Source organism: Saccopteryx leptura, chromosome 1, assembly GCF_036850995.1.
Source record: "Saccopteryx leptura isolate mSacLep1 chromosome 1, mSacLep1_pri_phased_curated, whole genome shotgun sequence".
Classification (NCBI taxonomy): Eukaryota; Metazoa; Chordata; class Mammalia; order Chiroptera; family Emballonuridae; genus Saccopteryx; species Saccopteryx leptura.
In genome coordinates this window covers 87,157,682-87,297,829 of record NC_089503.1, presented here as the reverse complement: position 1 = coordinate 87,297,829, position 140,148 = coordinate 87,157,682, and the positions used below count along the sequence as shown (strand labels likewise).

At 37.1% G+C, this 140,148-nt stretch overlaps 2 protein-coding genes, 1 non-coding gene and 1 pseudogene across 3 annotated transcripts; 2 read left to right on the top strand and 2 right to left on the bottom strand.

Moving 5' to 3' along the window:
- Positions 1-18,567: 18,567 nt before the first annotated feature.
- LOC136395821 (small nuclear ribonucleoprotein E-like) lies at positions 18,568-19,262 on the bottom strand (annotated as a pseudogene).
- A 964-nt stretch (positions 19,263-20,226) lies between these two features.
- On the bottom strand, positions 20,227-85,613 carry CEP126 (centrosomal protein 126). The gene is made up of 11 exons (XM_066360107.1): positions 85,221-85,613; positions 81,018-81,137; positions 70,489-70,634; positions 63,249-63,360; positions 47,443-47,641; positions 41,392-43,543; positions 34,765-34,871; positions 31,895-31,970; positions 28,596-28,805; positions 23,678-23,742; positions 20,227-20,247 (listed from the first exon to the last, which is right to left on the bottom strand). Exons 1-11 carry the CDS (start codon positions 85,346-85,348, stop codon positions 20,227-20,229), a joined length of 3,336 nt encoding a protein of 1,111 aa, XP_066216204.1. The 5' UTR covers positions 85,349-85,613.
- LOC136390295 (U6 spliceosomal RNA) lies at positions 76,156-76,262 on the top strand. Its single transcript, XR_010748713.1, has one exon. It is a non-coding gene; the product is annotated as a U6 spliceosomal RNA (small nuclear RNA).
- A 4,777-nt stretch (positions 85,614-90,390) lies between the features above and the next one.
- Positions 90,391-123,807, top strand: ANGPTL5 (angiopoietin like 5). Its single transcript, XM_066360106.1, is given in 11 exon segments — positions 90,391-90,486; positions 92,807-92,837; positions 92,840-92,947; positions 96,824-96,933; positions 106,566-106,659; positions 108,816-108,916; positions 118,547-118,590; positions 118,592-118,662; positions 120,133-120,180; positions 120,183-120,321; positions 123,489-123,807. Coding segments are annotated over 11 exon segments (1,161 nt in total).
- The last annotated feature ends 16,341 nt before the right edge of the window (positions 123,808-140,148 follow it).

Here is a 140,148-nt window from a genome sequence, read left to right as displayed (position 1 = left end):
GTTTGACAAATGCTGTTTCTGATGCCTGAAATGATGCTTTATTCCTTCTCCATCTCTGCTTGTCTACCAGTGTTTTTCAATTGCCAATCCAGGACCGCTGCAGGAACGCCACGACGTCAGGATGATTAACTTCCCCAGACTGGCAGGGCATTTCTGGCGGACTGATACTGGTCCACAGACTTGCTGTTGAAAGACACATCCTTCAGATCCCCATTGAGTAGTAACATTCTCCAAGAAGCGGCCTTCACAGTCCAAAACTGATTTAGATACTCCTACATCATTGCATTATAATCTTCATTACTAGCATTTACCACAATCTGCAGTAACTGCATGTTTACCAGCCTTTAAAAACTCATAGGCTATATACATTTAGGCTGTGTTTGATTTCTACTGGAGTCTGAAGTCCCAAGCACAAAGATGATTAAAGCTACTCAATAGTAAACACATGTAAAGCCAGTAGCCACAGCCACCATCACAGCCGCCTGGCCCATGCAGGTTCGCATTTGATTCAGACAGATGCTAATGAAACAATGGAGCCAAGAACTGGTGGGCCATTAGCTTTAATCCTAGCTTGCACCCGGTGGGCAAAAAATACACACAGTGGGAAAGCAGTTCCCTTTTGTAAAGCCAGTGGCCAGGGCTACTATCACAGCAGCCCGGCCCATGTAGGTTCGCATTGGATTTGGACAGTTAGTAAAGAAACAACGGTGCCAAAAACTGATGGGCTGTCATCTTTAATTCTAGCTTGCATCCGGCGGGCAAGTAAAAACACACACTGGGCTCCAAAACCCACTCACATTCAGTGCTCACAAAGCTACTGACTTATCTGAGTTTCCTAGAATCAAAGGTTTCTAGCTCACCAGACTTATTCACCTCTGTTCCCCATCTCCTTCCTTCTCCCTGCACGAACTCTGCACTAACTGGCTTCTCACTCAACACTCCGCCATCTTGACTGCCTCTCCTGGCCTCCTCCATGTGGCCTTTCTCTGCTCTCTGCTCTCTGCTCTCTAATGCTAATCTCAGGAACCAAGAGAGCAAGCTCCTGTTCTGCCCCCATTTTATAGTGTAGATTCATAACCTTTAATCCAATATACAAAATAAAGAAGTTTCTAATACAAAGTCACTTATCTGGGGCATGATGGAATTATACCACCCCACATCAAAACAAGTGGGAAAGGCTTAATCCTAAAACCAAGCTCCAGGATACAAGGATCCTGCCTGCCCACAGCCCACAGAGACACACATTAATATCACCTGGGCAATGGCCTCCACGTGGGCAGCGTCATCTTAAACAAAGTGAGCATAATACATTTTATCTGCCCAACACCTTTCCATTCAGGGCTCCCAAAGCCACTGACTCATCCTCATTTCCTAGAATCAAAGTTTCTACCTCACCAGCCTTATTCGCCTCTGTTCCCCATCTCCTTCTCTCTACACAAACTCTGCACAATCTGGCTTCTCCTTTAGCACTCTGCCATCTTGGCTGCTTCTCCTCTTTCACATGGCCTTTCTCTGCTTTCCCAGCATGGGCTCCTCTGCCCCATTTTATAGTGTAGAAATAAAAACCTTTAATCCAATATACAAACAAGGAAGCCTCTGATACAAAGTCACTTATCTGAGGCATAAGTGGGATTACTCATAAGAGTGCACCACCCCCATCATGCAACAGTCAAGGGTGTGGGGAAAAGGTTAGTCTTAAAACTAAGCCTTAGGCCACAATGACCCCGCCTGCTCACAGCCTGTCCCTCACACCCAATGCAAACCATAAGCGAGCAAACATATTGTTAAGCCAGTATCCATGGCCACCATCACAGCTGCCTGGCCCATGCAGGTTCGCATTGGATTTGGACAGTCAGAAAAGAAACAACAGAGCCAAAAACTGGTGGGCCATCATCTTTAATCCTAGCTTGCACCCAGTGGGCAAGTAAAAACACTCACTGGGCTCCAAAACCCACTCATTCAGTGCTCACAAAGCTACTGACTTATCTGAGTTTCCTCAAAGGGTTTCTAGCTCACCAGACTTCTTCACTTCTGTTCCCCATCTCCTTCCTTCTCCCTGTATAAACTCTGCACACACTGGCTTCTCACTCAGCACTCCACCATCTTGGCTGCTTCTCCTGGTCTCCTCCATGTGGCCTTTCTCTGCTCTCTGCTCCCTAATGTTAATCTCAGGAACCAAGAGGGCAGGTCTGCCTCACTTTATAGTGCAGAAATCAAAACCTTTGATCCAATATACAAAATAGGGAAGTCTCTAATACAAAGTCACTTATCTGAGGCATGATGGAATTGTACCGCCCCACATCAAAAAGGGTGGGAAAGGCTTAGTCCTAAAACCAAGCTCCAGGCTACAAGGATCCTGCCTGCCCACAGCCTGCTCCCAACACACATTAATATCACCCAAGCGATGGGCTTCCATGTGGGCAGTGCCATCTTTAACAAAGTGAGCATAATATATTTTATCTACCCAACACATATATATCATATTTACAAACTTACTTGACCAACAACACATAAATAAGTCAGAATTTTGATTTCCAAAATATGCAGTAACTTACGAAGCTCTCTGTAGGGCTAGTGGCCACTGCCATGGCCATTGTCCTCATGGCCATGCAGGTTCACATTTGTTCAGGCAGATGGTAAAGGAACTGTGGAGCCAGAAAATGGTGGGCCATTCTGTTTACTAAGGTCTCTTAACGGCAGAGGAGCAAACAGGCAGGAAAGACTGCTTCCCTCTCACCCAGGGCTCCCAAGCCACTCAGAATCGGGACTCACTGGACTCATTCTGCACACTCCCTGTACTCACAGGTCCCCACCAGCCTCAGCACTCTCCAAGTTGGGCTGAACAATAGCAAACAATTGCCCCTCCCCATGGAGGCAGGGGATCCACAATTTGCAATCTGCTGCCCTGAGGGCAAGCACCAAACCTTCCAAAGACCACACATACAGGCAGGGCACAGTCCCAGACCAATGCAAAATACAAGCCAGCAAACCTAAACACACTTGTTTCGCACTTGAAACACATTGATTTGCCCAACACTCTCATTTTTCTGTAAAGGTTTTTTTCTTTCTTTGCTGGGGTGGAGAAACCAAATAGGCAAAATACTAGTTTTATTTCCATGAACATTAGAGTCAGAGATATTAAAGCTTTAACCAATGCCACTTAAAAAATACTGCGTGAAGGGTTTGGAGTAGATGACATGTAAAGATCTTTCTTACTTTAAAATCTTTGAAAGTTTACTAGTTGTAAGGCCAGTAGCCATGGCCACAATCACAGCCGCCAGGCCTGGGCAGGTTCGCATTTGATTTGGACAGACAGTAATGAAACAACGGATCCAAGAACTGGTGGGCCATTACATTTAATCCTAGCTTGCACCCGGCAGGCAAGAAATACACACAGTGGAAAACACTTCACATTCCATTCAGGGCTCCCAAAGCCATTGACTTATCTGAGTTTCCTAGAATCAAAGGTTTGTACCTCACCAGCCTAATTCCCCTCTGTTCCCCATCTCCTTCTCTGCACAAACTCTGCACAAATTGGCTTCTCCTTTAGCACTGCACCATCTTGGCTGCCTCTCCTCTGCAATGCTGATGGCAGGATCTGAGCCAGAGAGCCCCTGGCCTGCCTTATTTTATAGTGTAAAAATTAAAGCCTTTAAGCCAGGGGTCCCCAAACTACGGCCCGCGGGCTGCATGTGGCCCCCTGAGGCCATTTATCTGGCCCCTGCTGCACTTCTGGAAGGGGCACCTCTTTCATTGGTGGTCAGTGAGAGGAGCATAGTTCCCATTGAAATACTGAACAGTTTGTTGATTTAAATTTACTTGTTTTTTATTTTAAATATTGTATTTGTTCCTGTTTTGTTTTTTTACTTTAAAATAAGATATGTGCAGTGTGCATAGGGATTTGTTCATAGTTTTTTTTATAGTCCGGCCCTCCAACAGTCTGAGGGACAGTGAACTGGCCCCCTGTGTAAAAAGTTTGGGGACCCCTGCTTTAAGCCAATATACAAATAAAGGAAGTTTTTGATACAAAGCTACTTATCTGAGGCATAGATGGGATTTCTCATAAGAGTGCACCACCCCCCATCATGCAACAGTCAAGGGTGTGGAGAAAAGTTTAGTTTTGAGAAGATCTTAGTATTAAAAGGGTAGGAAAAGCTTAGTCTTAAAACTAAGCCTTAGGCTATAATGACTTTGCCAGTTTACAGCCTGTCTCCCACACCCCATGCAAACTATATATAAGTGAGCAAACATATAAAACATATATATCATATTTACAAACTTATTTGACTAACACTAGTTAACATCTAATATCCAGGCATTATAAAAGTCTCTAGGAGAAAGGCCTTATGACAACAACTATATAAGTAATCAAATATAAGGATAAAATAAAAATGAAAAAGATTTTGAAAAAATGTTTTAGACAAAATATCTAGGTATTTCATAAATATTCTTGGGTCATAATCCAAATTTTAGGAAATATAAGTGTTAACCATCATTAAGGCAAACATTTAATACAGTTGTCCCTGCCATATCACAGTTTACTTTTCGCAGTCTCACTGTATCACCGATTTTTAAGTTGTATATATCTAATTTTGTATTGTAAATTTTTCACTATATCGTGGGATTTTGTGGTATATAGGTATTTTTATATATTTATTATTTTAATTATTTTGTGGGAAAGGTTTATAAGAGTGTGGGGAGGGTTTATAAAACCTTAAAATATATATAAATAATAAAATAAATATAAGGTTGCTACTTCACGGATTTTCACCTGTTGTGGGGCGGAGTTCTGGAACCTAACCTCCGTGATGGACGAGGGGCCACTGTATTTTATTTTTGCTTACCTAGTTTACCATTTTATAGTGCAATACTTTTAATAATGTTTTATTATACTTTGTTTTCAACAGCCACTGAAACAAAAGTCAGGCTGACTTCCATTCCAAAGGAAGTACTTGGGGAATTTTTCACTGATATTCATCTACAGGAGGAATTAAAACAAGTCTATGCTTAGCTATTCATCTTCTGATTCTGAAGGTACAAGAGCCCCTTTCAGAAATATTTGTTTAAAGAATGTGTTGGAAAATGCTTCCGTGGCAAGCAAACTCAAAGCAACATTTTGGAAAACCTGTTGTACGGGCTATAAATCAGTTTCATGGGAAATCTGGAAAGGCTGGTTCTGAGGAGCATTCTTTCTCCTCTCATGTGAACACTTTTATCAGTGGAGACAATCTCATATGCTTGTACTTTTTGGGGCTTATCTGATAAAAAATAATAAGTGCATGAAGTAGTGTGAAAAATATTGAAAACTTTATTAAAAAATAATTAAAATCCCATGAAATCCTACCAAAGAACCATTACTGGTAATATTCTGTAGCCTTAATCTTCTGGCTTTTCTTTGTCTGTTTGCTTGCTTCCTGTCATAGTTAAGACACTGACTGAACACTCAGCTCTGTAGGCTTACTCTTCCACTTAGCAATGAGTCATTCCTAGTTCTCTATGTCGTTAAGTACTCTTTAAAAACATGATTTTTAATGATTGTGTAATGGTCATCATGTGAATGTACCTAATGTAACACATTTCTTGTTGTTTTGTAAAGTGCTTTAAGTTTTCCTAGTATAACAATAAGCTTTATTACATATATTTGTCTATCCTTGAGGATATTCAGTCTTTAACTCTGAAAAAATAATTTTGTAGTAGAGACTTGAGATAATACATGTGAAATGTATATAAATTAGAAAATAATATATTTATTGTTTAATTATTTGTATTATGGTATGGAAAATTTTATTTATGTTATTAGTGTTATTAAACTTAACCAACTTACTATTTGAGAAAAAGTTAGATCATATCTACTTTCAGAATTAATTATATCATGAACCATAGTCTGTGTGACATATATACATAGATTCATATAGAAATATAAAACAATATGTTAAAATAAAACAAGTTCTGTCAGAGGCCACTGATTTTCAAACGGTGGCAAGCTATTAGTGAGTGAATATATCTTATTGATTGTAACCAGAATTAAAAAAATTAAGATATAATTGACATATATCATTGTATTAATTTTAGATAATAATTTGATATATGTATATCCTGCAAAATGATACAACAAGACTTTTAGTTAACATCCAAGCAACTTTCAAATTCCCTTTAAAAAATAAAATAGAACTACCATATAATCCAGCAATTACATTTCTGACTATTTATCTGAAGGAAACAAAATCATTATCTTGAAAAGCTATCTGCACCCCTATGTTCTTTGCAGCATTATTTACAATAGCCAAGATAGGGAAACAACTAGTATTGTTTAATTAAAGGAGTGAAAGCTACTTATATGGACTATGATAGAAAAGGCCATTGACTATAACCAGTAGAGGGCAGTATGTTACATTAGTTTTAAAAAAAAAAAATCTCAGACATAGTTTACTACATATTGACCTAGTTTTACAACTGATTACATAAAATTTACACAACTCATAGACATAAAAATATACTTAGGAACATGCTGAGCTGTTAATTTAATGTTATTTGAGGCCCTGTTATGTGTCATACACTGAGTAATTGATATATTGATGAATTGAAACATGTTTTATAATTAAGGAAGAACAAAACCATGGTAACAGAAGGTAGTTTATCCACATGTTTTTGGCTTATGTCTGCCTTTCCAACCTCATATACTGCCACTACTCAATTTGCACCGTGAACTGCAGTCATGCTGAACTACTTGTAGTTGTCTTGCACATACTGTTCCCTCTGTAATACTGTTCGTGCTTTCTGTTCTCTGCCTGGTGAACTTCAACTTACACCTTAAGCCCCGATCTCCTGACTTTCCCGGGCAGAGATAAATGCAGGTATGTGCTTCTTCATTCACTCCTTTGCGGCCAAGTTTATTCCTATTACAGTTGATTACTTACCATATTTCCCCAGTATAAGATGCTCCCATGTATAAGACACACCTTAATTTGGGGCCCAAAATTTGAAAAAAATGTATTACATAAAGTTATTAAACTCCAGTTTTATTCATCATAAAACTCATACAGCTCCTCATCTGCACTAAAAAGTGGAAAATGAAAATAAAAAAAATCTATAAAACTGGGTGCACTGTATAAGATGCACCCAGTTTTTAGACCCCCCAATTTTTTGAAAAAGGGAAAATATGGTGTGTGTCCTTTCTCCAGGAAACTGGGCTACTGAAAGGCAGAAGATGTGTTATTTTTGTTTCTCTAGTTGTGGTAGTCCCTGTCACATACTGCTTAAAATACATATTTAATAAATGAGCAAATAAAAGTGCTATGAACAGATGATGTAATGAGATCATTTTCTACCTAATCTCTCCATTGATCCTTCCGTCTTCTCCTTCTAGACATACTGTGGTGGGATTCATCCAGTCAACACCAGTTTGGCAGAACCGATACCTAATTTTTTGTTAAGTTCAGTGAACTGGTTGTTAAAATGGCACTTGTAATCAGGGTTCTCTCTAAGATGGGTAGCTGGGCAGCGCCCAATGTGGAAATCACAAATTTACATTTTTTACTATTTTTTAACATTCATCTGTGCAACAGTGTATTCTAAGTGCCCACAGTAATGTTCATTCTGTCCATAGGTGAAAAAAATTGCAAGTGAGGACGCCAATCAAGAAGCAATATGGAGCCTGACCAGGTGGTGGTGCAGTGGATAGGGTGTCAGACTGGGATGTAGAGGACCCAGGTTCGAGACTCCAAGGTCATCAACTTGAGCGCGGGCTCATCTGGTTTGAGCAAAAGCTCACCAGCTTGGACCCAAGGTCGCTGGCTTGAGCAAGGGGTTATTTGCTCTGCTGTAGCCCCATGGTCAAGGCATATATGAGAAAGCAATCAATGAATAACTAAGGTGTCGCAACAAAAAACTGATGGTTGATGCTTCTCATCTCTCTCCGTTCCTGTCTGTTCCTATTTATCCCTCTCTCTGACTCTCTGTCTCTGTAAAAAAAAAAAAAAAAAAAAAAAAAAATATATATATATATATATATATGGAAATAACTAACAGTTTTATTGCTTTTGTCAGATATTATTTAATATTTTTATTAATATTTTAAAACTCTTATAATCTAGTTTTGTGTACCTCTTTTATTGTTTTTAAGTATTAAATGCATGAAATAATAAAGTATCTTTTGGTATATCATTTTTTTATACTTAAAATGGTCATTGGGGCAGAAAACCAGTTGTTAAATTATTTGAATCCCACCACTGCAGACATTCCACAAAAAAAAAACGGCTATCAACCCCAAGCAAACCAAAGACAGGCTGTTGTAATTTGCTGATGGAGAGGGAGAATCAGGCTTTGCCAAATAAGAAAGGGAAAGGGAATTTTGGAGGATAATTGAGGTTTTCATACTATATTTCCTCCATGACACCTTGTGGGATGATAAGCACTTTACAAACATATCAATGAGAATAAATAATGCTTGTTTCTTCATCCCCCCCTTTTTTTTTTTTTTTTTGCATTTTTCTGAAGCTGGAAACAGGGAGAGACAGTCAGACAGACTCCCGCATGCGCCGGACCGGGATTCACCCGGCACGCCCACCAGGGGGCGACGCTCTGCCCACCAGGGGGCGATGCTCTGCCCATCCTGGGCGTCGCCATGTTGCAACCAGAGACACTCTAGCGCCTGAGGCAGAGGCCACAGAGCCATCCCCAGCGCCGGGCCATCTTTGCTGCAATGGAGCCTTGGCTGCGGGAGGGGAAGAGAGAGACAGAGAGGAAGGCGAGGCGGAGGGGTGGAGAAGCAAATGGGCGCTTCTCCTGTGTGCCCTGGCTGGGAATCAAACCCGGGTCTTCTGCACGCTAGGCTGACGCTCTACCGCTGAGACAACCAGCCAGGGCCATCCCTTTTTTTAAAGCAAGTGTGTGTGTGTGTGCGCGCGCGCGTGCGTGTGCATGAGAGAGAGAGACAGACAGACACACAGACAGGGACAGACAGGGATGGATAGAGAAAAAGGGAGAGAGCTGAAAAGCATCAATTCATAGTTGTGTTGCCTTAGTTGTTCATTAATTGCTTTCTCATATATGCCTTGACACTGTGGGGGGGGGGTGAGGAGGGGGGGGCATTCCAGCTGAGCCAGTGACCCCTTACGCAAGCCACCGACCACAGGGTCACGTCTATGATTGCATGCTCAAGCTGGTGACCCCGTGCTCAAGCTGGATAAGTCCATACTCAAGCCAGTGACCTTGGGGTTTCAAACCTGGGTCCTCTGCATCCCAGGCCAATGCTCTATCCATTGCGCTTCCATTGCGCTACCTCCTGGCCTTCATCCTTTTCTTACACTAGTATTATTTACTTGGCTAAGTGGGTAAAGTGGCTATGTTTGCCATTTGGCTAGCAGGTTTTATTTTAGAATTCTTCCTTTCTCAAAAAGGTAAAATCATAAGATCAAAAAACGGATCAATTGTTGGTCAGTGCTGCACAAGAGAATTTTTGGCTCAATGAAGCCATTTTTCATGGTTTAGTGGTAATGGAGACATGACTATACATTTGGAATTCCTATAGAATTGTTTGCTATGAAAAGTGTATTTTACTGTATGCAAATTAAAAAATAAGTCAAGCTGTTAGATTCAACATGGAATGCAGATTGTGATGAATATATCTAACTATATTAAAATTAATGGGGAAGAAAAGAGCTGACCTAAGTAACTTTGGAAAACAGTGTATTAAGTGAATCATGAATCGAAAGACAAAAGGAATGGTATAAACACTATACATTAGTGGATAAATTTATTTTTCATAAGCGACTGAGTTAGCAATTCTGAAAATACTTTTCATTGTATACTAGGGTTAAACAAATTAGTGCATGTATTGTGAATAATGAAAGCCAGGATTCTCAATGTCAAGTAAAAAAAAAAGGAAAATAAACATTTTTGGAATTTTTTATGTAACAGATTTATACAGATGTGAAAACTAAATTATACTTAGTTATATGTTTAAAGAATTATTTTTATTGAAAAAGATAAAGTCACATGACATTGAGAATAGATAGTACATGTAATAATTTATCAAACTATAACTGTGGCCTGACTGGGCTGTGGCACAGTGGATAGAGCATTGGCCTGGGGGTGCTGAGGACCCAGGTTCTAAACCCCGAGGTCACAGGCTTGACCACATGCCCATCCTGCTTGAGCATGTGGTCACTTGCTTAAATATGGGATCATAGACATGACCCCATGGTCGCTGGCTTGAAGCCCAAGGTCACTGGCTTGAGACAAATGTTGCTGGCTTGAGCAAAGAGTCACTCGCTCTGCTGTAGCCCTCCGATCAAGGAATGTATGAGAAAGCAATCAATAAACAACTAAGGCAGAGCAAGTAGGAGTTGATGCTTCTCATCCCTCCCTTCCTCTCTGTCTGTCTCTTTCTCTCTCTCTTACCCTTGCAATCTATAACAACTATGTAAATATACTTTTATTTACATATTTATACAATGTAGTTTTCTCTAAAAGTGTAAACAATCACAGGAACACAGGTGTTGCCTTTCTGGTTCAAACTAATGTTTTAAAAAGTTGTTTCTCATTAAAAAAATTTTTTTTATTGGGTGGTGTTGGTGCATTTTATTGCCAACATAAATTTAAAATAATGGCATGGTAATCTTTTTTGGTGCCTATTTTATTTTATCATTATTTCCTAATATTTCATTTACATAAAGAACCAAAGTGGACAATCAAATCTCTGGTGATGGAAGTCAAAATAGCAATTATCTTTGGGGAGTAACATGTGATATTCCTGAGGAGCTAGTAACGTTACCTATCTTAATTTGGATGGTGGTTACACAGCTCTGTCAATTTCATAAAATTTTATCAAGTTATGTATGCATATTATTTGTTCACTTTTTCTATATATTATACTTTAATTAAAACATTTACTTAAAAATTTCCAGGACACATCCTTAGATAAATCAAACATCCAAATGTTTGATTGCTCTTCTTGTAAGTAAGTACAGAGTAACTAGGAACACAAGGGCATGGATGATCTTAGCCGTGGTCTCTAATGACACATCTTTGTTGCATTTCCAAGTCTCAGCCTTCTTTGATTTCTTGGCTGCAGTCGATATTTGAATTGATAACTTAACCAAGATAAGCACAATTTTTAACAACTTTTCTATGTCTTCATTGTTATGTTAAAGTTCTGTATTTCTTTCATAGTCATGATTTTTGTCTTCTTGATGTTCAAATGCAGTCTACTTTCACTTTGATCAGAAGTCTTTCAAATCATTGTTTCTCTGCTCCAGAAAAATGGTGTCATCTGCATATCTTAAGTTATTAATATTTCTTCCATCAGTTTTCACTCCTCCTTCCTCTAAGTCTAGCCCAGTTTTTTGTACCAAATGTTCTGTGTATAGATTAAACACACAGGGAGATAAAATGCACCATCTGATACTTTTGCCTACAGGAAACCATTCTGCTGAGGAGATTTCTAAGCGTTAAAGGTGCAGCCTAATTTATTTTTGCTGCTTATAGTAAAATACCAGATGAAGGAGACAGATTTAGGGAAGAACTGTTAAAGAAATGACTTGATAACTTAAGAAATTCTCAGCCTAAACAGATTTCAAAAGATAAGATTCACTGTCAGGATAGAAAAAGCTAAGGATGTGGCCCTACAATCTTTCTCTAATGTCATGGAAGGACAAAGAGGTTCCAGTATTCAGTCACAAAAATGTCTTTGTAAAGAGATTCATGTATGGCTTATACTGTAGTTCCCTTGGACTATCTCAGGAGAGGCCAAAAATACAAGTGTGACCATCTAGGAGGAGCCTCTTGTCTAATAAAATGAATTCCTATAACATACCCAGGATACCCAAAGGGTTATTGAGAATTTCATATTAGCAGAATCAGTGTCAACTTGGACCAAAAAGGACAGAGAGAATATGAAATAAAAGAAGGCTATCTGGTACCCAAAACTCTACAGGCAGGAAACAGGCTGATAGGACTACTCAGCAGCAAACATGTGCTACCTTTCCTGAGAAAGACAGACTGGCTCAGAGTAGAGCAGAGCCAGAAGGTGGGGCCTTGAATAGGCTTTGAAATCTAGTGGAGTTTGTCCAGATGGGTTTCAAAATTTCTTGGGTCTAGTGACTCTTTTTTCCTTCATCTCCCCTTGAATGAAAATGTCCATCACTGATGTAGTACGCCTGTCCTACTATTGCATTTTGAGAGCAGTAACTTGGGTTTGAGTTTCACAGGTAAACAAATAGAGAAGAATTGTGTCCCACCCATATCTAATTTAGATGATGAGATTTGCAACTTTTGATCTGATAAGATTTTAGAGGAAACTTTTGACTTTGAGTTAATGTTGTAATCTAGCAAGACATTTGGGGACCGTGTCATGGGGTGAATATATTTTGCATGTGGGATGGATGTGTATCTTTGGGGGCCAGAAGTTGGTTTATGGTACACAGAATTATGATCCCCCAAATATGTTCACATTCTTTTTTTTAGGTGAGAAGAGGGAAGATAGTGAGGCAGACTCCCACATGCACCTTGACCAGGATCCACCCAGCAACCCTATGTAGGGCCAATGCTCTGGTACCAGGCATTGTTAGTGCCTTTGGCTGACACACTTAGACCAACCAACTGAGCCATCCTCAGTGCCTGGGGCCATGCTCAAACCAATCGAGCCACTAGCTGTGGGAGGGGAAGAAGAGGAGGAGAGGGAGGGGCAGAAAAGCAGATGGTCACTTCTCCTGTGTGCCCTGACTGGGAATCAAACTTGGGACATCCATACACCAGGCCGATGCTCTATCCACTGAGCAACCAGCTAGGGCAGATGTTCACATTCTAATCCCCAGAATCCATGAATATGTAAAACAGTGTATTAGTTTCCTATTGTTGCTACAACAAATTAAACTTAGAGGCTTAAAAGAATACAAATTTATTACTTTACAGTTAAGGTCAGAAATTTAAAATGGGTTTTAGTGGACTAAATTTAAGGTGTTTATAGAGCTTAGTTGCTTCTGTATGCTCTAGGGCAGTGGTTTTCAACCTTTTTATACTTGGGGACTGGTGACCTAGCCAACTGGAAATGAAAACATGCAACCAATAAAGTTTTATCTTACTGTGTATAACAGTGCAACAAGGTATAAGCTGGTACTTAATTTATAAACTCCACATGTATATATGAAACATTAAATATTACATAAGTTTGAGTGCTTTTTTTTATTGTGCATGATTTTTAAATGCTCTGCATGGTACAAAAGTTTGTTCAAATAAGCCTACAAGTTCCAAAGATATCTAAGAAAACCTTAATAGTATTTTCATTGGTGATGCAAGCTGATAAGTGGCAATCACCCTGAGCATAAGTGAATTTGACTAAGATAATTGGGCCTATAATCTTCATACAACATCAGGGTCGTTAACTCTTTCCCAGACCTGCACAAAATTTCTATTGGACAGGCACTGGTCTGCAAACCAGCAGTTAAAAAACACTGCTCTAGGGGAAAATGTGTTTCCTTGCCTTTTCCCACTTCCAAAGGCCACCAGCATTTCTTGGCTTGTGGCCGCCTCCTCCATCTTCAAAAACAGCAATTTAGCATATTCAAATCTTGCTCTGACTCTGACATTGACTTTCCTGCTTTCTTCTTTGACTTATAAGGATTCTTATGATTATATTGGGCAAACCATGATAATCTGGGTTAATATCCCACCTTATGATTGTTAACTTATACCTGCAAAGTTCCTTTTGCCATGCAAAGTAATATATTCACAAGTTCCAAAGAGAAACATATAGACATGTCTGGGGTCATTATTCTGCTTACCACTTCTATTTTGTCTAACTTTTCAGTTTATTATCATAAAGTTGCTTGTAATATTCTATTATTCTTTTTTGTGACAGAGACAGAGAGAGGGACAGACAGACAGGAAGGGAGAGAGATGAGAAGCATCAATTCTACATTGTGGCACTTTAGTTGTTCATTGATTCCTTTCTCATATGTGCCTTGACCGGGGGGGGGGGGCTTGGCAGAGTGAGTGACCCCTTGCTTAATCAAGCCAGTGACCCTGCGCTCAAGCCAGATGAACCAGCACTCAAGCTGGAGAACTCGTTTTGAACCTGGGTCCTCTGCGTCCCAGATCCAATGCTCTATCCACTGCGCCACTGCCTGGTCAGACTATTCTATTACTTTTTCTTCTACTCTCTTGAGACCATTCCAATTAGCTTTTTGTCCCAATTGGCCACTGGAATCATTTCTGTCAAAGTCATCAGTGATCTGCAGATAGCCAAATCCAATGGGAGTCTCTGTCTGATTAATCTAGCTCAAATTTATTGTCAGCTTTAGATCCTATTAATTCCCCCCTTCTTCGTTGCTTGGCTACTCAGATCTCTTCGTCAACTTGCTTTCTCTAGGTGATTTCACTCAATTTCATGGCTTGTGTACATAACATCCACAAACTGATAATTTCCAAGTTATATGTTCAGCCAGGACCTCACCCCTGCACTCCAGACTTGTGTATTAAAGTCTATTTATCACCATGTGCATAACCAATAGGAATATGAAACCTGGAAATTGGTTTTCAACCCACACCTGCTTTTCCCCTTGTATTTCCCATCTCAGTAAATGGTTCCATCATTCAAACAGCTACTCAGGCTGGAAAACCAATAGAATTATCATTGAATCCTCATTTTTTTCTATATTTCACATTCATTCCATCATAAATATTTCAAAATATACCCTGTATCTGACTATTCCCTATTATCACCACCATTATTAACTGATCCAAGCCATAAAATTCTCTCATTTAGGTTATTGCAAAAGCTCTTTAACTGGTCCCGCTCCTTAAATACTTGCCATTTTCTTTCCTCCCCAAGTGTATTCTCCAGACACCAGAGTGAAAGATCCTCTTAAGTGAATCATAGCCTTTTTTTACTCTAAACCCTGCAATGGATTCATTCTCATATTACTCCCAAGTCCCTCCTATGGTTTACAAGCCCTACATGATCCTGCTGTGGTTACCTCTTAGCCTCATTCCCATTAATTTCACCTTGCTGGCTGCTCAGTAGCCATGCTTGCCCTTCTATTTGCTAAGCATATTAAGCATGTGCCTGTATACGGTTCTTCATAGTAGTTCCCTTTATGTAGAAGGCTATTCTTAATTGCCACCAAGGTTAGCTCACTTACCTCATTCAGAAATTTGCTCAAATGTCACCTTCTCAGAGACCTTCCCTGACACTCTACCTCTCTATCTAAAATAATACTGCTATCACTCTCTGTCCCTTTACCATGCTTTGGTTTTTATCCAGTATACTTTATAACTATCTGATGGCATATTTTTTTTTATAATGGTATATTCTTATGTGTTAAAATCTGTATTCCTCATTAAAGTTTAAGCTCCATGATGGCAAATACTTAGTTCTATCGTTTATTGTATCCCTAGCACAGAGAGCATTGCGTAGCTCAGAATATGAAGAACCTCCTCTGCCAAGGTAAGGAGTGCACATTTCCTGCAGCAGTGAAGGGGAAGCTCTGAAAACCGTTAAGATGACACTGAGAAGATAGAATTGCACACTGGCCACTTTGCTCATACTTTAGCAATACTATTCTTTCTAGCAGGCTTATTGGTGCCAAAGTTAAGAAATTCAGTTTGAAAAAGTCCAGATGAGAGCCTGAAGTAGAACTAGTTGAGTAAAAATAAAAAGAGATATGAGACTGTCATAATTCTATAAATTTTTTTTGTGATTATACAACTTTTGGCTTTATTTCTATACTTATAAAAACAACCTTCTAATATAAGCCTGGTTTCCACATTAGACATCCCTAGTGGGAAAGGAACACATTGGTCAAGTAATTCAAGTCACCCAGTGGGAACTGCAGTTTATTTTTTATATTTACTATTTACCTTGTGAACTTCACTAATGTAGTCAGTCAGTTAGAGACCAATCGCCCCTGTATATAGTGATGACTTTAATTTTTGAACATGAAGAATTGAGAACAAGACCCCTTGGTAACATTTCCAAAGTATAGAGATAACTTCAAAGTCCTAAACAAATAGCTTTACTATTTATGAGGGATATTATTAATCATAAATGTTTTATACTGCTATACAAAAGTTTAATAAAATTTATTAGAAATTTCAGAAAAACAAAGCTTCTCAACTGTAGCTAATACATAACTTGAATAACAAATTAGCCTTTGTTTTCTTTTTAAATATAATCAATTTATTTCCAGCAGCATGCTCATTATAAATAATAAAGTATTTCCATTCATTAAAAGTGTACTTATTAAAAAAATACATAATAAACTATAATTTGTAGCATGAATATAAACTAGTTAATTTATCTCCATTACCCATGTTCTAATTTATTTATATTTTATGGTTATGTGTGTTAATTAACAAATTGCAGAAATAAATGATATATTTACAGGAGAGTCTCAAAAATAATGATGCTATTTAATAGTACTGTTATACTTCATTAGTATTTTCTCTGCAATCTGGATCCCACATCAGGAGACAGACTGGTCCTTGGCTTGATATTCTGTAACATAATTTCAAAATATTCTTTTACTGCTGTATTATAGACTAACATGGATCTCCTTATAGAGTGTAATTTTAATAATATTAAACAAATAATTCTTATTTCCAAATGCTATATATGCATCAATCTCAATCTAATAAGTACCATTTTATGTAAGGCATCTGACTAAAATAATGTATACTCTTTGCTATTAGTAAAATGTGTGTAAGAGGTTTTTGAAAATCATCTGATGTGTAAGTAGTCAAAATTTAGTAATTTCATTTTCTACAGGATGTACTTAAAGTTCACTTGCCACCCTAGGAGTAGTTTAGCAACACTTATTGGGCTAAAGAAGTTGCTTGGAAAAGTAAGAGTTAAAAATTCATTGAACTCCCTGGCCGGTTGGCTCAGTGGTAGAGCGTCGGCCTGGCGTGCAGGAGTCCTGGGTTCTATTCCCAGCCAGGGCACACAGGAGAAGTGCCCATCTGCATCTCCACCCCTTCCCCTCTCCTTCCTCTCTGTCTCTCTCTTCCCCTCCCGCAGCCAAGGCTCCATTGGAGCAAAGTTGGCCCGGGTGCTGAGGATGGCTACATGGCCTCTGCCTCAGGTGCTAGAATGGCCCTGGTTGCAATAGAGCAACACCCCAGATGGGCAGAGCATCACCCCCTGGTGGGCATGCTGGGTGGATCCCGGTCAGGCGCATGCAGGAGTCTGTCTGACTGCCTCCCCATTTCCAATTTCAGAAAAATACAAAAAAAAATTCATTGAATTTATTTTTAAAAAGTAAATAAAATATTTCAAATGAAAATTCTGCTTCTAAGAGTCATTGTTTTTACATTGAAAAATCATGGCAGTTGTACTGAGCATGCTGTGCAGTAACGCTATTACACTATATTGTCTGCATATCATCTCTCTTAGAATATATACTATTTGAGGACAGAAATGTTTTCCTCTTGCTAGTCCCAGCCCTAGCGAGTACCTGATACATGGTAAGATTTAGGCAGTATCTGTTCATGAAGAGACCAATATGATAACTTCTAACAAAAAACAAAACAAAATAAAAAGGCAGGTGCTATGATTGCCAAAATGAAGACATACTAAATTTTGAACAGGAAAAAGCTTGGGCTGAATAAGCTTTCCTAGGGAAGTAGGGGAGATGACACTAAAGTTGATTCTCAAAGAATAAAAGAAAGTCAGCCTGACAAGGTGGTAGCGCAGTGGATAGAGCGTCAGATTGGGATGTAGAAGACCCAGGTTCAAAACCCTGAGGTTGCCAGCTTGAGAGCAGGCTCATTCGACTTGAGCGTGGGATCATAGATATGATCCCGTGGTCACTAGCTTGATCCCAAAGGTTGTTGGCTTAAAGCCTAAGGTCGCTGGCTTGAGCAAGGGGTCACTCACTGTACTGTAGCCCCCCTGGGTCAAGGTATATATGAGAAAGCAATCAATGAACAACTAAGGAGACAAAGGAACTGCAACAAAAAATTGATGCTTCTCATCTTTCTCCCTTCCCATGTCTGTCCCTATCTGTCTGTCTGTCTCTCTCTCTCTCTCTGCCCCCCACCCCAAACAACGAATAAGAGAAAGGCTTTTAAGAGAGCAAATCCCATTTGGCAGTGGGGCAGCATGGGCCCTGGAAGCATGTAAAAAGCTCTACTGAGATCAGCCTGTACTCAATAGTATGTATGCTATAAACTGAGGAGTGTATGGAAATGAGGATGGAAAGGCCTTGAATTCAGTTCTCTGAGTATAAATTTTATCTTTTTGGTAATGGGTAACCACTGAGATTAGGTTTTAAGCAGAAGAGTGATATGTTCACATTTGTGTCTTAAAAAGAATAACTGGTAGTAATTATGTGAAAGATGCTCTGGAGAAGCAAACCTAGAGGCTGTTGAAGTGGTCCAGATGAGACATAATAAATTCTTTTTTTTAAAAATAAAAACAATCCCACAGCATTTATTGTCATCTGGTAATCACAAAGAGATAATCAAAGCAACAGGAATAAATGTTTAAGAACTACACTCCCAACAAAGGACACCTATGAGGCAAATTGCCATTAACTATTCCACAATTTCTCATTTCATTAGTCATTTCTAGTTGGAGACACTTTGGAGCAGAGTAATATCTCATTTTATTTATTTATTTATTTATTTATTTATTTATTTTTTCTGAAGCTGGAAACGGGGAGAGACAGTCAGACAGACTCCCGCATGCGCCCGACCGGGATCCACCTGGTACGCCCACCAGGGGCGAAGCTCTGCCCACCAGGGGGCGATGCTCTGCCCCTCCGGGGCGTCACTCCGCCGAGACCAGAGCCATTCTAGCGCCTGTGGCAGAGGCCAAGGAGCCATCCCCAGCGCCCGGGCTTTGCTCCAATGGAGCCTCACTGCAGGAGGGGAAGAGAGAGACAGAGAGGAAGGAGGGGGGGGGGTGGAGAAGCAAATGGGCGCTTCTCCTATGTGCCCTGGCCGGGAATCGAACCTGGGTCCCCCGCACGCCAGGCCGACGCTCTACTGCTGAGCCAACCGGCCAGGGCCTAATATCTCATTTTAGCATGATCTGATCTAGTTGTTTTCTTGACTTTGTTTTACAGGGAATCTTTTCTGCATCATCTGATACGAGGTTCAAATACTCATCAGAACCAATGATACAGCCCTCTATCTGCATATTCACTTGATCATAAAGCCACACCTGAATTCGAGATCTGCTTTGGAAGTATCTGAAGATGAGGTTGATGGATGCACCATCATCTTCTGCACTTTCTGGTGCCCTGGCTATGGTACACCATGGTTGAAGCTGATAAAGACCACACTAAACACCATGCTGCCTCAAAAAGCTACTTCTCTTACACTAAGACACTATTAGTAGGAATGGAGAGGTGTGAATGGATTTCAGATGGTTTAATTCAGTATTATTAGGAGGATTATTGTCTACGATTATGGAAAAATGAGAAACCTGGATGAGACAAATTTTTGTCTGGGAATTTGATGGATGATAGTGTCATTAAATGAAATAAAAATTATTAAAGGGGTTAGTAACCAAAATTTATAAAGAACTTATAAAATATAACACCAGGAAGACAAAGAATCCAATTAAAAAATGAGCAAAGGACCTGAATAGAAACTTCCCCAAGGAGGACATACAGATGGCCAATAGGCATACGAAAAAATGCTCAACATCACTCTAATCATCAGAGAAATGCAAATTAAAACCACAATGAATTATCACCTCACAACTGCCAGAATGACACTCATTAACAAATCAACAAACAAGTGCTGGTGAGGGTGTGGAGAAAAGGGAACCCTCCTGCACTGCTGGTGGGAATGCAGACTTGTGCAGCTACTGTGGAAAATAGTATGATGTTTCCTCAAAAAATTATAAATGGAACTGCCTTTTGACCCAGCTATCTCACTTCTAGGAATTTATCCTAAGAATCTCAAAAACCATAATTCAAAATAAAATATGTACCCCCGTGTTCAACTCAACATTGTTTACAATAACCAGAATCTGGAAACAGCCCTACTGTCTGTCAGTGGGTGAGTGGATAAAAGAGCTGTGGTACATATACACAATGGAATACTATATGGCATTAAAAGGAAATCTTACCTTTTGGGACAGCATGGATGGACCTGGAGATTATTATGTTAAGTAAAATATGCCAGGCAGAGAAAGACAAATACCATATGCTCTCACTTATATGTGGAACCTAATGAACACAATAAACTGAGAACAACATAGAAACAGAGGCAGGGTCACAGGGAACAGAGGGACAGCTGTCAGAGGGAAAGGGCAAGAGGGGATAGGATCAAAGAAAGTGAAGGGTTTAGTAAAACCATATATATGTAATACATACATATGTGCAATAGGGTAGCCAGAGGGAAAAGGAGGTAAAAGTAGAAGGAGGGGGCATGATGCGGTGTGTAGAGAGTTTTATATTGAGTGGGACACTTGAAACCACATCAACACAATAAATTAAAAATTAAAATTAAAGATAAAGAAATATAAAATGTAGAACATAGTATGGGGCGGGGAGAAGAGGGGAAAGTTTCAATCCTGGCTCTGCCACTGAGCAGTTCTAAGATTTGAGAAAATTACTTGATGCCCCGCGTTTAGAATTAAACAGAATATGTATGAAATCACTTGGCATAGTTCTTTGCAATGGTAGGAATCCAATAGGTATAATGTTGCTAGGGTCAGAAATTCAGTTCCTGAATTAACTATACAATATATGTAAATTGTAAAGCTAGACATATATTACACGACATATTATAATTTAAAAAGAAAATTTTTGTAAGTTCATATGGGTATGAAAACATTGGAGCTTAAAGTAAAAGAAAATAAAAACATTAATAAAAAACTTGGCTGAAACATTTCCAAAGCAACAAATACTCTGAAATAGACATTTCTGTCATTGTATGGAAAGATGAAAATCTTTTTTTATGAAAAATAACCTATTGAAGAACTAGCTTGTATCACAACTATCCTGGTAAATACAATACAGTTTTGGTGGTCTCTCAACTGTGTCATTCATACAGAAAGTTTAGAATTAGGGGTATATATTGCCTTTCAAAAACTTACATGTTAAATAATTTTACTTATTTGAAATGCAATAGTTTCCAGGAATAAATTTTAATAGCTTTTAAAAAAGACCAAATATATCTGAAGTTCATGTACTTTATTCTCAGAGGAGGCATAAGTACCAATGTGTTTTTGCTTTAAGCAAAACTCGAAAAGTTTGGACATGTGTTTTCTGGATTTGAAATAAATTATAAGCAGCTAAACAGAAAACTCGAAGGCAAGATACAGGTAGAAGTAATCCCAGGTGATAAAAAGAAAACAAAAAGTCTATAAAAATATAAACTTTAAAACTACATATCCACTATAAATGCTAACTTGAACTTAATAATGAGAAAAGCAATAAATCCAGATAATAGGATATTCAACAAGACAACTGGTCTGGACTCTACAAAAGTGTCATTGTGTATAAAAGATGAAGAATAGTGAAGAGACTTTTCTTGGCTAAGAGACATGACAATTAAATGCAATATATATAATTCTTGGTTGGATCCTGGATCAGACAAATAAAATAGTCACAGAAGACAATATTTTTCAGACAACTAAGGAATTTTGTCTTTGAATATTGGGTGTATATCAGATAATACTGTATCAATATTATACTTCCTGGATTGTGATTCTGTATATAGAGGGGAAGTATCATTATACCTGTAATTTACTTTTAAACAGTTCATTAAAATATGTTATCTCCTCTTCTGTTCTATTTATTTTATTCTCCCATCCATCCATCCATCCATCCATCCATCCGATAAAGCAAGTGTGGCAAAATGTCAACAACTGGTGAATCCAAGTGAAAAGTACAATAAAGTAAAATAAAAATAGCAGAAAAAAGGGCAAAAACAAATAAAATATTCAAATACCCATGCAGAATATGGCAAATAAGTTTTGATGGGAGAGGGTAATTTTGATGTTTGCTATTTAAACAGACAGTTAATAGTTCTGTGATTGTATACCATTTTCTCTGAAAATAAATAGTTTCTGATTTATATTAGTGAGTTAAAAATCAATGAACAACAAAGGTGCCATAGTGAAGAACTGATGCTTCTCATCTCTCTGCCTTCCTGTCTGTCTGTCCCTGTATGTCTCTTTCTCTGTCTCTGTGACACACACACAAAAGATCACATCATCAAGAATGCCACATCAAAAAGGCTATCGTCAAGAAACATGTGCCCACCAGTAAATAATAAGCTTCATTAGGGTATGGACAGTTTTTTAAAAAAACTATTAATCACTATTGTAGTCAGCATAGCAAAAATCTGAAACATGGATAAGAAATGTATAACTATATGTAAAAGTAAATAAGAAATGGAGTATACTCATATAATCTTAATTCTTCCTGTCAAGATTTCAGAATTGAGAGCATAAAATGGAAAAAACAATTGTGCAAACCTGCAATCTATTTTCTAACAAAACATTTCTTCGATGAACACCTAAACTGAAAACTGTGAAAGTACAGGTAATTAATGCCTTAGTTTGAGGATGCCATAGCCATAAACCTGAATGTCTCCTGATCTCTTAGGGGCAGACTTGATTTTTCCTTTTGTGATTTCCTAAGACTGTGCATTACACAGTCTTAGCTTACCCTGTATTAGTTATTTGCATATACTCTTCATGTGTCTTTCTTCCTTTTAGACTGAAAATTCCTGAATCACTGTTATTCATTTATATGTATTTCTTTACCAGGATCTATACTGCTCACAAAAATTAGGAGATATTTCAAAACAAATATGAAACAATTAAAAAACACATTTGATTTTTTTTATTAATCAAGCACATCAAAAAAGCAAATGACAAGTCAAAGAAAGGTGTTTGATTATGCAAATGAGATGCAAAACCAACTTTTATTTTATTGGTGAAAATGCACTATACAAAAGGCTGAAAGTCCTGGAGCATCTGCAAATCTCTTGATCCTCTAATTATTGTGAGCAGTGTAGTACCATGGCAAAAGACAAAATTAAAAATAGTAATGTCTAGTTTTGTTTTTTTTTAAAGTGAGTGGAGGGGAGATAGTGAGACAGACTCCCATACTTGTCCCAACTGGGATCCGCCTAGGAACTCCTGTCTGGGGCCAATGCTCGAATCGAGCTATCCTCGTGTCTGGGACCGACACTTGAACCAATTGAGCCACTGGCTGTGGGAGGTGAAGAAAGAGAAGGGGGAGAGAAGTAGATGGTTGCTTCTTTTGTGTACCCTAACTGGGAATTAAACCCGGGACATCCATACACCAGACCAACACTCCAGTGAGCCAACCAGCCAGGGCCAGTAATGTCTAGTTTTTAACTCTGAAGACACGGAAGAGATATGGGCAAGGATGGAATCAGCGCCAATATGAATTTCTTAACAATTTTCCAATTAAGCCACATATCTAAAATTATTTGAAGAGTAGTGCACTGATACCTGTCTCTGTTCCCATGACTGATGAAATACTCTGGATGTAAAAGTATTTACAATATTTTTTTAAATGAAAGGATATCTGCTTGATTCTAACAGAACATCTTATAATTGAGAGTTGATTGGGGAGAAAAACTCCCTAAAAAAACCTCAAAAATTAATATCAATGGAGGATTCTTATACATGAAACCATGAAATTTCCTAAAAAGGAAAAAAAAAGCTTCTTAAAATACTTACCAGAAATGGTATTATTTGTAAGATATTTTTGATGGATGGATTTTTACAAAAGGCTTCTTGTACATCTGAAATAGTTATATCATAATACAAAAATAATTTAGTCATGTATATTGAAAGAGAATAACTAAATCAAATACTAAATTCTGATATGTCAAAATTTTAAAATTGAATAAGAAACTTTTTTCTATTGTTCCCAGACATAGTCTTTAGACTTAGATTAGGTTAAGGAATAGAAATAATTTTATTAAAAACAATACATAAAATTTGTTGATAAATAGAAATTTCTAGCACTTAGATTATTTATAACAATCTTTATTCAAATGCTAGATTTTCATTACTTTTTTCCCTTTTCTTCTTTAAAAATAAATATATTTCATTTTTGGATTATCTCAGGAATTTAAAAATGTTTATTTAGCTAATGAGACCCCCAAAAGTTGAGTAATTTGATTAACTCTTGCCTTTGCAATGTTTGGGTTTTTGTACATACTATAGTAAGGGTCTGGGCAAAAGAAAGAAAAATTTAAGCAGAATCTTTTACAGGAGGCATTTAGATATGTGGAAATGCATAAAAGGAAAAAAAAAACCCTCCAAAAAACTGCCTTGAGGTTTTTTTCTCTTTATCTGCATAATTATGCATCTTAAAGTTATAGCTCTAGTTCTATATTGCTTTTGTGATTATAGCACCATTTTATTAATATATTATTTTAAGTATTTCAGAATTAAGACAGAGTACATAAACTATATATGTATATTTTAATAGTAATGAAACTACTATAGTATCTATGTAACTACCCAGATTAGTAAATTTGAACATTATCCCTTCTGTGGAAGCATCTTGGAGCTCCCACTTCCACACCGCCCTGTGGGTGTACTCCTTTCCCTTGCTCACAGTGGTAACCCACTGTATGGATTTTGTTTCTTTCTTTTTTTTCAGGTGATTTTAATTTAATTTAATTTTTTAAAATTTTTATTAATTTTAATTTATTGTGTTTACATGGATTCAAGTGTCCCACTGAATATAATTCCCTCACCCCCACTCGTGTCCCTTTTTATACTCCCTTTGCCCCCCTCCCTTTAATTCCCTCCCCCCTTCCCTCTAGGATTTGCTGTCCTGTTCTCTATATCTGTTATGTATATATAATCTCACTAATCCCTTTACCTTCTCTGATCCCATCACCTCATCCCCCTTCCCTCTGACTGTTGTCCCTCTAGTCCGTGACCTCGTCTCTGCCTCTATTCAGTTCCTCATTCATTTTGTTCATTAAATTCCACGTATAAGTGAGATCATATGATATTTTTCTTTCTCTGCCTGGCTTATTTCACTTAGCATAATAATCTCCAGGTCCATTCATGCTCTCAGAAACGGTAAGATTTCCTTCTTTTTCATGGCCATGTAGTACTCCATTGTGTACATGTTCCACTACTTTTTTATCCACTTGTCCACTGACGGACACTTGGGCTGTTTCCAGATCTTGGCTATTATAAACAATGCTGCCATAAACATGGGGGTGCATATCTTCTTTTGAAATCAGTGATTTGATTTTCTTAGGATATATTCCTAAAAGTGGGATAGCTGGGTCAAAAGGCAGTTCCATTTTTAATTTTTTGAGGAAACCCATACAGTTCTCCACAGTGGCTGCACCAGTCTGCATTCTCACCAGCAGTGCAGGAGGATTCCCTTTTTTCCACATCTTTGCCAGCACTTATTGTGTGTTGTTTTGTTAAATGAGTGCCATTCTGATAGGTGTGAGGTGGTATCTCATTGTGGTTTTAATTTGCATTTCTCTGATGATTAGTGACATTGAACATTTTTTCATATGCCTGTTGGCCATTTGTATGTCCTTTCTGGATGGACTTTTGTTTCTTTATAATTTTAACACATATGGATATACCCTCCAAAGAACATTGCTTAGTTTTGACTGTTTCAGAAATTCACATAAATTAGATTGTATCATCTTATTTTCCTGTGACTTTTCCTTATTTTGCTCAAAATTATGGTATGTATTATTTAGATTTGCTCATGATGATGTGTGTAGATGTTTGTTAATTTTCCTTGCTGAATGGTATTCCAGCACATCTAAAGTTTTCCAAGTTTGGCTTTTAAACAATAATGACCTCTATATACTTATACAAGTTTCCTGATGTACACTTGCAGGGTTTTTTTTTTTTTTTTTTTTTTTTAGGAAATACTGTATAGTGTATTCCATCTTTTTTTTTTTTTTTTTCAGAGACAGAGAGAGTCAGAGAGAGAGATAGACAGGGACAGACAGACAGGAATGGAGAGATGAGAAGCATCAATCATTAGTTTTTCATTGCACATTGCAACACCTTAGTTGTTCATTGATTGCTTTCTCATATGTGCCTTGAAGCAGACTGAGTAACCCCTTGCTCGAGCCAGCGACCTAGGGTCCAAGCTGGTGAGCTTTTTGCTCAAACCAGATGAGCCCGCGCTCAAGCTGGTGATCTCAGGGTCTCGAACTTGGGTCCTCGCATCCCAGTCCGACGCTCTATCCACTGCGCCACCACCTGGTCAGGCACTTGCAGGGTTTTATCTAGGATATGCATCTAGAAGTGAAATTGCAGGCTGTAGGGTACGTTCATGTTCAGTTTATTAGGTGGTGGGAAACATTTCCTTAACAGGTTGCCCCAGTTTACGCTCCGACCAGCATTATATGTGAGCTCTAACTGTTGTACCTGACTAACACAGCACTGCCAGGCTTTTAAGTTGAGGTCTTTCTGATGAGAATATAACTATATTTCATTGTTTTAATTTCCATTTTCCTAGTATAAATGAAGGTAAATATCTGTTAATGTTTATTGTAATTTGCATTTCCTTTGTTGTGAAATTCCTGTTCAAGTCTTTTCCCCCTATATTTTGAGTTGTCTTTCTTTCTTATCAGTTTATAGGAGTTCTTTACATATTTTGAGTAAGTCTTTTATTTTATGTATTAGTTTCTTTCAGTTGGGACCTGTCTTTTCACTGTTTTTATATGAGCAGAAGTTTATGATTTTAATATAGTCAAATTTATTATTTTCTCTTCTATGGACATTCCTTGTGTTCTACTTATAAAGTACTTCCTTACCCCAAGGCTAGAAAATACTTACTTAAATTCATCCCAGATCCCCTGAAGAAGGGGAGGGGCATAGGGAGCTCTACCTTGTCATGCACCATCAATAAACTTCACTGTACTGAACCAAAAAAGCGGAAAATACTTATACTATCCCCTAAAAGCTTTATATATTTTCTTTCACATTTAATTTTTAATTACCTTGGGATCTATTTTTATGGATGGTATTTGTTAGGAGTTCAATTTAATTTCTTTTTACTTGGTATCCATTTATTCCAATATGGAGTGACAAACAGCTTGTCTCAAAATAACCCCATCAGTTCTTCATAGCTGTGATCCAAGAACAGGTTTTTACTCCATGTGAGAGGGGTTGGACCTATATCCAGCTTCCTAAGAAATCAGTAGTTCCTTCTCTCAGAAGAAAAAAAAAAGGCTGCAATTTCTCATATGGGGATTCCAATTACATGTTTGTTAGAGGATTATGTTGTTTCTCAGATCTTAGATCATCTGTTCTCGTTTACCCCCTACTTTTTTGTTTTCTCTTTAGGTGTTTCTATTACTTTTCTCAAATTCACTGATTCTTCAGCTGGGTTGAGTCTACTGATTAGCCCATAGAAAACATTTTTTACTTGTTACAGATTTATTTCTCACTTTTCAATTTGATTCTTTCTTCTAGTTTTCATCTCTCTGCTGAAATTTTCCATCTGTTCATGCATGTTGTCTATGTGTCCCATATAGTCCACTTTACCCACTATAACCTGTTATTAGTCATAGTTGGTTTTTGTTACAGATTCAGAGAGAGAGTCAGAGAAAGGGACAGAGAGACAGAAATGGAGAGAGATGAGAAGCATCAATCATCAGTTTTTTGTTGCGACACCTTAGTTATTCATTAATTGCTTTCTCATATGTGCCTTGACCGTGGGCCTTCAGCAGACTGAGTAACCCCTTGCTCAAGCTCAAGCCAGCAATCTTGGGTCCAAGCTGGTGGACTTTGCTCAAACCAGATGAGCCCACGCTCAAGCTGGCGACCTTGGGGTCTCGAACCTGGGTCCTCCGTATCCCAGTCTGATGCTCTATCCACTGCACCATCGCCTGGTCAGGCAGTCATAGTTATTTAAAATCACCTGGGTCATTTCTGTTTCTCAATCTGTTGATTGGTATTTTTCCAGAACTATGATTTATTTAGAATTGCATTTCTTAATGGTTATCATTTTGTTATTCATTTTTAGTTAAATTGCATTGTTGTCAGAGGATGTACATAATTTCAGTCCTCTGAAATGTGTCAAGGCTTATATTATGGTATAATATATGATCTATTTTTATAAATGTTCTATGTGTGCTTTCAAAGAACATGTCCCTTTGATCAAGTTTGTTAATCATGTTTGATTTTTATATATCTATTTGATTTTTTGGTCTAATCTATCAATTACAACAATGTAAAAAAATCTCTCACCATGGTTAAAAAATATTTTATATATTTCTCCAGAACTAAAAGTTTGACCAATGCAAGGTTATTTGCTTTGTGTACAGTAATGCATTCTGCTTTAGTCAATTTTGTTTAAAGCAGTTTCCTTTGATTGGAATTGGCTTGTTACATATTTTCTATCTTTTTTTTATACTTTAAGCTTTATCCTTGTATTTTAAATATATTATTTATAAAGACTATGAATATGTTATAATAGTATGGCATATTCAAATATGTTTTTAATTGTTATATACTTGGTCTAAGAGGTGATAATCTAGATACCTTTTTATATTTTTATTTTCAATTTTTAGGTTAAATTTTATGTTAAAATAAGTCTAAGTACAAAATATAACACTTCTTATAAAAGGTGTTCTTCCATACTTACAGTACAACCTTTCATTGAGATGATTAAGGGACTGGAGGATCTTCTGTTCTTCAGCTGATAGTGCACAAATGTTGAGTTGCTGGGTCTTATTTAAAGCCTGATTTGGTTTCTGTAGCTGCTTGTTACTCATGAAAGCTAGAATTTCATCCTCAGGCACTGAAGATTTCACTAGATTTTCAGCCATCAAAAATTCAGAAGTACTGTCTGAAACTAAAGAAACTTTTTTAAGGGCTCCTTAGGTAGCTATCCTGTATAGCCTCTATAGACTCATCACTGACTGATGGCCTACCAGAACGGGGTTTCTCCACCAAACTGCCGGTTTCCTTCAACTGCTTATCCCACCGAGTAATGTTATTCCTATGTGGTGGCGCTTTGTTATAAACGCACTGATATTCACGTTGCACTTTGGTCACAGATTCGAATTTAGTGAGCCACAGAACACACTGAACTTTCCTCTGTACCGTCCACATCTCGACCGGCATGGCCGTGGGCTGCTCCGCAGTATACATGGTGTTACATCATCCTACAGAAACTGGGAGGGTTTTCCTTTTATTTGGTACAGATTTCACATTTCTATCATCTTTTGTTGTTTTCCTGTGACCGGTCAAAAGTGCACCATGACTTTATGGACACACTGTACATACTTAACTGACATGTCTATATGTGTTCATTTCACTAACAGAAACCCATTGAATCTTCTGTTACTTTGCATTTTGTTTCACAGAATCCTCTATAACTAGCAGCATTTTCTCAATCCTAATTAAAAAAAATAAATAAATAAAAAAAAGAAAAGATATTCAAATGATGGCATTGAGGTAAAAACAATTCCTAGAGTGTTACCTGAAGTAAAGAAAAGAATATATTCTGTTTAAATTATTTTTTGTGATTTTATTTTTTTGGTCATTCATTGGTAGTACAAAAAGATAGATTGTTTTTGTAATAGTAATTAAGATGAATTATAAATAAAAGAGTAAGAGAAAAGAAACTTAAGAAAAGATTAGAAAATTAGATGATCATCTAAACAGGACAGCCTAGAAACAGATCAAATTAGATATAAGAACTTAACATATGATCAAAAATGAAGGAAAGGAAAGATTCTGTAATAGACTAGTTTGTTTATAAAATAATCAAGTTGAAGTTTCACTTCACACTATCCATTTAAACGAATTCCAAAGAAATAAACTATTAAAGCAATCTAGAGGAAAAAGAAACATTTCTAAATTTCTATACTGAGTTTGAGCTTAAAAGTAATGGAGAAATTACTGAAAAATACTAAAGACATGTTTATTTAAGGCCAACAGACTAAAATTTTGAAGAGCAAGACTTTTCTATGTTTTATTCATTACTCTATGTACAATATTTAGTTGCAGGCAGAAAAATAACTTTCAATAATTATTTATTGAATAAAAAATAAGACTTCTATATGTAAAAGCAAAACATAAGTACAGCCTGACCAGATGGTGTTTCAGTAGATGAAGTATTGACCTGGGATGTTGAGGACCCAGGTTTGAAACCCTGAGGTTGCCGGCTTGAGTGCAGGCTCATCCAGCTTGTGTGGGGGGTTGCTAGCTTGAGCGTGGGATCATAGACATGATCCCATGATTGCTGGCTTCGGCCCAAAGGTCTCTGGCTTGAGCCCAGGGTTGCTGGCTTGAGCAAGGGTCACTGGCTTGGCTGGAGCCCCCTGGTCAAGGCAAGTATGAGAAAGCAATCAATGAACAACTAAAGTGCTGCAACTATGAGTTAATACTTCTCATCTCTCTCCCTTCCTACCTGTCTTCTGTCTCTTTTGCTAAAACAAATAAACAGACAACAAAACATAAGTACAATAAAATGCAAATAATAAAGCAGTAAAAATATTTGAAACAAATATAAGGATTAGAATTCTTATATTTAGCCTGACCAGACCATGGTGCAGTGGATAGAGCATTGGACTGGGACGCAGAGGACCCAGGTACAAAACTCTGAGGTTGCCAGCTTGAGCATGGGCTCATCTGGTTTGAGCAAGGCTCACCAACTTGAGCCCAAGGTTGCTGGCTTGAGCAAGGGGTCACTTGGTCTGCTGTATCCCCACCATCCCCCCGTCAAGGCCCATATGAGAAAGCAATCAATGAACAACTAAGGTGTCACAACGAAGAATTGATGCTTCTTTTTTTTTTTTTTTTTTTTTCTTTTTTTTTTTTTTTCCATTTTTCTGAAGCTGGAAACAGGGAGAGACAGTCAGACAGACTCCCGCATGCGCCCGACCGGGATCCACCCGGCACGCCCACCAGGGGCGGTGCTCTGCCCCCCAGGGGGCGATGCTCTGCCCATCCTGGGCGTCGCCATATTGCGACCAGAGCCACTCTAGCGCCTGGGGCAGAGGCCAAGGAGCCATCCCCCAGCGCCCGGGCCATCTTTGCTCCAATGGAGCCTTGGCTGCGGGAGGGGAAGAGAGAGACAGAGAGGAAAGCGCGGCGGAGGGGTGGAGAAGCAAATGGGCGCTTCTCCTATGTGCCCTGGCCGGGAATCGAACCCGGGTCCTCCGCACGCTAGGCCGACGCTCTACCGCTGAGCCAACCGGCCAGGGCTAAGAATTGATGCTTCTTATCTCTCTCCCTCCCTCTCTGTCTGTCCCTGTTTGTCCTTCTCTGTCTCTGTCACCAAAAAAAAAAAGAAAAAAAAGAATTCTTATATTTAAAGAATTTACAGAAATCAGTAAGAAAACACCAAAACTCCAATATCTATGGGGAAAAGAATATGAAGAAACAATTCACCAAAAACAAATATACACACAAAAACTATTAATCATATATATTAATAAAAGATGTACCAATCAACATTAACAAAACACCATTTCTTTGTTTGTAATATAAGCAAATAATAGAAGTGATTTACCTCAAGTTACCCCAAGCATACACCCCAGAAGAATTTTAATGCACTCAGGAAAATACTTTAGGAATATGTATGACAAGCCAAAACAATACTTATATGCTTTGATTCAGAATTATTTACTATATAAACTTTTCACTCAATAGATACTTATTAGGTACCAATTACATGAAAATTTTAATTCTGGGATCTACCTTAAAGGAAATAATTGAAAAGTCAGGAAGAGGCTTGATGTAGAAAGATGTTTGGTACATTATTATTTAGAATAAAGAAAAATTGGCAGCCACCTGAATGTGCAGGGTGAGGAGAATTAAGTCCCAAATGATGGTTTAATACTCACATAGTATGTAAGTCTTTGTGAAAATACATATAGAAAAAAAAATTACTGGGAACAAAGGTCAGAGGAAAACATTTAAACTAAAACATACCTTCTTTAATATTAGAAGTACCCCTTGAAGTTAGTTTTGGTTCACTTGAACTTAGCTGGACACTTTGTCCAAAATTCTATAAAAATAGAATATTAAATCAACATAATTCCATATTTAAAATTCATGATATATACATTGACTTTTTAGAAAGTATTGCTAGCTGTATGTATTTTCAGCTATCACTATTCATGTAATGTATATATTTTCTTTTTTTAAGTATAAATCAAGAATTACTGAAATAAGGACTTTCTATGGTAACTGAATATTTGACAAAATGTTTTATGTCACTTTTGATAACCTTCTGGTTGCAATATTGTCTTGGATATTTGGAAGAGAAAAGTGAGTTGGGTGGCACTCAAAAGTACTAATTAAAAGAAAGCTAAAAAATTATGTTAAGGTTTCTAATCTAGTTGATTTATCATAGTAAGGGTGGATCACAATTATTAGCCTAAAGCCTTGGATTATGGCTAATACTATAATGGTTTAAGTATCTTAGATGACAAAGTTTAAGTCAGAAATAACTGCCTCAGTGCTGCATAGAACTGGGAAATGGGAAATCTCAGAGCAATTAGTACACTCATTCAGCACTCTCTGAGGGATACTACCAACTATCCTTTCCTAGATATGTTCTCTTTTGCTTTTTTACTCCCATTCTGTTCCACTATTAGAAATGACTTTTTCACAGATAAAACTGCCTGGCTATGACTATACCTCACCTTTGTTCAGCCTGATTGGAAGAGTAACCAATGCAGGTTTCTGCAACAGCCTTCCTTGAATAGCTCTCATAGCCTATCATCTTCATTATAGACTTAGACACCTTGGACTGAGACCCTGGCACAAAGTGGTAATTGTGCATTTTCTATCTTTCACTGATCTCTTAGATTCTCTCTACTTAGAAGTAGTGAATTGGGAAAAGTATAGGATGATAAAATACATTTCCTAATACAAGGTGATAGGGGCCAGTACTATAGTAACTAAACCTTACAGATCAAGTAAACAAAAACACCTACAAAATTCAAAATCCAGTATCAAAGCAAAAACAATAAAATTGAAAAAAATAAAACTTCAAACTTGATTATGATTTAGGAACATTGCCCTATATTCTAAAGCTAACTTTGGAACATGTGTCAAGTGGGTGTGTGAGTGGAAGATGTGTATGTGAAAGTGGAAGTAAGGCTTCTGGAAAGAAGGATAAAAATGGAACTCTAAAGACTGTGATAGAGAATGTAAAGGAGGAAGACAGAGAAGAACAGAATAAAACCCAGAAAAATAGGGAGGAATTTAGAGAGGGTGCTAATAACAGCCATTAAAATTTAGTTTGTTCATTTATTTTGTTATAACAATTACATGTTACTTTTAAATTTAAAATGTTAATAAAAATAAAAAAATAAAGATTAAATTTTGTTCAGTTTATAGATTTTGAGATGTCTGATGTGAACAACATGGAAGTTAAACAAAGAACTTATTAGGCATTATAATGTTTGTAATCAGAAAGTCATGTTTATAACTTAGTACTATGTTTGGTATTGAGCAGTAAAAATATACTGGTAATAGAACAACTTTATTTACATAAATAAATGACTTGTTTGCTGATAAGATATATCATGGTTGATAGTTCTACATATTAATAAGTTAATATTATAAAATATTAGAATAAATTGCTCATATAAAAATTGATAGTTTCTACAACATAACAATAGGATCCTCAATCTATCACTTGGAATATAAATTCTTAATAAGGTACTATTCCAATTCTGTTAAAAAAGAAGTCAGAAGTAATATTTACTATAGAAACTCCAAGACAAAAGCTATTCACTCATCCATCCAGAATTTTTAATATTTTAAATTCAGTCCCTTAGATGAAATTAGGCGCCTCGAAAATGTCATATTTAGGTCACATTTACTTAGCTCTCACAGAATTACCTCCACTAATTTTAAAATTAATAGTATTATGCTTGACTTTTATTGAAGATTTCTATTTCAAACAGCCATATGAAACTCCCTATTCATTTGTTGTTCACTTTTACTACTAGGGAGGGATATGTCCATTATAAACTTCAAGGTCCACTATAGAAGATTCTCCATGGGAAATGTCTTTTAAATAGTATGTCTTAAACAAATCATTATCAAAATCTGCTGAGACCTATAAGACATCCTATTTTCCTTTTTACCATGTCTTCCAGGAAGCTCAGATCCAAACAATGGGAACTATATTAGTCTTTATAATTCGCATACTTGTTTCCTTTATCCATGGTTCTAATTTACTTTTCCTTTTTTTTTCTGAAGTGAGAGTGGGGAGACAGAGACAGACTTCAGCTTGTGCCTGACTGGGATCCACCCAGCATGCCCACCAGGGAGTGATGCTCTGCCCATCTGGGTCATTGCTCCGTTGCAACCGGAGCCATTCTAGTGCCTGAGGCAGAGGCCATGGAGCCATCCTCAACACCTGGGCCAACTTTGCTCTGATGGAGCCTTGGCTGTGGGAGGGGAAGAGAGAGAGAGAGAGAGAAAAGAGAGGAGGAAGGGTGGAGAAGCAGATGGGCACTTCTCCTGTGTGCCCTGGCCAGGAATCAAACCCAGGACTTCCACACACTGGGCTGATGCTCTACTGCTGAGCCAACCAGCCAGGGCTTCCTTTTTCTTTCTTAATGTATATTTAAATAACTTTGTTGTGAATAACAGTTATTTTTTTTACTATAAAGTATTGTGAACAATTATAGTACAGCAAGCTCCTAGCATAGAGATTCCAAGGCTGCTTTACAATGGCTTTGGATATACTTATATGTATGTTGCAGAGCACAGAGCACAGTCATTTAAGAACATTCTGTTTTCCACTACTCAATAGAGATTTTTATGAATAATGTACTTACATTCATTTTCTCACTGCACTTCTGTCCTACAGATCCAGGGTTTTTTATCTGCTCTAAAAGATTCCTCTGTTTATTTTCAACAATTCGTTTTCTTCTCAAAATAGAATCTTAAACAAATACCAGTACAATGTCAAAGGTATACAAGTTGAGTAGGTAGCATATATCCAACACAAACTTCCAAATTACCTTCAAACATTACAGAAACTGTTTCATTCAATTAGCAAAGTTTTATTGTTTTACATATTATTCTCTTAATAAGTACTGTGCATGGCATAGTTACAATGATGAATTAAACAAAATCTCTGCTTTCGAAGTCTAGAGCAGTGAGCTCCAAAGTGTGGTGTGACACCAAAATAAATCACTGCTGTGCAGATAGAACATACTAGAATACTGCTTCATATTCATGTTCTAAAAGTTAATCATTAAGCTTTATACTATGGTAACACAGCTGACCATTGAACAACTCAGAGTGGGGGGGCGTCCGTGGTGTTGACCACCACACAGTTGTGTGGCCCCGGCACCCAATGGATTCCAAACTGTGGACAGGAAATTTGTATATGGTTAATACTGGCACCCTTGTCAGTTTGCAAGGTAAACAGTCAAATATTGCACACAGAGAGAGCTGTCTTGGAGGAAGAGTAGAGATTCTAAGTGTGTGAGGTTGGCAGTGTTATTCATTAGTGTGCTTTTGCTTTCTTCTATGTACTAAATTTTATGTGTGCTCCAGTAAGTGAATTATGGATATCTTGTTGTATCTGAATGAGTCCTCACAAAATGAAAATGAGGCTAAGAAAGACACTTGCAGGGCTTCCATTACATGTGTAATGGTTTAATATTTAAGGTGAGTGGTGGGTACATGAATATTTTTATTATTTTTCTAGATTTTTTGTATAACTAATTAAAATATATTCTTGCAAAATCAGAGATCAAAGATAATCCAAATACTGCAAGCACAGGTTAATAAGAAAGGCACAGCAGATATATCTCTATTCTCATTAGAAACTCTTTGCTATACAATGACAATGACAGTATAATCATGTTAATAAAAACGTTAGGATCACAAATAAAAAATTATGCAAAAAAATCATAGTAAACTTCACCCTAAATGCATATTGTGCCTGGAGGTATTAGCTAATGATAGTATATGAAATGAAGTCCGAATTGATAAGGCATTTGAAATGATCAGTGAATTATTATTAATAATATATAATAGAAAAAGTTTTTATAAGTAATAAAACTATTTTATAATTATTTAAAAATATATTATGTATAAACTACAAAATTTCAAGATTATTTAAAAGTTTGTATTTTATATCTGTTTCATTGTTTAAAAACTCAATTTCTGGTTAAGGTGCTTAACAGAATACATGTGTATGGCATATATATGTGCTCAAAATTTTTATTAATAGTGTTACAATAAAAAATTTTGAAGTCTATTAGTTTAGAAGAATTTAAATGGTTTATTACAGTATACATATATTGTATGTAGAGTTATGAACAGAATTAAATGAAAGTACAGAAGATAGAGTGTCCTTGTAAGAATCAAGAGAAGTTTCACGGAGAAGGATATACTTGGTCTTAAAGGAAAAGTGAGTTCCCAAGTAAAAGAACCTTTTTAATCAAAAAGAACATTATGTACAAAGGCAACCAAAGCATAAACTAACATTGATGGATGTGTTAGGAAGTTTTTGAGGGCTGAAACATAGAAACTTCCATTGATCTGGGGCATAAAATATGAATATGTGTGTAAGCATACAAGCATTTTGGGGAATATATGGGAGTTTGTGTATGTGTGTTTGTGATAAAAAATTCAGGTAGGAAAAAAATGAAAATATTTTTAGCCCTAAAATTATGTACTGGAGAACATGAGTTTGAATGTTGAATCCAATTTATGTTATTATAGCTAATATATATATATTTTCTATATGTAGCTATTCATATGCATATAGTTCTGCATATCCCAATATAACTACATGCATATACTATAAATATATATATAAAACTATAACTAAATGTCAATCTAATCTATATAATAACAAAGACACAAAAGCTTTCAACTTCTAAGGAAGTTGGCTAGTAATTGAACATCTGATCTTTTACAGTAAGAAATAACATAATTCTAGCTAATTTTGTTGAGCATTTATAATTGCCGAGGGTCTTCTAAAGCTAAAGGCACTATTACCATTACCATTCTTACAGATAAATTAAGGCATAGGAAAGGATAACCAACTTGCTTAAGGTCAGAGAGCTAATCAAGGGGAAAAGCTGGGATTTATCCTCAAGCAGTTCAGTCTCCAAAATCTAAAACTCTAGCTCTTAACCTTCGTGCTAGTGGCTGTCATTCTGATTTGGCTGTGTTTCACGGAAAGAAATATATTTTGCACTGTGATCCAGGGTGCATATACCGTTTTGTGAAATAGATATACCCTTACAATACATGTAGCACTGTGGTAGTTTCTATTCTAGAAATTCTGATTCTAAAATTAAATTTCATTAAAAACCACTCACTAAGTTAATTTCACAGTCCACTAATAAGTCATGATCTATGGTTTAGAAAGCACTATATCACATGGGTATGCTAAATAAGCTAAATGCTAGATATACTAAATGTTATAGTTTCTAGTGTAATAATTTAGACAGTGATAAAGTTTCTAGACTGTTTGCTATGCTTAGAATTGTCTTCCCTAAATCTTGTGGAGTCCCTATCTTTGCATTTTTGAAGAGCTTTAAAAATACTCTAAATGATAATTAACTTGGCCATATAATTGCTGCATCAAGACTTTATCCCTTCTTTTAGCTTGTTCATAAATCTTCTAGAGGAAAGATCTACTAACACTTCTGTACTTTCTTGATTTGTAACATTTGTTTTTGTGCTTTATTGTTCTTAGTGCAGATGTTCAGTTTTATGGATTGTAGACTGCCGAACAGACACAGTGCATGCTTAAAATTGTTTATGTATTGTTTAATTCACATACATGCACTTAAATATTATCTACTTGTTAATATGATAGCTGAAAAACTTGGTATTTTGCAAACATAATATATAATAGTTTGTACTGGTATATATGGCCAAATTTCCAGTCTTTTATAAAAATTCTAGATATGATATTTTTACTACAACTCAAAATTAAATCTGTATCTTAGTTGTTTTAATTCAAATTTTCCTGAGGACTAAGGCTGAGGCCTTTTTTCAGGTTTACTGACCATTTGGCTATCCCCTTTTATGAAAAGCTTATTCATCTATTTTGGCTTCTTAAAAACATCGGTATGATGGTCTTTTTGATGTGTCACCTAGTCTATAGTCCCCAGTTATTCAACCAAACACCAAGGTCGGTGTTGCTGTGAAGGTGTTTTGTAGATGTAACTAAAATCCATAATCAGGCCCTGGCTAGTGGGCTCAACGAAAAGAGTGTTGGCCTATGTGTGGATGTCCTGGTTGGGATGCATGCAGGAATCTACCTCCCTTCCTCTCACTTAAAAAAATAATATAAAATAAATTCCATAATCAGTTTGCTTTAAGTAAGGGAGATTATCCTAGATAAGATGTTACACCTGATTCAACCAGTTCAAAGGCTTTAGAAGCTGGAATGAGGCTTCTTTGTGAGAATAAAAAATTCTCCCTGTGGAAAGAAACTAGTCTACTCCTCTGAGTTATTGCCTGCCCCTTCCCTCATGGCCTGCCCTAAAACTTTCAGACTTGCCTAGACAGTCCCCATTTTCACATAAGCCAGTCCCTGGCAATAAATCTTAATATATTTTATTGGTTCTGCTTCTCTGGTTGAACCCTGACTGATATAATTGGATTGTCTTTTTCTTATTAATTGTAGGAATTCTTTATTAATTTGGGATCTGAGCATTTTGCCAGTATTATACATTATAAATATTTTCTCTCACTCTGTGGTTTGTTTTTTCAATATCTTAATGGTATTTTTCGATGAAAAAATTTCTAATTTTAATGTTCAATTTATCAATCTTCTCTTTAATGGTTAGTGTTATTATGTCTGGGTAAGAAATCTCTGCCCATTCTAAAGTCTTTGTTATCTTCTAGAAGCATTTATTTTCATTTTCTGTATTTATACCTACAATTTACTTAGAATTGATTTTTATGTGTGGTATGAGTTAAGGGTCATTTTACTAGTACCACATGATCATCTAAATTTAGTGACTCAGTACAATTTAATGAAAAGCACATTTAATGACTCAGCACAATTTAATGAAAAGACAAGTCTTTTCTCCCTGGCATGCAGTGCAACTTTTGCCAAAAGTCAAGCATGTGAGTCTCAAATATATATATATATATGGGTCTGTTTTTAGGCTCTATTCTTTTCCATTGGTCTAAATATCTTTGTGCAAATACCATGTTGTAGTCAGTGAGGAGTATCTAAATTTAATTACTGATTTTAGATGTAGACGAGTTACGGGTGTTGACAAGGTCCAGGGAATGACAAAAGGAATGGGTATGTGAGGCAGAATAATACAGAAAATCATTAGAGATGAGAAAGAATTGAGAGATTTCAGAGAGCTGGATTGTTCATCCACATGAATGTGGAACTAGCAGTGTTTTGGCAAAGACTGCATAGAAAGAAAGATTGTGAATCAGATGCCAAGTCATCTGTGAAGGAGAAAATAACTTGAGAGGTCAGGAAGTTGTATAGTTGAATGGCTTGGGCCTCTAGGAAATAGAATTTTTATTGGAGAGTTTGGCTGGTAAATTCTGGAAAAACTAATAAAGAGGAAGATGCCCTCCATAATTTTGAATTCTGGGTACACTGTGAGAATAAAAATGACCTGGTAAATACAGTAGAATAAAAAAATGAATAGATGCCTTCTGAACTCTAGTGTTAGCAAAGGTTTCATAATCAAAGTTTAATATTTAGTTTTAAAAAATAAGTTCAAATGACTGAGCATACAAAGTACTTAGTATTGTTAGTATTAGATTTTCTAAGTATAATCACTGTATTAAGAAGTATAGTAAAACACAACAGTTTGAATATTTCTCTTTAGAAACATGGCTGAAAATGTTAAAATTCATTACATTTTCCAGTATCCCTTATACAAACACTCCTAAGAACTACCTCATTTGATTAAATATTAGTTTCTCCAAGTAAACACGTATGTTCTTTTATCAGAGAATGAAAACATAATTTTAATATGCTACCCTTTATTAGGAAACTATTTTTCTTAATATTTTCCTGATTAGCTTAGACTCTGAAATATGATATTTGCTTAATAACTATTTATTATATAGATTTAGTAGAAAAAAATTGGAGTCATATATATTTGGATTAAAATACCAATTTTGCTATTTACTAGTTCTTGACCTTGGGCAATTCCATTTCTTTCTTTGCAAATGGTATTATTATAAAAAATACTTATTTCTCAGGATTTTTGTGAAGTTTAAATGAGAACAAGTATAAAGCACTGGGCATTATAACTGGCACAGAGTAGGAACTCAAAGAAAGTATGCATTCATATTCATTTATCATTATTTCAGAATGTTAAATCTGTATGACGCTTTCATCTTCTGGAAGCAGAGTAAAAACTAAAGTTACACTGTGAAATAGCTGGGTGAAAAGGGATGGCATTGCAGTAAGTCAGAACAAACAAGTGAGAGTGGAATATTACTTTCTTGATTCCACTCTTCCTAGGTTTCTGAAGATAAGTGCTGAAGATTTTTAGATTGGAGTCTTTGCACTTGGTTTCCATCTGCCAATATGGCTTGTGTCCATTCAATTCAAGAAAAGTTGGAGTGTTTATTAAGTGCTAGGATACTTATGACTGTATACAGTGATGAATTACAAAAAAAGTTCCTTGTTCTTAAAATCTCATGATCTAATTGAAGACTTTAAATATTCAACTTTAAACTAACTCCTTCTTTATATTTTCTTAATATTTATTCATACCTTTGGGAAAAGGAAAGTATTGCTTTTCTGATTCCCTCACCAAGTCCTATCTATTTCTCAATAGGCAACTGATTCCCACTGGAAGAAAAATTTATGGGCTCCTAGTCCATTTCCTCAGAGGCAAGTAGCTTCATGAGGCATCAGCCAACTATGAAGGGCAATGACACTCTATAGAGAATTTTTTAAAAAGTTTAAAGTAATGCTATAATTTTTGTCTCCATATAAAAACAGTAGAGCTGCTCCTCTTTTGGAAGGAGAATAGAGGAGTTTGGCACATCTAACATTAGCTTAAACAATTCAATTTAACAAACATTTAAAAGAAAAATATTATAACAACATTTATTCATCTAGTTAGATATTTTTACTAGGATTCTTTTGATAGATATTTTGAATATAATATTGGGGTAATAACAGAATAATATGGGATAAAGAATTAGACCCTATTCTTTGTCCTCCCTCTTTTAAACCAACAAAAGTCATGGAAATAATGTAGGCTAGCAAAAGTTTCTATTTCAGTTAGCAAAGGATGGGTACTTCTCTTAAAAACTTCAGCTACTAGGTAGACAAGGGTACAATATTAAAGAAGATAAGTTGTCTCTATAAAGTTGTCATTATTTAACAATAATCTCTATAAGGTATATATTGCTATACCTTAATAAGAAAAATTTCACATGAATTTAAAATTGTACATTTTATTTATAAAAATATATAAATTCATTCTTACCAGTAGCCTTTCCATTTTGACCCAGAATTTTATGCTGTCTTTTCCTCGAGGGAACAGATTCTTCTTTAGTAGGTCTGAAAGCCACAGAGTGATGACTTTCTTCATAAACAGATCTTCTTTGGGTACAATATAACGGCCCATCTTGCGGGGCAATGATTTGAGTGCCATTTGAATAATTTATTTTGGCTACAGTTTGGCACTCAGAAGAACAATATGGGAGAGATGGCATCACAGTGACTGAGTCAGAACAACCATGAGAGAGTGGAAGACTACTTTCTGGATTCCACTGATTCAACTTGTATTCTGTTGGAAGCACATATTCTGAATTAAAATAGTTATTTGTAATGATGTTTTGAGAATTTTCAGGCATTTCTGATTGACACTGAGATACTTGTATATTTTTATCACTCCTAATATTTGATGGAGATTTAGGAAAATGAGGTACAATTAATTTGCCCTGAGCTTGTAAAAACGTGTTGTCTTTGCTTGCAGAATGTGCTCGAATAACAGTGCCTTTTCTGTTCAGATGTATAAACTCTGATTGGACTTGAGCAGATTTTGTTCTGGTTACCTTTGCTTTACCTCTTTGAAGATTAGTTTTCTGAGTTTTAGAATCACCACTATGTATAGAATACTTATTTTCCTCTTTTTCTGAGGCTGGCCAGGCTTGTTTAGAAGTGTTAAAATCTGAAGGTATAAAACAGTTCAAAGACACATGGTTTGTTCCAGATCCTCCTAAAGCAGCAACATTCTCAGAGATAGAATCATCCTTGGGCTTTTTTCTATTAGCATAATTTACAGCACAAGCAGAAACGTTTATTATGTTGCTGTCTACACCAATATTAGTTTGAACATGAAGTGGATGAGACCACTGTTGAGCTATTTCTATTCTATTTTTCAGTGAATGATTATCTTCAGCTTTTTTCCCTGTAACTCCAGTTTCATCAAACCACCTAAGTTTTTTAATAGTCTTTGGAATTTCTGCACTTTCCCCTTTTTGTTTGGTTAATTCAATACTATCTCTGATAGCTTCTGCTTTTTGATTCCCTAACGTAAAGCCTTGATTTATAACTAGTGCCTTAAAATAATCATGTTTATACTTAGATTCTTTCTTTAAAATACTTTTAAGAAACCTTGCACTGCTTCTCTCATGACTATTGTATTTTATTTTCCTGTGCTGACCAACTAAGTCGTAATTCGAAATTACGTTAGATGATAATGGTGACGTTTCAGTTATTTTCTGTTTTTTATCTTTTGAGTCAGAGTTGTCAGGTATATAGGCAGCTGGAAAACTGTCTGAAAATAAAAGAAACTCTTCTTTATTACAATTAAAATATTTTATCTTTTTATCTTTAACATCTTTCAATTCCCCTAACTTATCAGAATACTGCACTGGATTGATTTCTTTTATATGTATACTGTTCTTTGGTAAAGGTCTAGCTGATTGTGTGTTAGATGGCAAAACTGAAGCTGATGCCACAGGTACAAATGGAGTAGAAATTGAAGTTGTTCTATTTTCTTGAGTTAACTCAGGATTTTTCACTTGGTCTGATGTTGTAGCCACTTCTTGGGTTAGAGAATCTGGAGCACTCCAGGCTTTGTTGAATTTAAATGTTGGGTGCTCAGTAACTAATAATCTCTCTCTTCTGAATACTCCAGAAGAGGAGTCAGCTGTCCCCATAGTGCTAGTTTTAGAGGTCTTTTTGCTTTTTTTATCATGTACAAATATGGGTGAACTACATTCAAAGCCTACTAAGTTGTTAGTAGTAGTTGTGGCTCTTTCTTCAGTTCTACATAGAGCAGATGAGTCTTGTTCTTCACTATTAAAGCATTCACATGAAGGTAGAACATTAGACTTACTTAAAATATCTGAGAAAGGTGTAACAGTTTGAGTATCTGGATCACCTAAATTTATTAGCCAATTATTTATATGTTGAGTTTTAGAGAATGACAGTTTATCTTCATCAAAGCAGCTTAGATTAGTTGATTGAAGATTTGCTGATTTGAGGAAAACAGAATTCTGCTGGACTGATGTGGAAGGCTCCTTATTACTAAGTGTTAAATAGAGTTCTTCACGTTCTCCAGCCTCAAGACTGTCCATACTTGAGAGGGTTTCAGAATTTGTAATCTGACTAACTTCATCACAAATTTTCTGAAAGAAAAAAGAACAAGTTTTACAGCTTAGAAATTTTTTATATGCCAAAGTTTATGATTCAACACATTGTTATTACTGAGCCAAATTCTCCTTGACATATAAAATACAGTAAAATGATTATAAACCGTGTAGGCATACAAATAATCTATATCCCTGGAGCAGTCCTCAGACTGAAAAAGAGGGAGCTAACAAAGACTTGAATAATAAAGTTCTTGTCTTAATTTCTATGCCTAAAACAACTACTCAATTATTTTAACTAGTTATACCTTAGAAAATAATTTTGCTATTGCTATTCCATTCAAAGCATGAGGTGTCTTGAAGGTTTCATAACAGCATGTGAAATTCTGAAAAAGTTATTTACCAATGGCATTTTTTCCCTGAAATATTCACAGGACTTGAATGAAGCTCCTAAAAACTCTGTGACCCTAATGTGAATTTCCTGTTGGAAGGGCTACATCTTTTTACAAAAGTTAATTTCACAGTCCACATGGTGGAGTTCTCCCAACTCTGGCTGCACATTCAAATTACATAAGGAGCTTTGTAAAAATATCTATGTCTCGGTCCTGCTGATTTAATACTTGGATGGAGTTCATGTATTGGTATTATTATTATTATTATTATTTTAAAATTCCCTAAATAATTCTAATGGCTCCTTTTTTTTTTCTTTTTGAGATTTGGCAAAGTAATAATTTCCATAAATTCTACATTCTTATGTTTTAAGGTATTTCTGGTTTCTCACATCTATCTAGAATGCACTAATCTTGTGTCACATATATTGAAATAAATTCAAGAAGACTTTAAATTGTAAATGTAGTCAAAAAGTTAAACAAACTCAAAGAAACAAAATTTGCATCTCTTAAGATTTTTCATACATTTTTATACAAGTTAAATATCCTTATATTAAACCAAAATATATTATTTTTCTAGCACAGAAAATAAACAAGAAACCAAGAAAATTAGTTATAGAATAGAAATATTTTAGTTTATACAGTTAATATTTACTGATTGATATACTTATGGTGAAACAATTTTTAAAATGATTCACAAGAGTTCAATATTACTAGCATTTGGTCCCTGTTTATAACATACTTCAGTACTGTGATCTCTTTTTAAAGTGTTATTCACTTCAACCTAATTAGGAGAACAAAACAGATTACAGCTTCTCTAATGCCTGTTTTTGAAACTGAGTTATTTTAATTACTAATGATAAGAAAACCAGGCCTGGATAACTTTGAAATTGCATTTAATGAGATGTAGAAATCTAGGTTTGAAGGTCCTTCTAGATGTAAGTGTAATGTCTATGGCTCTAAGATTTCTGTTTGAATAGGTCTGTAATGGCTTCATCTCCCAAAGCATCTCAAAAGAAGTTCAGTAACTTCTGATTTCACTACACTGTATTTTTTTCTCCAGAATTTTTCTTACCACTAAACAATGAAATGTTATGATCAGCTTCAAGTATTGCTTGTAAGTTACTGATATAAACTGTACTAGACTTAACACACTTTGTGGCTTTTTTTGTGTGTGTTTTAGTTTTTAAATAAATTTTATTGAGGCTACTTATGTACACTAAAGGCACCTATTTTAAATGTATAGTTCAAAGGGTTTTGACAAATTATTCACCCATAACCACCATACCAAACCATGTATAAAACTTTTCCATCTGCCAAAACTTCCCTCATGCTTCTTTGTAGTCAATCCCTAGCCACCATAACAACCACTAATCTGCCTTCTGTCTCATATAATGAGGAGTTTCTATCTCATATAATTTTCCTTCTGTCTGAAAAACTTTTTGTAGCATTTCTTGTAGTGCACACGTTGGTATAGTACAGTGGTGTTCAGTTGTTTACTTGAAAACATCTATTACTTCTCCATTTCAGAAGGATAATTTAGTTGGATACAGGATTCTAGATTGGTCATTTCCCCCATTCTCTCAGAATTTTAAAAATGTTATTTCATTGCCTTTTGGCTTCAAGTTAGTGGTCCTCTTTATCTTTTTATCTTTGTTTATATCCATGTAATGTACCATTTTCTCTTCTGGTTTAATTTGATTTTGATGTGCCTTTGTGGTATGTGTGTGTCTGTGTGTGTATGCATGCATATGGGCACATATGTACATGCTTAACTTTCTTGGAGTTTGTTGAGCTTCTTGGATCTGTGAATGTATAGTTTTATCAAATGTGAAATATTTTTAGTCACTATTTCTTTAAATATTCCTTCTACCCTTTGTGGGATTTTAATTAAATATATGTTATATTGCTTGATATTATCTCATAGGTCAATAATGTTCTGTTCATTTTTTCCAGCCTTTTTTTTCTCTCAGTGATTCAACTGGATGATTTTTACTGCCATGTCTTTAAGTCCACTGATCTTTTTGTCTGTAATGCCTACACTGGTAAACCTATCCAGTGAAATTTTCATTTCAAATATTATACATTTCAGATCTAGAAGGTCTATTTGGTTCCATTAAAGTATCTTTTTTCATTATGTTCATTTTTGCTTTAATTCCTTGAAAATATTTACAAAAATGGTTTTAAATTCTTGCCCATTAATTCTATCATGCTGGTCATTTCTGTATCTGATTACATTAACTATTTTTTTTCCTAGTTATGGGCTATATTTTCCTGTTCCCTCACATGTCCAGTAGGTTGAATGTTGGACATTGTAAGGATTATGCTGTGTGTCTAGTTTTCAATCTTGTGGCTCAGTGGATACAGCATTGAACTGGGATGCGGAGGACCCAGGTTCGAGACCCCAAGGTGGCCAGCTTGAGCCTGGGCTCATCTGGTTTGAGCAAAGCTCACTAGCTTGGACCCAAGGTTGCTGGCTCAAGCAAGGGATCACTCGATCTGCTGAAGGCCCGCGGTCAAGGCACATATGAGAAAGCAATCAATGAACAACTAAGGTGTCTCAATGAAAAACTGATAATGCTTCTCATCTCTCTACATTCCTGTCTGTCTGTCCCTATCCATCCCTCTCTCTGACTCTCTTTCTGTCTCTGAAAAAAAAAAGAGTGTTTTTGTTTGTTTGTTTATTTTGACAGGCAGATGGGTAACCTGTGAATTTTTTTGAGTCTTATCAAGAGAATATGTTCAGGTAAAAAGCCTGTTGATCATAGGGCTTATCTCATTTGTTCCCCTTTTTTTCAAGATCATATTCTATATTGCCTATTGTTTAATGTCTAAAAACATTTGTCTCATACATTTTATTCAGGATTATAGTTGTTTATGGCGGGATGGCACCTTATCATAGCCAGAAGTCTCTTGCTCTGCTTTGTTGGCCTTGCCACTTTTGCTTAGTTATTGAATGAATCAGGCCAAAGTTATAAATATAATGTTGATCTGAGCCTACTAGGAATCTGATAAATGTGTGTAATTACTCATGAAAAATAAAGTGTATCAATCAATATTTCAGGAAAATCAACTGAATTCCCACTCATTGGTGGGAGAATTACAAAGTAAGTGCCCTAAGAGATGGAATATAAACACCGTTTCTAGCTAATTGTATCCTATTTCCATTAAGAACCTAATGTTCACATGTATTATAATTTTCAGGTTGTATTTTCTAATCCAATCTCTAACAGTGACACTTATATTACATTGTACTTTCAAATAGGTTTCATGTTTGTCAGAAAATAACATTCATAAGCATATTTTTCTAAATATAAGATGGAAAAAGAAGACTAGAGGAAGCAGAGACGAAAATGAGTAAAAGATAAGGAAAAACTAAGAAATTATTTTTCTAGCATCTCTGATGAATTTGTGCTGACTCATCCACATTCTATTTCATGGTCTATTCTTGGCAGATAGCATACATTTCTTTAGTGGTGAATACTGCAAAAAATTAACAGAATTATTACTAGATCTTAAAATATTAATACCATAGTTATAGTTTCATACTTGCAAACCGCTTAGATGCTGATCTTCTAGGAGTTTCTGAGTTTCCACTAGTTTAAGCTGGAATGCATCTTTGCTAGTAGCCAAGGTTGTTCTGCAATTTTCCTTCATTTCTTTATCACAGTTGATTTTGGATAAGAGATGTTTCTGATGATTCTGATCATTTTTTGATAGTGATGAAGGCAAGGCATTATTTATAGCTCTGTAAACCATACATAAAGAAGTGCTTAGTACATTAACTCCTTATATACATATAAATCACACATTCATGTTCATGTAGTTTGTGTCCAGATAATCACATATAAGGATATTGGAGAAATATATAGACATATTATGATGGGAATTTAAGGCAGTCAATAGTGGAATACAAATGGTTGTAGGATTATGGTCCCAATAAAGTACTCCACCTTTATGTAGGAATGCCCAATTATTCATGCCTTTGATGATATAATCCTATTCCTCTATTACTTATGACAGATATAGAAGAAATTCTTGTAAATGTGTAGAGTCAGTCTTCTGTTCTTTAAGAACATTCCTATCTGGATAATAATAATTTATATTACCCTTAGTTTTGAGTTGATATCATGGCTAAAAGGTATTCCTATAATTTTAATTGAGTTGGTTGAAGATTCAGGCTGGTAGAAAATACAAAAATTGTCAGGGTAGGCAGGAATATCCATTCTAGTTTACTAGGTTTTGGTGCTTGGATCTTATTTCATGGAGGAATGTGTATACATTTGTTTTCAGTTGTATCAAATATATAAGCATGGTTTTTATGCCATAGAAGGATACCTTTAATGTAGAATCTACTTTCAGTGTGCCAAAATGTCACCCCCCAAATCATCAGGGGATGACATCATTTTCTATTAGAATTTTGCATCTTCTAGAAACTTATAGCATGTTACATTTCAGCATATGTACAATGCAAAAAACAAAGAACAAAGGAAGATTTTGGGGTGCAGGTGGAATGGGCATGAGGTATATAAAAAGCTGACTGCTACTGCACTAGGGATCATTATTGTGAATCTCAAGGGCATTTATGCCTAATTCATTTTATTTCAATTATTCAAGTCAATGAAGATAAAAAGTGCTTTGGAAGGGGATATATACCTATCTCCAATACCCATATATGTCTTTATTTGGATAAACTGAAATAGTCTGGGTCAATGAGTACTAGATTCCTGACTATTGTTTTATGACCACAGGGAGATTTTTTTGTGTGTGTGATGAGAGAGCAAGAAGTGATTTAACACAAATTTCTGAACATTGAAAGTACATATGTTTCTCTTGACTTTTCAGCTCTTACATATTCCTTCCCCTTCAATCACCATTCCCAAACAAAATATTGCTAACTCTATAAAATATCTAATAAACTCAATTTATTTACCTTTAAAGTTGTCGTCTCTCAACTTTTTCTTCTCTATTTCTTTCTTCGCTATTCCACTTGCTTCTCTTCTCGTCTCTACTTTCTTCCCCCAGTAAGGAGGATTGAAGGGATGGAGGGAAATAAGAGGAATTGGGGAGGTAGAAAGAGGGGGAGAGTGAAGCATGGGGGGAAAGGAAGAAGAAATCATAAAGGAAGAAGAAACAGGAGAAACTGGAGAGGGAAAATCTAAATAAGTTGGAAGCAAACATGGAGAGGGAGTTGAATGAAAAGGTGAGGGAAAAAGTGGGATAGATGAGGGAGGTAAGGATGGAGAGGTTGAAGAGGAAGGTGAAGGAGAAGCAAGAATAGATGAAGAGGAAGAAAACTGTACAGACGGTGAAGAAGAGGATGAAGAAGGAGGAGATAAAGACAAAGAAGAGGCTGGAGAATGACAGGGAGGTGGAGGGGAGAGAACTGAGGTAGGTGGATGGTCTGCAAAGGCCTGGGGCAGATTTGACAATGTGGTTTGTGGAATAGGTTGCTGGATTGACTCAAAAGGACCTAAGCTACCAGGATGTTCAAGCAATGGAGAGATATAAGAAAGAGTGGGGACCAGTTGATGAGGGTGCTGATTGGATAAACTGGAAGGATTCAAAACTTCCAGTTGAGCTGGAAGGGAACGGTGAACAAGGTCAGGCAATAGTGTGACTGGGGTACAAAGTTGTGCTGGAAGAAAATGTTTGTGCCTGAAAGTTTTGTTTAATAACTTGCTCTGTGAGTCAGAATCAGGAATAGTTGGGGAACTTTGGGAGGGCTGTGATAAATGGTCAAGTGGGCCAGAAGGAATTGGGGTGGGTAGAAAAGGGAAACTGCTAGAAAATCTGGGAGTAACTCTGGCTGGAGGGCGAGGACGATATTTAATTGGGTAGGATAATGGGGCTGGTAAAAAGGTCTTTGGAAAAGCAGAGGGAACAGATGGATGGACAGGCAGGTTATAGGGCTGGTGGGTGTGAAAAACAGTTGGATAGTTTGGAAGAATTTGGGAATGGTGGGATAGCAATGGGGCCCGTGAAGGAGATGGGTGCTCAGGTAAGTGAGGATCAGGTGTGGAGACAGCTGGACAGGCAGGAATGGATCTGCACAGGTGGAAAGCATTTGGACAGGCAGGTAGAGAGATAGCCTTATTAAGATTTTTGTTTGTTTGTTTGTTTGTTTGTTTACTGGGTTGCCTTTAGGCTTTTGATTAATATTATTTTTTTGTCCTTAGGCTCCATGCAGATCTTTGTTCATCTGGTGTGCTCTCACATGGGCCAGGATATGAAATAGCTTTTTCCAGATTTCCCTTTTCTCATTCCTGGCTCTTGGAATATTTTCATCTCTCAGAAGTCTGATAGTCATATGGATAATGAATACAGGCTAGATAATCTTGTTTAAAGTACTAGTACTAAGGGCAATTAGAGGTGAAATAAACCATAACTCAATTCTGGCTAGATTTTTCAGGGTAGCATGTGGTTTAGAATTATGGTCTCACCAGAAATACACGGATATTGGAGATAGATATCTAACAACATTACTTAAAGTAAAAAAATTTAATGTAAGAGTAAATATAGCTTATTTTACCCTACATCTACCAGAGGGTCAAGTATATTATCTCTGTGATAAGGATTTGAATATGGTGGAAGGCTGATTACTTATATGTTTAATGTTAGTCCCTTACTAACATTCTTGTATCTCATTATTTCCTGAGACAGATTTGATTTTAACATGAACACATATTCTGCTCTTTCTTGAAGCTTAAGCTTTGAATGTCTTCCATTTTTTAATATAATTTTTCTACTTTAGATCACATTATCAACATCTACTTTTATATTAGAACAATTGCTTATGGGTACTGATATCTCTCTCATTTCTTTGGAAGCTTCCTGTTTCTTGGCATTACAGTTATTTGATTATATTCTGGTCAACAATACACCACATACATGACTGCAGTCCTGTGAGATTATTATGAAAGTAAAAAATTTCTATTGTATAGTGATACCATATCCATTGTATCATCTTAGCCCAACACATTAGTCATGTGTTTGTGGTGATGCTGGTGTAAACAAATCTACTGTACTTCCCATCATATAAATTAGCTACAGTGAATCATCCTTGACAGTGATAATAAATGACTATGTTACTTGTTTATATGTTTGTTTTTTTGTCTTTATTGATTTTAATTTATTGTGTTTACATAAATTCAAGTGTCCCACCAAATACATCCCCCCACTCATATTCCCCTTTACCCCCTCCCCCCAACTCTCCCCCTTTTCTTCCAGGATTTGCTTTTCTGCTCTCTATAACGCTGTACTGTGTATATATAATTTCACCAACCTCTTTCCCTTCTCTGACCCCATCCTTTCATCCCCTTTCCCTCTGGTCCCTTTGATCCCACCTCTGCTTATATTCCATTCCTCAGTTCACATTGTTCATTGGATTCCTTAAATGAGTGAGGTCATATGATATTTTTATGTCTCTGCCTGGCTTATTTCACTTAGCATAATAGTTTCCAGGTCCATCCATGTTGTCACAAAAGGTAATATTTCCTTCTTTTTCATGGCCGCATAGTATTCCATTGTGTATATGTACCACCACTTTTTAATCTACTCGTTTACTGACAGAAACTTAGGTTGTTTCCAGATCTTGGCTATTATAAACAATGCTGCAATAAACATGGGGGTGCATTTCTTCTTTTGAACCAGTGATTTGGTACTCTTAGGCTATATTCCTAAAAGTGGGATGGCTGGGTCAAAAGGCAGTCCTATTTTTAATTTTTTGAGGAATCTCAATACTGTTTTCCACAGTGGCTGCACCAGTCTGCATTCCCACCAGCAGTGTTGGATGGTTCCCTTTTCTCCACATCCTCGTCAGCACTTATGTGTTGTTTTGTTAATGAGCGCCATTCTGACTGGTGTGAGGTGGTATCTCATTGTAATTTTAATTTGCATTTCTCTAATGATTAGTGATGTTGAACATTTTTTCATCTGCCTATTGGCCATCTGTATGTCCTCTTTAAAGAAGTGTCTATTCATTTCTTTTGCCCATGTTTTGATTGGATTATCTTCCTGGTGTTGAGTTTACAAGTTCTTTATAAATTTTGGTTATTAACCCCTTATCAGAAGTATTGTTGAATATGTTCTCCCACTGTGTGGTTTATCTCTTTATTCTGTTCAAATTGTATTCAGCTGTGCAAAAGTTTTTTAGTTTGATATAGTCCCATTTGTTCATCCTGTCCTTTATTTCACTTGCCCATGGAGATAAATCAGATGTGTTGGAGAGCTTACTGCCTATGTTTTCTTCTAAGATGATTATGGTTTCATGATTTACATGTAACCTAAAACTGCATTTTCTTTACGTTAAACAAAACTAAAACTGCACTTTCTTTACTTAAAATGAAACCACAGAAACTTAATTGTAAAAAAATGCGCTTTCTAGCCTGATCAGGTGGTGGCGCAGTGGATACAGCGTCAGACTGGGATGCAGAGGGCCCAGGTTCGAGACCCCGAGTCGCCAGCTTGAGCGCAGGCTCATCTGGTTTGAGCAAGGCTCACCAGCTTGGACCCAAGATCGCTGGCTCGAGTAAGGGGTTACTTGTTCTGCTGTAGCCCCACGGTCAAGGCACATATGAGAAAGCAATCAATGAACAACTAAGCTGTCACAATGAAAAACTAATGATTGATGCCTCTCATCTCTCTCCACTCCTGTCTGTCTGTCCCTATCTATCCCTGTCTCTGAATCTCTGTCTGTTAAAAAAAAAAAAAAAAGCGCTTTCTTAACTTTAAACTTAACCTAAGTTTAACATTACGAATTTTTCATTTAATCATCACCTGTTTTTGCCTTTTTGGCTGCACTTTCACTTGCAGGACTTTTGAATAAAAATCTATCCAAAGAGGTTTGCTTTTGCCTGCCTTTTAAAATGTTACGGAAATATGAAAAACAAGTGTCATCAAAAAGTGCTGAAGCATGACAAGTTGAAACTTTTTCTGGGTGTTTCTTTTCGATAAAACTTGAAAGCTTCTCCCACATTGCTAGCATGTCTTTAATTTCAGTTGTAGAAATCACTTCCTCCGACTCTACCTCCTCCTCACTGCTAATTTCTTGCTGAAGCTCCTTATGTTGCATCATCTGTAGCTCCTTCAACTCCTCAGTTGAGAGTTCCTCCTCATGTTCCTCGATGAGCTTGTTTATGTCACCCTCATCTACCTCCAGACCCATCGAATTTCTGAGGCACACCATCTCCTCCAATGCTTCTATCTCGGTCTCAGTCTCTGGTTCGAATCCTTCGAAGTCCCTGTTTGCAACAACATCAGGCCATAACTTTTTCCATGCCGAGTTCAAGGTTCTTCTTGTAACCTCTTGCCATTCCAAGTCAATAATACGTAAACATATCATGATGTTGTAGTGATTTTCCAAAACTCTCAAAGGGTTAGATTTGTATTCTCAGGCACCTCATAGCAGAGGTGGAACAAGTGCTTTGTGTAAAGCTTTTTTTAAAATTAAAAAAAAAAAAAAAAATTTTTTTTTTACAGGGTCAGAGAGAGAGTCAGATAGAGGGATAGGTAGGGATAGACAGACAGGAACGGAGAGAGATGAGAAGCATCAATCATCAGTTTTTCGTTGAGACACCGTAGTTGTTCATTGATTGTTTTCTCATATGTGCCATGACCGCGGGCCTTCAGCAGACTGAGTAACCCCCCGCTTGAGCCAGTGACCTTGGGTCCATGCTAATGAGCTTTTTGCTCAAGCCAGATGAGCCCGCGCTCAAGCTGGCAATCCCAGGGTCTCGAACCTGGGTACTTCCGCATCCCAGTCCGACGCTCTATCCACTGCGCCACCACCTGGTCAGGCTGTGTAAAGCTTTTTTTTTTTTTTAAATTATTTATTTATTTATTTATTCATTTTAGAAAGGAGGGGGGGGAGAGAGAGGAGAGAGACAGAGAGAGAAGGGGGGGAGGAGCAGGAAGCATCAACTCCCATATGTGCCTTGACCAGGCAAGCCCAGGGTTTTGAACCGGCAACCTCAGCATTTCCAGGTCGACGCTTTACCCACTGTGCCACCACAGGTCAGGCTGTGTAAAGCTTTTTAAAGTTGGAAATGACCTGCTGATCCATAGGTTGCAAGATTGAGGTCGTGTTGGGTGGGAGGTAGAGGACTTTCATGAATTTGAACTCATCAAGAATGTCATCTTCAAGACCAGGTGGGTGGGCTGGAGCATTATCAAGGATTAGTAATGCTTACACCGGGAGTTTATTTTCTTGAAGATATTTCTTCACTGCAGGACCAAAGATGAGATTTACCCATTCAATAAAAAACTGCCGAGTAACCCATGCCCTAGCATTGGCATGCCACATAACCTGTAGTTTTTCTTTAAGAATCTTGTGAGTCTGAAAGGCTTGAGGATTTTTGGAATGATACACTAGCAGTGGCTTTACTTTACAGTCACTGCTAGTATTTGCACACAATGCAAGGGTCAGACAGTCCTTTATGGGTTTATGGCCTGGCAGCTTCTTCTCCTCTGTGGTGATGAAAGTCTTCCGGGGCATTGTTTTCCAAAACAATCCTGTTTCCTTACAGTTGAACACTTGTTGGGGAATGTAGCCTTCCTTTGCGATAAGCACAGCAAAATGTTCAATGTACTCCTAGATGCCTTAACGTCAGCACTCGCAGCTTCAACATGCTTCACCACCGAGTGGATGCCAGATCTCTTCTTGAAATTTTCAAACCAGCTGTGACTTGCCTTAAACATATCTTTATCTTCTGCTGGCTCTTTTGAGGTTGATGGTTCCTTCTTCTTCAAGTCACCATAAATAATATGTGCCTTTTTGCATATTACAGTCTCCATTACTGTATCTCCTGCCAGCTCTTTCTCTTTCACCCACACCAGCAGAAGCTTCTCCATTTGTTCATGGATATTTGTCCTTAATTGGGACAGAACTGTAGTTCCTTTCATTGGATTTGCGCTTTTTTGATGGCATCCTTTTGTTTAAGGATGGCATAAATTGTAGATGTATTGCAGTCATACAGCCTTGCCAGTTCAATCACTTGTACATCACACTCATGTTTTCCTATTATTTCTTGCTTTACTTCTATCGACATCATTCTCTTCTTCTCACCACTGTCCTTTACACTCATTTTCTTCGGCCCCATGATAGCACACAAAGTTAGTAATAAATGCAAAAATGATGCAAGAATGAGTACAGCGCACAAGATTCGAGTTGATTCTGTGGTAACATGTAAGAACGAGATGCTGGTGTTGTGCTGCCGATACTGGACCTGTGCGCCAATGTGCCAACTAGTGGCAGCTTCCCGAATCATGACTCATATCTCAGAATTTCACTCAGATCTTGAACAAAGGTATGGACCAAGTCGCAGCTCGTATCCTAAAAATATTCGTATGTTGGTCTGCTCGTATCTCAAGGTACCACTGTATGTTTCAAGAAATTTGTCAATTTCACCTAGGTTGTCCAATCTTGGGGCATACAGTTCTTCATAGTATTTTCTTACAATCCTTTGTATTTCTGCTGTGTCAGTTGGTACTTTTCCAGTCTCATTTCAGATTTTATTTATTTGAGTCCTCTCTTTTTTTCTTGGTGAGTCTGGTTAAAGGTACATCAATCTTGTTTACCTTTTCAAAAAACCAGCTCTTGGTTTCATTGATCCCCTGTATTGTTTTTTTTTAGCTTCTATGTCATTTATTTCTGCTATGGTCTTTATTATTTCCTTCCTTCTACTTCCTCTGGGCTTTACTTGCTGTTCTTTTTCTAGTTCTTTTAGATGCAGGGTTAGGGTTGTTTATTTGAGCTTTTTCTTGCTTCTTAAGGTATGCCTATAATGCTACAAACATCCCTCTCAGGACTGCTTTTGCTGTGTCGCATAAATTTTGAGTTTAGGTACGTTCACTTTCATTTGTTTCAAAAAAATTTTTTATTTCTTCTTTGATCTCATTGTTAACCCATTTGTTACTTAATAACATGCTATTTAGTTTCCAAGTGTTTAAATGTTTTTCAGTTTTCCTATTGTAGTTGATTTCTAGTTTCATGCTATTGTGATCAGAGAAGATGCTTGATATGATTTCAATCTTCTTAAATTTACTAAGACTCATTTTGTGTCCTAAAATGTGGTCTGTCCTAGAGAATGTAACATGAGCATTTGAAAAGAATGTATATTCTGCTGCTTTAGGGTGAAAGGTTCTGAAGATATCTATTAAATCCAGTTGATCTAGTGTGTACTTTATGGCCTTCGTTTTTTTGTTAATTTATTTTCTTGAGGATCTATCTAGTGATGTTAGTGGGGAATTGAAATCCCTTACTATTATAGTATTGCAGTTGATCTTGCCCTTTATGTCCATCAAAATCTACTTTATAGATTTAGGTGCTCCTGTATTAGGCACATAGATATTTATAATGGTTATATCTTCCTGTTGGATTGCTCCCTTTATCATTATGTAGTGACCTTCCTTATCCCTTACTATAGTCTTTTGTTTAAAAGTCTATTTTGTCAGATATAAGTATTGCTACTCCAGCTTTCTTTTTTCATTTCCATTTGCATGAAATATTTTTTTCCATCCCTTTACTTTCAGTCTATGTATATCTTTTGTTTTGAGGTAGGTTTCTTGTAGACAGTATATGTACAGGTCCTGTTTTCTTGTTTTCTTATCAATGCAGCTACCCTATATCTTTTGATTGGAGCATTTAATCCATTTACATTTAAGGTTATTAGTCATATGTAGTTGTTTATTGCCATTTTATTTTTTAAATCTACATTCCTCTTTTACTAGATTTCCCCCCCCCCTTTGTTGTGTTTACAACAGACCCTTTGACATTTCTTGTAGCATTGGTTTGGTTGTAATAAATTCCTTTAGTTTTTTTTGTTTTTGTTTTTTTGTCTGGGAAGCTTTTTATTTCTTCTTCAATTTTAAATGATAGCCTTGCTGGATAAAGAAGTCTTGGTTGTAGGCTCTTGTTCTGCATTACTTTGAATATTTCTTGCCATTCCCTTCTGGCCTCAAGTGGTTCTGTTGAAATGTTGGATGTCATCCTATGGAGGCTCCTTTATAGGTGATTGACTGCTTTTCTCCTGCAGATTTTAGTATTCTTTTTTTTATCTCTTAATTTTGATATTTTAATTATGATGTGTCTTGTTATGGGTTTCTTTTGGTTCATCTTTAATGGGATTCTGTGCTGTTTGAACTTGTGTGACCTTTTCCTTCATCAATTTAGGGAAGTTTTCACCTATGACTTCTTCAATTAGGTTCTCTATCCCTTGTTCTTTCTCTTCTCCTTCAGGAACCCTTATGATGCGGATGTTGTTTCTCTTTATTTCTCTTCGAGTTTCCTCAGACTTTTTGATCCTCTTTTCTTTTTGCTGTTCTGCTTCCGTGCTTTCACTTATCTTGTCCTCTAAATCGCTGATTCAATCCTCTGCTGCATCCAGCTTGCTTTTAATTCCTTCCAGTGTAGTCTTCATTTCTGATATTGTGTTTGTCATTTCTGTCTGATTCTTTTTTATGACTTCAATCTCCTTTTTGATGCCATCTATCTTTGTTTAGGTACTCACTTTGTCCATCTATTGTTACTCTAAGATCCTTGAGCATCCTAACAATCATTATTCTAAACTCTGCATCCGGTTTCTTGGTTATTTCTATCTCATTCAGTTCTTTTTCTGGGGATTTTGCTTGTTGATTCATTTGAATTGCATTTCTCTGTCTTCCCACTTTGTGTCTGTATAGACTGCTCTTTTGGATTGTTGTTTGTGTAGTTAGCTGAGTACAGGATTGCTGTTGTCTGCCTCCAGCTTTCAGTTGTGTTGTTTCTAGATCTTCTTGGGCTGGCCTCAGCTGTTGTTTATAATCCGCTTTGGGCTACTTGTCTGCTGTTACTTCTCTTTTTGCTATCTGTGTCAGTGTTTTCTATGCCTTAGCTGGGTCAGGTGTGAGGAGCCTTTCCTTAAGATGCCACTCTAACTAGGGTTGTTAAGTCTTGAGATGATGCTCTCCATATCTTGCTGCTGGACGTACCAGTCCTGGTCCTCCCTGGCTTGAATCTGGCACAGACCAGTGGGGGTCACTGCTTATGACTGGCCCTTAGAAATGTTCTTGGAGTTACAGGTGATTCAGAATTTGTGGCTGCCTCTGCTGGGCTCTGATGCCATGGTAAATCTTAGCTGCACTCCTAGGCTGGCTTTTATCTACTCTTGGCCAGTGTGTGTGTCTTCTCTATTCCCAAGGTGTGGTCTTCCCGCCGGCCCCTCTGCACTGCCGCCACCTCCTTGGGCACTTGGGCACCTGCACTGCCGGGCATGCAGGCTTGCTGGCCACAGCTCAGACTGCCCGAAGTACAGGGGACTCCTTGCTTCACTGTGCTCTGCCCCCCATGGGCTTGCTGGCTGCCTCTCCAGCTCCACCTCCCATGGGCACACAGGACACCTTTCTGAGCTCTGCCCCTTGCCATCGCCACACAGGCTGCTGGGCTCCACCCCCTGTGGGCACACAAGATGCCTCCCTGGGATCTGCTCCCCACAGGTGTGTGGGCTGCCTTTCTGAACTTAGCCCCTCGTGGGCGGTTTCTCCAGGTTTTGCCCCTTGCAGCTGTTGCGTGGGCCACCTTGCTGGGCTTCACCCCCTGCCACCATTTAGGCCAAGTGCTGTGGCCACTGCCCAGCTGGGCCATCCCGCCCTTCAGAGGGTACTCAGTAGTTTGAGAGTTTGAGGGGCCACCTCTCACTCCTGGGAGTGGGCTGCCCTTTCTGCGTCTCCGCCCTTCCTACCAGCTCAGTGTGGTTTCTTTGGTGATATTTGGTTATAGATTTCTCTTAGTTTAGTCCAAAGTTGGTTTTTCAAGATGACTGTTCTTAAGTTAAGTTGTAATCCACTTTGGTTCTGGGAGGTGGGAGTTGTAATGTCTGCCTACTCCGTCACCATTTTCCCTCATCTCCTTGTTTATATGTTTATTATACAATACTTTTTATTGTTATTTAAAGTGTACTTTATTTTTACTTATAAAAAAATTTGCTGTAAAACAGCGTGCCAGGTTATGTTGGCAGAAGGTCATGTTTACTTCACTGCATCATTTTCTCTTGTGTTTGACTTAATTTTGTGTTGTTTTGTACTGTAACAATCTGCACAGGCTTGTAGTAGCCTAGAAGCAATACAGTATACCTTGCCTAGGAGTGAAGTAAGCTATACTATCTAGGTTTGTGTATGAACACTCTATGATGTTTGTACAATGATGAAATTGCCTAACTACACATCTCAGATGTATCCTGTTTGGTAACTGGCACATGACTGTACTTTATTCCTCAAGGCATTTATTTTTATATTTCATATAAAATGTATTTTTAATGCAACAACAGCTCATCAATATTTTCAGTTTATATTTGTGACAAATAGTACATATAAATATTTCTATTAACAGTACACCTGATCATTAATATTTTAATATCTCATTTGTACAGCACTTTATAGTTTATGAAACTTTTTCACACACATTAACATTGTGAGTTATCTGTGAAGAAAAGTTCAGCTTTTTAATAAGTAAAACCATAGTGTTATTTCTATAAATTGTATACTTCTATTGTTTTCCAAATATATAATATTTATATGTGTATGTATATATATATAGATATAGATATCATGAAGTCAGTCATAATACTATATTATAAAATAGCATATTACAATAATAATATAAAAACTATGTATTCTAATTTAGAATGAAGACAATTTCTCATAAAACAAAGATGATATATGTTATTTAATGGTCCTAGTACAGATTTGGTGTAATGATAACTGCATGTTTGTTTCTTACAGGGAAATAAAAGTTGTTCTGATATTTTACCTCTTCTAAGACTTTAAGAAACTTTATACTGTTAAACAAAAAAGTCTATCCTTTCATTCATAGTATAAAGAGGTTTTTTAATTAAAAATACCTGATAACACAAAGGATAACTGATATACAGAAAAAGAAACCTATGAATGAAAAACTGTATATAAAAATGCACATTCCTTCTACACTGTATGGTTTGGAATTTTTTATCACTCTAAATTCTCTCTGGACCCAAAACACCGCAGTTTGTCATCTTCTCTTTTCAGACAAGCTTTTCCATAAGTGCTCTGAAGTTTATTGCCTTTGCTGCCTAAATTTTTATTTGTTCCTTAACACACCGAAATCTGGCTTCCACCTCTACCACTTCAATGTACTGATTTTGCTAATGATTAACTAATTAATCTAATAATTGCAGAGGTAAACACTCTTGACTCTTTACTGACTTTAATTCCCTTGGCTTCCAGATCATCATGCTTTCCTGATTATTCCCCTCTTCTCTGGTTATTTCTTCTCAGGGTCTTTCTTGACTCCTCTTTCTTTGCTTCTCCCTTATATGCTATAATTTTTGAGAGATATGTGACCCTCTTCTTTGCTTATCTATTCATACATATTCTCTGAGTAATTGTATTTATACTGCCTGTGTGATTTTATCTAATGCTGTAAGAGAGTGAAGAGTTAACACAATCTTCTCTATGGACCCAGGTGATTTTGGGTTAATTTTCTAATCTGTTCCCCTGGATTATGAGTAGGATTTGAACTGTATTACAAGGCACATTAATTACGTTCAAAATTACCCTTCATTGGTAAAATGCATCTGACGGAAAGCATTATCTATAAACCATAGATAATCTTTTTTTTTTTTTTTTTTTAACTTTATTTATCTGAAGCTGGAAACGGGGAGAGACAGTCAGACAGATTCCCGCATGCACCCGACTGGGATCGACCCGGCACGCCCACCAGGGGAGACGCTCTGCCCACCAGGGGGCGATGCTCTGCCCCTCCGGGGCGTTGCTCTGCCGCGATCAGAGCCACTCTAGCGCCTGGGGCAGAGGCCAAGGAGCCATCCCCAGCGCCTGGGCCATCTTTGCTCCAATGGAGCCTTGGCTGCGGGAGGGGAAGAGAGAGACAGAGAGGAAGGAGGGGGGGGGGTGGAGAAGCAAATGGGCGCTTCTCCTATGTGCCCTGGCCGGGAATCGAACCCAGGTCCCCCGCACGCCAGGCCGACGCTCTACCGCTGAGCCAACTGGCCAGGGCCAAACCATAGATAATCTTGTAGGAAGCTATAGCTTTGGGTTTCCCTGAGTGTGGTAATTCTTAAAAGTGGCTGGACATGTCTCTTACATGGACCTGGAAGCTATTCATACAGAGCCATTAAAAAGAAATATTGGTTTTGCTTAGAACATAGAATTTCTAGAACAGAGTGGCTACATGCCCACCCATTGTGATCTCTTTCCCTTATAGCTGAGCTGTCCCTTGTGAGAATAGCATAGTAAAGACTGCTTTGTGGCCTGCCGTGAAATTCCATGGCCTGCTGTGAAATTCCTCCTCCTCATTGACAGGAGGTATTATCTGCCCTCTAAAACCGAAAATGGCTTATTGTAGCCATGGGAGTTTGACTGTTTAGCTGAACCAAAGATTACCACTAGTGGAGATTGAACCATGACTTTTGTTTAATGCATTCATTGACAACTACCATTTCTGTATTTATGGTCCAAATTTCTACCATGAGCAACTGGCCCCGGAATATCTTCATAAGTGTCTCAAACTCATAACTTGCTATCCTTCCAGTTACTCCCTCTCTTAAACATCTTCTTCCCCAATAGTACATATTTTGATAAATGGTTTCACTACCCATTAATTAACCATACTCAATTTGCAGAGTCATCTGACTCTTCTCAATCACCTGCAGTTCTTAAACAGTTACCAAGTCATGTTGGTTCAACTTCCTAATAGCTCTCAAGGAATCATCATTTTCATTAAGCACAGTACCACTTTATCTAATTTTCCCCACCTTTAGTCTTATCCTGCTCTTTCTCATCCTGGCAATATTTCTAAAAATATAAGTGTTGTATGCTTGCTTCAAATCTTTCAGTAATTATTTTAGGACAATCTCTGTAATAAGGCTATTTATGATTTAACTCCGGTCTTCCTTTCTAACCAACCTACTGTCTCACAGTACATGCTAGCCAAATAGAACTACTTTAAGCTACGTGAACACAATATGTCTTTTCATGCTTTTTATTTCTTTGTAAAAAATGTTTCAAATTTATTTATTGATTTTAGAAAGAGAGAAGCACTGATTGTTGTTCCACTTATTCATGCATTCATTGGTTGAGTTATATTATGTGCTCTGACTGGGGATCAAACCCATAACCTTGGTGTATAGGTATGACATTAAACAACTGAGCTATCTGGCCAGGGCCCTTCATTCCTTTTGAAACATTATCTACTTCCTCTGTCTAGAGTTCTCAGTGTCTGTCTCTGATGACTATACCCCTCATCTCTTAAGTTTTAGGTAAAATTTATACCTTCTGAAAAGTGTTCACTTGTATCAGTGATCTTTCTCTTACTCTCACTCTTAGAAAATATCTGTCCTTCGATTACTCTTGGCCTTTGTACATGGTCATCTTTCTGTCTGGAATGCCATCTACCCACTTTTTTCATGATTAACTCCTATTTTCTTCAAAGCTTTTCTGAAGAGTCTCCTTCTATTTCATGAGTTGTTTACTGAACTATAATGAAGACTGAGAGGATGAATTTAATTGTTTTTAGCTCTGATAAAGGGAACTATTGGCCAGAGGTATTCTAAATCTGGAAGTACATTAATAAATAACATTATGTACAGGTAAAATATGAACATAATTTATATCTGAATTGTAGCTGTTTTTATATAAATAAATATTAACTTTTCTTATCATTATTTGTTTGGTAATATTCTATACTTTTGAAGCATTATTTCACTTCTCTGTGAGATTATATATGGGGATTGTATTTTACAATGTTATACTTCTCCATATCCCCTTTACAATGCTGGATCTAGTGCTATGCATGTACTAGCTTCAACAAACATTTGTGATAAATGGAAAATACAGAATGTCAGAGGGTACTCTGTAGTTGGTTGGTCCACCCTATTGCTTCTAGATGACTCATTTAAGTTAACCTGGAGAGAAGCAGGAGAAACTATTGCTTCTTCAAGACACCAAGAGAAGATTTTCAGTGAGAAAAAACCCATTTCTACCTTAGAGTTACTCTTAGAATTATATCATCACAATTCAACACTTTTTTTTACCTCAGTAAAGAGGAATAACCAGTATCAATATTTTAAAATGATTTTGATGACAGTTTCCATAGAAAATTATTCAATATAAGCAGCACTATAATACCATAGACAACAAAGGGAAAATTTGCCTCATTCTTGAAGCAATTTACATTCCACTCTACCTTAATTTAATCTGAGAAAATAAAATAGTAACTAAAACAGGAGTGAGGAGTAACTGATGAAAAGGCCTACAAACTCAGCAACTAGAAAGCCATTTAATTATTATATATTAATAATTACACATAATAATCATAAATTACTTGCCTCCAGTTTATTGTTGGTCTGTGGGAAGAGAGAAACTTTACTTTCGATTTTAAGTTGAAATCTTGAATTTGTTTGAGGGCTTCTTCTAATGGAGGCACGGGTTGTTGAAAAACTAAGGGAATACGAAAGAAAGATCAAATAGTATTGTATTACTTCATCTTCAATGATCTCTTTACATAAGATTTAATTGGTCAAGGATAAAGTATTGCTTTAAAACCTTTGTAGGCCCTGGCTGGCTGGCTCGGTGGTGGAGCGTCGGCCTGGCGTGCAGGGGTCCCGGGTTCGATTCCCGGCCAGGGCACACAGGAGAAGCCCCCATCTGCTTCTCCACCCCTCCCCCCTCCTTCCTCTCTGTCTCTCTCTTCCCCTCCTGCAGCCGAGGCTCCATTGGAGCAAGGATGGCCCGGGCGCTGGGGATGGCTCCTTGGCCTCTACCCCAGGCGCTGGAGTGGCTCTGGTCGCAGCAGAGTGACGCCCCAGAGGGGCGGAGTGTCGCCCCCTGGTGGGCAGAGCGTAGCCCCTGGTGGGCGTGCCGGGTGGATCCTGGTGGGGCGCATGCAGGAGTCTGTCTGACTGTCTCTCCCCGTTTCCAGCTTCAGAAAAATACAAAAATACAAAAAAAAAAAAAAAAAAACCCCAAAAAAACCTTTGTAAAAATAATGTTTAGAATAGTCTAAATAGTTTAAATTTAGACATCTAATCCCCAAAGAGACATTGTTACCTCAAAATTCACATCACCAATTTTAAGAATATTTATCTGAAAAAAAAAAAACTTTGAAAAATGTCCAGACTCTGTTCTGGCATGCAAAATTCATTATATTTCATCTCAGAGTTCCATCAATTTCTGACAAAATTTATATTCTATAATGAAAAGGGGAAGCTATGACAGCACCAACTAACATGTATTGAGCACTTACTGTTACAGACATTATTTCTAACCACTTTGTATAAATATATATCAAGTATATTATCTAATTTAATACTTACCATGGCCTATGTGGCAGATGTTATTGGAATCTCCATTTTGCAAATGGGGGCATACAGAAGGCAGTGACTTCTCATACATTATATGGACATTCATCCACATACTACTTTGTACGTCTAATTCATCTTCTTGTTTGAGTTGAAACACAGCTGCCTCGTAAGGATATTGTATCTCCTAAAGCCCTCTTAAGTGGAGATATGATTTTTTTCTGATTACATACTAGTTATAATTCAAGACATGATGCCTCCAAACTGTCTTTCCTCTTTTTTCCTTTAAAAACCCATGTCATCAGACTTTTCCCCTATTACAATGTTCGCTTAACCTACAATGATTGAGCAAAACAAGTATATTATTATGTATGGATTAGTTCAAACTTGAACTCCAGAGATAGTCCATTTCCCTGCTCAAGGGGTAATAGCATAATGTACTAGTGAGCAATACACTATTATGGAATGCTTTGCTGGATAGTCTAATTAGAAAGGACCAACACTACTGAGGCAGATACTATCAAACAATAGACTTTGACTGTTTTCTAATTAGCATACTCAATGTCCATAATGAGTTGTTATTAGTGAAAATTATAGCCTGTTGAGTAGACTGATGAATATTAAATATGGGCTTTCTTTATTGAAATTAAAAGTATTCAAAACAAGTGGATTTGTCTAAGCCTATTTTTATCACTCCAAACCCTTGCATAAACAAAGACTTAGAATCTAGGGAGGTTTGTACTCTTCTATGCTTATGAATGGCATCTGAGTTTGAACTATAACCAGTCTGGTGTCCAGCCATTAATATGGAAACATTTCTGATTGTCCAATGCAAGAAGGCACAGAATTCTGTCTCTGGAACGTGGTTGTGTTTGCCTGAGTAGACCTTTCATTTAAGGTGCAGTTAGAGAACCTAAAAGGACAGAGAACTGGGACTTTCTTGAGCATAGTGAACAAGTTTGAATTGTTGTATATTTGCTTTACTAATGAATGTCTTATCATACTAGATTATAGTCTGAGATTTGCTTCTACTACTTGTCTATCAAAGAGAACATAAAAACTAACTTAGGTCAATTTGAAACCACTAGTACTACTTCTTGCTGTTATTTTATGACCTCCCAGTAACTATCTCTCATTCACTGACAATAATAAGTCTACATTTTTGAGTACTTACTGTGTATTACAGCTTTATTATTTCATTTAATCCACTACCTCCAATCTTCCTCATTCTTTTACTCTAACATTCTTACTCCAACAATTTTCCAATCTGGATAAAGAGTTAGCTACCTTGAATACATGGTGAACCTTTAGTATAACTCTCCTAATTTGAGACTAAACTAAACTAATAGACATATATTTGTCTTACATAGCTTTGTTCTCTTTTTACTTTTAGTGAGAGCAAGGCAGAGAGAGGGACAGACAGAGAGGAAGGGAGAGAGATGAGAAGCATCAATTCTTTGTTGTGGCACCTTAGTTGTTCATTGATTGCTTTCTCATTATGTGCCTTGATGGGGGCGGGGGTGGGGGGTGGGAGAGGGGCTCCAGTGGAAAGTGACCCTGTAGTCAAACCAGCGGCCTTGAACTCAAGCCAGCGACTTTGGGCTTCAAGCCAGACACCATGGGGTCATGTCTATGATCCCATGCTCAAGCCAGTGACCCTATGCTCAAGCTGGATGAGCCCACACTGAAGCTGGCAACCTTGGAGATTCAAACCTGGGTCCTCAGTGTCCCAGTCCAATGTTCTATCCACTGTGCCACTGCCTGGTCAGGTTACATAGCTTTGTTCTTGGTCTTCATTAATAGCACTGAATTTTCTTAAATTATTAATTTAACATTTTGTATAGGTAATATTTTCCTAGTCAGAAATCAAAGCATATGTATGATGTGCATTTGGCAGTCTTGCTCTTATTGGCCATTCATATATTCTTTCACTGTTTCTTTATGCAAATATAAGCAAATATAAATATACATTTGTCCCTCGCCTATCCTGGGGGTTAGGTTCCAGAACCACCTGTGATAGGTGAAAATCCACGAAGTAGCAACCTTACATTTATTTTAAGGCTTTATAAACCCTCCCCACACTTTTATAAACCTTTCCACACTGTTATTAACCCTTCCTACACTCTTATAAACACTTCCTATGTGTTTTCCATATGTGAGAGTCTTAGTCTATTCATCTGCTATATGCTACATATTTTATTTTGATTTAATATTCTTTTAATATGTTCTAATTAATATTTCTTATATTGTTTTCTATTTTTTAGGCTAGAAAATGCTTATTTTACTGCAAAAATAATTAAAATAACATATAAAAATACCTATATACTGCAAAATCCTGCAATATAGTGAAAAATCCGTGATACAAAATTAGATATATACAATCTAATTGTATAAATCTGTGATACAGTGAGACTGCAAAAAGTGAACCGTGATTTGGTGAGGGATGACTGTATATCGTAATTTTTTCCCTTTTCTCACACATATAGCAGAATATTATGTATACTGATCTGGATCTTTATTTTACACTTAATATATCCTGCAAATCTGGAACAGATCCAGATTTTATGAAAGTATAAGATTTATACAATTGGGGGGCCCTCATTAAGAAAGCATAATGCAAAATTACTAATGTAAAATTAGATTTAGGGGCCATGTCAGTAAGGGATCCTGAAACTTAAATCTTAGTTTTATGGTAAATCTGTCTCTGCTGGAAATAGTTTCTTATCAGTCCATAGAGACTTTTCCCATTATTATTATTGTTTTTAGTTGCATAATATTCCATTGTATGGATATGTTTGTCATTTGTTTTTGCTAAAACTCTTGATTTTTTTGTACCTACACTCTTTGATAGCACCCTTTTTGGGGCAAATTATATTCCTGAGTGGTTACTATTTCTCTGAAGTATTGAACACAAATGACCACATCCTCTTTCTTTTTTGTATATATTCATTTTAGAGAGGAGAGAATGAGAGAGAGAGAGAGAGAGAGAGAGAGAGAGAGAGAGAGAGAGAAAGGGAGAGGAGCAGGAAGCATCAACTCCCATATGTGCATTGACCAGGGAAGCCCAGGGTTCCGAACCAGTGACCTCAGCGTTCCAGGTCGACGCTTTATCCACCGCACTACCACAGGTCAGGCCACATCCTCTTTCTTAAAATTACCTTCAATTTTTATTTTTTATACACTATTTTCTTTTCTTTGCTTTTGACTCCCATCTGCTTTCTTGACAAGTACTTTTCAAAATCCATTTTTAGTTTTTCTTGCTCTACCTATAGTAAAAACTAGTATGCATAAGTGTTTTATTTAAGGCCCTATCCTCAGTCTTTGGTCTATGCTCTGTCATTTAATTTATCTTCCCTATGGCTTCATTTATCAACTATATGTCTAATCATATACATTTCTATCCCATATCTTTTACTTAAATTTCAGACCTATATTTCTAGTTACTGATTTGATTGCTGCATTTGGATGAGTCATGGGAGGCTCAAATTCAATGCACTTAAACACTTAATGGATAATCTTTCACACCTCTAACTCAATTCTTCTTTATTGGTAAACTTGATTAATATTGTTATCACCTACCAAAATAAAGAATCAACTCAAAAAGTATTTACTGAGTGCTAAAATGGGTGAGGCTTTGTACTAAGTGCACTGTTTTGGCCTTTCTTCAACTGCTCTCCATCAATTAAAACCAAATCCCATTGATTTTATTTCCTGAATATATTACCTCATATTATCAAATCCAGTGAAGTGCTTTAATTGAGCAGTTTAACGTCTCTTGCCTTCGAAACTAAAATAATCTCCTACTACTTCACCTACTTTGGAATGTCTCTATTTCAATCCATAGTCCATGTGGTAACTAACTGTAATTATTTTTCTGACAAATAAATCTAATTATATTAGAGACCCATAGTTTCCTACCTAATATCCATTTTTTCATTCTTCCTTGGTAAGAGACTATATTGTTAGGGGTGGCAATATAACCATATAAACTTTTTTTTCAGTCTTCCTTGCAGATGGAGTCACCAAATAGATATTAACAGATAGATACAAACAGTTGAAAGACAGCTCTGAGGCTGTTATCCTCTGTTGTTCTTCCTTCTTCCTTGTCTACTATACTGACATGATGGCTGGAGCTCCAGCAGGTACCACATGACCATGAGGGTAAAGATATAAACCACATACTAAGGATGGCTGATCTGAGAGACAGAGGAGTCTATGTTACCAGTGACACTGCATAATCCTCAAAACAGCTTTGACTGCCTACCTCAAGATTTCACATTATACAAGAGAAAAATAAACCCCTATCATGTTATTACTATTTTTCGTAGTATTACTAGCTGCCTTTATTGACAGTACTTTCTCTTACTGACACAATAATGGCTTGTGTTCCAGTTAAAAAACTTGCAGTTGATTGCATTTTGGGTAAAGGTGAAATTCCTAGCATGGCATACAATGCTCCTCGAGAATAGGTTCCAATTAACTTTTCTAGCCTCAAATCTACTTTTCTTTTTCTTCATCCTGTGCTTTAGATATACTTAATATACAATTTATTTGCAAAAACTAATCTTTCTGTTTGAGAAGTTTTTTTATGTTCTCTTTGACTGGAAAAATGCTCATTCTTCAAAATTGAAATTGTTATTTTTCCAGGGATGATGTCCTTGATATTCCTGTATAGGTTTAGTATTTGTCCGTCTGTGTTCTCACAGTATTTTATACGTTTTGCTACTATAGCAACTGTCACTACATTTATTGACATTGTTTATAATAGTTTCAACTCTAAAATAATCTGTGAGATCTTTAATGGTAGAGTACAAATAGATTTCTCTGTATCTTCACTTAGTCCAGGGCTAAGTACAGCATAATATAAAACATGTTTGTATGAAAACATAAAGGTGCTGCCTGTCCCTTTTATTTTTGAGTTTTTGTTTTTTAAAAATTTTTCTTAAGTGAGGAGCGGAAAGGCAGAAAGACTCTCGCATACACCCAGTCAGAATCTACCCGGCAAGCCCACTAAGAGGTGATGCTTTGTGCAATCTGAGACCGTTGCTCCGCTGCAACCAGAGCCATTGTAGCACCTGAGGCGAGGCCATGGTGCCATCCTCAGCACTGGGGCCAACTTGCTCCAGTGCAGCCTTGGCTGTGGGATGGAAAGAGAGAGATAAAGGGAAGGGAGAAGAGGAGAGGTGGAGAGGCAGATGGTCGCTTCTCCTGTGTGCCCTGCCAGGGAATTGAACCCAGGACATCCACACACCAGGTTGATACTCTATCACTGAGCCAACCGGCCAGGGCCTCTTTTTGAAGTTTTGATGGTTTTTTTTGTTAATTCTGTGTTACTATTTAAGGTATAAAAAATGTAGATGGATACCAAAATATCAACCATAATCATATTTAAATTCTTAATTGGTTCTAGGTCTTTGATTGTTAGATTATATCACTCTGTAGACTTTCTTTTTATTTTCCATGTCTTTCAAATATGAATTTGAAGCAAAATATGAATAAATGCCAGAATAAATGTAACACTATATACTGAACCTAAATGTTAAATTTTCTTTTTATGAAGCTATTTATTAAATCAAATTTAAAAATACAAAACATTGTAAGCCAGTATGAAGTAGAATAAAACTTGTGAAAATTCAAAATTTACTAATAGAGCCAACAAATTATTCTCCAAACTAAACCTAAATTAAATTGAATTTATTTATTTATTTTTTGGTTAAAGTCTAATTACTTAAAAAGGTATACTAGTCTTTTTAGTTTGAATTTCTAATTTCTCCTTTGTTTCTTTTTTTTTTTTTTTTTTTTTGTATTTTTCTGAAGCTGGAAATGGGGAGACAGGCAGTCAGACAGACTCCCACATGCGCCCGACCGGGATCCACCCGGCATGCCCACCAGGGGATGATGCTCTGCCCAACCGGGGCATCGCTCTGTTGCAACCAGAGCCACTCTAGCGCCTGGGGCAGAGGCCAAGGAGCCATCCCCAGTGCCCGGGCCACCTTTTGCTCCAATGGAGCCTTGGCTGCAGGAGGGGAAGAGAGAGACAGAGAGGAAGGAGAGGGGGAGGGGTAGAGAAGCAGATGGGCGCCTCTCCTGTGTTCCCTGGCCGGGAATCGAACCTGGGACTTCCGCACGCCAGGCCGACGCTCTACCACTGAGCCAACCAGCCAGGGCCTCTCCTTTGTTTCTTAATTTATTATTTTATTGTCTACTCACATCAAATGTGATTATAACTTTCATTTTTGTTCTCATGTTGTTCTAGAAATTAAGATACCTGCTCTCCTCCTCTGTGAAAGAGGAATATGGGCACGCTGGAATTTTTCAGTGATTTCTTCAAATTTCTGTTTTCTCTGCTGAAGTATTTGTTCTCTAATTTGGTATTCTCTTTCTTCTTGTTCTTTTCGTTTCTCTTCAAAAGCTCTATATTTAAAACATAAAGATAAGAGAATAAGGCAATACGTTTTAAAAATCTCAACCCAGCAAACAAGTTTCAAAACAATGCATTATATATTTAAAACATTTACTTACTTAGAAACAACATATTTTAAATAATGATAAAAAATACCCTTGCAAGAAATATAAATATTTTTGTAAGTGGTAATTTCAGAACTTTATCCAGGTCAGAGAAGTCTCTGCAATGAGGCTCTTTCTAATTTCCCATCTCCCAAATCCTTCTGTGGAAATATTCTTTTCTAAAAAGCTACCCTATTTCCTGTAATGTAAAGAACTAACTCATTGGTGAAAGAAGCAGTCTTGCAACTTATGGGTTAGTCAAGAAAATATGTTTCTCTTTTTCTTTTAGACCAATAATTTTAAATTGGCTATCATGTTAAGTCTTAACTCTGTAAAAATCCAGAAAATTTACATAAAAATCTTGATAAACCTCTCTAGAAAAGGTGGAAGACTTGGCAACCCTGGACTCTTATTCACTTATGGCTGTAAAACCCTATCTATTATCTTTACCATTTCCTATTTTTCTTAACATTCTAGTTCATTTATTTCTGTTTGGCCCTAGGCACTTGAGTTTATGTTGTGTAGTTTAAACTGTTTCAAAGAATTAATTTTGTCTTTGGAAGATATTTGTTTTAATAATTATTTGCTTAACAATAAGAAAGATAAAAAAAAGCAAGACTGCAACTCACTGGTAGAAAAACCATCCAGTGATCTCTTTGGAATGCATGGTGTTCGGAGTGGTTGGTAAGAACTCTAAGGTTTTTAGTGTCATGGGTTACTATTAAGTATCCTTCCAAAGACATCCACTGGTTGGGACATTATTCCAGTATAAATAACTCAAATTTGGGGAACTATACTTCTGGGCAGTAGGGGAATAGATCTTCAAGTGGTCTAACACCTGTGGTAAGTAGGAGGTAGCAGTGTAGTGTTATTGGTGGGAGAGAGAATTTTTACCTCCCCAAACAAACTCCTTCAAGAATCCCCTCATGTCAAGACAAGGAAGCCTATTTTCAACACTTGGTTCAGCATAGTACTGAAAGATTCCACAAAAACCACTGTTAGAACTAATAAACAAATTCAGGCGGATACAAAGTCGAAACACAAAAATCAGTTGTGCTTCTTTTTATACCAAAAACAAACAACCTGGAAAGGCAATTAAAAAAAATTCCACTTGCAATAGCATCAAAAAGAATAAAATACTTACTTGGGAGCAACCTTAGCCAGGGAGGTAAGAGAGTTGTAAACTGAAACTACAAAACATCACTGAAAGAAATTAAAACACACACACATGGAAAAATCCCATGTTACAGGACTGGTAGACTTAATATTGTTAAACGTCAATATTATCCAAAGTGATAATCTTTATCAAAATCACAATGACTTTTCTTTTTTCTTTTTTTTGCAGAAACAGAAAAATCTACTCTAAAATTCATATGTAATCTCAAGGGATCCCAAATAACCAAAACATCTTGAAAAAGAACAGTGGCAGAGGTCTCCTACTTCCTGATTAAAACACATACTAAAATGGTAGTCAAAGAAATGCAGTACCAGTATAAAGATAGGTGCATAGGCCAATGAGGAAGAGAGCACAGAAATTAACCTTTGCAAGGTCAAATGATTTACCACAAGGGTGCCAAAACCATTCAATGAAGAAAAGATAGTCTTTTTAGCTAATAATGTTAGAAAAATTGAGTATCCATATGCAAAAATATTAAGTTGGATCCTTATCTTAATTCAAAATGGATCAAAGATTTAAAAACAAGAACTAGAAGAGCCTGACCAGGCAGTGGATTGAGTGTTGACATGGGCTGCTGAGGACCCAGGTTAGAATACATACCAAGGTCACTGGCTTGAGCATGGGCTCCTCCGGCTTGAGTGTAGGCTTCTCTGGCTTGAGTGTGGGATTGCTGGCTTGAGCGTGGGATTATAGACATGACCCCAAGGTTGTTGGCTTGAGCCCAAGGTCACTGGATTGAGCAAGAGGTAACTGGCTCAGCTGGACACCTGCCCCTGCCCTCCCTCCCCCCCCCTGCCATCAAGGCATGCATGAGAAAACAATCAATGAACTTTTATGCTGCAATTATGAGTTGTTGCTTCTCATCTCTCTTCCTTCCTGTCTGTCTGTCTCCCTGTCTCATTCTCTGTCTCTCTCTCTCTAAAAATGGGGGAGGGCTAGAAGAAACATGAGAGAACATTCACTAAATTTGTGGAACACAGGAGGTCCAGATCTGGAAAACCAATTTGGTGTTGTTGCAAGATCTCAAAGAAACTCCTAAAGCTTTGTGTGATGGGATCCTGGAGAATGGTGGATCTTCTGGATATTTACACTTCTGATGCCACAAATGCAGACTGAATAGCATTCTATCAAGAAGACTAGGTGTAAGGTTGGTGGATAATGAGGAAGGTCACGTAGGTAGCCCAGACCCACAAACTTTGGCTAGGACCTCCCACAACCAAGCCCGCCGAAAGAAACTTCCCAGGAACCCTTAGCTAAACAGTGACCGTCTGCCAGCCAGTGAGATTTCACCACATCATATTAACTCAACCACCCTAGGGACCTTTTAAATATCTCCCACGTGGGTCATCACTTGTGACTTCCCTGGCCTCCATCTTTCCTCGGGGCCTGGGAACCTCGTCAGGTGGGATGCGTGCTCTGTACCCAATAAAGCCTTTTATTATTCCACATTTCATGGCTCCGGCCCTCTTCCTTCTTTCTCGGTGGGGAAAAATACCTTACATTTTGGTGCCAAAACCTGGGAGGAGTTGAAGTCCACAAGGACCGCTCCTCTTCCCTTCCCCTACGAGAAAGAACCAGGATCTCCGACCTCCCACCCACTTTGGCGCACGGTGCAGTAAGTCCCCTCCCTCCAGCCACACTTGAGTTCTTTCTGCCGAGACTTCCTGTCTGGAAACCGTAGCTACATCAGGGAAGTCTTTTCCGTTCTGAGTGAGTGTGTGCTCGTGGCGACATTCCGAGCACATCCACTTTACCTTATCCGTCTGTAGCCAGAGCTTGAGTTTAGGGATGCTGATACTCAAATCTGATCACTCCAAGGACTGAGGGCAGCTGTGAGGGCACAGGAATCTCCCTCCCTAAAGAAGAAGAAACTGTTCTTCTTCTCCACTGTGGCCAGGCCACAGAACCCACTGAATTAGCCTCCTGAAGGGGCTTTTGGTTTTAACACCCTCACCAATTTAACTATCGCTAAAAAAGCTGGGAACTGATTGGAGATCTCTTACATTCACGGCTTCTAATTATTTGCACACCTGTCCTTAACCTCTGTGCCGCCTGTTCCACCACACGGGCCTTTTTTTGGCCAGAGAAACCTCACCTAAAACCTCCTCCTGATCTTTACTTCTCCGCGGACTCCTAACTCTCTCTCTCCTGCCTGACCCCTGGGGGCACCCCTCTCTCGGGACTTCTCTCTGGTCCCTCTGCAGGCCTCTTTTATGCTTGGGTCTCTTCCCTCTAAGAGCCCCCTCTCCTACCTTTGCAAAAACCTGTTTCTTATTCACCACTACCAGTCTCTCTTTCTCCTCCCCTGCTGGCCAGGGGCCCCTCCCTTCTCCACTGTGTTCTTAAGTCTCTCCTCCGTCAGGCCATTCTCCACCTACTATTGGCTTTTACGCTGGTTGGCAGGACCCCAAGGCCCAACCCCAATTTTCTTCCAGGAAGTTCTGGCCCTGTCTTGCCTCTAGCTCCAACGTTTCCTGCCGGATCTGGGTGCCTGGCTCCCTACGAGCCCCCTCCTCTTATTCTTAACCCCCAAACCCCTATCTGGGACCTGTGAATATGGCATTTAAAGTTTTTAATGGTCCCAACTACTAGAAACAGGCCAAGGCTGTTCGCCAGGCCCACATGCAGCAGAAGGTAACGCTCCAAACCCAGGCTCTGTGGCAGCCATGAGGCCCGCAGAGCAACAGAGACAAGGCACAGGAGGTGCCCAACCCAAGTCCAGGCTGCAAAGAAAATCCCCACCAGGAGCTTGCTTTAAGAATGGCAAGCAGGGTCATTGATCCTGGCAGGGCCCCTGCCCACAGCTGCCCACAGAGCCCTGCCCTGACTGCAATCAGCCTGGTCACTGGCGGAGCAATTGCCCCTTTGGGCAACAGGCTTTTCCTCAGCGCCTCTACATGGAGGACAAGCCGCCCAAATGGGAGGCCAATCCAGCCAGGTGGTTGCATCGCTCAAACTCCTAGGACATGGCCTGGACTCGGAGAACCCAGGGTATGCTGCAACGAGTGGGTAAGTCCATCTCATTTCTTGTGGACACGGGGGCTACCTTCTCTGTTTTGCCATCACACTCTGGACCTCTTAATTTCCTCACAGGTCTCGGTTATGGGAATGGATGGGACCCCTTCCTTTCCCCTTTTTATGCCACTCCTGACATGCAGTTTTGCCTCAAGCTTGCCTCTATACAGGACCACTGGCAGTCAGAACCACTGGACTCCATCCATCTCCAGCTCACCAAAAGGCTGGACCCTACAAATCTCCCTATTACTCCTCTTTTTTTAAATCCTTACAGGACCACATCTGCAAAGTTTTTCCAGTTATGAACAAACAGATGTTTCTCTTGACACCTCTCAAAGCCACCACCTTCTGATCTCCCCCTCCCCACAACGCCCCTAATCAGCAGGAAGTAACCAGAGGAATAAACGGCACCCCTATTCTATTTAACACAAAAGGTCAGAATGTAAGGTTGGTGGATAATGAGGAAGGTCACGTGGGTAGCCCAAACCCACGAACTTTGGCTAGGACCACCACAACCAAGCGCGCCAATAGAAACTTCCCAGGAACCATTTGGAAAACAGCAACCGCCTGCCAGCCAGTGAGATTTCACGTCATATGAACTTGACCACCCTAGGGACCCTTCAAATATCTCCCACATGGGTCACCACTTGCGACTTCCCTGGCCTCCATCTTTCCTCGGGGCCAGGGAACCTCGTTGGGCGGGATGCGCGCTCTGTATTCAATAAAGCCTTTTATTATTCCACACTTCATGGCTCCGGCCCCCTTCCTTCTTTCTCGGCATGGAAAAATACCTTACACTAGGTCCAAAAATTCTTGAAAATAACCAGCAGTAAGCCCCAACTAAATTGGGGATAGTGAGGATCAGCTGAGAAATAACACAAAGTGACCAATTAGGATGGGAGATATGATAAACACTTACCTACCTCACCCTCAATCTCTACTAGATCAGAGGAAGGTTACCTTTGAGCATATAGGTATGCAAAGGTGCAAAGGGCTTGTGAATCTTGACACCTAAATTAGGCACAGATATAAAAAGAAAAATGGGAATTGAGGGGGGAAAAATATATGGCAGACCAACTCATTTTAAAAATAAAGCAGCCTTTCTTTAAAGAGAGATTAAATAAAGCAAAACAGAGGCAGTTAAATGCAGACATTGATATATTACTTTCTATTAGTAGGAAGGAGACAAGCAAGGTTTGCTTGGCAGAAACTGAAAGAGTTAACTAAAAATGTTCTGTGCTTTCTTTAGTAGCACATATCCTAAAACTAGAATGACACAGAGAAGATCACCCTGACCCCCATGCAAGAATGACACAAAAAGTCATGAAGTAGTCCATATTATTTTTCAGAAGCAAGATATTAAAATCCTTTTACAGAATAGGTACTATACACTTAAATATCACTTAAAGGTTAAGGAAGGTAAATACATTTAAAAAGAGAGAGAAAGCAGCTGTCAATAGCTATTGTAATTCAGAAATGTAGAGCATGAATAGGTATAATTCATGAAAACAAAAAAAGAAAAATGGTAAAGGTAGAGGTCTGAATTTGCAAAGGAAAAAGGAGATAAGATGTATTCAGAAGGAAAAGGACTACTATATATATAAAACTTTCTTTTGCACAAACCTAATAGTAACCACACAAAAATACCCAAAACTGAGACATAAAACTTAAAAAAAGAGGAAAAATGAGAGTACCACCACCAAAGTAAAAAAAAAAAAAAAACAGAAACAAAAACAATTAAGATATAGAGATAATAGAAAACAAAAATAAAATAGCAACAAGAAATCCTCATGCAGCTACAATCACCCTAAATGTAAATGCACTGAACTCTGTAATAAAAAGGCATGGAGTAGCAGATTGAAACCAAAAACAAAATGCAATCATATGCTGCCTTCAGGAGGCATATTTCAGCTGCAAAGATAGACTCATAGTGAAAGGATATAAAATGATTTTCCAAGCAAATGGCATCCAGAGAAAAGCAGGTGTAGCCATACTTAATATCTGACAAAATAGATTTCAAGATAAAAAAGGAAACAAGAGCGTCGGCCTAGCGTGCGGAGGACCCGGGTTCGATTCCCGGCCAGGGCACACAGGAGAAGCGCCCATTTGCTTCTCCACCCCTCCGCCGCGCTTTCCTCTCTGTCTCTCTCTTCCCCTCCCGCAGCCAAGGCTCCATTGGAGCAAAGATGGCCCGGGCGCTGGGGATGGCTCTGTGGCCTCTGCCTCAGGCACTGGAATGGCTCTGGTCGCAACATGGCGACGCCCAGGATGGGCAGAGCATCGCCCCCTGGTGGGCAGAGCGTCGCCCCTGGTGGGCGTGCCGGGTGGATCCCGGTCGGGCGCATGCGGGAGTCTGTCTGACTGTCTCTCCCCGTTTCCAGCTTCAGAAAAATGAAAAAAAAAACAAAAAAAAACAAAAAAAAAACAAAAAAAAGGAAACAAGAGACAAAATTGGGCATTTTATAATGTTAAAGGGCACACTATAGCAAAAAGAGATAACACTTCAAATACATATGCACCCAATCATGAAGCACTAAAGTATATAAACAACTACTAACAAAATTAAAGAGAAAAATAGGCAAAAATATAATCATAGTAGGGATCTAACTACTCCATTGACAGCTATGGATAGATCATCCAAATAGAAAATCAACTTTAAAAATCAGCCTTAAATAACACATTAGACGAAATGGACAAAATTGACATTTACAGAGTCTTTCCTCCCAGAACACCAGATTATACATTATTCTTTAGTGCATATGAAACATTCTCAAGGAGAGACCATATGTTGGGACACAAAACTAGCTTTAACACATTTTTTAAGTAGGAGGAGGGAAGATAGACAGATTCCTGCATGTGCCCTTATCAGCACCCACCCAGCAATCCCCATCTGTGGCTGATGCTTGAATCAACTGAGCTATTTTTAGCACCTGAGGCTGACATGCTCCAATGAACTATCCTCAGTGCCCAGACTGATCCTTGATCCAACTGAGCCATTGGCTACAGGAGGGGAAGGAGAGAAGGGGGGAGGGAGGAGGAGAGAAGCAGATGGTCACTTCTCTTGTGTGCTCTGACCAGGAATCGAACCTGGAATGTCTTATGCCAAGCTGATGCTCTATCCACTGAGCCACCAGCCAGGGACAATTCCTTCTTATTTATTCTAAGGGTACACATTTTTCTGCTTTATGGTTAAGTCCAAACTATATCATTCTCACTAATAGATAATGTAGCTACCCCCTACTTCATATTCACCAAATAATTCATTATATGATTCTCTATGTAATTTTTTTTTGCCTTTAGGATATTTAAAGGATTTTTTATTATAGATTTCAGTGATTCTTCCAAAGTGCTTAAGCCTAATCTGTTATTTGATAGTGTTTCCCCTTGTCTTTAGTTGGACAATTTTCTCTATTCTGTTCTTTTATTGTCAGTTAGTTAAGAGAAATTTTATTTGATCACCTGTCCATGCTTAGATCAAATTGTTTTAAAAATATCCTAAGCCTCCTTTTGGAACTTTTACTTCTTAAATTTTATTTCAATTAAGTCACATTTAATCTATTGCCATTTCTAAAGTTTAATGGTAAAATAATTTCTTTCTCTTGACATAATGTTGACTCATTAGTATTCAACTATGCTTATTTAATGAATACACGCCTGTTCATTTATTTACCAAAAGACAGTTCTAAGAATGAAAACTAAAAACAATGTAGGAAATAGTTAATTTCTTTTATGTGTGGGTATTTTAAAATTACTTGATCTATGAGCAACATATTATAAAGTTACTTGAGGATGTGCTCCAGCAAACTAATGGTATAGGACCGTGATGGCGAACCTTTTTATAAAAACCGCCCACTATTGCAGTGCTGGTCAACCTGGTCCCTCCCGCCCACTAATGGGCATTCCAGTTTTCATGGTGGGCTAATCGTGGCACCGTTTGGTTGCTCCACTACCACCCACCATGAAAGCTGGAATGCCCACTAGTGGGCGGGAGGGACCAGGTTGACCAGCACTGCAATAGTGGGCGGTTTTTATAAAAAGGTTCACCATCACCGGTATAATACAAAATGAAAAAAGGAATGCTATGGAAGGCAAGAAACTGTGGTTTGAACTCCTAAGAGCAATAAGGGAAGTCCCAGGATGCTATTGTGCTTTAGGTCTAAAAAATATCCAGTACTTATTGATAAAGAGAAGAGGTCTTGGAGGCAAAAAAAGGGAACTCCATTGTGTATTCACTGATTGAGACAATGGAAAATTTGAGAATGTGGCAAATCATGAGAAAAATACTGGCAAATAGAAAAGCAAAAAGAAGAAATAAAAAATGTGTGTGGTTTTAAGCAATTAATTGAAATAAACAAAGCACTTGGTGCTATGAACATTTTCCTTTGAGTATTAGTAGGGACAGCACAAATAGTGTTGAAGTATAACTGACAAATAGTGGGACAAGGCTGTCTCTAAAAAAAAAAAAACTTTAAAAAACCCAACAAATCTGTGACCAGATTTGTGAGTAGATAGTGTGAATTCAGATGACATAAAGCATAAATGGATGGATAATAAAGTAAGAAAAAAAAGGACACAATTATTCATATTTAAAAATTCATTAGTGTATAAATAACTTGACCCTTCATAAAAGATGAAATGTAGAGACAAATGATTAATGTTTAAAAAATAAATTTTTATGTCTTTACCTAGCATTGTAGGATAACAGAGAAATAAAGCATAATAAAATTGTATTGCAAAATGATCTGCCTTTTAGAATTTTAAACCAAAATTTTCTTTTTATTTTTCCTATATCAAAATTCACACAAGAGTTTGATGACCGAAGACAGGAGTTTAAATATCAATTCTATATATAAAGCTGCTGTTTCACAGAGCAAACCAATTGTTAGAAAACACAGTGGACAAATATTTACTAATAAACAAAATATATAAGCTAAATAGGAAAGAAGCACTATGTGACAGAAACCATGATAACTGTACATGTGTTCTCAATATTCCTCTCTAATATTACCTTTTTTGTTCTACATAACAATCCCTTGAAATAGATATTAATTCAAATCATATACGAGAAAGTGAGACTCAAAGAGATTAAATAACTTGCTCAAACTCAAGAAGCTGGGACTTTAACCTAGATCTCTGACTCCAAAGCCCATGACTGCTTTAACATATTATTATTCATCTTTATTGAACAGTTATCATTTGCCTTTGATAGGCTTCAGGATCCAAAGGGTAGGAGAAAAACAGAAGTATAGAAATACAAAACAAAAACAAGTTTTATTAAATAATTTCAAGTATACCAGATAACAAAAGAGTTAATCTAAAGAGAAAAATAATCCCAGACAAAAAATTACAGGCAAACAATTTTGTATTTCCCAAATGGGATTAGCAGCATATGCTCAATGATGTAGTTAATAAACTCCAGGGCTTTTCTTCCGTTTGCATACTGTAGGAATATAGACATGCTGCAAAAACAACAATAAAAAATGGCAGCTACTTTGTGTTTAAAAAGTCTAATAATTCTAACAAATCTTGAAAATGTTAAGCAGTAATTGGATGGTTTGCATTTTTCCTTTACTTTCCAGCTTATACTAGAATACTTTATTTTTATGGTAGTCATTTATAAAATTCTTTTACCACATTTCCACCATTATTCATATTTCCTCCAATTTTTCTGACTGGATGAATGAGGATAGCACATACAGAAAAAGTATACAGCTATGAATACTAAATTAAAATCAAATTATATTCTACTAGAGACTAAACACTCATTAGTAATCTTTTAGTTAATCATGAAATGTACAAAAATAAAAAAGAATACATTTTATAGTCATTTTAAGAAGTGTATATGACACTGTAATCAGAAGTTCTATGACTACAAAAGACAATTATGGTCACAGTTAATAATTTAGTTAATACTACACCACTATGTTTGTGCTTTTGGCAGAAAAATAATTTTAAAATGCATAAAGCCATGTATATCTCAGTGTTTTACAGATAAAGCACTGCCAAAACTTAGGTTCATTAAATGCTACAAAGTAGAGAAACTATTAATTTTTAATGACTTTGAATTTCTACACTCTGAATAAAATACAATTACTTACTTTTTTCTTCGGTTTGACTCCATAAAATATTTACGTGCTTGATTTCGACATATTTTTTGTTGTTGCAGTAATATTTGACGCTCTTCTTCTAAATTTTTCTCTAGGTGGATTTTCATATCTCTAATGACAGCATAAAGTTAAGGGCAATGGTTCATGTCTTTAGTGGATGAATGTTAGTGCTATATGGTAAATGCAATTATAGCTTCATACTAATGAAATAATGATTATTCTTTGTGGAACATTTAGTTATGTATACACATTACTGTTAGTGTATGACCAGCAAATGTTTTATATAAAAAAATTATGACTTGGTATTAGAATTAAAGATATATCTCACTTTTCCTGGAAAAAAATAAATTACTTTTAGGTATCATGAGCTCAGATAAAGAGACTGCATATTGTTTCATTCACTTTATAGATATTTGACTATTGATGAACAAGTTACACTCCTAGGCATATATATAGAAAAATGAAGGTTACATTTCACTAATGGACAGTAGATGAATTACACTTTTCAGTAAATTTCAGGATCCTTTCAATATCAATATTATAAAAACAACTTTATACATTTCAAAACAATCATGTTTATTTGAACTTTTGGGTGTTTGAAACTTTGCTAATGAGAGCTTTTTCATTTTCAATTATATTGCTCTTTAGCCATCTTTATATCATTGACCATAATTTATTTTATTTTCATTTTATTATAAAATTTTTCACCACAACACAAATATACACCTACATACACATATACACACATTTTTACTTAAAGTTTCTTTTGAAGGACTTATAAAAATGAAATAAAAGGGAAGGAATCTTGTTCTTTGCTAGCACAGAAACAGCTAAAGATTTATCTTGTTCTTCTCTAATATAGTACTTTATTAGAAGGAGTCAGACTTCAACAAATGACTACTAAAAGTCACATGGCAGTGGAGGAAATTGCTAGTTCCTTTCAGGGGACAAAAGAGTAACACTGAGGGAGGCTGGGGAGAAGCTGCTTTGGCTCAGGTGAGAAGCATGCAGGACTATGACGCAGGTGGAGTCAATTCTGTTCTCCGTTCAACAAGTTTGAGATCTCATCCTCAGAACATAAAAGAAATCATAAATGTAATGTTTCTAATGTCCTGACAATGATATATTCTTCAATTTAGTCAAATGACTTTCTCCATATATATTTGTATAAATATATATTTGTTTACATATTAATATAAAATGTCTTATTTGCACAATTTTTGCCTGCTGAGTTATAAAGAATACTGCTATCTTTGCATCTCTTTGAAGTATGATCTTCAAGTTTAAAAAGTTAGATAGTTGGTTAAATTTTTGGTTTTTCTATGAGCTGTACCATATATCAGTAGGTAAGATATTTACATAAGAATCACTGTTAAATACCTGTTCAAAGGAAGGTAACTTTTATATAATTAACATAAAAAAACCCCAAGAATACTATGGTTTGTAGGATTAAGTCACACATAATGATTATAATTTAAAAGCATAGTCTAATAATCTACTCCACCTCATCCTCATCTCTCCATCCCCCAATTTAGTCTTTCTCCAATTGAAGCTAATTTAGACTGTATTAAATATATATATATATTACTGTAACTATGTATCATACAAATATGTATCATATGTTTCTGCCAAATTTATTAGCACTATCCTATTCTTTTTTCTTCTCTATCTTCTTCCACAGCCTTGGCTCAGGCAATTCTAAATCTCTTGCCTGGACTACCCCAGTAGTCTTCAGGCTTTCCTCTTCATTTTGAAACTTATCATCTTCCCTTTGAAACTCCATAAAGCCAGCTAATAGCAAATCGACTGATTTTGTCACTTTGTTGTTCTCCAAAAGTTCTTACCATCTTTATTCCAAATTTCTTAGAATATAAAGCTTTCCATAATTTTCAACATTTCTCAAAATTCCCCTGCATGAATCCTATGCTTTGCCACACTTGATACTTATTAACAGAACATGCCATGATGTATCATGCCATTATCTCTCTGCACATGCTTGGCTAACTCTACTCATCCTTTCAAGGTGCACAGAACCAAGGATGTTGGTGAGAGAATATGAACTGGTAATGAAGAATAGGGTATAAATTGGGTAGGGAAGAAAGGGGACAAAGTAGGTGCTAGGATAAGAATGGAAGGGGAAAAGATTGAAGATACGAGGAAAAAAGAGGCATGGTATGAAGGGTACATGAGAGAATTCACTTTAGCAAATTTTAATTTGGTGAACTTTATAAAATTTTGTTCTTTTATAGCATTTAGAGTCAAGAAATTTGACGCAAATAGAAAGCTGGATGTATTTCAGTACTGAATTCATATTTGAAAATCATATGTAGAAATTTTAGTCACTTTTTTTTTTAAGACTACAGGTCTTTCACTTTTTTCTTATTTAGGCACTCATTCAAATAAATTTGAAAACTTACTTTGTACCAGGTGTTCAATGGGAAGCATTACAGGAACTAAGAAAATCCAAATTAATATTTATAAAAGGTGCTTAAGTGTTTTTTTTTTCCAACTAGTAACATGATATTCTTGATATAGTGTCACAGTCCTTTTTATACTAAAAAAAAGAATTCATTTATTACAAGTTATATACACACATTATGCCTATATTTTATACATACTACCAAAAATATATATGTAGATACCTATTTATGTACCACTAGTAAAAGTTGTTGGGTTTTATCAAAGCCTTTCGGGCATCTATTGAATGATCATTTACAGCTTCTAAAATTTTAACCATATGTTTAGTATTTAAGCATATCTTTATTAATATATGTCTCTCTAGGAAGCCATCTTTATAATTCTGGAATTAAGTTTTCTTTTGGTTTTGTTCCTTCAAGACACTGCTGAATTTCTTTGATGTTTGTATCAACATTCATGCCCTATAAAATTAAAAGAATTCAGTCTACAACCATTTCATTAATGAAAATTATGGAAATATAACTGTCAATGAGCCATTTACAATGCTTCCCTGTTTTTTAATTTAGAGATAAATCAGGGTCCAAGGTTAGTGTGCAAGAAAATACACCGTCAAGGGGACAGAATCAAATCCATACAGAAAACAATACTGCTTATTTCAGAACACATCTTTGAGAGGACCGGTTTGGGAGCAGCAAAGGAAAAAGCCAAAATGCGTGGGGTGAATAGTGAATAGACGAGAGGAACTAGAAGGTGCTACCGCAGGCTACCATTTTGAGGAAAGCATGATCAGAAGAGAGATATTTTAAACGATAGAAAGCTCTGTACTTCTTCCTCACTAGATATTTATACGTAGGACAGAGTCTGCCAAAGATCAAACACTAAATTAAATTTGTCAACTTGCTGTTAAAATGGCAACATCCCAGAAGTGGACATGTGGATAAAATGGGGTTAACTTGGAAAGAGAAGACACTGCATTCTCTGACAAGATGACTTATACAACACCATCACTGACAATCAAGTCCTTTGAGTACAAAGGTTAAATTCTAATTATCGTGACATTCTCTGAAGGAATAAACATGGTTTACATATTTTGAAAATAGAACTCTCACTTTTCCGATATTCTACCATGCAGTCAACAGCTACATCAATGGTGGACTCGACCAATTCTTAGAAAAAGGTCAGAGATAATCCAGCATGAAGCATCCAGGTCCTTTGCTTCGCATTTTCTCTGTGCTGTCTCTCTGACGACAGACTAGGCAGGATGGAAAACAAAATAAAATACCCAACTGTGCTAGGCTTTCGCAGCTTTGGTAAATGAATTAGCAGTGTGTTAGGTTAACTGTTAAAACAGGCACTTTCAATATAGCAAATCATTTTACTTACTTATGGAATTCTCTCCAAGTAGCATGATTAATCTGGAGGAGAATATGAAGTAAAGGGCATATGGTATAATTCTAGAAGGCAAGAAGACAATATCCAAAGAATACACAGTTTAGGTACCGTAAAATTTGCAAAATATTTTACACGAAATTGAAGAATGGGAGTGAGATAGCCAGCAAGGTGCCGGGGGAAGGAGTCATAGCATAAAATGGTATAATTTCAGGTGTAAGGGGGAGCAAGGACAGGGCTAAGCACTCATCCGCACTAAGATGACCGGCTAGTTTCCACGACCTTGCGTCAGTGGCAGCGGGAGTCTCATGAAAAAAAAAAAAGAAAAAAAAGATGGGCCTCGCTTCCAACACGCTACTCGCAGCCGCGGTCGGGAAAAAAGGATACAGGTAAGCGCCACGTCGCAGACGCTCCCCGCTCGGCCAAGGGCTGAGGGGGGCTCTGCCGCGGGTGTCCGAGGACTCAGCGCCCAGTCCCGCGACCGCGCTCCGGGCGCCGGGCCTCCCGGTCGGCATCCTTCACCTCTGCGCCGCCTCGGGGCTCCCTAGCGCCTCCCTCATGGCAGCTCCGCTCCTCCTCCGCCTCCTCCGCCTCCCCCCCCCTCCTCCTCGGCCCCTGCCCACACTCAGTCTCTCAAGTCTCAAGTCACGGGCGCTGAAGAGTTGACCGCGGCAGCTGTGGTTCGCGCTCAGCAGCGATGGTGGCTGTGGTAGCGAAGGCAGCCGCGGCGGCGAACTTGCCCGGCAATGGGAAACGTGGTGGCAGCAGCTCCACCACCGACGCCGCCATCTTGACAACCAACCGACGCCGCGTCCTTGGCGACAGAAACCAGGGTGTCGGGGCGGGGCGGGGCGTGCGCCCGAGGCAGCCAATAGGAGGCTTCAGCGGCTCCGCCTGCTCCACCCTGCTGGCGGCGGTTGGGAACTCGAGCATCTCCAGGGACTCGAGTCTTACGGAGATTTCAGCTGTGCGTCAGAATCTGACTCAGATCCATCTTTTTATGAAGATGTTTCCGTGGGGGTATTGAGAGTGACGAAGCACAGTAAGATGCAAACCCCCCCAAATACAGCCACCGTGGGGACTCTGAAATAATTGCCTCCGGGATAATTCAGGGGTAGGATTTGTTGTTGAACTACCAAATCCTGTTGTGGGGTTTGAGTTGTGAGTCTGTGGGTTAGCCTATTTACAAACACCATCTCTTTTAAAAAGCTTCTGAAGTGGAAATTTCCTTTCTCTGTATTCTTTCTCCCAAACTCCACGATACTTTTGCCATTCCTTCTACAGTCATCTTCCTGGCCGTTTCCCTACTTAAAAGGCTTACATTTCAAAGGCTCCTAGCGGTGCCTCCCTTGCTGCCAGATTCTGGAAATAGACCATCGCAGCATCGGTGGCCTGGAGAGAAGTCCAGGTTTAACCTAGCAATCTCCTGGGAAGACAAGCTAAAAGCGATCATATTGAAATTGTTTCAGGAGGTATGGTAAATTGAATGGATTTTGCAGTCATCAGTTTAATGCTATGCAAAAGAAAATTTGAAAAAGGCTGAAACTTTCTGTTGGAGTCCGTTATAAAAGTACGGTATATATAAATTCTGACTGTATTTCAGACATTTTTGTTTTGTTTTGGTAGAAAAACTCCCAGATTGGAAGCAGAATGTAGAAACCAAATAAAGATCACTCATTATTCAAATGTTTCTGCCTTTGTGAATCAATTTGTTCATTTTTAGAGTTCAAATAATAAACTTTTCCAGCTGAAACTCTTTAAGCAGAGTTTTTGTAAAGTTGGATGCAATAACTCAAATTGAAATGTGCTCTGGTGACAGATTTTAAAGTGCCACAACAAATCCAGTTTTGATTTAGAACACAAAGTACATAAGCCCCCTTCAGGACAATGCCAAGAAGATAAAATTTTGGCAAAGAAAAGCGAAATGTGTACACTTGGATGATTATTATCTTGGCAAGTTTTTAACAGGTTTAGCCACAGGCATTGACCTTGATTATATTCCCATTGCTATTGTCTGTTTCTCTGTTTCTAAGAGCCTTTTAGAGAAATGATGGTGAAAGAGAGAGAGGGAGCAATGTAGGGCAGTGCAAAGTAAAAATAAAAGGGAGAAGGTTGTGTTGCTGTTTGAAGTACTTAGGCTAACCTTCCTGAAAGTATAGCTTTTGCTATGTTATTAGTGTCTCATAACTCCTAGGTACCTTATTGCTTTGTAGCCTGGTATATTAGCATTAAGGAGCATGACTTGATTGCCTACAAATATTTGCTTTTATAAACAGTCTTCATTCATATATTGCTTTACAATAACCAGGAAGAAAATAAATTTTAAACACAGTGTTGCCAACTATTTTTGTAAATCACAGGAACTAATTTTTGGCCTTTAAATTATTTCTTTCTTCAAAATATTAAGCAGGTTTTCCATATTTTATTTAAGTTATATAGTATTAGATTCTAAAAAAGTTTTTAAGATGAGATATTGAATAATAGAAAGATAATTTTAAGTTATTTATAATTTTTTTCTCTTGACAGAAGTAAATATGTTTGAAGCAATAAAAATAATATACTAAAATTCTTATGTTTTGTCAGAAGAGACATTTTTATTAAATACAATGCTTAATCCTTCCTTACTCCAAAATGATAAAATAATTCTTTTTTAAAAAAAATTAAGGAAATATACATTGAGCATGTGCCAAGCACTTTCTAGGTGCTGAGGATACAGTGGTGAACAAAACTCCCAAGTCCTTTATGCTTATGGAATTTGTATCATATTTATATTTTCTTCCCCACCAGAATAGATCATGTAATGAAAACTGTTTCAGTGAAAAATGGAGTAGTGTAGGGGGATAGAGACTGATATCAGTTGTATTTTAGGTAGAGTGCTCAAGGAGGTCCGCTGAGAAAGGGAAATTAGGGCAGAGCTCTGAAAGAACAAAGGAGGTTGTCATTCAAATATCTGAATAAAGAGTATTTTGACAAAGGATGCTATAAGTTCAAAAGGCTTTGAGGGCAGTGTTTTATTGGATGTGTTTAAAGAACAGAAACAAGACCACTGTGTTTAGAACAGAGTGAAGGAAGAGAAGTGTGCTAGTTAATGAGATTGGAGAAGTACATGAAGGATGTACTTTAGATTTAGTGGAAACTTATACAGTATGCAAGAAATTAATATAAAATTCAACTTACAATGGAAGAAATGTCATTGGAGAATTTTGAATAAGACTGTAATATGATCTAACTTAGCCTTTAAAAAGGATCACACTAGCTGCTGTGGGAGATTTAGACTATAGTTGATAAGACAAGAAGCAATAAGGCTAGTAGTTTGAATGTTAGTATAGTTGGTTAGGTGAGAGATTATAGGATGTGGGCTACCATGGTAGTAATGGGAGTAGCAAGAGTGTTCAAAATTTTAATCTTTAAAGATTACTTTTTTAAAAATTTTTTTAAAAATTTTATTTATTCATTTTAGAGAGGAGAGAGAAAGGGAGAGAGAGAGACAGAGGGAGAGAGAGAGGAGAGAGAGCCAGAGAGAGAAGGTGGGGAGGAGCTGGAAGCATCAACTCCCATATGTGCCTTGACCAGGCAAGCCCAGGGTTTCGAACCGGCGACCTCAGCATTTCCAGGTCGACACTTTATCCACTGCGCCACCACAGGTCAGGCCCCAAATTTTAATCTTGAACCCATAAAATTGATGAATGTGATATGTGAACAGGAAAAAAAGAGTAAAATGTGACTCTCAGATTTGGAACTGGAACAACTGATGAAAGGGTATTGCCATTTGCTAAGATAGGGAGGATAGGATGATGGTAGGAGAAGGAATGAGATTTAGGCTTCAAACATGTAAAATGTGAGATGCCTATTAGACACCAACTTTATTAACATGGTCTCTAAATTGTTTATGTTCTATTTACCAAAGAAACAAGTAATATTACTGCTATAACATTGTGAGTTATACAATAAAGCAGCCCATGATGAACAATTTATTGAGGTTTCACCTTCATCTTGGCTGGGGCTATCTTTTTCCATCTTCTGCTGAAGTTAAAAAAATTATTTTTGAATTTGTCTCTGGGCAAGCTGTAAAAGAACAAAGAATTTTAACATCTAGTTGATTAAAAATTGGTAAAAGTTCTACCATCTTCATTTCAATTTCATAAGATTTCAACTAGAAATTTAAGGTTAAAGAAATATACTCATCTACTCCTAATAGAGTTTTTAAAGGTCATTGTAGTGTCAACAATGTTAGAATTGTATTAATTGATCAAGTCAAATAATAGCAATGACACTACCGAACATTTGAGTGCTTGTTGTTTTCCATGTACTGTGTTAAGTGCTTGCATGTATTAAATCATTTTATCCACAAAATCATTCCCATTCTTCAAAGGCAGTAATTAAGCTGCAGTGATATTAAGTATCTTTGCCCAAGTCTCCAGACCAGGGAGTTGGAGAATCAAGATTAAAACCCAGGCAGTCTGATCCCAGAGCCAGCACTCCCAAACACCCCATACTGCCTCATTGGAGAAACTCAGAGAAAGCTTCGCTAGGTTTAGAGATAAGAGTTGTTTAGGTTTAAATAATAGGTGGTGAGGAAATAAAGCAGAGAATAGAGGATTAATTTAAGATATGACTCATTAATTTATATTTGAGTGCCTATTGTATACCAATCACTATGTTAGAACCGTAAAAACTAGGATCCCTGCTCTGTGATTCTCAGGCTAGGAAAGGAAATGGAGAAAAATAATACCTTGAACAGGAATCAAGACTCTGGAAAGTTTTGCTTCGTCTCTTAATTTTAAGATAGTGAAGACTTAGGCATGTTTATATAATGAAGAGAAAGAGCCATTGTATGGAGAATGAGGACTGGTCACAGACATTGGTCTATCAACTTTCAGAGAGTGGTAATTTTCAATAACATTAGTTCCCTGTGTTCAAACATGTTCAAGTTTTAGCAATATAGATGTAAAACATATAAATCAATTAGAGTTCCAGAAATTTGGCATTTATGAGGCTAGTATGACCATCACTGATATCTAAGTTCAATTAGAAGCATAAAACATATTTTAGCTCTGAATTACCTATCTGCTTCCACATTGATTAAATTTCTACTTAGTATTTTGTAGAAATAGTTCCAAGTAACCCTGTTCCCACTCCATCACTCATTTCTACTTTTATTATTTTTATTTAAGTCAGTCCACAGTTATTGAGGTATATTTTTCAAAGGCATTTTCTCTAATGCAAAATAAAATCTGACTCATAAAAACTAGAGGAATTTATAAATTCATGATCTATCTTTCTATTGCCCATATTCCAAAGGCATGAATTTAAAATGAATGCATGTAGTGATAAAAAGAAGACTTTTATAACTTCAAGTGACAGAATCTCTAGAGGCTACCTTGTTTTTCATATGACGAGTGTTGTTTCAAATGCAGGCATGGAAACCAGTAAGTATTGGCTTCTGTTTTTGTTGTACACCTGCCAGAAGTTTTTGTCTGAAAACTCTATGCACTGTAGTTCTTTCCACAGAGAGCGTACTGATATTTGAAGCAGCTTTTATTTCTCCAAGAAAAATATGATGTATCTTTCCCACGTCTTGCTCTTGTTCTTAAATATATGTATTTTTATTTGTGGAGAAACTATACAAGGTAACTGTGTACATCAATCTATGGTAAGAATTTCAGCAATATTATTTTAGCTAAGAAAGGATGATTATACAGTTTTAAAAGATTTTTATTAGATGTTTGAAAAGATTAATCATACTACCCTAGATAATTTATGGAAAAATTAAAGTGTTTATTCAAAAATGCTGAAACTTTGCTTAAATGATGTTGTTTTTAAACAGGAAACCATAGACTGAGGATTGACTCAACCCATTTTTTTGTGAAAATATTTTAAAGAAGTTGTAGGCCTAGGTTAAAAACAGCCATCTATTTCTGATTAACTTTGATAATGAACTATCTAATAGGTAATAAAAAAAGTCACTTTACTTAAAAATAAATATTCTATAACTTTCATATTTCAAATATAATCTCATGAGTGTTACCTAGGATATTAGACAATTTTATTTAAAACAATGTCAGAATAATAGCTAATATATACAATAGTATGAGTAGATGGGGAGTTGAATGCTACATATTTAAATGTTGGTTTATAATTTTAAAATATTATAAAATGTATTTACCACTGTATGGAGACCAGATTCTGAAATTCCAAGGGTAATGAAAAATAAATTCTACAAAAGTTACATAAACATTAATAATTTAATTCTCTAAAATATTAAATATTTAAGAATCTTATTTAAATATGAAAAAATATACTTCTAACCTGGGTTTTTGGAAACATCTAGTGTGTTAGTCAGGAGCAAGAAGTTAAAGATAGATTTATGTAACAAAATGTGTTTATCTTTTTGGGGCGAATATCTTTTATAATATGATTAACTTTTTACCTCTCTCTCAATATCCAGGTCAAAGGAAAACAAAGCTTGTAATTATTAATATTTTAAAAATAACACTTTTTTAAGTTCTATACAACTTATATCAAAAAAATTTTTTAACAGTGAAGAAACCATAGTACCAACAAGAATAGATACTTTTGGAATGACTACTGTAGTTGGCTTTTTAGAATGACATCTGCTGTTGATTGTGTAAAGCAAAATTTCATGTTTTCCTGTGATTACTGATACCTCTCAAGTCTATGAATACTTTACTTTTAAATCTCTAAATTATACAAAAGTGACAATTATCCTACACATTTCTTCACCCCCTTACCCCTCAACATGATTCTTAATAATTGGTGGTAGAAACTCCATTTGGCATAGAACTGTTGTAGGTATCTCAAAGGAATCCTCTTAGTTCATGTTCAAGGAATTTCAAATTGCAAGATTCCCAAAAGGAAGGCCTAGCACGGTATCAAACACACAAATGTCTAGAAGTTAAAGCCACACAGAGTCACAGTTATAAAAAGTAAAGTCTAAAGGCAGTTTGTTTCTCCATATCTGTGGGTTTTGCCTTCACAGATTCAGCTAACTGCAGATTGAAAATATTTGGAAAAAAAGTTATGTTAATGCTGACCTTGCCATAAAGTTAGGGTTATGATAGTTGCATCTGTACTAAATGAGTTCAAACTTATTTGGTCATTATTCCCTAAACAATATACTATAAGTACTATTTATGCAACATTTACATTGTATTAGATATTAAAACTAATCTACATAGGATTTAAAGTGTATTGGAAGATGTATGTAGGTTATATGCAAATACTATGTCTTTTGGGTATCTACAAGGGTCTTGGAACCAATCCCTGTGGATACCAAGGGATGACTGTAAGTCCTTTTGGAATTTAAGAAAAAAGAGAACAGGCCCTGGCTGGTTGGCTCAGCAGCAGAGCATTGACCCGGCATGTAGAAGTCCTGGGTTTGATTCCCAGTCAGAGCACACAGGAGAAGTGACCATCTGCTTCTCCACCCCTTTCCTTTCTCTCTTTCTCTTCTCCTCCTGCAGCCATGGCTCAAGTTGTTTGAGCCAGTTGGATCTGGGCACTGAGCACTGAGGATATCTCCATGGCATTGCCTCAGGCACTAAAAATATCTCAGTTGCCGAGCAATGAAGCAACACCCCCAGATGGGCAGAGAGTATCACCTGGTAGGGGGCTTGCTGAGTGGATCCGGGTTAGGGCACATGCAGGAGTCTGTCTCTGCCCCCTTGCCTCTCACTTAATAAAAAAATAAAAAAATAAAAAAGAAAAAGAAAAAAAGGAAAAAGAGGACAGAAAAAGTATTGAATTAACAAATATTTGTTATTCATACTCAAAATCTACCTATAGGGTTTACTAATGAAAGTTTGAGCTAACCAATTTATTAATGGTTTTTCTTTTTCTATCAGTCATTCTTGTTATGTCCTGAAATCTCATATTTTCTCTTTAACCTTTTTATTTATTGTGTATTTGGCCATATAACATGCTTTATATATTTTTATTTCTATTGTTTAAAGGATTCTCCAGTAAACATTGTAGAAGATGTATCTATGCAAAAAATGAAAGTGAAAGTAATGTTACTGTATATAAGGAAGATTGTGAGGAATCATGTGATATTAAAACTAAAATTACATGAGAAGAAAAACATTTCATGTATAGTAAGTATACAAATAACCACAATTACAAAGCTGTATGATTTTATTTTTTCTAGTGTAGACATAGAAAAAATATGCTTTAGCTTTTGTTTGGGTCATTTTATGTATGTCCTGATCATCCTAGGCCAGAGGTGTTTATGTGTTTGACACATAGTATGTGCTTAGCAAATACTTGGTAAATGAACACATCCTTCTTCTATATAGGCCTGTGGCATCCATAGACCACAGAAGGAAGGGGCAAACCAAAGTGCACTGATAGTAGTATTATATCAATTTGCCTAGAACTATTTTCATATTCCATTTGAGACAATAGAAAATTTCACCTTAGTTTTGAAGGGGGAATTCATTAATAACTGCTACAATGTTATATGATAAATTCACAGCAATTTATGTAACAAAGTATAAAAAAGAAAACATTTTAAAATCTCAAATTTTGTATAAAACTATTTAGTAACAATGTAGTAATTTTGATGGTCTATTACAGTGATGGGCAATCTTTTGAGCTTGGTGTATCAAAATTCGCCAAAAAACGGAGCATAACTCAGGTGGTGTGTCACTTCGAGAAAAAAACTATAATTTTGTGATTTTTATAGTTTAAATAACAAAAATTATAATTGTAATATATAACGGTATTTAATAAACCAAATACTAATTATTTAACTTACCTGCTTAGTGACTTCTTTGTTCATCTGTCAGTCGGTTTCTTTTGTTGGTCTTGATATTATTTAACTTGTGTGGGGTGCCGTGAACTAAGATAAGTGAGGGGGAGGAGGAATTCTTTAACTAACCTGCCTATTAGTGACTTTTTTGTTGCTGAATTTCATTGGATTAATCTTCAATTGAAGGTTGGTATTTTGTATACTTCAAGCCCAAGCAAGTGCTACTAACTTCATCTGTCAATCTGTTTCTTTTGTTAGTTTTGATATCATTTAACACTGAGAATAAGGTCTCACAAAAGTATGTAAAGGGAAAAATTGTGAGTAAAGCCACTGCTATATTTTTCAGGGTGCTAAAGTGTCTGGTAATAGATTCCAGGCACTCCAAATTTCCTGTTCGTAGTGGCACTCCTCTTGATTCTCCAAGCGGCACATTTCCAGATTCTCAAGCTTTGACCTCAAGTTGACAAACACCTGAGCCCAGATGCTGTCTTGAAATGCTGCAAGTTGCATTTTATGTAAATTAAGATGGCTGCCGCTATTTCTAATGGCAGGAAACGGCACCCATAGCACAGGCCCTCGCTTCTCCTAGCCTCCCCCTCACTTATCTCAGTAATGATGGTCAATTAGAAATCCATGACACCCCAGAACAGTAGATTGGATGATGGTTGCTGTGGTTATGTGGTTGCTGGTAATGGCGATCACAGGGCCTCCAGAGGTGCATCCCCCGCAGCATTCCTCTGCTCCCTGCTCCACCAGCCAGAAGTGAGGTCAAAGATCCCCTAGTGGCCTAACCAGAAGTCCCAGAACTAGACGCTTTGTGCCAGAGTTCTGTTGTTTTGGCCTACAGACATCCGGCACAGAGTGTCTACACTACAGCAAATGTTTTATCCTTGGCTACTGTACCTGGCCGTGCAGCAGCCGAGGATGAAACGTCCTTCTCAGCATGCAGCCTTATACTTCTCTGGTAGGCAGCTGCATGCGGCTGCCTGTCATCGAAAATGGCTACGCTTGTCATAGGTTCGCCATCACGGGTCTATTATATGTACATAGGGGTTGGATGAAGGGGAATCATAAATGAGAGAGGTGATGATTTGATTCAGTTCTTACAGGGCTATGATTCTTAGGCCAGAAAGTATGTAAAGCTCACTTTAACATGTTTAATTCTATGTGTAACACAAGTGTCTTAAGCTTCTCAAACCCTCAAACCAGGGAGTAGACACAGACTTATAGAGATCAGACTGACAGCTGTCAGAAGGGAGGGACATTGCAGGGCTAGTGAAAAAGGTGAAGGGATTAAGCAAAAGAAACAAACAATAAACAAACAAACAAACAAAAAACTTATAGATACACAGACATGATTGCCAAAGGGAAAAGGGGGTGGGAGGAAGTAGAAGAGGGTATTTTCGGGGGGGGGGGGGTAAATGGTCATGGAAGGAGACTTGACTTGGGGTGGTGAATACACACATCAATATATAGATGATGTATTATAGAAATATACACCTGAAGCCTATATACTTTTATTAACCAGTGTCACTTTTAATAAGTTCAATTAAAAACAAACAAACAAATAAAAATGTTTTTTCTACAAGAAAGGGCATATTTAAAATCAGGAAGAATCTAAGAGAAAGTAACAGACTGAAAGTAAAAAAGAGAGATGAAGGCTGGGTGAGGTAGATTTTAAAATATTGAGAATTATGAATGTGATTCTACTGCTAGAGTGGAAGTTAGGATTATAGAAATAAAACAATTTTTGAAAGAATAATAAATCCAGTAATGTGAGGTTCCTTTTGTCATAGAAGACATCATCAGTATAATTAGAGAAAGTTGCATGAGGTATGAGAAATATATGATAGTCAATGTTTACTTACTGATTTTGATGGTTTTGTTGTAGAGAATGTCTTTGGTATAAGAAATACACATTGAAATACCCAGGGACATCATGGCAGCATGCTCTCAAATAGTTTAGGAAAAAAAGTTTTTTGTACTCTTCTTGCAACTATTCTGTTTTACAGTAAGACTATTTTAAAATAAAAAAACATGTTGAAAAGGAAAAAAATAATAAAAATTCAACCAGAAAACAATAAACAACAGTTTTGACTATTATTTATGATGTGGAGTTGCAATTTGTTTATATAAAAATGTGATTTAATGTAAGAAATTAAGAGAAAGGTTTATTTTTAAAATTGAATTGCATGATAGGGGATTATTGCCTTTTATTTTTTTATATAGTAAGAATCAATGAGTGTTGGATCTCCTGCTTCTGTATCTCTCATCTTAGGAAGTGAAAATTGATATTCAGAATGTTATCTCTCAATTAAATTGTTGGAGGTTATCTAAATTATCAGTGTAAATCCAGTAGCCAGGCCACCATCACAGCCGCCTGGCCAATGCAGGTTCACATTTGATTCAGACAGATGGTAATGAAACAACAGAGCCAAGACCTGGTGGGCCATTACCTTTAATCCTAGCTTGCACCCGGCAGGCAAGAAATACACACAGTGGGAAAAAACTTCCTTTTCCATTCAGGGCTCCCAAAGCCACTGACTTATCAAGTTTCCTAGAATCAAAGGTTTCTACATAACCAGCCTTATTCAAAACTGTCCCCCATCTTCTTCTCTCCGCACAAACTCTGCACAAACTGGCTTCTCTTTCAGCACTCCACCACCTTGGCTGCTTCTCCTTGTAATGCTAATTTCAGGAACCGAGCGAGAGAGCTCCTGGTCTGCCCCATTTTATAGTGTAGAAATCAAAACCTTTAAACCTACATACAAATAAGGAAGTCTCTGATACAAAGTCACTTATCTGAGGCATAAATGGGATTCCTCATAAGAGTGCACCACCCCACATCATGCAACAGTCAAGCATGTGGGGAAAAGCTTAGTGTTGAGAAGATTTTAGTATTAAAAGGGTGGGAAAGGCTTAGGCTATAAGGACCCTGCCTACTTACAGCCTGTCCCCCACACCCAATGCAAACTATAAGCAAGCAAACATATACATCATATTTGCAAACTTATTTGACCCACAATCACGAAGCATAGTTTTATTAAGAAGTGTTAAAACAGTTGTGTTCTCGGTTAATCCTTAGTAGTACAAAAAATATTTAGATAGAGATATTATTGTTTACACATTTATCCAAAATTATGTGATTTCATTATTTTTCAGTGTTATTAGTTTCTATAACAACTTAATATTTACCAAATACTTTCTATTATGATTTAAGGTAATTTGCAAAGTTCTATTGCTTCTTATACACGAAGTGCCAAAAAACTACTAAGAAATATAATGGATGAGCAGCAAGCTTCCTTGGATTATTTATCTAGTCAGATATGGGTTTTTGGTATTGTGTTGTTATTGTATTTGCACAATGATATAGTTAGCTAGAGGTACCATCATTTAATTTTTTGATGCATTTATGTCCAGACATCTGTTTAGTGTATACTATATTGGAGACACCATAGTAAGCCTCAGGCAAACAAAAAGTAATAACAAAAAAAAAATGGACCTTTTCTTAAGAGTTGTCAGTCTAGAAGAGCAGAATAATGTATTGAAAATGTTTGGAATTCAGTTGGAATGACACAAAAGAGATATTTAAGATTCAAGATGGAAGAAACCTTCTAAGATGATAGAGCTTGTGAGCTAAGTCATGGAAGATGAATAAATGCTTCAAAGGTCACAAAGGTTGGAAAATAAGGGTAGGGCATTGCAATCTGTGGAAATACTTGGAGTGGTGCAGGGATGGAGTGGCTGTTAAGTTAAGGATGTAGAAGGAAAACTGACTTAAACGAATAGGAATTAAATCATGTCACCCCAACTCTGGGGAGAGACACAGAGGGATAGCTACCAAAATCTCTGTGCTGAGTCATTCTCCCATAATGCAGTTACCATCATTCTTGGGCAGAGCACTCCCCTCCCTGTGGCATTAGCCTGGGGGAAAGAAATTTTCTCCACCCTGGAGAGATTAGATACTGCTGAGGAGTCAGCAGCCTTGGCCAGGGAGGAGAGGTCTGGACAGACTTATGGAGTGACAGTGACTCAGTTGTCTGGCTTTGAGGTGGAAGCAATTCTCCTCACTTTCCTATGAATCTTTCTGGAGCTTCCTTATCATGGCAAATCAATAGAACTACCCTTTTGACAGCCAGCAGATCCACAGTCTGGGCTTCAAGGTTCCACCTTTCTGACTCCTAATGCTCTGCCTTGCTGAGTTTGAGGGAAAAATTGAGACAGAGTTAAACCTGTGACTCTGGGGTAGGGCCACGTCCACCACCTTCCCTGAAGGCTGACTGGCACCTCCCCATTAGGAGCGATCCAATAACTCTATCCTCCTGACTCCTCCAGAGGCTTTTGTAGTGCCAGAGCCTAATAGGAAGCTGGAGGTGAATCTCAGGGTGCCTTAGGGTTTTTGCTGACCTGCCCCTGGGACTGGTGCTGACAAAAGCTGGCATTGGTGTTCAGCTTGGTCCTTTCCGTGTGCACCTAAGCTCAGCAGAGGCTATAACAAACTATAGATCACTCGTAGCTCCAAACAGGTGGCTGAGGGCTAGTAACAAGCAGTGTCTTACATTGGCCTGCACCAGTTCCCTCCAAAGAGGCCTAGAACCAACACATCCAGTAGTCAGCTTCAGACAACATCACAAGCTGTATCTTATTAGCTTTACAAGCAGCATATCCAAAGAGAAAGTTCATTAGGCACCAAACCCAGCTGAGGCAAATCTACTCCTTATAGTCAGCTCACATGCATTGGCTGAGGTAGAACCTCACAGCCAGCCAGCCTGAGGGTCGATCCCATGCACAATGGGCTATTAACAATCAAGACTCAATTACAACAGGAGGGACCATGTAACTCACACAAAGGACATTCCTGGGAAACACAACTCAGGTGATCAAAAAGTGTATACCACTGGACCCGACAGAACAACCTACTATATAAGACCACCACAAGAAAACTGGGAATAATATCAGATCAATCTAATACATAAAAATAAACACAAAGAAGCAGATAAAATGGGGAAATAAAGAAACAGGCCTTAAATGACAGAACAAGAGCAATCTCTAGAAAAAGAGCTAACAAAAATGGACATAAGCAATTTATCAGATATTATTCAGACGATGCTCAAGAAACTAAGTGATAACTTCAACAATGAGATAGTAAGTATGAAAAATGACATAGAAATCATGAAAAGGATCTAGTCAGAAATAAATACAATATCTGACATCAAGAATACAGTTGAAGGAATAAACAGTAGTTTGGATGAAGCAGAGTATTAAATCAGTGATTTGGAATACATTTTAGAAAAAAACACCCAATCAGATCAGCAAAACTAAAAAAAAATTTAAAAGAATGAAGATAGTTTAAGACAGTGTTTTTTAACTGTTGGTTCGTGAACCAATGCTGGCCCATGAAAGAGTTAACCACCCTGATTTTGTATGAAGATTATACATCCAATGATCTTAGTCAAATTTGCGTATGTTCAGGGTGATTGCCACTTATCAACCTGTATTATTGATGAAAATACTATTAAGGTTGTTTTAGATATCTTTGGAATTTGTAGGCTTGTTCAAACAACCTTTTACACCACACAGAGCATTTACAGATCATGTGCAATAGATAGAAGGCATTCAGACAAACTTATGCAGTAGTCAACACATTGTACTTATGGAGTTTGGAATCAAGCACCAGCATGTACCCTGTTGCACTGTTATGCATGGTAACATAAACCTTTATTTGTTGTGTGTTTCTATTTCCAGCTGGCTAGGTTATTGGTCCCCAAGTGTAAAAAGATTGAAAAGCACTGGTTGCCCTGGCCGGTTGGCTCAGCGGTAGAGCGTCGGCCTAGCGTGCGGAGGACCCGGGTTCGATTCCCGGCCAGGGCACACAGGAGAAGTGCCCATTTGCTTCTCCACCCCTCCGCCGTGCTTTCCTCTCTGTCTCTCTCTTCCCCTCCCGCAGCCAAGGCTCCATTGGAGCAAAAGATGGCCCGGGTACTGGGGATGGCTCTGTGGCCTCTGCCTCAGGCGCTAGAGTGGCTCTGGTCGCAACATGGCGACGCCCAGGATGGGCAGAGCATTGCCCCCTGGTGGGCAGAGCATCGCCCCTGGTGGGCGTGCCGGGTGGATCCCGGTCGGGTGCATGCGGGAGTCTGTCTGACTGTCTCTCCCTGTTTCCAGCTTCAGAAAAATGAAAAAAAAAAAAAAAAAAAAAAAAAAAAAAAAAAGAAAAGCACTGGTTTAAGGGACCTTTGGAACAACATGAAATGTAACAACATCTGTATCATAAGGGTACCAGAAGAAGAAGACAAAGAGAGAGCAAGAGATTGAGAACCTATTTGAAGAAATAATGACCTAAGTTTCCTTAACCTGGTGAAGAATAAATACACACAGTCCAGAAAACTCAGAGACTTGCCCACACCAACACACATCATAATTAAAATGGCAAAGGTTAAGAACAAAGAGAAAATCTTAAAAGGAGCAAGAGAAAAATAGTTATCTACTTCTAAGGGAGCTCCCATTAGACAGTCAGTTGATTTCTCAACAGAAACATTTCAGGCCAAAACGGATTGGCATGAAATATTCAAAGTGATGAAAAGCAAGGATCTACAACTAAGACTACTTTACCCAGAAAGGCGATTATTTAAAAATGGAAGTGGAAATAGCTTCCATGAAAAGAAAAAGCTAAAGGAGTTCGTTACCATCAAATCAGTAATACAAGAAATGTGAAAATGCCTGCTTGAAGAAGAAAAAGAAGGAGGAGGAAAAGGAGGTGGAGAAGAAGGGGGGAGTGGGGGTGGGGGCGGAGGGTAAGGAAAAGGAAGAAGAAGAAGAAGGAGGAGGAGGAGGAGGAGGAGGAGGAGGAGAAGGAGGAGGAGGAGAAGGAGAAGAAAAAAAAAGGAACATAGTTAAAATAATAAAATGACAGTAAATACGTACCTATCAATAATTACTTTAAATGTAAATGGTTTAAACATTCCAATCAAAAGACATAAGATAGCTGTCTGAATGAGAAAGCAAGACCCATATATATACTGTGTACGAGAGACCACTTCAAAACATAAGATACACACAAATGAAAAGGAAAGGGATGAAGCCTGACATGTGATGGCATAGTGGATAAAGTGTTGACCTGGAATACTGAGGTTATAGGTGTGAAACCCTGGGCTTGTGCTCAGTTAAGGCACGTATGAGAAGAAATTACAACAACTATGAAGCAGCAAGGAGTTGATGCTTCCTGCTCCTCCCCCCTTTCTCTTTCTAGCTTCTCTTTCTAAAATCAATAAATAAAATCTTAAAAAAAATGTAAAGGGATGGAAAAAATATTTCATGCAAATGAAAACAAACAAAAAAACTGGGGTAGCAATACTTATATTTGACAAAATAGACTTTAAAACAAAGTATAATAATAGATAAAGAAGGTCACTACATATGATAAAGGGAGAAAACTAATAAAAGGATATGACTTTTGTAAATATTTATGCACCCAATGTAGGAGCACCTAAAGATATGAAATAAATCTTGATAAACATAAAGGGAGAGATCAACAGCAATACAGTCATGGTAGGGGATTTTAACACCCCATTAACATCAATGAATACATCCTCCAGACAGAAAATCAATAAAGAAAGAGCAGCTTACATATTACACAGTTGGATTTAATTACAAAGCTGGCAACATATTACACATTTGGATTTAATTGATAATTTCAGAATATTTCACCCCAAAGTAGCAGAATGTACATTCTTTTCAACGGCACATGGAACATTTTCTAAGATAGACATGTTAGAACAGGGGTCCCTAAACTTTTTACACAGGGGGCCAGTTCACTGTCCCTCAGACGGTTGGAGGGCCAGACTATAAAAAAAACTATGAACAAATCCCTATGCACACTGCACACATCTTATTTTAAAGTCAGAAAACAAAACGGGAACAAATATAATATTTGAAATAAAGAACAAGTAAATTTAAATCCACAAACTGACCAGTATTTCAATGGGAACTATGCTCCTCTCACTGACCACCAATGAAGGAGGTGCCCCTTCCGGAAGTGCGGCGGGGGGCCGGATAAATGGCCTCAGGGGACCGCATGCGGCCCGCGGGCTGTAGTTTGGGGACCCCTGTGTTAGAACATAAAACAAGTCTCAATAAATTTAAGAAGATTGAAATCACATCAAGCACCTTCTCTGACCATAATGGTGCGAAACTAGAAATCAATTATAAGGTCCACCCCCCCAAAGAAAGACACATAAAGGCATGTGTGCTAAATACCAGGTTACTAAACAATGAATGGGTTAAAAGTGACATCAAGGAAGAAATCACAAGATACCTTGAAACAAATGAAAATGAGAAAACAACCCCAAATCTATGAGACACAGCAAAAGCAATCCTAAGAGGGAGATTTATAGCATTATATGCCTACCTCAAGAAACAAGGAAAATCCCCAATGAACAATCTAAACTTATACTTAAAGGAACTTAAAAAAGAACAATAAAGCCCAAAGTGAGTAGAAAGAAAGTAAATAATAAAGAAAAGAAAAGAAAGAAATAAAAATAGAGACTAAAATAGTACAAAAAATCAATGAAACTAAGAGCAGGTTCTTGGAAAAGATAAACAAGATTGACAAAGCAATAACCAGACTCAAGAAAAAAAGAGACTGGACCCAAATAAATAAAATTAGAGATGAATGAGAAAACTAACAACAGATACCAAAGAATTACAAAGCACTGCAAGAAAATATTATAAAAATCATATACCAACAAAATGACCAATCTGCATGAAATAAGTATATTTCTAGAAACATATAATGTTTTGAAACTGAATCAGGAAGAATCAGATAATCTGAATGGACAGATTACATACAGTGAAATTGAAGCTGTAATAAAAAAACCAAAAGTCCTTGATCAAATGGCTTTATTGGTAAATTTTACCAAGTATTCATAAAAGAATCAACACTTCTCCTTCTCAAAATATTCCAAAAAATTTAAGAGAAGAGGGGACTCCCAAGCTCATTTTACCAAGCCAGAATTATTCTAACTTCAAAACCAGATAAAAACACTACAAAGAAAGAACATTATAGGCCAGTAATCCCTCATGAACATAAATGTTAAATCCTCAAGAAAATGTTAGCAAACCAGATACAGCAATATATTAAAAGGTCATACATACACCATGATCAAGTGGGATTTATTCCAGGGATGCAAGGTTGGTAGACCATCTACAAATCAACAAATGTAATACACCACATAAAGAAAATGGAGGATATAAATTGCACGATCATACCAATAGATGCATAAAAAGCATTTGATAAAATAAAGAACCCATTTATGTTAAAAACTCTCAGCAAAGTGGGCATAGAAGGAACATGCTGCAATGTAATAAAAGCCATATATGACACACCCACAGCCAACATTATACTCAATGGGCAAAAAATTACAAGTGTTTTCCTTAAGAGCAGGAATAAGATAAGAATGTCCACTATCACCATTCTTATTCAGTATAGTACCGTAAGTACTGGCAGCCTTAACCATAGCAATCCAGACAAAAAGAACAAATAAAAGGCATCCAAATTGGAAAGGAAGAAGTAAAACTGTCAAATTGCAGATGATGTGATACTATGTATAAAGAACTGTGAAGATTCCACCAAAAAACTCCTAGAACTGATTAATTAATTCAGTAAAGTAGCAAAATACAACATAAATATCCAGAAATCAGTAGCATTTTAATACACCAATAATTATATATTAGAAAGGAAAACAAAAATTACCATTGACAATTGCTTCAAAAACAATAGCCTGACCTGTGGTAGCACAGTGGATAAAGCATTAACCTGGAATGCTGAGGTCACTGGTTTGAAACCCTGGGCTTGCCTGGTCAAGGTACATGCAGGAAGCAACTACTATAAGTTGATGTTTCCTGCTTCTCCCTCCCCTCTCCTCTCTCTAAAAATCAATACTAGTAAAAAAGAATAAAATACTTAAAAATAAATTTAACCAATAATGTAAAAAAACTGGAAAATTAAAAGACACTGAAGAAAGAAATTGAAGAAGATAGAAACAAGTGGAAGCATATTCCATGTTCATGGATAGAAATAATTAACATCATTAAGACAACCATATCACTCAAAACCATCTATAGATTCAATGCAATTCCTATTGTGATCCTAATGGTATATTCTACAGAACTAGAACAAATATTCCAAAAATTTATATGGAACCACAAAAGACCCTGAATAACCACAGCAATCTTGAGAAAGAAGAATGGAGGAATCATGCTAGTTGATATTAAACTATACTTCAAGGTCATTTTATTTAAAACAGCATGATACTAGTATAAAAACAGACATATAGATTAATGGGACATAGTAGGGAGCCCCAAAATCAACTGACACCTATATGATTAATTAATATTTGACAAAGAAGGCAAGAACATACAATGGAGTAAAGACAGTCTATTCAATAAATAGTACTAAGAAAATTGGATATGGGCAAAAAAATGAAACTAGACCACCTTCTTACACCATACACAAGAATAAACTAAAAGTGGATTAAAGAATTAAATATTAGATATGAAACTATAAAATCTTAGAAGAAAATACAGGTTGTAAATCTTAGAGATTTCTCATAGCAATATTTTTTCTGATGTATCTCCTTGGGCAAAGAAAGTTAGAGAAAAGGTAAACAAGTGGGACTGTATTAAACTAAGTTTTGCACAGCAAAGGAAAGCATCAACAAAAAGAAAAGCAACCCACTGAATGGGAGAACATATTTGCTGATACATCAAATAAGGGATTAATATCCAAAATTTATAAAGAACTATAAAACTCAACCCCAAGAGAACAGCCTGACCAGGCAGTGGTGCAGTGGACAGAGTGTTGAACTGGGATGCAGAAGACCCAGGTTAGAAACCCTGGGGTCGCTGGCTTGACTGCAGTCTCATCCAGCTTGAGTGCGGGGTCTCTGGTTTGAGTGTGGGATCATAGACATGACTCCATGGTTGCTGGCTTGAACCCAAGGTTACTGGCTTGAGCAAGGGGTCACTTGCTCTGCTGTAGCACCTCGTTCAAGGCACATATAGAAAGTAATCAATAAACAACTAAGGAGCCGCAACAAAGAATTGATGCTTCTCATCTCTCTCCCTTCCTGTCTGTCCCTTTCTTTGTCTCTTTCTCTGTCTCTGTTGTGTGTGTGTGTGCACGCGCGCACGCACCACACACACACACACACACACACACACACACACACACAAACTCAACCCCAAAAGAACAAACAATTCAATTGAAAAATAGGCAAAAGACCTGAATAAACACTTTTCTAAAGAGGACATATAGATGGACAACAAACACATGAAAAGATGCTCAATGTCACTAATCATCAGAGAAATGCAAATTAAAACCACAAAGATATCACCAATAAATTTTTTTTTTTTTTTACTTTTTTTTTTTTTGTATTTTTCTGAAGCTGGAAACGGGGAGAGACAGTCAGACAGACTCCCGCATGCGCCCAACCGGGATCCACCCAGCACGCCCACCAGGGGCGACGCTCTGCCCACCAGGGGGCGATGCTCTGCCCTTCTGGGGCGTCACTCTGTTGCGACCAGAGCCACTCTAGCGCCTGGGGCAGAGGCCAAGGAGCCATCCCCAGTGCCCGGGCCATCTTTGCTCCAATGGAGCCTCGGCTGCGGGAGGGGAAGAGAGAGACAGAGAGGAAGGAGGGGGTGGGGGTGGAGAAGCAAATGGGCGCTTCTCCTATGTGCCCTGGCCGGGAATCGAACCCGGGTCCCCCGCACGCCAGGCTGACGCTCTACCGCTGAGCCAACCGGCCAGGGCCATCACCAATAAATTAAACAACAAATGCTGGAGAGGGTGTGAAGAAAAGGGAATTCTTATGGACTGTTGGTGGAAATGCAGATTGGTATAGCACTGTATAAAGCAGTATGGAGTTGTCTCAAGAAATTAAAAATGGGACGGCCTTTTGAACCAGAAATTCCACTTCCTTAGAATCCTGAAACATGAATTCAAAGTAATATATGCACCCTTATATTTATTGCAGCATTATTTACAATAGCCAATATCTGGGAACAGCCCAAGCGCCCATCAGTAGATGAGTGCACAAAAAGAGCCATGACATATTTTCACAATGGAATACTATGTGGCCATAAAAAGAAGAAAATCTTACCTTTTACAACAGCATGAGTGGACCTGGAAATCATTATGCTAAGTGAAATAAGCCAGTAAGAGCAAGACAAATGCCATATGATTTCACTCATATGTGGAATGTAACAAAATGAACTAACAAACAAAATAGAAACCAACTCATTCATAGAAAGCAAGCTGACAGCTGTTGGGAGGAGGGTCGTTGGGTGAGAGAGGTGGAGGAATAGAATAAATAAAGACAAAAAAAGAAAAGAAAAAACTGATGGACATGGACAACAATGCTGTGATTGTTGGGGTGGGGAAGTAGAAGAGGCTATGGACAAAGACTTGACTTGGGGAGGTGAACACACAATACAATGTAGAGATGTGTTGTGGAATGCGGCAACTGAAGCCTGTATAATTATGTTAACCAGTGTTACCCCAGGAAAATTCAATTGAAAAGAAAAATCATGCCACACCAACTAAACACCCAAATGTCTGAACATGGAAATGAAAAATTAGAATAGCAGTTGGTGTGAAGGATAACTTGAGGACGAGCAGAGGATGGGAGCAGGGATTCCAGATAAGAAAGTACAACAGTTCATGCAACAGACTTGCAAGAGCAGCCAAATTGGGCAGATAAAAGCAAGAGCAGGAGGAAAACCATACTGAATTTAATAGCTGCTATTTAGCTATGCCTTTATTGCTTTGTTAAAACAGTGAAGGATTTAATGAAAAAACAAAAAAGGCTATTATGTATGTTTCAGAGCTGGATTTATAAGAGGCTTAGAATTCAGCTAAGAGGTTTTTTTTTTGAAGTATAAATGTGTGCATGTGTATTTAGGTTAACGAGCTCATGAATGGAGTTCTCCTTCTGACTACTGAAATTTTTAGAAAACAGCTGGACCCTTTTTTTTACAGGCCTGTTCAGTCACATGGTGAGAACTTTGGTATTTCAGCCTTTCATTCTTGTCTTTTATTGCTTAAATTTTTCCTGTACAGGTTGGGGCACTCAGAGGTTTTGTTTAAAAAATACAATTCACTATTATCTAACAGACTGGAGGAACAGTATCTGACACTAAGCACATTTCAACCCGCACTATACGTACTTTCCTAAATTGGGGAACCTTTCCGACCCTAGGAAAGCCATGGTTGTGAAGAGATATTCTGAATCTGTTGACCATCGCATAGTTTTATGTAACTGCATTCTGGGGTCCCCTTTACATTTTATTAATAACAAATCTTCAGTTAGAAGAAAAGAAAGTTTCCGAGTTCTTCCCACATATAAAAAGTATTTTTGACATGTTTAAACTGTATCAAATTGGGATATAAAATTTGAAAAGAAAAAAAGACAAATAAACTAGAATTTAGTACTTTTTGTACTAACATACAGAAAATAATTTCTAGAGGCTTGAGCTTTTAAGAAAAACACCCCACAATCTTACAAATATGAATTAAAATGAAAATGTTGCAAGCAGATAAATATCATTGAACTCCTAGTAGTATATGATCTCTCTTTTTTTTTCCCTACAAAAGGGAGGGACTAAACAGATACTGAGAATTTCCTATGTGTCAGGTATTAAGATAGGCATTTTTTAATGTTATTTTGTTATTGTTTTTTTGGGTCTCATTTATTTCCCAAGACCACCCTAGTTAGGTAGTGTTCCTGTGTTCCATGTTGAGGAGGAGCATGGAGTCTGATGTCAGACTGCCTTTGTCAAATCCCTCATTCACTATTTCCTTAATGTCAATTTTCTCATTGGTTAAATTGACCATATCTACCTCATACCATTGTGAGGATTAAATAAGTAAATACATGAAAAGCTACTAAAATATTGCCTGCTGCATAGTAAGACAATATAAAGGTTTGTTGTGATGTTGATTATCATTCAGATGAGAAATATACAATGCAGAAAAATCTAAATAATCTGTTCACACTTATTTGGATGGTGATGTCAAAGCCGAGATTCCAACCCTGATCAGTCTTTCCTTGGAAATTTCTATCATATCTCTGAACATAAATTTACTGGTATTATAAGAATGTCTCAGCAATTCAGAACAAAGGCAACAAATCAATGTCTCCTGGAAATGAAGGGAAAAGCAAACAATTTTATAGATAATTTTTGTAGATGAGATTATTTGAATATTTACTGTGTGTTAGGCACTGTGCTAAGTGCTTTACATAAAGTTTTATGATATAAATCATCAAAATAACACTACAAAGTAGATATTATTATTATTATATTACACATAAGAAAAGAGGTTAAGTAGCTTACTTAATGCTTTCGATTAGTGAGTAGTGGAACTAACACTCAAACCCAGGCTCCTGGCTCTGGAGTCCTAGACTTTCACATGTTTGTTTTTCTGGGTAAATGACACTTATAAGGGTTGAATTTATTTATTACATTATAAAATATAATATTAGAGTAAAATGTAATATTCATATCCACATAAATAGGTTTATAATTCCCTGGAAATTACAGAATGCTTTGGGGAGGGTGATTATAGGGTGATATAGTTCTGTTGTCAACAGAGCAAGCTCTATATGCTTTGAGCATAATTTCTCGTTGGTGAAGAAAGTGATTGTCCCCTCCTCTCCCTTTGCTGCTTGTAATAGTGCTCCCCGACACATCAGAGTTTCTGAGGTTTTGAATAGAGTAGTCAAGATAGGTCAGTAGTAATCTATTTACCTCCATTGGATATTCTCCTCCCCGTACATACAGATTACCTTTACACATTATGCTCTCAAGATAAACCTAGATTCTTGAAAGGGCATTGTTTATTAGGCAAGAGGATGTATAATTATAAAATATATTAAATAAATGTTGATTCCAGATGAAACTTTTAAACAGTACTGAATACTAATAACTGTGATGCTATGGTTATTACAGCATATGTTCTTTAATCCAAGTTCTCCCATGTATTTTCTCCTTATTTCTAAAATTGAGATCACTTTTCATTTCCAAGAGTTGAAAATCATATCACTGATGGAAATTATAATGATTTCAGAGAGCACTGTTAATTCTCTACAGTAAAATGATTATCTTAAATGTACACTTGAAAATATCCTAAATAACTAATTTTGCTTTTCTAGGTTTAGATTGTACTGATATTAAAGATACTGTTGGCTCTGTCACCAAAACACCAAGTGGTTTATATATAATCTATCCAGAAAGATATAGATACCCATTTGAGGTAAAGTTTTCCCTTATAATATGAAGTAAGATAAGCATACAACCAACTTAATTAATGTTAAAATTTAATTGCTTTAATATTTACTTATTTTCTTGAAAAAATTTAAATAAATTAGTAAAAGTTTCAGTTTCAAAATTTTGGTTTTTCAGAATTTTTACCCAAACCATAAATGCTTAAAACTAAAGTGTCTTTCACTGTTCTATTTCAGTTTTCAAAATAAAATTCACTTTTCAAAATAAATCTTTTTGGGGTAAGATCTTTTATTATCCTTACAATAGGCAGAACTGTGCAATATAAATACTTACTTGCTTTAATTAGCTAATGAATATTAGAAAGTAATGCTGTGCTTTGCCTTAGAGCTTACTTAAAAATACTTTTGATTTCCCTTCCTATATATGATTATAATTTCTTTGTATGGCAAGTGATTTTATATGATTGTATAATAAATTAGTAATTAAAAAACCATTAAAGTACAAAGATTGAGAAGTTAATTCATTCTTTTAAATATTTTTTAAAGATTTTCTTTAGTAGTTTTAGAGAGAGGAGAGAGAGAGAGGCTGGGGTCAGGGGGAGGGGAGGAAAGCATCAACTCATGGTAGTTGCTTCTTATATGTGCCTTGACTGGGCAAGCCTGGGGTTTCAAACCGGTGACCTCAGCATTCCAGGTTGATGCTTTATCCACTGCTCCACCACAGGTCAGGCCATTCTTTTATTGAATAAAATAAATTACTTATGTTTATTCTTATTAGTTTTATACTAGGATTTCTAGAAGAAATCTCTATTAGAAATTGTGTTATTATACTACATTATATATATAATTTTCCTGGGTGCCTTTTTGTGCATCAGAAAGTTTATGGCATTGATATCACACCTTCTTGATAGTCTTTATTACACAATAAAGTAATTACTTTTTCTATGTAGATACTTCTAGTTTCTTTTCTTAGAATTACTAACATTATTTTTTGACATCTATTGACAAGAGGCCAAAAAATTAGAAATTAGGTGGGACATAATTTTTCAATTACTTAAATTACTTCACCTACAGATTCAAAAGTGGGCCTAAACAGATGTGGAAAGGGAAGGCTTCTAATTTTTGAAGAAATGGGATGTATTATTACCTCTATTATGGGAAAGTGCTGGTTCCTTAACTCCCTCCACACTGCCTTTCTCTGTGCAGCAGGAAGTTTCTAGTGCAGAGAATTACCTTGATTTTCTGCCTCTGTCACTTCTATGGGTTCCCTACAGCTGTCCTCTTAGGGACATTTTACACAGTAAATGCTGTGTAGATGGGACATAGATCATGCCTTTCTGTCTGAAAATATCTGTCTAAACATAGTTCTTCCAGACTTTTGGAAAAAAAAAAAACTTGAATGATAGGCACATGGGAATATTTTATACCTTTGTTGAATGCCAGCATTTTCAGCTCAAAGGAAGAGTTAATTTGTAGGAGAGATGACATCAGAGTAATGGCGGGGTAGGAAGCGATACTGATAAATCTCCCCCAAAACTCAACAAGATCTTCAACCAGAAACAGAAAAACCTATCCTTGGAGCCTCCAGATGTTTCACAATACACCCAAAGGTATGATCGAGCGAAAAATTGGCTAAATATATAACCAAACCCTGAAGGAAATAGGGAGTAAGAAATGCTCCGCTTTCCTCACTAACCTACACAGGGCGGCTTTCACTGGAAACTGAGAATATAGAAACTAAGGCGGGCAAAGGGGGTGAATACATCCAGGCCGCGGCACAAACGGCCAAACCAGGCTGTGGCATGGAGATCCAAGCCGAGGAAAAACTGTTCCTATGACAACCCGGGCAAAACAGCTGACACTCGTGCCAAACCCAGACAAAGAAAGACAAGCGGGGCAGCCATTTTACCCGATTTCCTGGTCAGCGCGCGCAGATAGTGGGTGAGAGATTCCTTCCAAAGCCCCGGGAGGGTGTGCCTGTGTTACCCCACAGAGAGGCAGAGTCAGAGGCCTTTGTGTGGGCCGAAAGCCTCTGGGCCACCCCAGCGCCCTGGGAGAGCCGCACATGGGGAGGGAGCGAGAACTAATTCCAATGCTGGAACTTTTCCGTACGGGCGGGGGTTTCACTCAGAGGGTGAGGTCGCTGGTCTGATATCCTGGTCTGCGCGTGCAGATAGTGAGCGAGAGATTCCTCCGAGTGCCTCGGCAGTGCCTGCCCGTGTTATCCCACAGAAGAGCAGAGTTGGGGGCCTTTGTGTGGGCCGAGGGCAGAGTCTCAGGCCACCCCAGCGCCTTGAAAAAGCTGCACACGGGGACGGAGCGAGAACCAATTCCAATGCTGGAACTTTTCAGTGCGGGCGGGGGGTTTCGCTCAGAGGGCAAGACTTCCAGCCTGACATCCTGGTCTGTGCGCACAGAGAGTGAGCGAGAGTTTCCTCCAAGCGCCCCGGAAGTGGGTGCCCGCCCATGTTATCCGACAGAGTGGCAGAGCCAGAGGTCTTTGAGTGGGCGGAAGCCCCGCCTGATTATGCTAGCGGCTCTGACTGACTGAGCCTTACCCAGAGCCCTGCGCTGAGTGGGAATCGAGTGGGGAGTTGCCAGCTCTTTGAGCCTCTTACTATCCAGGCAGAGGCAGAAGCAACCCATAGCTGGATTATCAGGCTACTAATTGAGGAAGGAAAAACTAGGAGAGAGGCTCCAGGAACACGGACTCTCTCACTGTTGGAGCCTATAAATGCCTCGACTGCCAACGAGACTGAAGCACAATACATGACATCGCCATAGAGACTTATCAACTGCAAACCTCTACCTTAGCATGCCAAAGGGGCAGAACCCGGGGTACAGAGTCACCGACCAGGAAGAAGGAGAGAAAAGAAAAAGCAAGAAGATAACCTCTCAAAATCAAGAATAATCCGCAGACTTTATAACCTATCCCATTTTATTATATTTGTTCATTTGTTTCTCTTATCTTCATCCTTGATTTTTTTTTTTTTCCCTCCTCCAATTTGGTCGTTTAACTCTCTACCAGTCTTACTCTCTCCTCTCCTTGAACTACACTACCCATAAGTGTTACATCTCCCATTATCTTTTCTTTCCTCTTCCTTTCTCTCTATGAGGGTTGCACTCCAAAACCCTTAACTCTCTCTCTTTCTCTCTCTCTCTCCTCTTTTTTCTTTTTTCTTCTTTTAGTAGTTCCCTCTTTTTTTTCTCTCTCTCTCTTTCTTTTCTCCCTCTATATTAGTTTCTTCCTTTCTCCTTTACGTCTCCTCTCATTCAAACCTCAGTAACGAACAACTTATCTTATCTGGGACTCAAACTTATGTTTGTGGCATTTTGGAGGGTTTTTACTTCACCTTTTTAACTCACTAGCAGTGCTCCCATCCCTGGCTCTCCATTTTATCAAGCTCTTGTTCCACTAAATACAATAGTAATTTTTTTAATTTGTCCCCCCATTTTCCTGTTTCCCTCTTATTCCTCTCATCATAACTCTTAGTCAACCAACACCTAAACGCAAATCATTTTATTCTTGATCCAAATTTTTTCATTATTTGCTTTTTGTAGGTCCATACCCCCCCTTTTTTTATTTTTTATTTTATTTTTTATTATTTTTTTTCTTGCCCCTTTATTACTTTTCCCCAATTCAGGCCCTCCATTACAGGCATTGTTTGTTCTATTAAATACAATATAATTCACAGTTCACCACAAGATTTTCTCAAGAAAGAGGGGAGAGGCGAGGAGAGGAAAAAAGGCGGGGGGGAATAATTTCCTTTTTTTTAATTTTTATTTTATTTTTCTTTATTTCATTATTAATTTTTTAAAAAAACACAACTTTTTCGATTTTTTATTTTTTTAACTTTTTATTCTTTATTAAATCTCATTAATACTATCAACAAAACCACCCTCAGATGCCATTAAGGAAGAGAAAATCGAATATCATGGATACAAAAGAAAGAGAGGTAACACAGATAGATGAGGAAAAATCTATGGAGAAAAAATTTAATATATTGGAAACCTTGGAGCTAAATGACAGAGAATTCAAGATAAAAATCCTAAAAATACTCTGAGATATACAAGAAAACACAGAAAGGCAATTTAGGGAGCTCAGAAAACAACTCAATGAACACAAAGAATATATGTCCAAGGAAATTGAAACTATAAAAACAAATCAAACAGAGATGGAAAACTCAATTCACGAGCTGAAAAACGAGGTAACAAGCTTAGCTAATAGTACAGGCCAGATAGAAGAGAGGATTAGTGAAATAGAAGACAAGCAACTTGAGGCACAACAGAGAGAAGAAGAAAGAGACTCAAAAATTAAAAAAAATGAGAAGATAGCCCTACAAGAATTATCTGACTCCATCAGAAAGAATAACATAAGAATAATAGGTATATCAGAGGGAGAAGAGAGAGAAAATGGAATGGAGAACATACTCAAACAAATAATAGATGAGAACTTCCCAAGCCTGTGGAAAGAACTAAAGCCCCAAATTCATGAAACAAACAGAACTCCGAGTTTTCTTAACCGCAACAAACCTACTCCAAGGCACATCATAATGAAATTGGCACAAAACAATGGCAAAGAAAAAATTCTCAAGGCAGCCAGGGAAAAGAAGAATACAACATATAAAGGAAGGCCCATTAGATTATCATCAGATTTCTCAGCAGAAACTCTACAAGCTAGAAGAGAGTGGACCCCAATATTTAAAGTCCTGAAAGAGAGGAACTTTCAGCCACGAATACTATACCCATCAAAGCTATCCTTCAAATATGAAGGAGAAATAAAAACATTCACAGATACAGAAAAGATGAGGGAATTTATCATCAGAAAACCCCCACTCCAGGAATTACTAAAGGGGGTTCTCCAATCAGATACAAAGAACAAAAAAAAACAGAGCCACAAGTAAAAGCTCCAAGAAGAACACAATAAAACCAAATTTAAACTGTGACAACAACAAAAAGAAAGGGGGGAGAGGATAGAGATTAACAGTAGCAAAGGACGATGGAGTGCAAAAGTACTCACAAAATAGTGCGCTACAATGAACAGGGTAGGAACCCCTTTCATTACTTAAAGGTAACCACCATTGAAAAAACCACCACAGAAGCACATGAGATAAAAAAGATAGCAACAGAGGAAAGATGTATGGAATACAACCAAATAAAAACAAAAGATAGAAAAACGAAAGAGAAGGATCAAACAAGACACAAAACTAACAGAAAGCAATATATAAAATGACAATAGGGAACTCACAAGTGTCAATAATTACACTAAATGTAAATGGATTAAAATCACCAATAAAAAGACACAGAGTAGCAGAATGGATTAAAAAAGAAAATCCAACTGTATGCTGCCTAAAGGAAACTCATCTAAGTAACAAGGATAAAAACAAATTCAAAGTGAAAGGCTGGAAAACAATACTCCAAGCAAATAACATCCAAAAAAAAGCAGGCGTAGCAATACTCATATCTGATAATGCTGACTACAAGACAACAAAAGTACTCAGAGACAAAAATGGCCATTTCATAATGGCTAAGGGGTCACTGAATCAAGAAGACATAACAATTCTTAATATATATGCACCAAACCAAGGAGCACCAAAACATATAAGACAGCTACTTATTGACCTTAAAACAAAAACTGACAAAAATACAATCATACTTGGAGACCTCAATACACCGCTGATGGCTCTAGATCGGTCATCCAAACAGAGAAGCAACAAAGACATAGTGGCCTTAAACAAAACACTAGAGCACCTGGATATGATAGACATTTACAGGACATTTCATCCCAAAGTGACTGAGTATACATTTTTCTCCAGTGTACATGGATCATTCTCAAGAATTGACCATATGTTGGGCCACAAAAACAACATCAGCAAATTCAGAAAAATCGAAGTTGTACCAAGCATATTTTCTGATCATAAAGCCTTAAAACTAGAATTCAACTGCAAAAAGGAGAAAAAAAATCCCACAAAAATGTGGAAACTAAACAACATACTTTTAAAAAATGAATAGGTCAAAGAAGAAATAAGTGCAGAGATCAAAAGATATATACAGACTAATGAAAATGACAATACAACATATCAGAATCTATGGGATGCAGCAAAAGCAGTGATAAGAGGGAAGTTCATATCACTTCAGGCATATATGAACAAACAAGAGAGAGCCCAAGTGAACCACTTTACTTCACACCTTAAGGAACTAGAAAAAGAAGAACAAAGACAACCCAAAACCAGCCGAAGAAAGGAGATAATAAAAATCAGAGCAGAAATAAATGAAATAGAGAACAGTAAAACTATAGAAAAAATTAATAGAACAAAGAACTGGTTCTTTGAAAAGATCAACAAAATTGACAAACCCTTGGCAAGACTTACCAAGGAAAAAAGAGAAAGAACTCATATAAACAAAATCCAAAATGAAAGAGGAGAAATCACCACGGACACCGTAAATATACAAAGAATTATTGTAGAATACTACGAAAAACTTTATGCCACTAAATTCAACAATCTAGAAGAAATGGATAAATTTCTAGAACAATACAACCTTCCTAGACTGAGTCAAGAAGAAGCAGAAAGCCTAAACAGACCTATTAGTAGAGAAGAAATAGAAAAACCATTAAAAACCTCCCCCAAAATAAAAGTCCAGGCCCTGACGGCTATACCAGCGAATTTTATCAAACATTCAAAGAAGACTTGGTTCCTATTCTACTCAAAGTCTTCCAAAAAATTGAAGAAGAAGCAATACTTCCAAACACATTTTATGAGGCCAACATAACCCTCATACCAAAACCAGGCAAGGATGGCACAAAAAAAGAAAACTACAGACCAATATCTCCAATGAATACAGATGCTAAAATACTAAACAAAATACTAGCAAATCGAATACAACAACATATTAAAAAAATAATACATCATGATCAAGTGGGATTCATCCCAGAATCTCAAGGATGGTTCAACATACGTAAAACGGTTAACGTAATACACCATATCAACAAAACAAAGAACAAAAACCACAAGATCTTATCAATAGACACAGAAAAGGCTTTCGATAAAATACAACAGAATTTTATGTTTAAGACTCTCAACAAAATGGGTATAGAAGGAAAATATCTCAATATGATAAAGGCCATATATGATAAACCATCAGGTAACATCATATTAATTGGCACTAAACTGAAGGCTTTCCCCCTTAAGTCAGGAACAAGACAGGGTTGTCCACTCTCTCCACTCTTATTTAATGTGGTACTAGAGGTTCTAGACAGAGCAATCAGACAAGACAAAGAAATAAAAGGCATCCATATCGGAAAAGAAGAAGTAAAGGTATCACTTTTTGCAGATGATATGATCCTATACATTGAAACCCCAAAGAATCCACAAAAAGACTACTAGAAACAATAAGCCAATACAGTAAGGTTGCAGGATACAAAATTAACATACAGAAGTCAATCGCCTTTCTATATGCCAACAATGAAACAATTGAGAACGAACTCAAAAGAATCCCCTTCACAATTGCAACAAAAAAATAAAATACTTAGAAATAAACATAACAAAGAATGTAAAGGACTTATATAATGAAAACTATAAACCATTGTTAAGAGAAATCGAGAAAGATATAATGAGATGGAAGAATATTCCTTGTTCTTGGTTAGGAAGAATAAATATAATCAAGATGGCTATATTACCCAAAGCAATATACAAATTTAATGCAATTCCCATCAAAATTCCAATGACATTTTTTAAAGAAATAGAGCAAAAAATCATCAGATTTATATGGAACTATAAAAAACCCCGAATAGCCAAAGCAATCCTAAAGAAAAAGAATGAAGCTGGGGGCATTGCAATACCTGACTTCAAACTCTATTATAGGGCCACGACAATCAAAACAGCATGGTATTGGCAGAAAAATAGACACTCAGACCAATGGAACAGAATAGAAAGTCCAGAAATAAAACCACATACATATAGTCAAATAATTTTTGATAAAGGGGCTAAGAACACACAATGGAGAAAAGAAAGCCTCTTCAATAAATGGTGCTGGGAAAACTGGAAAGCCACATGCAAAAGAATGAAACTGGACTATAGTTTGTCCTCCTGTACTAAAATTAACTCAAAATGGATCAAAGATCTAAACATAAGACCTGAAACAATTAAGTACATAGAAGAAGACATAGGTACTAAACTCATGGACCTGGGTTTTAAAGAGCATTTTAGGAATTTGACTCCAATGGCAAGAGAAGTGAAGGCAAAAATTAATGAATGGGACTACATCAGACTAAGAAGATTTTGTTCAGCAAGAGAAACTGATAACAAAATAAACAGAAAGCCAACTAAATGGGAAATGATATTTTCAAACGACAGCTCAGATAAGGGCCTAATATCCAAAATATACAAAGAACTCATAAAACTCAACAACAAACAAACAAACAATCCAATAGAAAAATGGGAAGAGGATATGAACAGACACTTCTCCCAGGAGGAAGTACAAATGGCCAACAGATATATGAAAAGATGCTCATCTTCTTTAGTTATTAGAGAAATGCTAATCAAAACTGCAATGAGATACCACCTCACACCTGTTAGATTAGCTATTATTATCAAGACAGGTAATAGCAAATGTTGGAGAGGCTGTGGAGAAAAAGGAACCCTCATACACTGTTGGTGGGAATGTAAAGTAGTACAACCATTATGGAAGAAAGTATGGTGGTTCCTCAAAAAACTGAAAATAGAACTACCTTATTAACCCAGCAATCCCTCTACTGGGTATATACCCCAAAACTCAGAAACATTGATACGTAAAGACACATGCAGCTCCATGTTCATTGCAGCATTGTTCACAGTGGCCAAGACATGGAAACAACCAAAAAGCCCGTCAATAGATGACTGGATAAAGAAGATGTGGCACATATACACTATGGAATACTACTCAGCCATAAGAAATGATGACATCGGATCATTTACAGCAAAATGGTGGGATCTTGATAACATTATACAAAGTGAAATAAGTAAATCAGAAAAAAACAGGAACTGCATTATTCCATACGTAGGTGGGACATAAAAGTGAAACTAAGAGACATTGATAAGAGTGTGGTGGTTACGGGAGGAGGGGGGAAAGAGAGAGGGAAAGGGGGAAGGGGAGGGGCACAAAGAAAACTAGATAGAAGGTGACAGAGGACAATCTGACTTTGGGTGATGGGTATGCAACATAATTGAAAGACAAGATAACCTGGACTTGTTGATCTTTGAATATATGTATCCTGATTTATTGATGTCGCCCCATTAAAAAAATAAAATTATAATAAAAAAAGAGTTAATTTGTAGAGAAATACATCACTCTGTCACATCTTACTAATTCTTATTATTACTAAACAGAAAAATATTTAGAGTTAAAGAGTAAGAGATTAACCTTAAAATGCTACAAATATCTATATATTTAATAAATGACTGATACAGGGACTATACTTCAGTTAACTACAAGTTTGTTGTATAATAAAATTATTTCTAGAGATTTAAAAATATCTGAATATATTCATATCATACAATTGCATTAAAACTTTCAGTGAAAGTCTCTTTTCTTGCTCTAGGCTTAAGTGAGAAGCATGAGTTTTAAATCAAAGAATGAAAATCATAGTATGTTATTTTTGTCTTTTTCTAGGTCTATTTTAGGTAATGTGTGACATGGATTACAGAGGATGCGAATGGACTGTGATAAAGGATTGATGGGATAACTGATTTCCAGAGATTGTGGTGTGATTATCTGGATGAATTTGGCAACCTTTTAGGTCAAATTATATTGATTTCTCCCCTATCGTTTTTCTTCCTTTTGGTATTACATCTATAGACTGTCTCTTGGTCAAATCGTTAGTAAAAATAGCAAGTCCTTGTGAATATAAAAGTATGACTAAATCACTCTTTCTTATTATGAAAAAATATTTAAAATAAGTATGTCTTCATTTGGAGTTTGGAAATCTTTAATTTTAGATTCCTGTTGAAATGTGATTCGAGTGAAAATTCTAAATTGGGTGTACATGAAGTATTCACTATGCACCCGTGAAGTTCTGAAAGGTACTCAATAACTATCTGTAGAATAAAAAACTGAATAGGCATGGTTGTCATAAACCTTGAAACTTTTCAGATGTGTCTTGTATCTATATAAATAAATGAATTAACATCAATTAGAATCATTATGCTCAAAATTTGAAAAATGTAAACCTCAGGTTGATTGTAAAATCTGTTTATGTTATTGCCACACAATAACATAACTTACTAGTGAATAGAAATATCAGTATTTCTGATATTGTAAATTTTATATTAGTTGGAATATTTGCAGGTGATTTTGATCACTTTTATGTTATTTTAAGTTACTGATGTTATAATTTAAATCTTTAGCATCTCATAATAATGTCATCAGAGGATTTAACACTGAATGGCAGTGATTTCAGAAGGGACGTGAAATCTAATAAAAATTATGTATAGGCCAACAGCTGTCATGTCTTGGAGTGAATTTAATATATTTGTTTTTACTCAGTGTTAACTTTTAAATTTCCAGTGAATTCTTCTTTCTGCATTTAGTCTCTGAATTGCTATCTTTCTTACATTATACTTATTTTTATGAGGAAATTGTATGGGTTTTGACACAAAGCTCTTCCAACAGGTACCCTTCACATGAACAGATTGCTTTGTACTTTATATATATATTTAAAACTTGAGATTAAGTTAAATATATTGTTAAGTCCTAAATTTGGGGTCTTAAATTTGGGGTTATGGTAGAGGAGAAGGACGGCAGGGACATTTGAAATGTCATAGACTTCTAGGCACTACACAGACCTTTAGGGACCCATCTTCCTGTACTTCTTTATCATCCCCTGTACCCCCTTCCTTTCTGTCGTTCTTTAGGATAATTTTCATTTCTAAGTGGTGAGTATTAAAATATCCTTGTAAACCCTGGAGAGGGACTTAGTGTCTTAGCTATAGTTTTAAGAGTTTGAATGCTATCACACTGTCCCTCAACTCTTTGAAGTTTATTTTGACTACCCTTACTTCCTCCAGTAATTTCATGACACAGGTACAGAAATATATTTCAGAGCAAGTTATACCATGGAGGATGGGAACAGTAGAAAGCTATTGGCTAGAACATGCAAGAAGGACACCATATAAATTAGGGGGATTAATAATTCATTCTGGATCTACAGTCATCTTGGAAATACTGTATTTTGAAAAACTGTGTGTGTGTTTGTTTGTTTTTTTTACAGGTGAATTTTGGCTAGGATTAAAAAATATTTTTTATATAGTAAATCAAAAAGTACCAGTTTTATGCTGTATGTAGCATTGGAATCTGAAGATGACACACTGGCTTATGCATCATATGATAAGTTTTGGCTAGAGGATAAAACAAGATTTTTTAAAATACACTTAGGACAGTATTCAGGAAATGCTGGTAAGTTTTTTATTCCTAAAATTATCCAGCTTTAAATATAACTGACTCAATATTAGGTGAAGATAAAAGTCATGCATTTCTCTTGGTATAGGACACATAACTGACAGCAGATAAATGACTAGGTCTTGAGTTTTAAAATTGTGTTATGATTGTTGTACCACATCATGATTTTGAAGTGCTTTATTATTTTCAAAACAACTTGCCACATATAATCTCAGTTGATTCTTTAGATAAAAAGCCTGTGGGTTAGACTTGGAAGATATTATTTACATTTTCATGTTCAGAGAGGCTGGCATTTAGAAGTCATAACATGTTAGGCTGATCGTTACTCTTCTAACATTGCAGGTGAAGAAACCTGAAATATTAAATGACTTGCCCAAGATTCCCAGCTCATCACCTTTGAACTAGGGCAAGAACCCAGGCTAATAGAATGACTAGTTTAATGTTGTTTTTCAATATACATCAGTACACCTACTCATTTTCAAATAAACTTAATTTGTTAGAACTTCAAAATACCTAATGTTACATTTATATTTGGATGCTAACATTTTAAATTTGAATTCAGAAATACTAAATTCAACTTTCTTGCTGCTCATCATGGTACTTGTTCATTATGTATTTTTAGATTTAGAAATACAGAAATAAATGATTTTTTTCTAAGTCTTTAAGTGATTACAATATAGAGGAGTAGATAAATAAAACTGAAAATAGAATACTGATAAAACTTCGGGGGTTAGAGGAAGAAAAAAATTACCATTTAGTTTTATTACCCACTGAAAGAGAAAATAAGTTGAACAGAAGTTATTTAAAGCAATTCTCTGCTTTAGTAAAAATATTATACAAAATGTATTATTAAAAATTAATTTTGTTTGAATAAAACAGAAATCAGCAGGATGCATTAACTATCCTATATATTGTGACTTGAAAGGCTAACTTGAAATAATGTGTTTTACACAATGCTGTCTAATTTTTGGTTCATTGTTCCTATACTCGATTATTTAAAGAAAATATCAAGTACATATATATATTGAAAGTGTAAATACTATTCACTTAGGTATTTAGGTACTGTATACTAATGTCAAGATAGATCTAAATTTAATCCAATTTAAAGATGATTTGAATTTTATAGGCATGTAAGTAAGGAAAACAGATAAATTGATATGTGGACCAATTCAGTTGTCTTAGAAATCAGCAGATAAAAATACAGCATTTTGTTTATGAAGAAAAATAAAGGAGGAAGAAAATGACTCTAACTGATTGCAGACAGAAAATCATCATGGAAAGGTAGTTTTCAACAAGGGGTTAATAGTAGATTAAACTTGGGAAGGTTTGAAAGCCCTGCAGGATCTGAATCAACAAATTTGAGTCCAGGTATTTGCATTCACAGATGGTATGTTGGCATCTTTATAATTGAGAACAACTGATCTGTACTTGGAAGAATTGAGAGGCTTCTGGCAAATGAAAGTTGGCAAAGAGAGTAGTTTGAGTCAAAGTAAAGAGGAAGGAAAATTATTGGTTATGCAGAGTTGTCTGGTATGGTTGGAATCTGTGACAAGTAGGAAAGGGTATTGGGGTATTAGGTAAAAGTTTAAAATCTTTTAAATCAAAGAAAAATGTTATCAGTAGAATGTTAAGATGGAAACAGATAAAACCAGGAGCTTAAATGTGATCATGTGAATAGTAAAGATGAGTTACCAATGTGACTTTGAATTCAGAGCAAAAATAGAAATTATGAAAGTTGAACATTTGAACAAGCTAGTTTTTCCATAGAAAAGACATATATTCCCGATTCTTAAACTCAAGAGAAATTTCTCTGGGTTCTCAGAGAATACAAAGTGCCATATTTTTAAACTAATCTCTCAGAGAAAACATGATGGTGAGTTTTAATGTGCTCTTTCTTAAAAAAACAAAAACAAAAACCCAACAGACACATGCATTACATTTTTGAAATAATCTCTTAAATCTTACAGGGGGAGAAACAGATTTGATTTATATGCTTCTGAAGGTTAGTTAAACTTTGCCCAGGGTGAGTACCTGTGGGGGGATCATATAATTCAGTCAATGCTCCAGAAGTGTCTCTCTCATCTAAAATTGGGAAAGATTTTGTACTATGTGGATATTGAAAATATATTCTCTCTGCAAGTACTTGCAGTGGGGGCATTTTGTTTCTCATGAAGAAAAGAGTCAGAGGCTCTGGGTACAGGGATAGGATAGGCCACCACTGCTAATGAAGTTCTCCAGCTCCTCAAAGACATATCTCAAGAGATGCTAAACTTTTGGAAGCATAATGACATGAATGTGGGCTTTAAATTGTTCAAAGGTTTTACATAGCTTCGCTTTTAGTTCAAACTTACTAGCAGAGTTTGCTCCTGTAGGTGAAATCTAGGTACAATGAGAGTAATTAGAATCTTTAATTTGTATAAAATTTATAAAAGAAAACAGGACTTCTAACCCTGCCAGTTAGTTAACTGGTTTGCCTTGTCCAAGATATTTAATCTTTAAAGACCCTTGGAAATATCAGGGATATTATACATATAATGTCGAATGTAAGTCTTTTACAAATTATATTCTTTTGAACTATTATTCAATTAATTCAAATATTATATGGACAGCCCTGAAGAAAAGGCACATTTTAGTAGTGTACTTAATTTTTTTCATTAGGGCATTGGGCATTTTATATAAAATTGGTACCCTATAAATAAAGCCAAATAATTGTTGCAGTTACAAATCTAAGTTTTTTTTTAAATGTAGAAGTTTCACATTCATTCATACCTGTAAAATGGTTGTGTTATAAAAACCTACCATGTGTAAATTATTTTCTTTTCCTAAATTAACAGTCATTACATTACTTTTCCCTGAAGAATGACAGGTCTGTACACAATCATCTTTGGCCTAAGTTACCTGATTAAATAAATCCACACAGTCAAACTTCCATTTTGGATTATAATTTCATATCAAATATCCACTTAAAGATCCCTATTATGTTGAGAAATTCATCATCAGATTTGGCATATTGCAATCTGGAGGAGAGTTTTTAAAATAACATTTTGTAGAAAATAATTTAAATCTTTCTGGATGCAATGATTTTACATAATAAGTTGGTAAAGGTCAATTAAAAATTACAAAAAAGTGGCTTTAAATTTAGTCATTTACAAAATCTATTTTACTCAGGTGATGCATTCGGGGCTTTAGAAAAGAAGGTAATCAAAGTGCAATGCCTTTCAGCACAGCAGATGTTGATAATGATGGATGTCGTCCTGCATGTTTGGTCAATGGTCAGTCTGTGAAGAGCTGCAGTCACCTCAACAATAACACTGGCTGGTGGGTCAATCAGTGTGGTCTAGCAAATCTGAATGGTATTCATCACTTCCTTGGAAAACTGCTTGCAACTGGGATTCAGTGGGGCACATGGACCAAAAACAGCTCACCTGTCAAGATTAAATCTGTTTCAATGAAAATTAGAAGAACTTATAGTCCATATTTCACATAGTTTCATATTAAATTATGATGCATGTTCCACAGTTATATTTGATAATATATAAAAGATTTTTATATCATTTCTGTTTTCACTGAATGTTTAAAATAATTTAGCCAAAATTCAACTAGATGACATCAGGGGGTTAAGAATATAATTAGAAACCTTTAATTTTGTAGTTTTAATAAAAGAAAACATGGCTCAGTGTATGCTTTTATTACTAACTATATTAATAAATAATATGTAATAAAATTTGTTTTATGTGAATTATGATGTGTTCTGGAGTCCACTTTCTTTAAAGAAGTTTTTCTTTTCTTTAAAGCATTAAAACATCAGAGATTTTTAGGAAAATTGAAGAGAGCATTATACTTATTTCTATATTTATTCTAAATTTTACTTACATAATCTGCAAATTATTTCTAGAAGACAATTATCAGACATCATGTGCTGATTAATATGTAAACTTCACATAGTTTAAAAACTTTACTATTTTCAGGTGATTCCACAACATTTTATAGGTAGTAAGAATTTGCTACAAAAATAAAGTCCTTCTTGTTTTCACATCTTATTGTGATTAATAATTTTATTCTTGTTTTTAATAAATTTTTTTAAAATTTTCTTTTTAGATTTTATTTATTCATTTTTATTGGAGAGAGAGAGAGAGAGAGAGAGAGAAGAGGGGGAGGAGCAGAAAGCATCAACTCCCATATGTGCCTTGACCAGGCAATCCCAGGGTTTCGAACTGGCGACCTCAGCATTCCAGGTCGACACTTTATCCACTGTGCCACTACAGATCAGGCACTTTAAATAAATTTATTGTATATGTACATCCTGATCAGTTGCATTCTAAGACACATTTACATATTTTTCTTTTTAAGCTATTGGAAATGGTATGAACTCAGTGGTGGGATTCAAATAATTTAACAACTGGTTCTCTGCTCTAATGACCGTTTTAGGTATAAAAAAAAACAATATACCAAAGGTAGTTTATTATTTCAAGCATTTAATGCTTAAATAAGAACAATAAAAGAGGTACAGAAAACTAGATTATGTTATAAGAGTTTTAAAATATTAGTGAAAAATATTAAATAATACTTGACAAAAAACAATAAACTGTTATTTAAGATATTTCCATGTTGCTTCTTAATTGGTATTCTCACTTGCAATTTTTTTTCAACTATAAATGGAATGAACATTACTATGGATGCTTAGAATACCCTTTTGCGGGGATGAATGTTAAAAAGAGTAAGGAATTATAACAATCTACATGCCACCAAATTCAACAATCTAAAAGAAATGAACAAATTCCTATAACTATACAATCTTCCTAGACTGAGTCACCAAGAAGTAGACAGCCTAAAAAGACCCATGGGCAGATAGGAAATAGAAACAACTTTCCAAAACCTTCCATAAAATAAAAGTCTGGGACCAGACAGCTACACTAGTGAATTCTACCAAACATTCATAGATGATCTGGTTCCTTTCCTTCTCAAAGTCTTCCAAAAAATTAAAGAAGAAGCAATACTTCTGAACACATTTTATGAGGCCAACATAACCCTCATACCAAAACCTGGCAAGGACAACACAAAAAAAGAAAACTACAGACCAATATCTCTAATGAATACAGATGCAAAAATCCTAAACAAAATACTAGCAAATTAAATATGACAATACATTAAGAAAATAATACCTCATGATCAAGTGGGATTCATCCTGGGAGTGCAAGCATGGTTCAACATACGTAAATCAATTAATGTAATATACCATATCAACAAAACAAAGAGCAAAAATCATATGATATTATCAATAGATACAGAGAAGGAATTTGATAAGATACATTTCTTTATGTTTAAAACACTCAATAAAATGGGTACAGAAGGAAAATACATCAACATAATAAAGACCATTTATGATAAATCATCAACAAATATTATACTTAACGGTAAAAAACTGAAAGCTTTTCCTCTAAAATCAGGAGCAAGACAAGGCTGCCCACTCTCTCCATTCCTATTCAACATAGTGCTGGAAGTTCCAGCCAGAGCAATCAGACAAGAGAAAGAAATATAAAGCGTTCATATTGGAAAAGAATAAGTAAAGGTTTCAGTTTTTGCAGATGACAGGATCCTCTTTGTAGAAAACCCCAACTATTAGAAACAATAAACCAATACAGTAAGGTTGCAGGATATAAAATCAATATACAGAAGTCTACTACTTTCATATACACCAACAATGAAACTTTGGAAAATGAACTAAAAAAAAAAATCCCTTTTATAGTTGCAACAACAACAACAAAATACCTAGGAATAAACATAACAATGAATGTAAAGGGTCTATGTACTGAAAACTATAAAGCATTATTAAAGGAAATTGAAAAAGACATAATGAAATAGAAAAATATCCCATGTTCTTGGATAAGAAGAATAAACATAATTAAAATGGCCTTATTACCCAAGGCAATATATAAATTTAATGCAATTCCCATCAAAATTCCAATGTCATGTTTTAAAGAAATGTAACAAAAAATCACCAGGTTTGTATGGAACCGTAAAAAACCCTGAATAACTAAAGGAATCCTGAGGGAAAAAACAAAACAAAACAAAAAAACAAAGAAAATGGAGTCAGAGGCATTATAATACCTGACTTTAAATTATACTATAGAGCCATAATAATCAAAACAGCATGGTATTGGCAGAAAAACAGACACACAGGCCAATGGAACAGAATAATCAAGAGCCCCAAAAACAAAACCACATATACATAGGCAAATCATCTTCAACAAAGAGCCAAAAACACACAATGGAGAAAAAAAAGCCTCTTTAGTAAATGGTGCTGGAAAAATTAGAAAGCCACATTCAAAAGAATAAAACTTGACTATAGTTTGTCCCCCTGCACAAAAGTTAATTCAAAATGGAGCAAAGACATAAGTATAAGATCTGAAACAATAAATTACATAGAAAAAAAAAACATAGGTACTAAACTCATGGACCTTGGCTGTAGAGAACAATTTATGAATTTGATCCCAAAGGCAAGTGAAGTAAAGGCAAAAATAAATAAATGGGACTATTTATTTAAGAAGCTTCGGCACAGCAAAAGAAACTGACACACAAAACAAGCAGACAGCCAACTAAATGGCAGATGATATTGGTAAACAACAGCGCTGATAAGGGGTTAATATCCAAAATATATAAAGAACTCACAAAGCTCAGCAACAAACAAGCAAACAATCCAATTTAAAAATGAGGAGAGGACCTGAACAGAAACTTCTTACAAGAAGAAATATAAATGGCCAACAGATATATGAAAAAATGCTCATCTTCACTAGCTATTCAAGAAATACAAATCAAAACTACAATGAGATACCACCTCACACTTGTTAGATTGGGTATTATCAACAAGACAAGTCATAACAAGTGTTAGAGAGGTTGTGGAGAAAAAGGAACTCTCATTCACTGCTGATGGGAATGTAAATTAGTACAAAAATTTGGGAACAAAGTATGGTGGTTTCTCAATAAATTAAAAATAAAACTATCATATGACCTAGCAATCCCTCTACTGGGTATACACCCCCAAAACTTAAAAACATTGGTACATGCACCCTCATGTTCATTGTTCATTGCAGCATTGTTCACAGTGGCCAAGACATGGAAACAACCAAAGTGCCCCTCCTTAGAGGATTGGATAAAGAAGACGTGGTTCATAATTACAATGGAATACTACTCAGCCCTAAGAAATGATGATGTAGTATTATTTACGACAACATGAATGGACCTTGAGAACATTATATTGAGTGAAATAAGTAAACTGCAAAAAGCTAAAAACTATGATTTCACATAGAGGTGGGATACAAAATTGAGACTCAATGGACATAGATAAGAGTGCAGTGGTTACTAGGAGGAGGGGAAGGGAAGAGACGAAGAGGACTGGGAGGAGGGGGAGGGGGAGGGGCATAAAGAAAAACAAATATTAGGTCATGGAGGTTGATCTGACTTTGGGTGATGGGTATACAACATAATCGACTGTTCAAATGATGTGGAGATGTTTACCTGGAATCTATGTACTCTTGTTGATCAATGTCACCCTGATAAATTTTATTTTCTAAATAAAAAAAAAAATTAGGAAGAAAGCCCAGGAAGAATTTGATCTGGTTCGCTGAAAGAAAAGAAAAGCTAGATTAAAAAACTTCTGCCGGTTCTGCCATTAAAGATATTAATGAGAGAAAAAAAAGAGTAAGGAATGTAAATTTGTGATTTCCACATTGGATGCCCAGGCGTCCACCTTAGAGAGAGCCCCGATTACAAGTGCCACTTTAACAACCGGTTCACCAAACTCAGCAATAAATTAGGTATTGGTCTGCCAAACCGGTGTGAACCGGCTGAATCCCGCCACTGGTTCCTAGTATTATGCATTTAATATAGTCATGCTTTTTGTTTTCTATAAAGCAGAGTTTAATAAGTGAAATAATTATTATGTGGCACCTAAGAATTTAAAGCATGAAACAGCTGGGAAGGGGACTTGAAGTTTTCATTTTTGACTAATGCCTGAAGCTTTTTATATTTCAGCAAGGATAGTCAAACAAAAACAAATAATAAAATGAAAACTTTGATTTCCTGTAACTTAAACAGATTTTTTAGAAATGCATTTCAAAACATTTAATTTACATCTTTAACAATACTGTAATTTCACACTTGGATATAATTGTAGAATAAACTGCATAAATAAGTAAAAAATAGACTCCTAAAATTGGCCAGATAAATAGGAAGTAAACAGACTTAGTATTGTACATCAAAAATATCAAAGTAGCTGATAATCTGAAAGTTACGTACTTTATTCAATCTTCTACCAAATGAAAAATAGTGTTTGAATTAAAAATTTAATTCTAAATGAATATGACTATAAACAGATATATGACTTTATAATGTGATTGCTATATATGCAAACCATTGTCTTGTGCTAGTGTAAATGTTTTCAATCCAGTCATTTCCCCACTAGGTGTCTGGGACTCCTGGGTGTTTATCAGTGTTCTGAGCCCTGGGGGCAGACATCTACAAGAGCAGCCAGATGACACCTCATGGTGTAACCCAGTGGTCCCCAACCCCCGGGCCGCAGACCGGTTCCGGGCCGAGGGCCATTTGGTAGCGGTCCGCAGAGAAAAAATAAATAACTTACATTATTTCCATTTTATTTATATTTAAATCTGAACAATGTTTTATTTTTTAAAAATGACCAGATTCCCTGTGTTACATCCGTCTAAGACTCACTCTTGACGCTTGTCTCGGTCACGTGATACATTTATCCATTCCACCCTAAAGACCGTCCATGAAAATATTTTCTGACATTAAACCGGTCCATGGCCCAAAAAAGGTTGGGGACCACTGGTGTAACCCACATTATTCCTATTAGGTGCTCTGGTGGAGAGGCAGTGGCCTGACAGAGCCAACACTGAGCTTAATGGAAGAAGTTTAATCAGAACAAGAATTTACATCTGCGCTAAATAGAGATGTGAGGAAGAATGAAGTCACCTGTATTTGAGGTGTGTGTGTGTGTGTGTGTGTGTGTGTGTGTGTGTGTGTGTGAGTGTGTGTGTGTGTGTGTGTGTGTATGAGTGTGTGTGTGTGTGTGTGTGTGTGTGTGTGTGTGTTCCATTCGCCTAGGTAGGGAGAGACAGCCTTCTGGGGACTAGGACTAAGACCAGAGCCTTTTCCTGGGAGAGAGTCTTTGGAGAATTGCTCCTCAGAGTTCAGTCTCTCCCCTAGGAATCAGGTGGTCCTGAAGGAAAATAACTGCATTTCCTCTCTCAAAAATTAACAAACAAAACAAAAAGTGCAGAGAATTTATTTCTTCCCTGTGCTTTCAGCTTTCAGAGAAATGACCAAAGGTATTTTAATGAGGAAGAGCAAACAAACCAACCGTGGGCTCAGATGGGATTTGCACTGGCTCTGAGTGTTCCCTGGAGGGAAAACCTACACTAGGGCTCCAGCAGGCCACGGTAGCCCCTTCTATCACCTAAGCAAGTGGGAAGAACTGGATGATGGGGCCAGGGTGCTGTCTAAATGTATGGATCTTAGGATCTTAGAGCCATACGGTTCCAGGTGGTGAGGTCTAGGATGTGGTCATAGAATGAGTCACAAATACAATCCACTATACTGAGAACCAGGATATTGTTAAAATCTTCTAGGGTGGTAGCAAGCTAGGCTGTTTACTAGTTACACTTTGGGTGAAAAGGATGACATTCAGGTAATCATGATAGAATAAATGACAGTGTAGTTCACTAGCAACCAGAAAGGCTAAGTTTGGTAATTATATTCAGGGAATTGTGCCTTTCCCTGGGTTCCTTCTTCTTCTTTTTTTAGGTGAGAGGAAGGGAGATAGTGAGGCAGACTCTCACATGTGCCCCAACTGGGATTCACCGAGCAACCCTCTTCTGGGGCCGATGCTCCATTACCGAGCTATTTTTAGCACCTAAGGCTGATGCATTTTTAACAGAGCTATCCTCAGTGCCCAGAGCACACTAGTACCAATGGAGCCACTGGCTCTGGGAGGGGAAGAGGAAGAGAAAGGGGAAGGGGAGAGAAACAGATGGTCATTTCTCCTGTGTTCCCTGACCAGGAATTGAATTCAGGACATCAATACTCTGGACTGACGCTTTATCCACTGAGCCAAAGGCCAGGGCCTGGATACCTTCTTGGTAATGTGAGCTCAGGAAAAACAAATGAAAGCATTGCAGACCTACTCCAAAGCAGTAAGGATATGGATCCATGTGCCCGAGGTTTTTAACAGAAGTGGAATTTGGAGAAATTAAACCACTTTGCAAGAGAGATAGGGTTATAGAGGAGGAAAGCTCTTGTGGCACTAGAGGACCTGATTGTGAGTCATAGGAATAGGGGATTTTGGGGGAATTGGTCCTCCTGATCTGGATGTTCAGGTTCTAAAATTGTTCTGATAAATTTCAATCCAAAGCTTTTCTCTACCCAAACATACTTAGGGGATGTTTGTAATAAAGTTGCTGAGGTGTCATAGAAGATTATGCAAATCTCTGACTTTGATCTGTGTTCTAGTTGCTAGATGTGTGGAGTGGGTTGGTACATAAAAGTAAATTGTTAGATTCAGTGTTGGTTTGCTTGACCTTTACTTCCTGGACTTAGTGAGAATGTTCTTGATCAGCATAAGTTTCTTTCACAACTATAACTCTTGCATCCTTGTCTGTGAAATGTCTAATTTGGGTGGTTTGGATTGAGCAAGAAGCTTTGAGTTTCCAGGTTTGGGGCAGACATACTCTTTGACATTTCTTTTCATAAACAACTGCTGGATTTGTTGGCATTGCTCCGAGGATGGGACTACCTCCTGTTTATATTTGATCACTGGATTTTGAAAGCCTCACTGGAATAGAATTTCTTTCTTTTTTTTCCCTTCTCTCTCTCTTTCTTTCTTTTAATTCATTTTAGAGATAGAGAGAAAGAGAGAGAGAGAGAGAGAGAGAGAGAGAGAGAGAGAGAAAGGAGGGGAGGAGCAGGAACTCCCATATGTGCCTTGACTGGGCAAGCCCAGGGTTTCGAACCGGTGACCTCAGCATTTCCAGGTCGATGCTTTATCCACTGCGCCACCACAGGTCAGGCCCTGAAACAGAATTTCGGAGGCTGCTTCTCCTTTACCTTTTATGGGGGGAAAAAAGAGAAAGGTTGCAGTATGGACTGTATTACTAGGACAAAGATTAAGATTGGATAAATTATTTCATTGAGTTGAATTGGATAGTCATTCATTCTATTAAGATTGGATGTATGAGGCCTCCCAGAGCATGATCAATAAAAGCAAAGGTTATAGAATAGCAGGAAAAAGAGAGTGCACGTAAGCATCTGGAACTGAAGAAACTTTCCAACGTAGCTCCCCAGTGTTTTTCTTATCTGTATAAGGATGTACTTTGTCTCCAGGTTGAATTGCCAAGAATTGTGTGATGATAGATCTTTGTCTTGGGAGAGGTACTTAAAAGTTTCCATCAGGGTCTTTTATGTCTCTCTTAGTCACGTAGCCAAGCTAGACTGACTGTTCAACTGGTTACACTGGGTATAAACTATCAATAAACAATCTGGACCAGGCTGACACCAGGAGAGCTTAAACTTTAAACAACATATCATAAATCTTTATCTCATTGCTCTTATCTTGGCTAAGAGCCAGTTCCAGAATCCCAGGCATACCCAGAGATAAGCACAGTTACTGTGGTGCCACTGCAAGATAAGTACTCTATACCATCTCCCTCTGACACTTAATCATGTCTTTTTAATTATATGTAGCATATTATTCTTTCCCTTAAATTCTGGCTATTTACAGAACAAAGAAAAAGAACATTTTTTTAGAGTAATAACTATCTTCCAGTGAGTACCATTTTAAATAAGTATTGTTTTAAACATTTCAATTTACTAAATTTCCAGTACAAGAATGCTCTTAATCATGTACAAACCACCAATCATTTTATCTCCTTCTACCACTGAAAATTTTGGAAGGGGGAGAGGGGTTTCTATTTTTAAGAATTGAGATACAACTTATAAACTATGAGTCACGCTTTAAAAGTATACAGCTCAGTAAATTTTAGTGTAATCAGAAGATTGTATAACTCCAAAGAAATCCAGTACCCATTAGCAGTCGCTCCCTATTTACCTTCCCCTTCAGCTCCTGCAACCACTAATTTACTTTCCCAGTCTATAGAACTGCCTACTATGACCATGTTATATGAATAGACTCATACAATATGCTACTTTTTGTGACTGGCTTCTTCCTCTCAGCATAATGTCTTCACATTTCTTCCATGTTGTAGCATGTGTCATCTCATTTTCTTCTTTTTTCTCTTGTGACAGAGACAAGAGAAAAACAGAGAAAGGGACAGATAGGGACAGACAGGCAGGAAGGGTGAGAGATGAGAAGCATCAATTCTTTGTTGTTACTCCTTGGTCTGCTTAGTTGTTCACTGATTGATTTCTCATGTGTGCCTTGACTGGGGGGCTACAGTAGAGTGAGTGACACCTTGCTCAAGCCAGTGACCTCTTGGGCTCAAGCCAGTGACCATGGGGTTATGTCTATGATACCATGTTCAAGCCAGATGAGCCTGTGCTCAAGTTGGAGACCTCAGGGTTTCAAATCTAGGACTTCTGCGTCCCAGTCCAGCGCTCTATCCACTGCGCCACCTCCTGGTCAGGTGCTCATTTTCTTCTTTTTAAAAAATAGCTTTATAATTCATACACAGTACTACATAAATCACACTTTTGAAGAGTACAATTCAATGGCAATTAGTATATTCAGCATTCTGTAAGCATCTTAATAGATTTTAGAATATTTTTATCCCATCTTTGAGTGTATCTTATTTGAAGGTTTTTGAAATTTTTGGATTTGTAGATTAATAATTTTTATAAGATTTGGGAAGTTTTGATCATTATTTCTTTAGTTTTTTTTTTTTTTTTCATTTTTTTCATTTTTCTGAAGCTGGAAACAGGGAGAGACAGTCAGACAGACTCCCGCATGCGCCCGACCGGGATCCACCCGGCACGCCCACCAGGGGGCGACGCTCTGCCCACCAGGGGGCGATGCTCTGCCCATCCTGGGCATCGCCATGTTGCGACCAGAGCCACTCTAGCACCTGAGGCAGAGGCCACAGAGCCATCCCCAGCGCCCGGGCCATCTTTGCTCCAGTGGAGCCTTGGCTGCGGGAGGGGAAGACAGAGACAGAGAGGAAGGCGCAGCGGAGGGGTGGAGAAGCAAATGGGCGCTTCTCCTGTGTGCCCTGGCCGGGAATTGAACCTGGGTCCTCCGCACGCTAGGCCGACGCTCTACCACTGAGCCAACCTGCCAGGGCTATTTCTTTAGATTTTTAAATGCTCTTTTCTCTCCCTATTTTCCTTCCTTTTTAAAAAATATTTATTTATTTCAGAGACAGAGCGAGAATCAGAGAGAGGAATAGATAGGGACAGACAGACAGGAATGGAGAGAGATGAGAAGCATCAATCATCAGTTTTTCGCTGCAACACCTTAGTTGTTCATTGATTGCTTTCTCATATGTGCCTTGACTGTGGGCCTTCAGCAGACTGAGTAACCCCTTGCTCGAGTCAGCGACCTTGGGTCCAAGCTGGTGAGCTTTTTGCTCACACCAGATGAGCCCGCGCTCAAGCTGGCGACCTCGAGGTCTCGAACCTGGGTCCTTCCGCATCCCAGTCTGGCGCTCTATCCACTGCGCCACCGCCTGATCAGGCCCTATTTTCCTTCTTGAATTCCCATTATGCATATGTTGGTATGGTTGATGGTGTCCCACAGGACTCTGAGGCTCTCTTCATTTTTCTTTTTTCTTTCTATTCCCAGACTGGGTAATCTCAAGTGACTCATATTCACATTTTATGATTTCTTTCTTCTGCCTTCTCAAATCTGCTGTTGAGCTTCTTAAAGGCAAACACCATGTGATCTCACTCATATGTAAAATCTAATGAACAAAATAAACTGATGAACAAAATAGAAACAGACATGGATACATGGAACAGATTGACAGCTGTCAGAGGGGAGGGAGTTGGGGGATTGGATAATAGAAGGTAAAGGAATTAGGCAAAACACTCCCACACACATACAGCACATAGATACGGACAACAGTGTGGTGACAGAGAGAAAGGGGGCAGGAGGTAAGTAGAGGTGGGCAAAACAGGGCAAATGAGGACAAAAGAGACGTTGCTGGGGGCTATGGGCACATGATGCAGTTTGCAGATGATGTTTTATTGAATTTCACATCTGTAACTGTACCCCAATACATTCAGTTAAAAATAAATAAATATAAAATTTTTTTGGTGGCTTGAACCTGAGTTTTGGACTCTCACTTTTCTTCATAAACAGCATGAGCTTTTTAACACATACTTCTTCATATATATATATGTCTTTGGATATACTTAAACAGTAGATTTAAAGTCTTTGTCCACTAAGTCTAATAATATCTGACTTCTTTAGGAACAGTTTCTACTGTTTCCTCCTCCTTTCTTCCTTCCTCCTTCCCCCTTCTCTCCCTCTTCCTTCCTTCCTTCCTTCCTTCTTTCCTTCCTTCCTTCCTTCCTTCCTTCCTTCCTTCCTTCCTTCCTTCCTTCCTTCCTTCCTTCCTTCCTTCCTTCCTTCCTTCTTTCCTTCCTTCCTTCCTTCCCTTTCTCTCTCTCTCTTTCTTTCTTTCTTTCTTTCTTTCTTTCTTTCTTTCTTTCTTTCTTTCTTTCTTTCTTTCTTTCTTTCTTTCTTTCTTTCTTTCCTTTATCTTTCTCCTTCTCCTTCTCCTTCTCCTTCTCCTTCTCCTTCTCCTTCTCCTGTGTATTGGCCATACTTTCTTGTTTCTTTTCACATCTTACACACTTTGGGTAGATATTGAACATTTAAAATACTATAACTTGGCAACTTTGGAATTCAGATTCTTTACCACTCCTCAGGGCTTGCTGTTTTTGCTGTTATTGGTTTCTTTAGTGAGTTTTTGGAACTAGTTTTGTCAAGCCATTCTTTTTGATATATGGCCACTGAAATGTCTGCTTGGTTAGCTTGGTGGTCAGTTCATGATAGGGTAGAGATTTCCTTAAGTGCTGGAATCAATAAGTCTCCAAATTCTGCTAAGTGGCTCTGTGTATATGTTTGGAGCATGCCTTTAACACTCAGCCAGGTTGCTGACAACTCTGCCTTAGCCTCCACTTCTTTAAGTAGAAACTGAAAGTCAGCCAGAGGTGAGAGTGTAGGGTTTCTTAGGTCTTTCCTGAACATGTGCAGAGAGCGCTGTGAGTACACACTGATCTATACATCAAATGACTTACTACATATCCAGATATCTCAGAAAATCCCAGGGATATACCCATGCTTCTTACTAAAGGTTATACAATGTGTAAAAGCCCTATCAACATCTTAATTGCCAAATTTTCCTTTTAAGTGTTTTGGTTAGTCTATTGTTTGTCCTAACTCTTATCTATTGCTTTAAGAAGCTGCAATGTTACCTAATTACCGTTTTCAACATGTCCCTGGAGAAATGTCTTCTTAGCAAGGAAGAGCTCCAAGATAAAACGAAGACAGCCTTTGGAGTGGGCTCTTCTAGGCAGATAAAATAACAATTCTTTGTGAGTATGCTCTGAAGGAGGTTTGACCCCACTCAGCTCTGTCCTAAGTGTTCCAGGGCTCTGGTTTTCACTGTGACTGCAGGTTATTGGTTTTCAAAGTTATTGCTGATCTGGGGAGGAGAGGCAAGAATAGATTAAAGTATAAAACCAAAAGCTCACTGTTCTAACAAAGATTTAGCAGTTTTTCTTGAATGAATTATTCCCAAATTGTTGTAAACCTTTGATTAATTTCTAGAGTTCTGCAACAGTTGATTCTGAATCTTTTTTTTTTAAATCAATGTTCTCATAGTTTTTATAAATTTTTGATTTTTGGAGGATTATAGGGAGGAACCTGATTTGGAAAAATCAGTTTTAAATCAAGAACACATTGTAGATGTCTTTAAGTAAATTTCTCAGTACATTTTCTTGTTGATATTAGCAGAGTCATAGGCTTTGTTAAAAAAAAATCAAATTAATCTTTCTAATTACCACCAAATAATGGTTACACTATGAATTAGAATAAAATCATTACAGACTTGATTAATTATAATTACACTAGTATTTTCTTACTAAATTGGACCTTGCCATGACCCTGGTTGGTTGACTCAGTGAGAACATCAGCCTGTTGTATGGATGCCAGTCAGGGCACACAAGAGAAGTGACCATCTGCTTCTCTCCTCCTCCCTCTCCCCCTTTTTTCCCTCTTCCCTTCTCATAACCAGTGGCTCGATTGGTTAGAGCATTGGCCCTGGGCACTGAGGCTAGCTTGGTTGATTTAAGCATAGGCCCCAAAGGGAAGTTGCCAGGTGGATCTCAGTCCAGGCACATGCGGGAATCTGTCTCTCTACTTCTCTTCCTTTCACTTAAAAAAAAATGGCCCTTGCCCATATACTAAATATTGTCATGGGTTGGAGAATAAATTAAGGGCCAAGTCTTATTATAACTTTTTTTTTGTATCTTTATGAAGTTGTAAACAGGGAGGCAGTCAGACAGACTCCCGCATGCGCCCGACCAGGATCCACTCAGCATGCCCACCAGGGGGCGATGCTCTGCCCATCTGGGGTGCTGCTCTGCTGTGAACCAGAGCCATTCTAGTGCCTGAGGCAGAGGCCACAGAGCCATCCTCAAAGCCCAGGCCAACTTTGCTCCAATGGAGCCTCGGCTTCGGGAGGGGAAGAGAGAAACAGAGAGGAAGGATAGGGGGAGGGGGGGGGGAAGAAGCAGATGGGTGCTTCTCCTGTGTGCCCTGGCCAGGAATCGAACCTGGGACTCCTGCACGCTAGGCCAACGCTCTACCACTGAGCCAACTGGCCAGGGCTTATTATAACTTTTGTTTACAAATCTTTTCTGCATAGACATATGCTGTGCTTCATACTAAAAGTTATGCCTGACCTGTGGTGGCGCAGTGGATAAAGCGTTGACCTGGAAATGCTGAGGTCGCCGGTTCGAAACCCTGGGCTTGCCTGGTCAAGGCACATATGGGAGTTGATGCTTCCAGCTCCTCCCCCCTTCTCTCTCTCCTCTCTCTCTCTCTCTCTCTCTCTCTCCTCTCTAAAAATGAATAAATAAAATAAAAATAAAAATAAAAAATTTAAAAGTTATACTGAAAGAGATCTCTCAGTGGGCTTTATCTTTATGTAATGGTCACGTTTTCCTAAATGTTAAAAATCTAGTCAAGTTTAATAGGCTTCCTATTCTGACTAACGCAAAATTGTACATCTAGTTTTTTTCCACATGGTGCCTTTGTAATTAGAAAGGATCTATGCAAATTATTCTCTCATGCATTTCCATAGGCTGGGGGACCACAAATCTGTAAGTTCGTTCCATGTGCTTCCACAGCCGAGATCCCAGGCCATTTACTTTAGACTATTTCCTTAAACATGTTCTGGAAGAACATGTTTACTGGTCCATATCAGGGCAGTGTGATCCTTAGCAGTCTATCTAGCCATCTCAAGTTTCTCTCTCTCTCTTTTGTGTGTGTGTGTGTGTGTGTGTGTGTGAGAGAGAGAGAGAGAGAGAGAGAGAGAGAGAGAGAGAGAGAGACAGGAAGGGAGAGAGATGAGAAACATCAACTAGTAGTTGTTTCACTTTAGTTGTTTATTGATTGCTTCCATACGTGCCTTGATGGGGGGAAGAGATTCCAGATGAGCCAGTGACCCCTTGCTCAAACCATGACCTTGGGCTCAAGCCAGTGACCTTGGGCTTCAAGTCAGCGACCTTTGGGCTCAAGCTATTGATCATAGATTATGTTGATAATCCCACACTCAAGCTGGTGACCTCTCACTCAAGATGGTGAGCGTGCTCTCAAGCCGATGAACATGTGCTCAAGCCAGTGACTTTAGGCTTTTGAACCTGGGATGCTCTGTCTAGTGTGCCACCACTGGTCAGGCTCAAGTTTCTTTTATTCACTTCTCCAAGGCTGTACACTCTGCCCATGCTACTTGTCACCCTTTCTGTCTCCTGAAGTAAATTCTCTGCTAAGCATCCACATGGGCCAACATATTTTTTCTTCTCAGTATGTTTTTCCTCTTTCAAGACAATTTCTACTTGGCTTAGGACTCCCAGACATTTGCCCTTTTCACCCAGAGCTCTTGTAAGTTATTTTGATCAATGTTAATTTACTCACCCAACATATTGTTGCTACAGAGTGTTTATTATTTGGGTAGTTTTGAATATATATTTGGACTCCAAAATGTTGCATTGTGCAGAATAATGCTATATGGGTAGCAGCAGTGGTGGGATTCAAATAATTTAACAACTGGTTCTCTGCTTTAATGACCATTTTAAGTATAAAACAACAATATAACAAAAGGTAGTTTATTATTTCATACATTTAATACTTAAATAAGGACAATAAAAAGTACACAATACTAGATATTATAAGAATTTTAAAATATTAATGAAAAAATATTAAATAATACCCACAAAAAACAATAAAACTGTTATTTAAGATATTTCCATATTGCTTCTTGATTGGTGTCCTCACTTGCAATTTTTTTCACCTATGGACAGAATGAACATTACTATGGGCACTTAGAATACGCTGTTGTTCAGATGAATGTTAAATAAGAGTAAGGAATGTAAATTTGTGATTTCCAGGTGTCCACCTTAGAGAGAACCCTGATTATAAGTGTCATTTTAACAACCGGTTCGCTGAACTCAACAACAAATCAGGTATCAGTTCTGCTAACTGGTGTGAATGGGCTGAATCCTATCGCTGGATCGCAGTGACCCAAAACATATTGTTGTTTGAGTATTCCAAGGGCTTTCCTAGATGATTTCGGCAGATAGGCTATAAGTAGTAGGCATTTAAGCCCACCAAGTCAACTCAATTAACATTGATTTGTTTACTTAGTATTTTTTACCTTGATTATTATGATTACCTAGATTATTGCCCTCCATGTATAAAATATAGCCTACTCACTCGTCCACTGATGGACACTTGGGTTGTTTCCAGATCTTGGCTATTGCAAACAATGCTGCTTTTGAATTAGTGTTTTGGGATTCTTAGGATATATTCTTAGAAGTGGGATAGCTGGGTCAAAAGGCAGTTCGATTTTTAATTTTTTGAGGAATCTCCATACTGTTCTGCACTGTGTCTGCACCAGTCTGCATTCCCACCAACAGTGCAGGAAGGTTCCCTTTTCTCCACACCCTCGCCAGCACTTGTTTGTTGTGAATTCAATGTTTTTTTAAAGGAGCAAAGCACTAAACATTTGCAAACTCTGAAGCTTGTATCTCATTGTATTGAAGTAATAATCTGCTTCTGTAGTGGGGGTGGGATGGGGAAAAGAGTTCTGATCCCTAGTGATTCTTAGGCCTCCTCAGGCTCCTCTTCCTTTCTGCCCTTTATTATTCTTCCTGGGTTTCCATTACAGTGGTTCTATGCAAGCACTCTTCTCCTGGATGTTCAGGATACCTTGGCCTTTGCCCCCTTCAGGCTGGAAGGAGAACTCCTCTATGACCCTGTATCATATCCACCTCTTGGTTCTAAGGAAATGGCTTATTCTGGGTGGGTGGATGTTGGGTGAACAAATGTTTTTTAAGTTTGCTGGCTTGTATTGGGGCAGTGCCCTGTGTGTATAGTCTATGGAGGGCTGCGAGTGCTTGCTCTCAGGGCGGCAGATTGCACATTGCGGATTACCTTTCTGTTTGGGAGGGGCTGTTGTTTGCTATTATTTGCTGGAGAAGGGTTTTCTTGCCTCCCCCCCCCCCCGTCCCCACCTGTTTTGCTGGAGAGAGAGAGAGAGAGAGAGAGAGAGAGAGAGAGAGTCCAGAG

Bases quoted from the DNA above. Each gene is read 5' to 3' on its own strand.
- CEP126 (XM_066360107.1), bottom strand. From the start codon at position 85,348: ATGCCGACCGGGAGGCCCGGCGCCCGGAGCGCGGTCGCGGGACTGGGC. The intron at 28,806-31,894 runs GTATGTTTTAGT...AAGTTTCTTTAG, and splicing joins TACTTCTAATATTAAAGAAG to TTTCAGACAGTACTTCTGAA. The intron at 20,248-23,677 runs GTAAGTATTTTA...TCCCTCTGACAG, and splicing joins TACAAATAATACCATTTCTG to CTGTCCCTCTGTTCCCTGTG.